Source organism: Budorcas taxicolor, chromosome 16 (assembly GCF_023091745.1).
Source record: "Budorcas taxicolor isolate Tak-1 chromosome 16, Takin1.1, whole genome shotgun sequence".
In the NCBI taxonomy this organism is placed as follows: domain Eukaryota; kingdom Metazoa; phylum Chordata; class Mammalia; order Artiodactyla; family Bovidae; genus Budorcas; species Budorcas taxicolor.
In genome coordinates, this window is record NC_068925.1 from 3,326,511 (window position 1) to 3,470,689 (window position 144,179).

General features: G+C 39.9%; 3 protein-coding genes across 5 annotated transcripts; all 3 read left to right on the forward strand.

Annotated features, from left to right (window-relative positions):
• The first annotated feature begins 22,440 nt into the window (after positions 1-22,440).
• ZC3H11A (zinc finger CCCH-type containing 11A) lies at positions 22,441-66,312 on the forward strand. Of its 2 annotated transcripts, XM_052653954.1 has the most exons (19): positions 22,441-22,505; positions 28,411-28,464; positions 29,790-29,849; positions 36,654-36,853; positions 37,978-38,097; positions 45,238-45,361; positions 46,451-46,654; positions 46,778-46,894; positions 47,169-47,249; positions 49,500-49,610; positions 50,706-50,768; positions 51,891-51,989; positions 53,471-53,539; positions 59,453-59,956; positions 60,756-60,835; positions 62,386-62,716; positions 63,227-63,393; positions 63,822-63,889; positions 64,335-66,312. In XM_052653954.1, the coding sequence occupies exons 4-19, from the start codon at positions 36,800-36,802 to the stop codon at positions 64,591-64,593; spliced, it is 2,451 nt and encodes an 816-aa protein (XP_052509914.1). In that variant the 5' UTR covers positions 22,441-22,505; positions 28,411-28,464; positions 29,790-29,849; positions 36,654-36,799; the 3' UTR covers positions 64,594-66,312. The 2 variants fall into 2 exon arrangements, with proteins under 2 accessions (XP_052509914.1, XP_052509915.1); XM_052653955.1 differs by lacking the exons at positions 22,441-22,505; positions 28,411-28,464 and having other exon boundaries at positions 29,537-29,849.
• On the forward strand, positions 24,262-27,201 carry ZBED6 (zinc finger BED-type containing 6). Its single transcript, XM_052654115.1, has one exon. The coding sequence runs from the start codon at positions 24,262-24,264 to the stop codon at positions 27,199-27,201; it is 2,940 nt and encodes a 979-aa protein (XP_052510075.1).
• Positions 66,313-75,615: 9,303 nt separating the features above from the next.
• On the forward strand, positions 75,616-85,016 carry SNRPE (small nuclear ribonucleoprotein polypeptide E). Of its 2 annotated transcripts, XM_052653765.1 has the most exons (5): positions 75,616-75,730; positions 76,457-76,483; positions 77,936-77,998; positions 78,914-78,992; positions 81,605-85,016. In XM_052653765.1, the coding sequence occupies exons 1-5, from the start codon at positions 75,677-75,679 to the stop codon at positions 81,658-81,660; spliced, it is 279 nt and encodes a 92-aa protein (XP_052509725.1). In that variant the 5' UTR covers positions 75,616-75,676; the 3' UTR covers positions 81,661-85,016. The 2 variants fall into 2 exon arrangements, with proteins under 2 accessions (XP_052509725.1, XP_052509726.1); XM_052653766.1 differs by lacking the exon at positions 76,457-76,483 and having other exon boundaries at positions 75,648-75,712.
• The last annotated feature ends 59,163 nt before the right edge of the window (positions 85,017-144,179 follow it).

A 144,179-nucleotide genomic window follows, 5' to 3' on the forward strand; every position in this document is an offset into this window, starting at 1 on the left:
TTGTCTATCAATGCACACATATGGAATCTACAAAATGGTAAGATGAATCTCTTTGTAGGGCAGCAATGGAGATGCAGACCTGGAGAATGGAGGGGATGTGCCTATGGCTGATTCACGTTGATGAGTGACAAAAAACCAGCACAATATTGAAAAGCAATTATCCTCCAATTAAAAATAAAAGAATTTTAAAGAAGAACTGGGGAAGTTTTAGCTTATTATTTCTTCCTTCAGTTGAGTGTATACCCCTCGGTTCTGTCTCATTTATAGAAAAAATAAACATATCAGTGAAAAAACTACCAGAAGGTAAAACAGAACCAAAATAGCAAAAAAATAAAATAAAAAGCCAGAAAAGGCTCTGGCTGGGGGTGCAGGGTGGGGCTTAGGCTCAGTGCAGCCCAGAGGGCACCCTTGGAGAGTCTTTGGCCTCCAAGGGTATAGGATCAGTCTTGGGACCTCAGCAGGTGCCCCAGGGCCAAGTGGGCAGGGGAAGTGCCCCCAAGGGTCTCTCCCCATCCCCACTGCCAGCCATTTCCACCAGTCCTCCAAACCTCTTCCCCAGTTCTTCTTTAAAATTCTTTTATTTTTAATTGGAGGATAATTGCTTTTCAATATTGTGCTGGTTTTTTGTCACTCATCAACGTGAATCAGCCATAGGCACATCCCCTCCATTCTCCAGGTCTGCATCTCCATTGCTGCCCTACAAAGAGATTCATCTTACCATTTTGTAGATTCCATATGTGTGCATTGATAGACAATATTTGTTTTCTCCTTCTGACTTACTTTACTCTGTATAATAGGCTCTAGGTTTATCTACCTCATTCAAACTAAATCAACTGTGTTGCTTTTCATGGCTGAGTAGTATCACACATGGACATCACCAGATGGTCAATACTGAAATCAGATTGATTATATTCTTTGCAGCCAAAGATGGAGAAGCTCTATACAGTCAGCAAAAACAAGACTGGGAGCTGACTGTGGCTCAGATCATGAACTCCTTACTGCCAAGTTCAGACTTAAACTGAAGAAAGTGGGAAAAACCACTAGGCCATTCAGGTATCACCTAAACCAAATCCCTTACACTATACACTGGAAGTGACAAATAGATTCAAGGGATTAGATCTGACAGACAGAGTGCCTGAGGAACTATGGACAGAGGCTCGTGACATTGTACAGCTTCAGTGATCAAAACAATCCCCAGGAAAAAGAAATGCAAAAAGGCAAAATGATTATCTGAGGAGGCCTTACAAATAGCTATGAAAAGAAGAGAAGCTAAAGGCAAAGGAGAAAAGGAAAGATATACCGATTTGAATGCAGAGTTCCAAAGAATAGCAAGGAGAAGTAAGAAAGCCTTCCTCAGTGATCAGTGTAAAGAAATAGAGGAAAACAATAGAGTGGGAAAGACTAGAGAGCTCTTCAAGAAAATTAGAGATACCAAGGGAATTTTCGTGCAAAGATGGATTCAATAAAAGACAGAAATGGTATGGACCTAACAACAGCAGAAGATATTAAGAAGAGGTGGCAAGAATACACAGAACTATACAAAAAAGATTTTCACAACCCAAATAATCACTCACCTAGAGCCAGACATGCTGGAATGCGAAGTCAAGTGGGCTTCAGGAAGCATCACTATGAACAAAGCTAGTGGAGGTGATGGAATTCCAAGTGAGCGGTTTCAAATCCTAACAGATGATGCTGTGAAAGTGCTGCACTGAATATGCCAGCAAATTTGGAAAACTCAGCAGTGGCCACAGGACTGGAAATGTCAGTCTTCATTCCAATCCCAAAGAAAAACAATGCCAAAGAATGCTCAAACTACTGCACAATTTCATTCATCTCACACACTAGCAAATACTCAAAATTCTCCAAGCTAGGCTTCAACAGTACATGAACCGTGAACTTCCAGATGTTCAAGCTGGATTTAGGAAAGGCAGAAGAGCCAGAGATCAAATTACCAACATCCGTTGGATCTTGAAAAACAAGAGAGTGCCATCTACTTCTGCTTTATTGACTATGGCAAAGTCTTTGACTGTGTGGATCACAGCAAACTGGAAAATTCTTAAAGACATGGGAATACCAGACCATCTGACTTGCCTCCTGAGAAATCTGTATGCAGATCAAGAAGCAACACATAGAACTGGACGTGGAACAACAGACTGGTTCCAAATTGGGGAGGGAGTACATCAAGGCTGTATCTTGTCACCCTGCTTCTTTAACTTATACGCGGAGTACGTCATGCGAAATGCCGGGCTGGATGAAACACAAGCTGGATCAAGACTGCAGGAGAAATATCAATAACCTCAGATATGCAGATGACACCACACTTACGGTAGAAAGTGAAGAAGAACTAAAGGGCTTCTTGATGAAAGTGAAAGAGGAGAGTGAAAAAGTTGGCTTAAAGCTCAACTTTCAGAAAACGAAGATCATGGCATCTGGTCCTATCACTTCATGGCAAATAGTTGGAGAAACAATGGAAACAGTGAGAGACCGTATTTTTGGGGCTCCAAAATCACTGCAGATGGTGATTGTAACCATGAAATTAAAAGACGCTGGCTGTTTGGAAGAAAAGCTATGACCAAACTAGACAACATATTAAAAGCAGAGACATTACTTTGCCAACAAAGGTCTGCCTAGTCAAGGCTGTGGTTTTTCCAGTGGTCATGTATGGACGTAAGAGTTGGACTATAAAGAAAACTGAGTGCCAAAGAATTGATGCTTTTGAACTGTGGTGTTGGAGAAGACTCTTGAGAGTCCCTTGGACTGCAAGGAGATCCAATCAGTCAATGCTAAAGGAGATCAGTCCTGAAAATTAATTGGAAGTACTGATGCTGAAGCTGAAACTCCAATTCTTTGTCCACCTGATGTGAAGAACTGACTTACTAGAAAAAACCCTGATGCTGGGAAAGATTGAAGAGTTCCTGCCTTCCCTGTCTCCCTTTTTATCTGTCCCGTCATTAAGGCGATGATGGGAGTTCTCACTGTCGTGTCAGCTGCTCCCAAGTATGAACAGCCAAGAGCACAGACCTATGAGGATTTTAGCTGAAACTCAAGTTGGGGTTTGCAGCAGGACACTCTTAATTCCATGGGGAATTAAGAGCTCTATTTTGGATATATTACATTTGATATACTTAAAGACAGCCAAGTAGAGATGTGAAGTAGGTAATTAGATGAAAGTTTGGAGTCGAGGGTGTCACAAGCCCACAAATAGAATTTAAAGTCGTGGATGGGGAAGTGGTCCCCTGGGGAGAAGATCAGGATAGAAGAAAGAAGGAGATGCAAGCCCCAGTCCTGGAGCTCTATCATTGGAAAGTTGGAGCAAAGGGCAGGGAAAGAGACTAAATTGCCTGATGCTATAGGCGGAAGACTGTGAGAATGTGTTGTTATAGAGGCCATGCAAAGAGAGTGCTCCCAAGAAAGAATGGTCCTCCATAGTCAGTGATGCTGAGAGGCGAGTGAGAAGGGGTATGGAGATGTTCTTTGGATTTGTCAACACAGAGCACATAGTGACTTGAGTTTCTCTGTCAGTTAAGTGGGCTGTTTTGAGAATTATAGATTATAGAGAGTCTGTATCTAAGACGTCATTAGCTTGAGTTCAAATGATTTTACTTTTTAAAAATTGAAGTATAGTTGATGTATAATACTATAGAGGTGTATAACAGTGATTTACAATTTTTAAAAGTTATATTCCATTTATAGCTATTATAAAATATTGGCTCTGTTTCATGAGTTGTACTGTTTATTATTGCAGCTTATTCATTTTGTTCATGGTGGTTTCTGCCTCTTAGTCCCCTTTCCCTGCCTTGCTCTTCTCCCCCTTTCGATCTCCCTACTGGTTTTTCCTCTGTATCTGTGAGTCTGTTTCTTTTTGTTATATTCAAGTTTGTTTTGTTTTTTGAATGTCACACATAAATGATATCACACAGTGTGGACAAAGAATGTCATTTGCATTTCAGTAAACAAAGGATATTGCAGAGATAAAGACATCAGCTACTGCAACAGCCCCTGATGGTGCAACCTGAAGGGAATTTAGGATAGAGAAAAACAAGATGCTGGCCCTAGATAGTTAAAATGCATATCAAAGGAATATCGGCAATGAGCCAGATTCTTGCATCTTCCCATTAAGATACCTTCCCATTAAGAAAGGTACTAAAATCATTATTCAGTAACCTTTTATGAATAGGTCAGTAACCTTTTGATGTTTGAATACATGGCTTTTTTATTTTCCAGCAAAAACTCCTACATGTCCTGGCTCCTCCCTTTCCTCTTTGGAACAGTCTCAGAGCTGTTTCCCAGATTTAAGTCCTCAGTACGTCTGCCAAATAAAACATAATTCTCAGACTTCTCTGGTGGTCCAGTGCTTGGGAATCTACCTTGCAATGCAGGGAACACAGGTTCATTCCCTGGTTGGGGAAGATTCCACATATCAAGGGGCAACTAGGCCATGTGCCACAGCTGCTAAGCCTGTGCTCTAGAGCCCATGAGCTGGAACTGCTGATGCCCACATGCCTAGGACCTGTGCTCGGCAACAAGAGGAGCCACCACAAGAGGTGCACGTACCACAACTAGAGAGTAGCCCTGTTTCATCGCAACTAGAGACAGCCTGCATGCAGCAATGAAGACCCAGCACAGCCAAAAATAAATAAAATAAACTAAATGTGTTGATGTGAAAAAGCAGACCATTACAAATATTTTTTTAAAACATAATACTTTTAGGTTGTACAATTTTTTTCAGTCAAAACTGTGTTTGTCATTCTCAGTATAAATTACTTTACTTTGCAATGATATTCTATCAATGATTCTCAAACTTCAATATTTAGTTGAATCATCTGGAAGATTTACTAAAGTACGGTTTTTCTGACTCAGTAGGTCTGAGAATTGTATTTCTAACAACGCTCCAGGTATTGCTGAGTCTCTGCCTGTCTGACTAATAGGAAGCTACAGCCTTTTCCAGGGGTTACTTTCTGCTCCTGCTTTTGATAATCCCCATGATGCTAATATGGCGATGAAGAAGCCTTGATACTGCTTGGTACTTCAGCCCATTGGTTGAAAGGAAACAAAAGTACACTCTGAGCTGGGCCCAAGTTCTGGTTCCCTAACAGCCCCTCAGAGATACCACTTTGACCAAGTTACTCATGCCTGCTGGCCTGTGCTCCAGAGTGGGCAGCCAGGCACCTGCTGCTGCTGCTAATAATGGAACCACTCAGTAAAGCTAGAAATCCATCCACAGCACTGGTGTCAGTTTTCTTGGCTTCAACCCCAGCCATGCAGAAGGAATAAAACCCTAGTCGACTGCTACTGGCCTTAGTTTAGACCTCTCTAGGTTTCCCCCAACAGTACAACTTTAATGAAATGGGGGAGAACACACTCCATCTCCACTAAACCCATGGAGAAGCTGCCTGCCTCTCCAACTGGGGGGTATGTGTGTATGTATGTGCACACTCAGTTGGGTCCAACTCTGCAGCCTCATTAACGGTAGCCCAAGAGGCTCCTCTGGCCATGGGATTTTCCAGGCAAGAATACAGAGTGGGTTGCCATTTCCTACTCCAGGGGATCTTCCCAACCCAGGGATCAAACCCGCGTTTCCTGCCTGGCAGGGCAGATTCTTTACTACTGAGCCACTTAGGAAGTTCCTCCAAGTAGGGTAAGTTCATTCAACTCACATGCGTATAACTCCTCTAGAGTCACCTCCACTCAATACACTGTCAAAGAGGCTCCCTTTTTGGTCTTTGAATTGACGTCACTGACCCCAAGTCCATTTTACATTGTAGGGATTTTAGGAACCTGATTGTCCTTTCCTGAAACCTTACTTTGGTTGGGCCTTCCCCATACATCAATCATATTTTTGTAACCTTAAATTTCAGTGGGCTCAGAGTTCCTGCTCCCTCTGTTTTGTGGATTAGTTTCTAAATAAATTCTTGGCTGCAGAAAGATACAAGTGTTTACATCAGAATCCACCAACCACGACAATCAAACCCCAAAAGCAAACAGATGCACTGGGGCAGGAACCTTGAACTCTCAACAAGAGCTCAAGGTCCACTCAGGCCTGTAACATGCTTGCATGTACATGGCATAGATGTTCAACAAATGCTAACTACTATCATACTATTATTGCTTGCTTCTGCCTATAAACTCATCCTTCTTCCCAAACCAGCTTCTCCTTAGACTTTCCCTACCCATCCCAGGGCCATAGCCCTAATCTTAGTACTCATTTCTTTATACCAGTGCTGCGCCCAACATTTGACTGTCTAATCTTTCTTCTTCCAGAGTCTCTCTCCCCAATTCCATTCTATCACAAGAAACAGTGATTTTTTTAGTTGTAATTATTCAAATTCCTCTCCCTGGTTTTTAAACTCTATTCCCCTATCTACACAGTTTAGCATTTACTCCCCCAATTTCCTTCAAACACATATTGAATGCCTTCAGGCACTGGGGCTATGAAGATGAGCAAGATGTTACTGTTCCCAATGAGTTTACAGTGCATGGAAAGAAGGAAATGAGCAATATGCCAATTCCTAAACCATGGGGCAAAGCAGAAGCTGCTGGAACTCAGAGGTTCAGTAGGTTGTTTGAGGGTGGAGAAAGGATATTTGGGGGCAGAAGAAACTGTGCGTGCCAAAGTACAAAGACTTGAGAAGTAGAACACATGCAGGTTACTGCTGGTTATTCAACAAGACAAAGCAAAGAACTAGAGGAGGAGAGTGGACTAATAAGTTTTTGAGATGAATAGATAGGCAGGAGTAAGACTTTTAATAATAACTGACATTGTTATTAGAAGCTTATATTAGAAGCTTTGAAGTGATCCTAAAAGCAGCAAGTAAAGTTTAAATATGTGTGCTTTCTAAGTTGCTTCAGTTGTGCCTGACTCTTTGCCAACCCTATGGACTGTAGCCTGCCAAGTCAGTGATGCCATGCAACCATCTCATCCTCTGTCATCCCCTTCTCCCACCTTCAATCTTGCCCAGCATCAGGATCTTTTCCAATGAGTCAGTTCTTCTCAACAGGTGGCCAAAGTATTGGAGTTTCAGCTTCAGCATCAGTCCTTCCGATGAATATTCAGGACTGATTTCCTTTAGGACTGACTGGTTTGATCTCCTTGCAGTTCAAGGGACTCTCAAGAGTCTTCTCCAGCACCACAGTCTCAAAAACATCCATTCTTTAGCACTCCGCTTGCTTTATACTCCAACTCTCACAACCATACATGACTACTGGAAAAATCATAGCTTTGACTAGATGGACCTTTCTCAGCAAAGTAATGTCTCTACTTTTTAATATGCTGTCTATGTTGGTCATAGCTTTTCTTCCAAGTAATATCTCTGCTTTATGATATGCTGTAATGATCTTTTGCACATCCGTGTACATTAATACACAGAGGTACAGAGTACAAAGCACATCATTCTTCTTCATGACAGCATAGAACTTCATAATACAGTTATGCTATTTTTGTATGTGGCCATTTGGAAACAGTGAGAGACTTTATTTTCTTGGGCTCCAGAATCATTGCAGATGGTGACTGCAGCCATGAAAGTGAAAGACGCTTGCTCCTTGGAAGAAAAGCTGTGACAAATCTAGACAGCATATTAAAAAGCAGAGACATTACTTTGCTGACAAAGGTCCATCTAGTCAAAGCTATGGCTTTTCCAGTAGTCATGTATGGATGTGAGAGTTGGACCATAAAGAGAACTGAGTGTCAGAGAATGGATGCTTTTGAACTGTGGTGTTAGAGAAGACTCTTGAGAGTCCCTTGGACTGCAAGAAGATCAAACCAGTCCATCCTAAAGGAGATCAACCCTGAATATTCATCGGAAGGACTGGTGCTGAACCTGAAACTCCAATACTTTGGCCACCTGATGGGAAGAGCTGACTCTTTGGAAGAGACCCCGATGCTGAAAGAGATTGAAAGCAAGAGGAAAAGGGGAAGACAGAGGATGAGATGGTTGGATGGCATCACTTACCTGATAGACATGAGTTTGAACAAGCTCTGGGAGTTGATGATGGACAGGGAAGACTGGGGTGCTGCAGTCCATGGGGTTGCAAAGAGACATGACTGAATGACTGAATTGAACTGATTATAGTATTTATAGGCAATTAAGCTATATCATGGGGGCTTCCCAGGTGGCACAGTGGTAAAACATTCACCTGCCAATGGAGGAGATGCAGGAGACATGGGTTTGATCCCTGGGTTGGGAAGATACCCTGAAAGAGGCAATGGCAACCCATTCCAGTATTCTTGCCTGGAAAGTCCCATGGACAGAAGCGCCTGGCAGGCTACAGTTCACGGGGTCGCAGAGAGTCAGCTGGACACGATTGAGTGACCGACCACACGTGCAGGTTATACTGTATCTATGCACATATGTCGCCTTTGCTCACATGCAAGTACAGGATAAACTAGATGTGGAATTTCTGGGTCGAAGTATAGAGAAGTCATTTTTTAAAAACAGTTTTTGTATAATAAAAGGGATATATATGTATAGTAAAATAACATCTGAATCAGTACACAAAAATACAAAACATGTCTCCATTCCATCTCAGGACATCCAGCTCCTTTCTCTTCAATTAACCACCATGAATACCCTCCTCCAGAGAATTCTCTGTGCATAAGCAAGTGTGTATGTGTGTGTTATTTAGATTATAGTTGCAGTTTGGAAGGAGGAGTTCTGTGGTGAGGAGAGATTCTGTTTGGAAGGGAGAGTAAAGAGAGGGAAAGATGCGGAGGAAGTAAAAGCAACAAAGAGGCTGTGGCAGCAATCTGGAGAATGAGCAGTAAGTGACAAAGCCTCAAACTAAGCAGAAGCAATGGGAATGGAAAAGAAAAGGGAAGATTCAAGAGCTATTTAGGGGGAACTTCTCTGGTGGCCCAGTGGTTAAGAATCCACCTTCCAACGCAGGGGATGTGGGTTCGATCCCAGGTTGAGGTACTAAGATTCCATGTGTTATGGAGAAAGCCCATGGGCCAAAACTAAGACCCAACATAGCTAAATAAATAAAATTTTTTTAAAAAGAGATATTTAAGAGCTTTCCTTGGTGGTCCAGTGGTTAAGAATCCACCTTCCAATGGAGAGGAGGCAGATTCTATCCCTGGTTGGGGAACTAAGACCCCATGTGCCACAGGCAGTTACTGAGCCTGCGTTCCATAACTAAAGAGAAGCCCACACATGGAAACAGAGAGCCTGTGCCCAGTGATTAAGAGCTGCCGCAGCCAGACTTTAAGAGAGAGAGATTTAGGAGGTTAAGTTGGTAGGATTTCCTAAGTATTTGAATATGGGAGGTGAGAAAAGAGAAAAGTCCTCATTGATTTCCAGATTTCTGACTTCAGTAACTAGGTGGATGGTGAGTGGCACCGTCCACTAAGACAAAGACTTCAAGAGGAAGAATAGATGTTGGAGATACGAGGATGATTTCAGCTTTTGTTTGGAGTTTAAAGCGCCTCTGTAATATCTAATCAAAGATTCCTAAAGCCAATTAGAGAGAGATCTGGGTCAGAGATACAGATCTCGGAGTCACCACACCGAATCAATTCATAGTCAAAGCCAAGGAAATGAATGAAATAACCCATGGAGACAATGCAGAGTGAGGAAAGATGGGAGCTGAGGACTGAATCCTACGGAGTATCCACGACTGAACGAGAGAGGGCGAAGAAACCTGCAAAGGAACTAGAAACCAGGCAGCCAGAGAATTTGGAAAGAAACTGAGGTAAGATTTTGTCCTTTAAACCAAGGCAGGAGGAGTTTAAAGAAAGAGAAAATGGTGAGTGAGGCCAAATGATTGCATAATGATTAGGAGTTGGACAGTCCCAGGTGTAAATCCTAGCTTTGCCAATTACCAGCAATGACACCTTGGACACACACCAAACTTTATAAGCATTTGCAAAAAAAAGATGAATAATATTACTTACCTAATAGAGTCATTTGCTTTTGTTATTCAGGTGCTTATTTGTGTCTGATTCTTTGCGACCCCATGGACTGCAGCACGCTAGGTTTCCCTGTCCTTCACCATCACCCGGAGTTTGTTCAAACTCATGTTCATTGAGTTTGTGGTTCCATCCAACCATTTCATCTCCTGTCATCCCCTTCCCCTCCTGCCATCAATCTTTCCCAGCATCAGGGTCATATCCAGTGAGTCAGTTCTTCCCATCAGGTGGCCAAATTATTGGAGTTTCAGCTTCAGCATCAGTCCTTCCAATGAATATTCGGGGTTGGTTTCCTTTAGGATTGCGTGGTTTGATCTCCTTGCAGTCCAAGGGACTCTGAAGGGTCTTCTCTAACAACACAGTTTGAAAGCATCAGTTCTTCAGTGCTCAGCCTTCTTGATGGTCCAACTCTCACATCTATACTTGACCACTGGAAAAACCATAGCGTTGACTAAGATGGATCTTTGTTGGCAAAGTAAAGTCTCAGCTTTTTAATATGCTGTCTAGGTTTGTCATAGCTTTTCTTCCAAGGAGCAAGTGTTTTTTTAATTTCATGGCTGCAGTCACTGTCCACAGTGATTTTGGAGCCCAAGAAAATAAAGTCTGTCACTGTTTTCATTGTTTCCCCAACTGGATGCCATGATCTTAGTTTTCTGAATGTTGAGTTTTAAGCTAAGCTTTTTCATTCTCCTCTTTCACCTTCATCAAGAGGCTAGTTTCTTTTCACTTTCTGCCATTAGGGTGGTGTCATCTGCATTTCTGAAGTTATTGATATTTCTCCCTGCAATCTCGATTCCAGCCTGTGCTTCATCCAACCTGACATTTCACATGATGTACTCTGCATATGAGTTAAATAAGCAGGATGACAATATACAGCCTTGATGTATTCCTTTTCCAATTTTGAACCAGTCCATTGTTCCATGTCTCGTTCTAACTGTTGCTTCTTGACCTGCATGCAGGTTTCTCAGGAGGCAGGTCAGGTGGTCTGGTATTCCCATATCTTTAAGAATTTTCCAAAGTTTGTCATGATCCACATAGTCAAAGGCTTTGGTCAATGAAATTGAAGTAGATGTTTTTCTGGAATTCTCTTGCATTTTCTATAATCAAATCTTGCTTTTTCTAGAATATAAGTCTTGCTTTTTCTATAAACAAATGTTGGCAATTTGATCTCTGGATCCTCTGCCTCTTCTAAATCCAGCTTGTGCATCTGGAAGTTCTTAGTTCCCATACTGCTGAAGCCTATGTTGGAGTATTTTGAGTATGACTTTTCTAGCGTGTGAAATGAGTGCAATTGTGCAATAGTTTGAAATTCTTTGACATTGCCCTTCTTTGGGACTGGAATGAAAACTGACTTTTTCCAGTACTGTGGCCACTGGTGAGTTTTCCAGATTTGCTGACATATTGAGTGCAGTGCTTTAATAGCATCAATTTTTAGGATTTCCAATAGCTCAGCTGGAATTCCATCACCCCCACTAGCTTTGTAGTGATTCGTCCTAAGGCCCACTTGACTTCGTATTCCAGGATGTCTCATTCTGTACAACCACTATTGTGGCTATCCAAGTCATTGATATCTTTTGTACAGTTCTTCTGTGTATTCTTGCTGCTTCTTCTTTTTTTTTTTTATAGTTTTTTATTTTTTTAATTTTAAAATCTTTAATTCTTACATGTGTTCCCAAACATGAACCCCCCTCCCACCTCCCTCCCCATAACATCTCTGTGGGTCATCCCCATGCACCAGCCCCAAGCATGCTGTATCCTGCGTCAGACATAGACTGGCGATTCAATTCTTACATGATAGTATACATGATAGAATGCCATTCTCCCAAATCATCCCACCCTCTCCCTCTCCCTCTGAGTCCAAAAGTCCGTTATACACATCTGTGTCTTTTTTCCTGTCTTGCATACAGGGTCGTCATTGCCATCTTTCTAAATTCCATATATATGTGTTAGTATACTGTATTGGTGTTTTTCTTTCTGGCTTACTTCACTCTGTATAATCGGCTCCCGTTTCATCCATCTCATCAGAACTGATTCAAATGAATTCTTTTTAACGGCTGAGTAATACTCCATTGTGTATATGTACCACAGCTTTCTTATCCATTCATCTGCTGATGGACATCTAGGTTGTTTCCATGTCCTGGCTATTATAAACAGTGCTGCGATAACATTGGGGTACATGTGTCTCTTTCAATTCTGGTTTCCTCAGTGTGTATGCCCAGGAGTGGGATTGCTGGGTCATAAGGGAGTTCTATTTGCAATTTTTTAAGGAATCTCCACACTGTTCTCGATAGTTTGCCACTTCTTCTTAATATCTTCTGCTTCTGTTAGGTCCCTACCATTTCTGTCCTTTATTGTGCCCATCTTTGCATGAAATGTTCCCTTGGTATTCTAATATTCTTGAAGAGATCTCTAGTCTTTCCCATTCTATTGTTTTCCTCTATTTCTTTGCATTGATCATTGAGGAAGGCTTTCTTCTCTCTCCTTGCTATTCTTTGGAATTCTGCATTCAAATGGGTATATCTTTCCTCTTTTCCTTTGCCTTTCACTTCTCTTATTTTCTCAGCTATTTGTAAGGCCTCCTCAGATAACTTTTTGGGGTTTTTTTTTGGGGGGGGTTGCATTTCTTTTTCTTGGGGATGGTCTTGATCACTGCCTCCTGTACAATGTCACGAATCTCCATCCATAGTTCTTCAGGCACTCTATCAGATCTAATCCCTTGAATCTATATGTCACTTCCACTGTATAATCATATGGAATTTGACTTAAGTCATACCTGAATGGCTTAATGGTTTTCCCTATTTTCTTCAATTTAAGTCTGAATTTTGCAATAAGGAGTTCATGATCTGAGCCACAGTCAGCTCCCAGTCTTGTTTTTGCTGACTGTATAGAACTTCTCTATCTTTGGCGGCAAAGAATATAATCAGTCTGATTTCGGTGTTGACCATCTGGTGATATCCATGTGTAGAGTCTTCTCTTGTGTTGTTGGAAGAGGGTGTTTGCTATGACCAGTGTGTTCTCTTGGCAAAACTTTGTGATTAAATTGGATAATGTATATAAAACTGTTAGTACAGTGCCTGATATGTAATAAACTCATTAAATGCTGATTTCTAATAAGAAGAAAAATAAACACTGAAAGTAATTCATTCAATTTAAAACTAATGACCCTGTCACAGTAATTTCAGAGAAGCCATGCAGATATAAATCCAAATTAAGCATATTGAAGAGTATATGAGAGGAGAAAAAGGAGTCAAGGAATTCGGTATTGAAGATTAAATGATAACACAAGTGTGCCAGAGGGAAGCAAGGAATTGAGCATAATATTCCCTTACACCCCCACCCCAGCCTCTTCAGAATATAGAACATGTATATTATGAGGCTTTGGGGGACAACTTGCCCTTGTTCTTTAGTTGCCAACTCTTTTGCAACCCAATGACTGCCTATAGCCCACCAAGGTCCTCTATCCATGGGAGTTTCCAGGCAAGAGTACTGGAGGGGAACAACTTAGAGAGGGACAAATTAAAAATATAAGATATAACTTGGATTGGAAAAGTTAATATTGTTAAATGGCCATTCTGCCGAAGGCAATCTACAGATTAAGTGATATCCCTGTCAAATGATCCTTGACATTTTTGACAGAACTAGAACCAATAATCCTAAAATTTATATGGAACCAAGAAACACCCAGAAGTGCCAAAGCAATCCTGAAGAAGAAGAACAAAACTGGAAGCAGAAACCTCACAGACCTCAGACAATACTGCAGAGCTCAGTAATCAAAGCAGTGTGGTATTGACACAAAAACAGACATATGGATTAAAGGAACAGGATGAGAGCCCAGAAACAAAGCCACACACCTACAGTCAAGTAATCTTCTACAGAGGAGGCAAGGGTATACAGTGGAGAGAAGAGAGTCTCTTCAGCAAGTGATGTTTGCAAAGTTGGACAGTTGCATGGGAATGAATGAAGTGGGAACACACCCTCACACTATACACAAAAATAAACCCAAAATGGCTTAAAGACATGATACCATAAAACTCCTAGAAGAGAGCACAGGCAAAACATTCTGACATAAATCATATCAATGTTTTCTTAGGTCAGTCTCCCAAGGAAAGAAATAAAAGCAAAAGTAAAGAACTAATCAAACTTGCAAGTTTTTGCACAGCAAGTGAAACCATAAACAAATCAAAAAGACAACATACAGACTGGGAGAAAATATTTGCGAATGATGCCAGTGACAACGGCTTAATTCCCAAAACATACAAACAATTCATACAACTCAATAACAAAAAAGCAAACGCCCAATTGAAAAGTGTTCAGAAGACCAAAACAGACGCTTACCCAAAGAAGACATACAAACGACCAGTAGGCCCATTACTAAGTGCTGTGTCAGTTTAGTCATGTCTGACTCCTTGCAACCCTAGGGACTGTAGCCCGCCAGGCTCCTCTGTCCATGGGATTCTCCAGGCAAGAATACTGGAGTGAGTTGCCACGCCCTTCTCCAGGGGACCCTCCCAACCCAGGGACTGAACCCGTATCTCCTATGCCTCTGGCATTGGCAGGTGGGTTCTTTACCACTAGCACCACTTTACCACTAGGAAGCAATAGGCACATTAGGAGATGCTTAACATCTCTAATTATTGGAGAAATGCAAATCAAAACTACAGTGAGTCAGAAATTACACTCAGACCGTATCACACTGGTCAGAATGGCTATCATTAAAAAGTCCAGAAATCACCAAATCTGGTGAAGGTGTGGAGAAAAGGGAACTCTTCTACACTGTTGTTGGGAATTTAAGTCGCAGCCAGTATGGAAAACAGCATGCAGGGTCATTAAAAAACTCAAAATAGAATAGCCATATGATCCAGCAATCCCACTGCTGGGCATATATCTGGAGAAAACTATAATTTGAAAAAATACATGGACCCCAATGTTCATAGCAGTACTATTTACAATAGCCAAGACATGAAAACATCTTAAATGTCTACTGACAGACGAGTGGATCAAAAAGATGGTATGTGTGTGTGTGTGTGTGTTGGAATACTACTCAACCGTAAAAAAGGAATGAAATAATACCATTTGCGGCAACATGGGTGAAACTAGAGATTAACGTACGGAAGTGAAACAAGTTACAAAAAGAAAGACAAATACCATATGATATCACTCATATATGGAATCTAAAATATGACACAAATGAAATTATTTATGAAATAGAAACAAACTCACAGACACAAAAAACGAACTTACAGGAACCAAAGAGAAAAGACGGTAGAGGAGGGGTAAATTAGCAATTTCAGATTAGCAGATACAGACTACTACATATAAAATGGGTAAACAACAAGGTCCTGCTGCACGGCGCAGGGAACTATGTCACTCTCCTCTAGTAAACGGCAATGGAGAAGAACATGAAAAAGAGTACGTATGTATATGGATAAGCGAACTCTTTGCTGTTCTCTAGAAATGAAAACCACATTGTAAATCAACTATAGTTCAATAATTTTTTTTTGATACAACAGACAAGAGGTGGTCATGGGTAAGATCAGTACGGGACCACTGCTCGATGCTCCCATTGACTCACTGCCATCACTCCTGCTGAACATTACACTAGCTTAGGCTTTATGAAACCTAAGTGCAAATGCCCCATCCTCTGCTTTGTTGTCCCTCTTTCAAAGCTATCAAGGAATTCCTGTGGTCCAAGGAATAGCATTGAAATGTCTTCCCAACATTCAAGGCCCTCCATAATCTTGCTATGTTTACAATGCTGTCTTTCCCTATAATCTGTAGACTTCCCCAGCTGAATTTCTCTCCTAGCTCCTTCAGGGATCCCGCTAACAATGTCTTCACTTACCTCTTGTTCTGTCCTAATTAAAGTGCAGCTTAGACCTCCAGAAAGTATTTTCTGGAACACTACGCTTTTCAATGATCCCCAGTTCCTTTCTAACTCTCCTAGAACTAGAGTGACAAGCCAGGCCATGAAGTGATTTTTTTGTCTGTTTCATTTTAAGTAGTGTAATCAGAAGTTTTCACATAAAAAGTCTGAATTTCTGGCTTTTTTGGAAAGATCAGGCCTTCTCTCCTGGCAAGTCTGGACTGGAGTTGAATGTAAAGTGGGCCCTTCAGCTAGGGTGTGCATTCTCAAGTTTTATTTTTATACCTGGCTCATCATTCTCATACACACTTGTGCCTGACTCATGTAAACATTTGAGTTTATAAACCCAAGTCTCAACTGTAGCTGGACACTTGGTGTACACTACAGGGCAATTATTTATCTTTACATTTCTCATGTTTCCTGGAAAAGTTCCACATAGAACTTTTATGCCTACTTGGGATTCCTCACAATGCCTAGCATAGCAACCTAAACATAGAATATTTAGTATAAGATAAATGGGCTCCCATCACTTCATGGGAAATAGATGGGGAAACAGTGGAAACAGTGTCAGACTTTATTTTGGGGGGCTCCAAATTCACTGCAGATGGTGATTGCAGCCATGAAATTAAAAGACACTTACTCCTTGGAAGGAAAGTTATGACTAACCTAGACAGCATATTCAGAAGCAGAGACATTACTTTGCCAACAAAGGTCTGTCTAGTCAAGGCTATGGTTTTTCCAGTGGTCATATATGGATGTGAGAGTTGGACTGTGAAGAAAGCTGAGCGCTGAAGAATTGATGCTTTTGAACTGTGGTGTTGGAGAAGACTCTTGAGGGTAACTTAGACTGCAAGGAGGTCCAACCAGTCCATTCTGAAGGAGATCAGCCCTGGGATTTCTTTGGAAGGAATGATGCTAAAGTTGAAACTCCAATACTTTGGCCACCTGATGCGAAGAGTTGACTCATTGGAAAAGACTCTGATGCTGGGAGGGATTGGGGGCAGGAGGAGAAGGGGCCGACCGAGGATGAGATGGCTGGATGGCATCACGGACTCGACGGACGTGAGTTTAAGTGAACTCTGGGAGTTGGTGATGGAGAGAGAGGCCTGGCGTGCTGCGGTTCATGGGGTCGCAAAGAGTCGGACATGACTGAGCGACTGCACTGAACTGAACTGACTGAAATGGGAATGAGAACCTAATCTGCCTTTTCTTAACTAACCCATCACCCAACAAAACTACAGTTATCCCATTCCAAAAACAAATTCCAAGGAAAAAATTCTGTACTTGGAAACAAGAAAGCACTGGGAGTGAACAGGGGAAGGCAGTCCTAGAAAGGTTGATTTCAGTGATACCAGCTCTGGTCTTGCAGCTAGAGCAAGAGGTTTGAAATTTATCCATTGCAGTTAGCAGATATTTGTGGCTCTTATCAAGGCTTCAGGCTAGGAGGCTCTGTTGATTCTTATTTCCTCACTCAGGTCAGATGGTTGAGACTCAAAGGCAAGAAGAAAAAGAGCAAGGATGATGGCTAGTGGTGATCAGAACCGCTTATATGGTAGTTTCTCTCCCATTTTATTCTCTAATGTAGGAAGTACAAACAGAGAGCTATTGCCAACTTGTAGAGTCTACAGAGTTGATAAGAGATTCAGGGGAGGGACAGGATTGAATCCTGATCGTATGACACCACAGTCAACACATCCTAACACTATGCCAAGAAAGGAGGATTCACCATGAAGTTAACCAACTTTAACCTTCAGGACCACTTCCTTGCACAACCCCTTTTCAAGGCTCTGGGCAAGGCCTTAGCAATGTGCTCATACAGTCATTATAAAATTCTATAAGTAAAGTATTCTCATAGCAATGATTAAGATCCCTGTATCCTTTCACTCAGACTCTCTCTCCAATACCTTCCCCCTGTTAGCCATTTCTGGGATCTGCTAAGAGGAAGTTGAGTTGGGATACAAAAATTCTGAGCTGTATTTATGTGGTATACAGTCATTTTCACTTAGAGTCATTGCCACACATGTAAATGTAGAAATGGCTTTCAAGAATATCTCTATTACCTGCTATGCAGACTCATTTGGTGTTATGGCCCATAGTTGTAGAACCAGAGGTCACATCTTGATATAAGTGGCATGTAGATTGTGGAGGAGAGACAGGTTTGAAAGTTATGTAATCAGAAGTTAATTTTTGGAAAAATCTTCCAGTCACCATATGTGAAAAATTTCTAACGGAGGATCATTAACACATGATACAATAGCAAGCATTCAAGATAATAAGCTCTGTCGCCTGTTATTCACACCCTACTCCCCTCCCACATTATGTCAGTGTTGGTCAATAGAATACAGAAGAGGTGGTGGCATGTCACTTCCAAGGCTAGGTCCGGAAACCCATTGCAGCTTACACCTCCTGTCTCAGTCTCCCTCTTTCTCGCCTTCTTTCTCTCCCCCTCAGGAAGGAGCCAGAAGCCCATAAGATAAGCTGCCTGGTAGAGAGGTCCCTATGGTAAGATTGAGGTCCCCTGTTAACAGTTACATGAGAGAATTTTGAAATGGATCTTCTAGCCTCAGTCAAGTCTTCAGATGGCTGACAAACCGATCACCACTTTATGAGAAAACCTGAGCCAGAACCACCCAGCTAAACTGCTTCTGAATTCCTGACCCACAGAAGCCATGGGGTGATAAATATTTGTTGTTTTAAGTCAGCAAATTGAGGGATAACATATATAGCAATAGATAACTAATATATCTACCAAAAATTATTGTTCTCTCTTGGCCAAGACTATATTAAGTAATTCAATATTAAGTCTACAAAGTTTTAGTGCTTATAGATGTAAGAAACTTGATAGAAGTTTCCCTAAATTTGACAGCAATCTAAAATTGTCACCAATTTTACCAGTAAGTTGTGAAATAGACTTTTCTAAACTATCATGGATAAAACTACTTTTATTGAAAACGCCAGAGTGAGGGCTCCCTGGTAGCGCAGTAGATGAGAGTCCACCTGCCAATGCAGGGAACAGGTCGATTTCCGGTCCAGGAAGATTCTACATGCTGTGGAGCAACGAAGTCCGAGTGTCACAAATACTGAGCCCATGCTCTAGAGCCCACGAGCCACAACTCCTGAGCCTGTGTGCTGCACCCACTGCAGCCCAGGAGCCTAGAACCTGTGCTCTGCAATGGGAAGAGCCACCACAGTGAGAAGCCCGCGCGCTGCAACAGAGAGTAGCCCCCACTCGTGGCAACCAGAGAAAGCCCCTGTGCAGCAAGGAAGACCCAGCCAGGCAAAAAATAAAACAAAATGCCAGAGGGAAGACTGGTCTACTTTTATACTCTTTATAGGAGATATTACAAAACTGTCATATGAAAAGACTATCAAAGACTATGTAGCCAAATATATAGAAAAATCTATTATAGAGGATTATAGAGTTTATTGGTTAAAAAATGACTTTTTTAGTTTGTAGTGTATATGGTTTAAGATAATTTTTATATGCAGTTTATTGTTCCTCGTCTAAATAAATGTTCACTGCTATTTTATTCTTTTTTTTTTTTGGCTGCGCTGGGTGTTCCCTGCCGTGAGGGTGTTTCTCTCGCTGTGGCGATTGGAGGGCTACTCTTTAGACGTGTGCTGGCTTCTCACTGTGGCGTCTTCTCTTGTTGCGGAGCACAGGCTATAGGGCGTGAGGGCTTCACTAGCTGCTGTGCGTGGGCTCCGTAACCGTGGTTCCTGGGCTCTGGAGCACAACAGTTGTGGTGTGCATGCCTAGTTACTCTATTGTATGCGGGATCTTCCAGGATCAGGGATCGAACCCCTGCCTCCTGCATTGGCGGGCGGATTCTCTACCCCTGAGCCACCAGGGAAGCCCCAAATAATCACTTTTTAATCTAATTTTCTCACAGTCGTGTCCAACTCTGCAGTCCAAAACCCATGGACTGTTCATGGAATTCTCTAGGCCAGAATACTGGAATGCATAGCCTTTCCCTTCTCCAGGGGATCTTCCCAACCCAGGGATCAAACCCAGGTCTCCCACATTGCAGGCAGATTCTTTACCAGCTGAGCCACAAGGGAAGCCCAACAATACTGGAATGGGTAGCCTATCCCTTCTCCAGGGGATCTTCCGAACACAGGAATTGAACCCTGGTCTCCTACATTGCAGGCGGATCCTTTACCAACTGAGCTATCAGGGAAGCCCAGAGGGCTAAGCTACAAAACCTTTGCTCTGACATTGGACACCGTAAAATGTTTCGTCAATTATTTACTAAAGAGGTCTTTATTTACTAAAGAGGTCTAAAGATTGAAATTCATTTAGAATCGAGGGGGTGGGTGTGAGTAGAGAAAATCTGGCTTTGTGCCTTTGGTCTAGATAATTTAACCCTTGTTAACAAACCAAGGGCAGGCCCACATTTACCCCCTGATAATTCTGTTTGTATATATGGAGTTGGGTGGGGGGTTCTCATCTGGACTTCAGAGGATCTCTTGATGGGTTCTCCTTCTTTCTAATTGCCCTAGGTTTTAATTTCTGACCCCTTAAGTATCCCTAATACTCCATTATTTTTCCTCCCCTCTTTGGGTGAGACTAAATAATCATGATTATTTCCATCAAAAAGGAACTGGGGCAGTTTACCGCAAAAGAGACTTACTGTGTTACCAGAGCTGCTAAAAAAGAATATGGTAGGCCTCTAAGAATTGATGACCATCAAAAGATATTCAAGATATATTGTAAAGGGGGACTGGGGTGAGGGTGGGGGAAGCAAGTTGCAAAACAATATGCATAGTTGTAGCCTGTTCTTATCCTAAAATTACTATATTTCATTCATTCTAAGATACACACACGTACTACCAAATTTTAACATCTCTGATCAATGGCCTATCAGAGTTTAATTGGCAGTTTTTTCTCTTAGAGGTCTATAAAATAAAATACATAATCAATGATACCTTAGATTTGATGAAATACAACAATTGTTAAAGAACAAAACTTGAACTAAATAAATTTAAAGATGAAATTTACTTTATTCAACGACTCATGAACCAGACAGAAGACAAATAGAAGGACAGAGTTGTACAAAATGGAAGTTTTGCTAAGAGGAAATAGAAGCTTTTTACAGGCAGAAAGAGGGTAGGACAAGGAAGTTTAAAGTGGATTATTTGGGGAAGTTTACCTTTTCTTTGAAAGGTGGGTGGAATCTTGGTAGGCAGATTGCCTCACTAGTGCAGACCAAGACATTTCAGACTGGTTTAAAATGTCTCACTCCTGGGAGAGGCCAAAACTACCTTAGGTATTAAATCTTGGTGGTGCTTAGCATAAGTGACCCCATTTGGGGGCTCCTGCTTCTTTTTTAACACTGTATATAGCACACTAATCAGACCAGGTTGCATCTTGAAAGCCCTAGTCTGGAAAACCCTTCAGCTGTTTAGAAAGTGTTCTATTAAACTGAAAAACCCTAGGTGTTAAGGCACGAACAGAAACTGGTTACCAAGAACCTGCTTGTAGGGCTGGTTGACATGGCAATCAGAGGATTGTCATGTAAGGGAGTGATTGGGGCTGAGATTCTAATGTTGTGGCTTCTCACTTTGAAAGCAGATAAACGTCCAAGTGTGAAGAGACTCAACACCCTTCTGACCTGATTCATGCCCAGTCCTGGACTGGCTGGGACTCTCATTAAGCTGGTAGCTGAAGGAACAAGACCAAGAGGAAATAAAAGGTGCCTGGAGTCTCAACTGCTTTACCATCAAAGGGTATCCTTTATCCAAGTTCAGTAAAATGTTATCCTAAGCAAGTTCTGTTGAGCCTATAACCCTAGGGGGATCTTAGCTTCCTACTATATTAGTGTAATATATTCAAATGTATTTGCATTCAAAAAAGTTAGAATACAGGATAAATTCTGAGAGATTATTTCTCAGGAATGAGGTTAATGGAGATTTAAACTTTGTACTTTTATATTTCCCTATTATCACCTTAAAAAAAAACCTCACAAATTATACCTTTATAATCGAATAAAAAAGGTAAAGATATTCCAATGGGAAAATACAGGCTAATATTAATAATTAAATGGGTAAGCAACTGATGTTATTTCCTTTTCACATCTTAACCCTCAACTTTCTAATGAGCATGAACTGTTTTTTCCAATATGAAAATTTGTTTTAATAAAAGAAACTCCCTTCAAACACATTTCACTTCTGCAAATAAAAATAAACGCACAAATTCTTCAACATCGCTAGCAAAAAAACTTTATTTCTAAATCAGATTTACACAGGATTTGGATTTATTCATTAAGCAAACCCATTGGTGAGAATAAACTGAGTGCCTACTGTCGGGTTAGATAAAACTCTCGCGGCTTTCTCGCTTATTATGTTAATTTGATTTTAAAAATCTGTCTTTAATAAAAGACAGTTTCAAGAAACCTGTAACTTTCTAAAACTTCTAAAAGATAAGGGATGCTGCGGCTTAGCGCCTCCCGTCTCACGTGACCCGCCCAAACAGGGAGGCCATCTTAAGCATCGCCTCATAGAGGAAACTACATCTCCCACAATCCTTGCGGCTTGCGTCGTGCTGGCACTTTTACTGGCAGGGTCTTAGAGCTGAGCCTGTAGCCGGGCGCCATCTTTGACTCTGGCAGTCTTGGATTTCTGCTGGTGTTGCTGCTGAGAAGACGGCGGGCGGCAGCGGCTAAGAAAGAAGAAAGACGTGGCAGCAAGCGGGAGTCGGGGATAGTGTCGACGGTTCGGTAAAGTTTCTGTTCTCTGGTAACTAAACCCGTTTTTTTGCTTCCCGGGTGGCTTGGGGCCGGGGAGGTGGGGGAGAGGGCGAGGGGAGTGGCCGCGGCCTCCCCTCGCCCCTGGGTCGCGGCCTAGCCCGGAAAGTCAGAGCGGGTCCTTAGGTCTTGCGGTAACGACCCCCTCCTCCACCTTCCAGCGGCCGCCGTCGCCAGGGCGGGCTGGGGGCCGCAGGTTCCCGCTTCCAGTTCCCGTCCACCCTGCCCCCACCCCGCCCCCGCCTCGCTTCCCCCACCCCCACGGCGCCTGCTCCTTTCCCACCCTTCTTCCCCTCCCCCACATCCGGTGTTGGCGAAACTGGGATCCCGGAGCGGCCCCTGCAAGCCGACTTGTTACCCTACCTCCAGAGGAGAGTTGACACTAAATTGGTTTCTTCGGGGGCAAGAGTTTCCCTAGTTTAGCGGACCCCTGCTACGTAAATCGGATTGAGTGCTAGGAGCTGATTTTACTTACTCTCATTCCTCTCTAGGGCCCCACTACTTGGGAGATTTTCTCAAACTCCACACACAGAAAGCCACCGACCTTATTCCGGTATCCTACACCCCTTCCGTACCTTAATTACACTTCCCACCCCCAGCCCTCAGCATCGGAATCAAGAACAACAGGGACACTTCCGTTCTCCTTGTGGGATTGATGAAACGTAATGAAGAACACCCCCTAAACGCCCATAATCGGTGCGGATTCCTATGGGGAAGGCTCATATTGTTGACATCTTCCAGCCCTTGGTTCTGGACCTTGAGAAGGAGGCTGAACTAGTGATAGCGATGATTTTTAGGATAAATGTGTGTAGGTACTGGGGGAAGGGGAGGGATCAACCAAGAAGGCATGAGAATGGTTTAAAGCTAGTATTTCATTTTTTGCTGCTTATATAGAGTCCAACTTAGGAGTTACTCATTTATAGGCTGTACAGCTTCTCCAGTCTAAACATGTCTGAAAACCAAGCATGGATTAACTCTTGATACGAAAAATAAATTGAAAAATAGCTTGTGAGTAAAATTTTAAAGTTTTACTCTCAAAGCTTTTTTTTTTTTTGCTGCCCATATTTTTAAAAGAACTGTGTTACTGTTACTGTTTTAGAGTTGAAAGGGCTCAAATAGCATTTTGCTGTTAATGACCAGTATGTGGAGTCTGATTTAACTTTCCAGAAATGACGTTTTGAGTTGTATTGCCAAATTGCAGTCCTAGATGGTGAATGTTGAATGATGCACTATGTTTTTGTTTAAATGAAATTTACGGAAAATAATTAACTTCATTGAGAATTAGGGGAAATTGATGTTGCTATCATGAGGCAGCATTAAAAAAAACAAACATATTTTAAAAGCTGAAGACATTTCAAGCAGGTTTAGTTTTTGATGAAATAGAAAGAACATGGACCTGAGATTTAAAAGACCTGGTTTCTAGCTGCTACTTATCAACTTTATTACACTGGGAAAGTGGGCCTCAGTTGTTTTTCTGTAAACATGAATAAATTGGACTATTTGAATTCAGAACTCAGAAAGTTGGAAGGGATCTTAAAGCCCTCCATGAAAAAGTTTGGGAATGTTCTCCATTGCTGTCATTTTTCCTCCAAAAATAACCTGGCTTGGAAGTCATTGGTCCAAAGGGAATTTGACTCCCCATAGAAATTGGAGAAAAGGTAATGCAAGTAGAGAGGAACAGCTGTGTATATGTTTGAGGAGTAAACTCACTAACAGATTCTGGTGCGAATTTTGGAGACTTAAAAAGGATGAGTGTATGTACCTTAAGTGTACCAGTTTCCTCACTTTCTCCTGGTAGAAGACGTAGCACTTTTAGTGGTGCTGGGATTCTGGGGTGTGTTCCTATTACTTCTAATACAGATGAAGAAGATGTGGTAGAGGGAAAGATGGTAGCAGAAGGAATGGATAAAGAGGCAGAATTGCCCACTAAAAAGAAAAGAAAGAAGGGTTTGCGAATTAAGGGGAAAAGGCGACGAAAGAAACTGATCCTTGCGAAAAAGTTTAGTAAGGATTTGGTATCTGGGAGGCCAGTTGCAGATGCCCCTACTTTGTTAGCTTCTAGTGCCCCTGAGCAGGATGAAGAAAGTCTCTTTGAAAGCAATATAGAAAAACAGATCTATTTACCTAGTACCAGAGCCAAGACCTCCATTGTGTGGCACTTCTTTCACGTGGACCCGCAGTATACCTGGAGGGCTATTTGTAACCTCTGTGAAAAAAGTGTTAGTAGGGGTAAACCAGGTAGCCATCTCGGGACATCTACTCTTCAACGACATCTGCAGGCAAGGCATTCACCTCACTGGACAAGGGCCAACAAATTTGGAGTTACAAGTGGGGAGGAAGATTTTCCTCTGGATGCACCTTTATCTCCCTCTTCTGCTGGAAGCAGTGGAAGCTTTGAATATATCCCTGCTGATCCATTAGATAATGGAATGGGTAAGAAACGTGATAAATCAGTATCTGATGCCCTGAGGGCACAAAGAGGGAGATTTCTCATTAAAAGTAACATTGTCAAGCATGCCTTAATTCCTGGAACAAGAGCCAAGACATCTGCAGTTTGGAATTTTTTCTATACTGATCCTCAGCACATCTCAAGAGCTGTGTGTAATATATGTAAACGAAGTGTGAGCCGGGGTAGGCCAGGTTCTCATCTAGGAACTTCAACACTTCAACGACACCTGCAGGCCACTCATCCCATCCATTGGGCAGTTGCCAACAAAGACAGTGGTGCAGTTGGAAATGGATTAGATGAAGCTGAAACTGAGAGAAATGATCTCTTGAGTGACACTTTGCATGGAGAGAAGTCTGCAGGCGGCCAAGATGCAGCTGAGCACCTTAGTGACTCTGATTCAGATGAACCTCCTGTATTAGAGGTTGAAAATAGAAGATCTGAGAGTCCTACTCCTGTTGCAGAGCAAGACACTCAAATGCATGCACAAGAGCAAGAAACAGCATACTGTGAGAATTCAACTTCAAGTCAAATAAGTCAGGCAGTTATTCAAATGATTGTGGAAGATATGCATCCTTACAACTATTTCTCAACCCCAGCCTTTCAGAGGTTCCTGCAGATTGTGGCCCCTGACTATAGGTTACCGTCTGAAACTTTCTTTTTCACTAAGGCTGTACCTCGATTATACGATTCTGTCAGAGAAAAAATTTTCTTAACTTTGGAGAATGTTCAGACCCAAAAGATTCACCTGACTGTGGACATATGGACCCATGACCCATCCACTGACTATTTCATTGTGACAGTACATTGGGTCTCTTTGGAAACTACACCTTCTTTCAATAATGGCAGGATCCCCAACTTTAGAAGGTGGGCAGTTCTTTGTGTAACAGGTTTAGCCAAAAACTGTTTGATAACCAACATTTTACAAGAATTAAATGACCAGATTGGTCTGTGGCTTTCTCCTAATTTCCTCATCCCTAGCTTCATTGTTTCTGACAGTTCTTCTAGTGTAGTACACGCAGTCAAAGATGGCGGTTTTACCCACGTGCCATGCTTCCTGCGTTGTTTAAATATAGTCATTCAGGACTTTTTCTGTGAGCACAAAAGCATTGAGAACATGTTAGTGGCTGCCAGGAAAACCTGTCATCATTTTAGTCATTCGGTCAAGGCCCGTCAGATACTGCAAGAGTTCCAAAATGATCACCAACTTCCATGGAAAAATTTGAAACAAGATGAAGCTGGCCATTGGATTTCTACCTTTTATATGTTAAAATGGCTCTTGGAGCATTGCTACTCAGTTCACCATAGTCTTGGTAGAGCCAGTGGAGTTGTGCTCACCTCCCTTCAGTGGACTCTAATGACATATGTTTGTGATATTCTTAAACCATTTGAGGAGGCCACCCAGAAAGTGAGTGTGAAGACCATAGGATTGAATCAGGTGCTACCCCTCATCCATCATCTACTCCTTTCCCTGCAGAAACTCAGAGAAGATTTTCAAGTCAGAGGTATTACTCAGGCCCTCAATCTGGTAGACAGTTTATCTCTGAAACTTGAAACTGACACCCTACTAAGTGCCATGCTCAAATCCAAGCCCTGTATCTTGGCTACTTTGTTAGATCCTTGCTTTAAAAACAGTTTGGGAGACTTTTTTCCTCAAGGTGCTGATTTGGAAACTTATAAGCAGATCCTTGCAGAAGAAGTTTGTAACTATATGGAATCTTCACCAGAGGTCTGCCATATTGCAACTTCAGAAGCTTCTGGCCCCTCAGCTATAGTAGGAGCTGATTCATTTACCTCATCTATAAGAGAAGACACCTCCATTTCAGGATCTGTTGATAGTTCAGCTGCAGATACTGTTGCCATTGGAGGCAAAAGCTTCATGTTTCCTTCTGCTATGGCAGTGGTGGATGAATACTTCAAAGAGAAGTATTCAGAGATCTCAGGGGATGATGACCCTTTGTTTTATTGGCAGAAGAAGGTGAACGTATGGCCAGCTTTGACCCAAGTTGCTATTCAGTATCTGAGCTGCCCCATGTGTAGTTGGCAATCTGAATGTGTCTTTACTGCAAATAGCCACTTTCATCCAAAGCAGATCATGAGCCTGGACTTTGATAATATAGAACAGCTGATGTTTCTGAAAATGAACTTGAGAAATGTTAACTATGATTATTCTGCATTGGTTCTAAGCTGGGATCCTGAGAATGAAGTTATTCAACGCAATGAAAAAGAAATATTATCTTAATTTCTTTTTCCTTTCTCCATTTAAAATGGGCAACTTACTGCTATGTTAGTGTATCCTAATTGCTATAATTGTTACATGTAGTTATACTAGTTATTCTTTATGCACTATCTGGGGAAACCTGAAAACACAGAAAGGGCCGAAAATTCCTCAGAGGTAATACAGTATCGACAAAGTAAAGATTAACTTTAAAGATTTCATAGTAGTAATTCAGTATAGCTATCACCTGAAATTTTGTTTGTTCCAATTGAGAGGGGAAAAGAGATATTTTAATTAGAAAAATAGAGTGCAGCATTGAAAGGCCTTAGGCTATTTCTGGCTGGTAGATTGAACTAGTAATTGGTTTTAAGTTAAAATTTCTCTCAACTTGGGAAGGTTGATTGCTCTGAAACCAGTGAAATAGAGAGCAGGCAGGACTGTATAGTCCCTGGGTTCACAAAGCCATATGGAGCTGAGCAACTTTACTTTCAGACTAAACTGATACATCTTCCCTCCCCCGCCCAACCACTATTTTTCTATTTCTTTAAAAACCCTGACTCATACTTACAGCTTGGCAAAAACAAAAGTTCACAAAATTGTTTTATACTTCGGAATTTCTAATTGCCTCCTCATACTGGTCAATTTTATAATTTAAGTGTGATAGAGTTGCCCTTTATATTTAAGATTGGTTCTATATGAAACAGAAACATTAGGAAACAATTAGAAAAAGATATTTTTAGTCTCTTAATTGCCCTATTTAACTTTTATTGTAAAAACAATAAAAGATTATATAGGTACTTTTATATAATTTATGGGTAAATGACAAAAAATTTACAGAATTGGAGAAGATTAAATGGGAATAAAAACGAAAGCCCCGTGAGCATACTGTGACAAAACCAGTATCCATTTCCCAAAGAATGTTTCTCTGAATTTAAGTGATCATAAATGTCTTCTTAAAAATTACATCGAATGACCCATAATACTATATTCTTAACTGTGAGATTATTTTGGCCTTAACTCTTATTTCAAAATAAGCAGTCAGTATTTTCATGTGTTAGTAATCATTGCCTCACTGGTAAAATGAAAGAATTGATCTCAGTTGATCTTGTCCTTTTCCACTCTGAGAGTATTGTTTTTGTGATCGAGTGGGAGGCCAGAAATGATGACTTTTAGTAAAAGTTTCAGACTGAATAACTAATGTAAGATCCCAATTTTTCCTTTTTTTCATTTTAGATTTGGGGATATTCCCTGCCCAAAAATTTCCTGGAAAATTGACTAGTATTAAGTGTGAGTAAAAGGTGTCCACTTTTTTTAAAGTTTTGATTTTAGTTTTGTCTTGGATAGTATTTGGCAAGATTTAGCCTAGAAATTATGTAGTATTTATTACATGAGAATCAAATTGCTTTGTTACTGGGCTGGTTTCAAAATTTAGAACTCATTTCTATGTATCAAAATCGCTCTTCATTTTTGTTTTTTTGAAATTCTTAAATGGTAAATGTACCATTGTGAAATGAAATTTCAACTCCAAAAGTTTACCCTTTTACTAAATGGAGTAAATGGATGATTACAAAGCCTTTAGTTGTAGCCATCACTAGTAAAGAATTTGGAACTAGATTGCATAAGCCTTTGCAGGGCCCCCATTGAATGTCATGCCAGTGACACTGGTGTTATAAAAGAAGGAAAAATCTTCCCTTAGATAGAAACTTTCTATATTTTGACAGTGCCAGTTCAGGATGGCTATAATGCTGCTCTGCCTTCTACAGCTTGCTGCACCACTCTGTAGTTACTCTGTAACTATACATTTCTATCTTTTTTGGTTAAACACTCCCTGAAGATGATAAAAGATGATGCGACAGTATACATACATCCATATTATGCACATTGATACATGTGTAAGGATTTCCCTTCATTTTTATCTTCTGGGCCGGGCAAAATTTAGTGTAACATTAAAATACTTCACGATGCTTTGGTATAAGAGGAAATTCACTATTTTTATAATGACCCAAATTTGAAGGCTTTTGTAGTGTATTTTAAAAGGGAAAACTTACCCAGATGTTTTATATCTACACATTTGTGTACGTGTGTGTGTGTTTATAAGCCAGTTAGTATATATGTATATGTCTATTATACATAAAACACTATATTTTTACATACAAGTATGTTTTTATTATACAGATAATAAAGATGGGGGAAGGTTTCTGTTTTTTTCTTAATAGGTGAAGAAATCTTGAAGACCAGAAATTGGATCTTATTGAATTTTGGTGTTTTTTTAAAAATTTTTTCTTTCTTTTTTCTTTTTAAATTACTTGTTCGGCTATGGAAGATTGATCTATTTTTCTTTTTAATAATCCTTTGAATCTCAAGTTCATCTTTATATGAACTCTTTTTTTGTTGTTTTTTTGTTTTTGAGGAGATAACTAACCCTAGCTGTCTCCAGTTTGACAAAGGTTATTTGAATGGACTTAAACTCTCAGTAGTTGAGAGATATTTTAAAAACACATCCTGTGTTTGAATTGTGGCTGAGAGGTTTCCTTGGCAATGTGAGGAGGAAAATTCTTTCTGCTTCTAATATTATTATTAATTCATGGATTGAGTGTTGGTTCGACCTACAGGCGTAATAAATTGGAACTCAGTGAAGACACAGACATTCCTGTTGAGATCAACCAGCTAATGTAAGTGTGGAAATGTTTTTTTTAATCATTAAAGGGGTAAACATTTTTGTAATTTAGGGCATAATTTTCCTGAACCAGTAAGAAATCAAAAAGATAATTGTCAACACATTATTTTCTTCTTGTAATTGTTTGCATGTTTTTGGGCTTTTTTGATAGGAATATCACTACTTCTTCCTTTTTTCTTGATAATACGTACTTATAATAAAAGTAAAAGCAATGTAGACAAGGTGGATTCTTCATGTAATTCTGCCTCCTCAGAGAAAACCACCATTGACAGTTGATCGTGGCATCGTTCCATGTCCATACTCACAGCTTTGCCTCACCTCTTTTTAGTGGCTGTGTTTGTTGCTTTATAGAAATGGATATGCATAACTTAGTCTATCCTTCATTGATGGAGTTTCGGGTTTTTGCCATTGAAAACAAAAATAGCCCCTTATCTAAAAACAGCTATATATATATATATATATATATATATATATATATATATATATATATATATATATGTACACACACACATATGTGTGAACTGTTTCTTTGAGCCAGTTCTTAAATGTGAATTTGTAGAATTGTTACAATTCTCTAAGGAGGTTATACCAATTTACTGAATTAGTGAAGTCTTTTTGATTTTTAAAAGTTCTTAACACATCCCTTTTAGCGAAGGTATTAATCCTTGGCTATGTTGCTGACCTTTTGCTGTATGAATGGTTTTCATTTTATGTAGTCATTTCTATGAGTTTTGTCTTCGTTTGTAACTTTGGTATCATGTTTAGGACAGATTTTTTTCATCCTGAGCTTATTAAAAAAAAAAACCATACATTTCTTCCCAGGACTTAAGTGTTTACATATTTTATATTAAAATGTAATCTAAGGATTGTAGTTACATGACATTGCCGGTCTTCCTCCCCTTAAGCATTGTCAAAAATGCTTTTTTAGCTCCGCATAGCTATGAATTTAGACTCTTTCTTATATAGTGCTTTTAGTGAGTTACAGCATCTTTGTCATCCTTGCTTTTGTTCTCCTGGAACCTTTTTTATATGATATAGAATTTATTTTTTTCAAATGGATGGCTAAATTTATTTTGGTTAATTTCAAATGCCATTTTTCCAGAAACTGCCTGAATTCTGTTTATCTTGTACTCATTCATTTGCCAATATTACATTTAAATGTTATATTTCACACCTGTGGTAATTACAGAAAGCCCAGGGCCCTCTCATTCTTCTTAAGATTTTCTTAGATAATTTTGCAGTCTGTCAGGTTCCAATAATAAAGTATCATTGAGATTTTGAATTGAATTGCATTCAGCCTACTTGAGGTATTTAGGGGAAAAGTAGACTTCTTTAAGTCTCTACTCCATTATCTCTCCATTATCCAGGTCTTCTTGTGCCTTAGTAGTTTAATAGTTTTGGTTTTGTTTCTAATTGATGGGTCTTTTATATTTCTTTTGTTTTCTTCCTATATGTTTTAGTTTTATTGTGACTAGGACTCTTTTTATCATTTGAATGATTGTTGTTGGAACATAAGAAATTTACTGATTTTAAAAAACATGTTAATTTTTACAATTTACTTAATTGATTGTTAGATTGTATAGTTTGCAAGCATATAATCTACAGATACTAATTTTTTTTGCTTCATCCTTTCTAATCTTTATACTTTTTTCCCTTATTGCATGCATTGAACTCTGAAACAGTGTTGGATGGTAGTAGAGACAGGCTTTTTTTTTTTCCCTTGAGTGATTTACTTGTAATGTTTTACCATGTCACATATGATGATAGTTTCTGATCAGTTAGTACATTTATGCTAAGAAGGTTCCTTGTAATTTACAAAGAGTTTTTATTGGGAATAGATGTTTGTAGCTGTTTTTTAAAAGCCATTTTAACTTCAAAAAACTAGTTTTAAATATTTTTTTCACCATTTTTCTGTTCTTGAAATCTTAAGATACCACAGTTTCCTTTTTTAACCCCTGTTTATTCTAGTAATGAATTTCCTAATGTTAAATCACTCTTGGTTCTGGAATAAACCTCCTTTGATCATGTTTTGTTACTCTTTTGATATACTATATGGTTCACTTTATTTAGGATTTATCAGCTGTATCATAAATCAGACACCCCCAAGTAGTTGCTTTAAAACTTAAAAAGAAATAATGAGATAATGCCTTTTCATTGTTTTGTTCTTTTTCTACTATTATTTATTTTTTCTAGTTTTTTTTTCTGAAGTTAGACTGCTTCCTTTAGTAATTTTTAAAAGAATACGTGGAGTACATATATGATATATACTTTATGAGACTTTCTAAAACCTTCTTCCCAGTCCTGAGCTTTTCTTGAAATGTAATTTGAAAAGTTCAATCTAGGGTCATAATATCACCTTTAAATTCTGGATATTTTGTCTTTTGAAATTTTAAAGATTCAAATAATGTGTCAAATGTCAAGTCTGATTTTCTTTCCTTTGTTTTCAGTCTGCTTTTTCCTAGAAGTCTGTATAATTCTGCTTTACCATTGGAATTCAAAAATTTCACCATTACATATATGGTATATGGTGAAGTAGCGATGTCTTTAAAGAAAATTTCTGCCTGGCATTTGATGACTCCTTTAGTTAAAAGACTTAAGTTCATCCAGTTTAGGGAAATTTCTTTGTATTGTATTTTATTATCATTTCTACCAGTTCCATTCCATCCTTGTCTAATTTTCACTGTGTAGAAATGGAATCTTCTGGAATTATTCCTATTTTATATATCTTTCCTCTCATAGTGACATCTTTTTGCATTCTGGGGAATGTTCTGATAGTAATATTCTATAATTCAGTTTTGTCTTTTTCATCAGTGTTTATTCAGATTTTTCTTTATCTTGGGTACTGTTTCTTTTTTTAAAAAAAGGGAATGTGCACCATGGTTTTGGACTTTTGTCTTATGTAGTAATAATTACAGTCAATTTTTTACCTCTACATTTTGGGGGGCTATTTTCTTGCATAGCAGTTATATCCTTCTCCCCACCCCCCAGTGAAAGTTTTAGAAGTTCAGTATGTAAAAGGGATATATGAAAGAACTGTTCTATTTAAACATTAGTAATGTGGTGCCTATCTATTCAGGATTCAATCTCTCCATGCCTTGCCTTGCCTACCTCAGGGTGTTTTCCAGAATTGATTTTGAAAAAAACGGTGGGTGGCGGGGGAGTACAACTCATGCTCTTCTATTTCATACATCTCATTTTGTGTGATTAATATGTATCAGTCTTACTGAAACCAACAACCGTTTCGTTTATGTTCTTTGGGATGTTGATTTCAGGGATGAAAGGGACACCAAAAGACCTTTCTATTGTAAAACGTTTCCATTCTTTTCTGACTAATACTTTTTCTTATTGTGTGTGTCATTGTAGTTGATTGAACATTCCTAGAGACCTTATCCCATTGGAGGCCATCTCTTCGTCTGCATTTGATGTTGCGGTAGAGTTGATGTACAGTGCCATGTTAGTTTCAGGTGTGCAGCAGAGTGGTTCAGTTGTGCATACACAGATATCCATTCTTTTTCAGATCCTTTTCCCATGCAGGTTATTGCAGAGTGGCATAATAGACTGTGCTGTGCAGCAGGTCTTTGTTGATTATTTGTTTTCTATGTAGTAGTATGTGTATGTTAAACTCCTAATTTTTCCCGCCTCTAAATTCTCTTTCTTTTCTTTGGCCGTTCTGTTTACAGAATCTCAGTTCCCCAACCAGGGATTGAAGTCAGGCCATGAAAGTGCCAAAGCCTAACCACTGGACCACCAGGAAATTCTCTTCCTCCCTCTGACTTTTAAAGCTACCTTTTGGTGTACCCCAGATGGTGGAATGCATTCTCTTTGTGGTCAGAGGAATGTTGGTAGTGGACTGGTGAAGTAGTATTAAAGACCCAATCCTTGTTCTGTTCTGTAGTATATCAGTGATGGTCAGGTCAGTTAGGGTAGACTTGAGTTTTCTGTTACATCTGTGTTTCATCATATTAGAAAATGTAGTGTTATTCTCAGCATAAAATAATAAATAGCCACCTGTAATCCTACCACTGTGATTATAACTACTGCTAACCTTTGCTCTATATTTTTCTAGCTTTCTTCCTGCTACCACATCCTCACCAGCACTTGGTGGTGTCAGTTTTTGGATTTTTGTCAGCTATTCTAAAAGGAATTTGCAACTCCCAGTGACACTGAGTGTCTTTTCATATGCTTGTTTGTCATCTGTATATTTTCTTTGGTAAGGTGTCTGTTTAGATCTTTTGCCCATTTTTAAATTCGTTTTTAACTTATTTTTTTGGCTGTGCCCCATGGCATGGGTGATGGGATCTTAGTTTCCCACCAAGGGTCAAACCCGTGCTCCCTGCATTGGAAGCATGGAGTCAACCACTGGACCACTGGGGAAGTCCCTGGTTTGTTTTGCTTACTATTGCATTGTAAGGGTTCTTTGTATATTTTGAATACCAGTCCTTTATCAGTTGTGTTTTGCAGAAACTTTCTCCCAGTCTGTAACTTGGCTTCTCATTCTCTTAATAGTGCTTTTGAGAAGTGGAAGTTTTTAATTTTAATTAACTCCAACTTATCAGTGGTTTCTTTAATGGACTGTGCATTTGGTGTTGTGTCTAAAAAGCTATCACAGCACCTAGAATCACCTGGATTTTCTCTTGTTTTATTCTCTAGGAGTTTTTAAATTTCACATTTGTGATCCATTTTAATTTTTGTGAAAGGTATAACATCTCTATCTAGATATATTTTTTTTGCATGCAGGTATCCTCTTCTTCCAGCATTGTATATTGAAAAGACTGTCCTTTCTCCTTTGAAATTGCCTTGCTTCTTTGGCAAAGATCAGTTGACTCCATTTGTAATGTATATTAGTTTCCTAGGGCTTCCATAACAAAGTACCACATACTTGGATGTCTTAAAGCAGCGGAAGTTTATTATTCACAGTTTCGGAGGTTAGAAGTCTGAAAAGGTGTTGACGGGGTCATGCTCTCTTTGAAACCTGTAGGGAAATGATCCTTCCTAGCTTCTTCTAGCTTCTGGTGTTTGCTGGCAATCCTTGTCATTCCTTGGCTTATAGAAGCATCAGTTTTTGAACATGTAGGTTTCTAGGTGTTTTTTCATTGTTAGAAGATGGTGATGAACTTTCTTATGCACTATTCTTTTTCATATTTGTTGCATATTAGTTGAGTTCAGTCACTCAGTCGTGTCTGACTCTGCGAGCCCATGGACTGCAGCATGCCAGGTCTCCCTGTCCATCACCGGCTCCCGCCGTTTACTCAAACTCATGTTCATTGAGTCAGTGATGCCATCCAACCATCTCATCCTCTGTTGTCCCCTTCTTCCGCCTTCAATCTTTCCCAGCATCAGAATCTTTTCAAATGAGTCCGTTCTTCGCATCAGGTGCCAAAGTATCCAGTGAATTTTCAGGACTGATTTCCTTTAGCATTGACTGGTTGGATCTCCCCAAGGGACTCTCAAGAGTCTTTTCCAACACCACAGTTCAAAAGCATCAATTCTTCTGTGCTCGGCTTTCTTTATAGTCCAACTCTCACATCCACACATGACTACTGGAAAAACCATAGCCATGACTAGACGGACCTTTGTTGGCAAAGTAATATCTCTGCTTTCTAATATGCTGTCTAGGTTGATCATAACTTTCCTTCCAAGGGGTAAGCGTCTTTTAATTTCATGGCTGCAGTCACTATCTGCAGTGATTTTGGAGCCCCCCAAAATAGTCTGTCACTGTTTCCACTGTTGAATATTAATCTCAGGATAAATTCTGGAAATACAATTGAAAGTCATATGATATTTAAATTTTGAAGGTTTCGTGTGTGTTTAGTAACATAACTCTTCTAACCTAGGTTGCTGAGTTAAAGGCTGGTTTTACCATGGCCTGCTGTTCTTGGATTAGGAATTATTTGCAGAAAATGTGAATAAATTTGATTCATCTTAATTTCAAGTTGTAGATCAATGTTTCTCTTTTAAGATCTTTTTGTTTTGTTTTGGCCAAAACCTCTTGGTATGTGGAACTTCCCCAACCAGGGACCAACTCCACACTCTGGGTGGTGGAATTGCGAGTCTTAACCACTGGACCACAAGGGAAATCCCTAGATCCATGTGTCTGAAACTTTATCCTCTGATGCAGGGGTTTGTAGAAACCCCTCAGATTCTGACATGTGCTCTTGTCATGTATTTTTACTTCTGTAGCTTGCTTTCTTGAACCCTTTAGTGCGAGAACTATGGTATGGCAAGGACTAAGGGGGAGAAGGAATGGTGGTCATTCTGCATAAGCACTAGTTTAGGGATAAGCCCTGAGAACTTCTTTTGCTCCTTGTGTGTAACTGGTGTGCAGCTCTTGGGTCATCTTCATTGTATTAGCTTGCTCTACAGATTTTTCAAGGGTAGTGGTTCACCAGCTATTCCAGCGAGATAGTTTTTTCCACATACTTAGAATTATATACTTTTGAAATAACAAAAATGCTTGTTAACATATTGAAACGTTTGTTAGATGAAAAAAGTCTAGTTTGTCAGAAATACAAATTGAGCAAATTATCTTGTGTAAAATAGTCCAAGTTAATAATCTGAACTGCAGATCATTTGTTGAGTATATAATGCTTACATAATTTATGCTGAAGCACCATAGAGAATGCAAAGAAAGAAGCATGGCTGTTTAACAAAAATTTTGCATTGTAGATGAGAATGTACAATATTCACAGATTAAAATATGAATCAGAATTTTCATAAGGCTCTGCTCATTGGTCAGGGTGACTTGGAGAAGATTGTTGAAAGAATTTACCTGAAGTCATTCATTGTCTTCTCATTTTAGGATTAACATTTAAAAGACGATTTCTGTGATTGGCTTGTCTTTTGGAAGATTAAACCCATATCAAGAGGACTTGGAGCTGGTCCTCGCCTAGAGGAAGCAGTGGCTTGTTTTCAAAAAGCCACTTCTCATCTAAGGATCTACTCAGCATGCCTAATCAAGGAGAAGACTGCTATTTTTTTTTCTATTCTACTTGTACTAAAGTAAGAATTAGCATCTCTAAATCAGTTCTTTCTATGATTTCCCTAATAAAATTGAATAAACTTTTCCCAGCATACCAAGTTGTCTTTTATGTTTTGCTCAACTGTTTATTATCTGCTGTCAATTTTTAGTAAACGATAGCATTCCTAAGTGAATTCATTACTCATCGTTTTTTTCTGTTCATTTTATGTTCTCCATACTCTCCAGAAGTAAAAAGATAGCATTTAGTCATCATTCAGTGTTCTTCTAGCTATAATTAATCTGTTCAGGGTGCTTTTAAGGAATTAGGAACACTTGACTGTGGCTTGCTAACTTTCATCTTTGTGTAGTAAATTTACTTTGTAGTAAATGAATGGGTGGATTGTATTGTATTTATAGAATTGTCATGGATTGAATTTGACTTCTCTCTTCAGATTTCCTGCTGAATCCTAAAGCCACTTTTCTAAACATGCTTTTGCAGGTTTATTAGAGCTTTTGTCTTTGTTGGAGCTTCCTGTTTTTCAGCTTGTTTCTTCTGCAGCTCCATTTAGATTTATCCATTATTTTCTGTTATTCCTTTATGACTAATTCTATACATGTGTGTTTTTTCCCCCCAAGTACTTTTCTTGAATCATTTTGGTGCTATATTTTAAATTGTTAGTTTTGCGCAAAGCTTTGAGTTTATGCAACAAGTTGCACAACAGTAGCATTTTATTTCAAATAGTAGCGTTGTATGAAATTTATAGTGAAATATGGAATTATACTTAAATTTGAATCAATTACGTTCTAATTTTCCATTTAAAGCTAGTTATACAAGTCAGGATATATGAAATGGTTTTGAAGATTAACTGTAAAACATGTTTTTTAAGGGTACCTAATGTTCCCACTTGTATTTTTGAACCCGATCTCTCAGCTTGTGTCATTCATGTTGTCAGATCAGATAAAGGATACTGTCAAGAAATCACTTTTAGGAAATTAAACATTTCTTGACCTCAGGTTGTTCTTACCATCCCACTTCAGTTGTTGTCTACCTGTCTCTCCTTCCTCTTCTGTGCTTGTCTAGGTACTGAGAAACTTACAGTGAGCGTTTTGCCTGGGGGCTGGTTTGATCCCACAGTTGTTTCTGTATTATTCTTTCCGTTCACAGGGTGACAGCTGTCCATTCCGTCACTGTGAAGCTGCACTGGGAAATGAAACTGTTTGCACATTATGGCAAGAAGGGCGCTGTTTTCGACAGGTGTGCAGGTTTCGGCACATGGAGATTGATGTAAGTCTTCAGTTGGTGTTTTAGTAAGTAGTCTTGTGTCCTGATGGGACAATAAAAAATATGGCAGTAAAAAACATTTTATGTAACATGGGTTAAATTCTTTTTTAATGACCTAGTGAAATTTCTGTCATTAGTGAAATGCTCACTTAATATCGAGATGCTTTATGGTATGATTTAGTATCATATTTCATAGAGGCCATTTGGTAATCTGTCTAAAGTGTAAAAATCATATATATATTTAGGGAGTATTCATATTTCTGTGTTTATTTTAAAACAGTCTGATCTTAGAGAAGAGTTGCAAGTATAGTATGAAACTTTCCACTAAACCATAACTGTGATAAACCATCAAAATTAGAATATTAACATTTATATATTACTCTCATTGAATCCTCAGATCCCATTCAGGTTTTGCCCTTGAACTGGTGATGTTCTTTATTGCAGTAGGAGTGAGTCCAGAATCATGTGCTGCATTGAGTTGTCATAGTGATTTGGCCTTCTGTCTAGAACACTTGATCAGTCTTTTCTTGCCTTTCATTGACCTTGATATTTTTGGTCACTATAGGACAGTTATTTTGTATAATGTTCCTCACTTCGGGTTCATCTAATACTTCCTCATTGCTAAATTCGGATCTTATAGTTTTGGCAGGAATAGCACAGAGGTGGTATTCTTCTCACTGCTTACCATTGAGTGGTGTACAGTTTTAATTATCCCATTACTGATGTTAACTTGCATCACTTCATTAAGGTGGTAGCCACCAGATTGCTTCACTATACATTTTTTTTTTTTGTAATTAAGTATTTTGGAAAGGTACTTTGAGACCTTGTAATTATCCCATTTCATATCAAATTTTGAATGAAGATTTTTTTTCCAGCTTTTTATGTGTGGCCTCAATGATTTCCTGTTTTATTCAGTGTGGTATATGCCATTACTGTCATTTTTTTCTCCTCAGATGTTTGGCCGATAAGAGCCCTTAAAGCTGATTTTTGTATCTTTGTGATGTTTCCATCCTTGTTTGAACACTTCTTCACTTTCTGGCCTAACAGGATTGTCCAGGTTCACGTGCTCCACTTGTTTGCCCACCCTGCTCGTTCTCTGACGACACTAGACTCCCACTCGGGAAGATTCTGCCTTCCTCAACCTGCTTAGTCTTTGATGCCCCTTCTAGGCTGACCTCCATGAGTACACCCTCCTCACCCTATAATGAGATTGCTTCTACACAGAAGCCTTCCTACCCTTCTCAGGCTCCAGCATTGTGCTGGCTATCCTCCTACACAAATGCTTTGCTAACCCTGACCACTTGTGCCGATTCCACTTCATCCCGTGGGATGCCTTCTTCATCTCAGTCAGCTTCCACCGCTCTGCTCTGGGCCACTTGCCCTTCCTCTCCCAGCAGCTATTCCTACCTCTCTCAGCCTCACATAATGACTTTCTGAATTGTTTGAGAAGGGGTTGGGAAAGAAGAAAGAGCCGAAGTGTGCGATTGGTAGGTCTGGGGTTGTGTAGCCACTCCATTCTGGTTTCAGTTGAGCACCTGGTGGCTCAGTGCTAAAGAATCCGCCTGCCTGTGCAGAAGACGTGGGCTCGACCCCTGGGCCAGGAAGATCCCCTGGAGAGGGAAATGGCAACCCATTCTGGTATTCTTGCCTGGGAAATCGCATGGACAAAGGAGTCTGGTGGTCATGACTTAGCAAATAAACAACAGCATTCTGTGCTGTCTTCCAAATAGCAGATTGACTAAGTACATTCAGAAAAAGAAATGCTCTTGCAACTTTCGAAAAATCATGCTGTAACATTGCAAGCAGAGTAAACTGGCACAACTCTTCGGAAAGCTGTGCCAGTCTCTAAGAACATATATTAGATTGGTGCAAACGTAATAGCTGTTTCAGACCGTAAATTTTAAATCATTATAACTAGCTTGAAACACATCTTTATTAATCAAAATAGAATTAATGACAACACATTTTGCCAATGAGAAATAAATTGCTTCGGGATTTGATGAATTCCTGGAAAACATTTTCTGCATCCTGCTGGTTGTGAAAGCGTTCTCCATGCAAAAAGTTGTCCAGATGCTTAAAGAAGTGATGGTTAGCGAGAGGTCAGATGAATATGGTGAACGAGGCAAAACTTCATAGCCTAGTTTGTTCAACTTTTGAAGTATTGCTTGTGCAATGGTTAGGCGTTGTTGTGGAGAAGAATTGAGCCCTTTCTGTTGATCGGTGCTGGCTGCAGATGTTGGAGTTTTTCGTGCATCTCGTTGATTTACTGAGCATACTTCTCAGATGTAATGGTCTTACTGGGATTCAGAAAGCTGTAGTGGGTCAGACTGGCAGCAGACCACCAGGGTCCATGACCTTTTTTTTGGTGCAAGTTTGGCTCTGGGAAGTGCATTGGAGCTTCTCCATCCAGCAGCTGAGCTGGTCATCGTCAGTTGTATAAAATCCACCTTTTGTTGCTCGTCCCAATATGATCGAGAAATGGTTCGTTGTTGCATAGTATGAGAGAACACTTCAGAACAGTGATATTTTTGATTTTCGTTCAGATCATGAGGCTCCCACTCTTCAAGTTTTTTACCTTTCCAATTTGCTTCAAATGCCTAACAACCACAGAATGGTCACCTTTGAGTTCTTTGGAGGATCAACTTGAATGATCACTCTCAGTTGGTCATTGTCAACTTCTGAGCCAGCCACTCTGATCCTCATCTTCAAGGCTTTTGTCTCCTTTGCAAAATTTCTTGAACTACCATGGCACTGTATGTTTGTTGGCAGTTCCTGGGCCAAATGCATCGTTGATGTGAGTTGTCTCCGCTGCTTTATGACCCATTTTGAACTTGAATAAGAAAATCACTTGAATTTTCTTTTTGTCTTATATCATTTCCCTAGTCTAAAATAAATATAAAATAAACAGCATTAATAAGTCATTAGCAGAAAGACATAAAGTGAGAAATGCACATTAAAGTTATGTATAACATAATCACATTTATTTAAGAATATATTCCAGTATGAAACAGCAGCTTTCAACAATGGGAAAACCACAGTTTTGCATCAGCCTAATACATTTGGAAGTCTCTAGAAAACTCAGGAGACTTAGCATATGGCTTATGCAAGCATTCATGCATGCATGTGTGTGTGCTCAGTCGTGGCTGACCTCTTGTAACCCCATGAACTGTAGTCTGCCAGGGTCCTCTGTCCATGGGATTTTCCAAGCAAGAATACTGGAGTGGGTTGCCATTTCGTTCTCCAGGGGATCTTTCCGACCCAGAGATTGAATGTATATCTCCCACGTTTCCTGCATTTCATGTGAATTCTGATTTATTACAGTGATAGAGTAAGGATACACTGATTACAAAAGACAGTCATAGTCTGGAGTTACTCATATATGCGTTTCTGTTATGATCTCTGCATGAGGGTTCACAGAGAACATACGCTTCTCCCAACAGTGAAAATGCAGCAATACGTGTGCATGTTTTTCCTCTGGGAAGCCCATTATATGGGGCTTCCCCGGTGGCTTAGTGGGTAAAGAATCTGCCTGCAGTGCAGGAGACTTAGGTTCAGTCCCTGGGTCCTTAAGGCACAGAATGGTTCCATATTTCTTAGTTAAATACTTATGGTAGCTTTATAGTACATAAACTGTGCCAGATGAGGAGCATTCACTGTGTATCTTTGGACTAGCTGTATATCTTTGAACCATGTGTTAAATATATGGCTCTTTTAAAAGCTAAAGAAATAATCATGTAGGAGAATGTTACTATGAGGATGTGTTGCTAAGTGAAAATGCGCAGAATTATATGGAAAACTTTTCTTTTAAGTGTGAATCAATACATTTTACAGTGTTTTTTTTTAAGAATTCTGTAACAAAATAAGTGACGCACTGTGTAATGGCATGATAGGTATTAATTTTATTTTCCAAGTCATCTTTATTGTTTGTGTATTACTTTTTATTTTGAAATAAAATTCAGTAATGGTATTAAACACATCAAATAAATGTCCTGTGACTTCAGTTTAAAGATAATACTATCATATCCAATAATTTGAAGGTTGCTTTTACGAAAGAAGCAAAGACAGATCCAGGAGCAGGGAAGATTGGCATTAGATGCTACCTCAAGAAGTGATTGGATACTTGTTATTTTAAAGAGAAATGGTAGCTTTGTTTTTTTTAACATTTATTTATGTGTTTATGTATTTATGTACTTATTTATTTGGTTGCACTTCCCTGGTGATAACAGTGGTAGCATCTGGTAGCTTCATGGGTTTCCCTGGTAACTCAGCTGGTTACAGGTTCAGTCTTGAATCTGCCTGGTTCGATCCCTGGGTTGGGAAGATCTCCTGGAGAAGGGAATGGCTAGCACTCCAGTATTGTGGCCTGGAGAATTCCATGAACTGTGTATAGTCCATGGGTCCCAAAGAGTTGGACAGAACTGAGCGACTTTTCATTTGGTTGCTTGGGGTCTTTGTTGCTCCTCATGGGCTTTCTCTAACTGCAGTCAGCGGGGCTGCGCTTCATCGCAGTACACGGGCCCCTCGTGCAGTAGCTTCTCCTGTTGCGGAGCACAGGCTTCAGTACTTGCAGCACATGGACTCCGGAGCCTGGGCTCAGTGGTCGTGGCACATGGGCTTAGTGTGCTCCACAGCACATGGAGTCTTCCCAGACTAGGGACCAGACTCATGTGCCCTGAATTAGGCGGATTCTTAGCCACTGTACCACCAGGGAAGTGCAGTTGTAGCTATTAGACGTAACTTTTAAGGGTAGCGGGATACTAGTAAATACTATAAAGTTCAGTAAGTGCAGGACATAACTCTTTTACATTGTTGTTGCTCAGTCTCTCCGTCATGTGTGTCTGCAACCCCGTGGACTGCAGCATGTCCGGCTTCTCTGCTCTTCCCTATCTCCCAGAGTTTGCTCAAACTCATGTCCATTGAGTCAGTGATGTCATCTAACCATCTCATCTTCTATTATCCCCTTCTCTTCCTGCCCTCAATCTTTCCCAGCATCAGGATCTTTTCCAATGAGTTGGCTCTTTGCATCAGGTGACCAAAGTATTGGAGCTTTAGCATCAGTCCCTCCAGTGAATATTCAGAGTTGATTTCCTTTAGGATTTGACTGGCTGACCTCTTTGCTGTCCAAGAGACTCTAAAGAGTCTTCTCCAGCACTACAGTTCTAAAGAATCTATTCTTGAATGTTCAACCTTCTTTATGGTCTAACTATCACATCCATACCTGACAACTGAAAAAACAATAGCTTTGACTGTACGAACCTTTGTTGCCAAAGTGTTGTCTCTGCTTGTTAATACACTTGTCTAGGTTTGTCATAGCTTTTCTTCCAAGGAGCAAACGTCTTTTAATTTCACGGCTGCAGTCACCATCTGCAGTGATTTTGGAGCTCAAGAAAGTAAAATCTGTCACTGTTTGCATTGTTTCCCCATCTATTTGCCATGAAATGATGGGACTGGATGCCATGATCTTAGTAGTGTTTTTGAATGTTGAATTTTAAGCCAGCTTTTTCACTCTCCTCTTCACTTTGATCAAGAGACTCTTTACTTCCTCTTCACTTTCTGATTAGAGTGGTATCATCTGCTTATCTGAGGTTGTTGATTTTTCTCCCGGCAATCTTGATTCCAGCTCATGCTTCATCCAGCCTGGCATTTCACGTGATGTACTCTGCATATAAGTTAAATAAGCACGGTGACATAATTTTTACCAAATCACCTTTCAGAGATGTTGAGATAGTTTACATTTCTGTTATCAGTGTGTGGGACTCATGATTCTTCCATATTCCTACCAACACAGTGTATTATCAATCTCCCAGTATTGCAGATATTGGGATCATTGCCCTTCTTGATACCTTTAAGGTTCTTTTTGTTTCAGGCGTTGTTTCTGTTTCTTCCATATTGAAAAATGGAAGTTTTTGAATAGTACTGCTGTTCTTGTCTTGAAATTTAATGCTTACGCTGCTTTATTATGAGAGATCTAACGTAATGCAGGTTATTAATCAGACATTAATTACTTTTCAGAAGTGCTTATCGGGACTTTTTTGAGTTACATAGAAATGTGCACAGATCATTATGTTACATGTTGAATTTTCGTTGAGTGAGTGTACCTAATAGACCAGCACCCAGATCATGAAATAGAACATTTCCAACCCTGTCTTCCCCCTTTATCTCCTCATTGTCATTCACCACAATCCCAAAACTAGTCACCATCTTGACCATTCTGCCATAGTAAAGTTTTGCCTGTTTGGTTTTTCTGTAAATAGAATCATACAGTATGTGCTCTTTTGTTTGGCTTCTTTGATTTTGCACCCATGGTATTGTTTATTCCCTCTTATTACTGGATAGCATTGTATTTTATGAATATACTGCAAAGTATTCCAGAACGTATATACTGGAATATATCCATTCTAGTGTTGCTGTACATTTGGTTTGTTTCCATTTTGGAGCTCTTTTCAATAGTGTTGCTTTGAAATTCTTTATATACATCTAATGTAATGTCTGTGTTAGAACTAATATGTATTTCTCTTGGACATATATCCTGTGATCCAGCAAATCATTCTATTCTTGTTTTTCTTGTTCCCTTTTATAAAAGCAAGGTAGCTTGGGAAGGAAACCTTTCTAGTGTGTTACATGAGCCTTTGAGAAATCGTGAATGGAAGAATTTTTTTATCCAAGTCGTGAACTCTCAGCTTCAGATAACAGCTGCAGTCTATTGACTCTTTTATCGCTAGTGCTTCTTGTACATTATTTCATTTATTTCTCATAAGAACCTGATTAGATAGCTGCTGTACTCCCATTTTATAGCTGAAGAAAGTGAGACTGAGAGGTATTATTTGTCTGACATTACACGGTCAGTAAGTAATGCGATAGAGAATCAAACACTATTATCTTGGACTCCATAATCTAACCTACTATATTACCGCACTTTTCTAAATTATGGACATTTAAGATGAGGGCAAGGAGGAGAGAACAGCAAAGTTCTTCCCTTCTCTTTCATTTCTCCATCATGCTAGGATATGTCACTTTCAGCAACCCCTTTTCCTTATACTCAAAATCCTCACGTGCCTCAGATTTTTTAACCTTGTGTGAACTTTGTCCAGAAAACATGACCAAATGAATACAGGTCATACTGATGTCTTTTTCCTCTTACAGAAAAAACGCAGTGAGATTCCTTGTTATTGGGAAAATCAGCCAATGGGATGTCAGAAACTAAACTGTGCTTTCCATCACAACAGAGGACGATATGTTGATGGCCTTTTCCTACCTCCAAGCAAAAGTGAGTTTCGTTTTTTAATTTTAAAAGGCTAGTTGCTATATAATGAACGCCTACGTGCATACTTTGTAGAGTACTGTCAACATTGCCGTCTCTGTGGTCTTGTGAGAGAGCAGTTTTATTTTCACTTCAGATGAGGAAACTGAACTTTATTAAGGTTAAATGACTTGTGCACAGTCATAAGCCAGTAAAGTAGCAGTCATGATTAAAACTTTGTTGGCAGAAGCTGTGCTGCTTCACAAATGTTTCTTGGTATGGCAGTTTAGGTTACTTTAGCTTACGTCATTTCCCATTTTCTTACCATGCTTACAGAGATTTTCAAAAGAAACTTGATTGTCCGGGCCAGGGGTTGGCAATCCTGGTCTTTCACCTGTATTTCAAAGTAAAATGTTATTGAAATGAAGCCCTGCCCATTTGTTTACATATTTTCTATGGCCAAATTTTGTGCTACTGCTGCAGAGTTGAGTAGTTGAAACACAGATCTACAAGGCTTAAAATATTTATTGTATACTTTATATTAAAAATTTTGCTTATCCTGCTCTAGGGTATAATCTAAAATAAAACTTACACTCTGTCAAAAGCTAGTATTTATTTCCTTATAAAGTAATTTCCTAATGAAGTGATCAGCCATTTAAAAGCCACATCTGCTGTGTGATTAAAATCTGATGGCTGTATATTCTTATCTTCTTTAAGGGGAAAAAACGCTCACTCCTTTTTGATTTGATTCAAAAGTATTACCCACTGTCTCTTTAAAAAGCTGCTTCTTGGTTCCTACAGCCTAGAATTTCAGTGTTAAAATTTAATGTCTAGAATGTGTAAATAGTTACTATGCATCTAGCTTTTATTCTTTGAGTGCCCACTTTGTGTTTACATGGAGTGAATAGTTTTTAGCTAGAAGCCACATTTTCCCTCCTGGAAGTTTAGAACCTAATTGGGAAAATGGGGAAATTAAAAATTAAATTTAATTTTAATTAAAAGACATAAATTAAAAAAGACAATGCTCAAATCACCAAGCTTATTATAGATAGTTGGAAATTCTTTGATTAATTGGGACTTTTTTTTTTAAATTTACAACTAATTTTTTATGTCTAGCTGTGTTGCCCACTGTGCCTGAGTCACCAGAAGAGGAAGTGAAAGCTAGCCAGCTCACAGTTCAGCAGAGCAAATTATCTGTCCAGTCTAACCCCTCTCCTCAGCTGCGAAGTGTTATGAAAGTAGAAAGTTCAGAAAACGTTCCCAGCCCTACACACCCACCAGTGGTGATCAATGCTGCAGACGATGACGAAGACGATGACGGTGAGCTTTAGCTCTTTCTTGAGGACAAGTAAAAGATCAGGGTAACTTAGTGAGTTAGCATCAGATTTGAAACTCTACATCTGTTTTTTAATTGGAAATTTGCCTTAAATGTTGACAATATAGATCAATTTTCTGAGGAAGGTGATGAAACCAAAACACCTACCCTGCAACCAACTCTTGAAGTTCATAATGGATTACGAATGACTTCTGCCCGGAAACCTGGGGTCAATTTAAAACAAGGTAAGAAGGGGCTATTTTGAGGCTAGTTTCTGCTCATAAATCTTACAGCACTATTGAATATGTCCAGACTATCTTAAATACCTTTGAAATTTAGTTCATGATTACCAGTACCTCCCTCTTCCTTGTGTCCATCACACTCATTCACACATACACACTTACATGTACTTTCTCGTATTCATTGAGAAAACATTTGAATGCCAGCTATGTATGTACAAATAAAATGCAAGGGTAAAATGGGGCTAGTTCCTCACGTGGTTGCTATTTGTGTTCCTAGGTGAAAGTTTGAATTTTGGAATAAAAACTCTTGAAGAAATTAAATCAAAGAAAATGAAGGAAAAATCAAAGAAGCAAGGTGGTGAGTTTTTAGGAGTTTTAACATGGAATACTGAATGTTGCTAGAGAAGACTAAAAGGACACTTGGCATGAACCAAAATGAGCAAATAGATTTTGATTTTTGTGGCTTATTTAAATAAAAACATAGTCTTATTTAAATCATAGTTGCTTTTTTAAACCGTTGCAGCTGTGTTTGAGTCCTTAACTATTCAGAGCTAGGCACACACAATGAAACCCTGAAAGAGCTTGTTTGTTTTGAGAAATATAACTAAAGAATAGCATGTGAACTTTCTGGCCATGTTGCGTGGTGTGCAGGCTCTTGGTTCCCTGACCAGGGATTGAACCTGTGCGCCCTGCAGCGATAGCTCAGAGTCCTAACCACTGAGCCGCCAGGGAATTCCCTAAACTATTATTAAAAGGGGAAAGACTTTATTTTGTAGTAGGTGAATTCTTCCTCAGGAACTGCTAGAATTTTCTTCTAGCACTTGCCTTAGTCTGGTTGATCTGTATTTCCAACCATAAAAATATTAGGTTAGTGCAAAAGTAATTGCGATTTCACATTGTTGAACTTTGCTGTTTGATGTTGGGATACATTCTTAAATAATGTGTGTTATACATCATTTTAATGTTCATTTCTCACTTTGTTTTTTGCTAGTGACTTATTACTTGCTATGTATTTTATATTTATTTTAGCCTAGGGAAATGGTGTTAGACAAAAAGTAGATTCAACTTTTTGATTTTCTTAATTCAAGTTCAAAATGAGTCATAATGCAGCAGAGTCAGCTCTCAACATCAGCAACACGTTTGGCCCTGGAACTGCTAACAAGCATAACAGTGCAGTGGTGGTTCAAGAAGTTTTGCAAAGGAGACTTTAAAATGAAGATCAGAAGAAAAAAAAGAAGATGAAGATCATAGTGGACAGCTATCAGAAGTTGACAGTGACCAACTGAGAGCAGTCATTGAACCAGATCCTCTTAGAGCTACATGAGAAGTTGCCAAAGAACTCAGTGTTGATCATTCTGTGGTCATTCAGTGTTGGAAGCAAATCAGAAAGATGAAGAACGTTGTTAAGTGGGAACCTCATGAGCTGACCAAAAACCAAAAAAATCGTCATTTTGAAGTGTGCTCTCCTCTTATTCTACACAATGACAACGAACCATTCCTTGATCATATGTAACATATATGTACACATTCCTCGATCACATGTAACAAAAATTGGATTGTACGTGACAACAGGCAGCAACCAGTTCAGTGGTCGGACTGAGAAGAAGCTCCAAAGGACATCCAAAGCCAAACTCACACCAAAACATGGTCACGGTCTCTCTTTTGTGGTCTGTTGCCGGTTTGATACACTCCAGCTTTCTGAATCCCAGTGAAACCATTACATCTGAGAAGTATGCTCAGCAAATCAATGAGGTGCATTGAAAACCCCTGTGCCTGCAGCTGACTTTGGTCAATAGAAAGGACCCAGTTCTTCTCCACAATGCTTCAAAAGTTGAACAAAATTGAGCTCTGAAGTTTTGCCTCATCTTCCATACTCATTTGACCTCTCGCCAACCGATAACCATGTCTAAGTACCTTGACAACTTTTTGTAGGGAAAATGGTTTCACAAACAGCAGGATGCAGAAAATGCTTTTCAAGGGTTCATCGAATGCATGGGTTTTTACACTACAGGAATAAACTTATTTCTCATTGGCAAAAAATATATTAATTGTAATGGTTCCTATTTTGATTCATGAAGATGTGTTTGAGCCTAGTTATACTGATTTAAAATTCATGGTCTGAAGCCGCAATTACGTTTGTACCAACCTAATAGATATGGTGTGAAATGTATTTAGAAAGAATCAGAGGATTGGTTCTAAGCACCTTGTTAAAGCTTGTTCTGTAGCAACTTTGGAGTTATGTTTTGCAGATGATTGAGTATAGAAGGAAAAAATTGAATTGACACACCTAATAGCTGATGTGCTTCTGAGATTAACTTTAGTATAATGTTAGCCTTACTTACTGTAAATAAAAGTAGATTGAGTGCCTGAGTAACTCAGAACAATTTATATTTTATATTCATATTGTGCCAAAGGCAGATAAGAAATAAGATTATTTCCCTTTCCCTACTCCCATTTCACTGTAGGCAAACAGGAACAGAAAGATTGCTTGGCTTGTAGTCCAGTGGTCTGTATTGGACTTACCTGGTCTCAAAAAACAAAATTTCTTGATTTGTGATAGCTTCATTTTTCATGGATTATTTACGGTTCTTTGACTTACCTTCTTTAGAAGTTTCTTCGGGAGCTTCCAGTCTTGTACTCCAGTCACAGCCCATGCCAGGTCCTGAAAAAGAGAACGTCCGGACTGTGGTGAGGACAGTAACTCTGTCCAGCAAGCAAGGTGAGGCACAGGTAGATCTGAGCAGCTGTAAGTTCCTGCTTTTAAGTAGGAGAGCAGAATCCCTGGGTTTGGTGTATTGGTGGATTTGCAGGGAGATTTTGAGTATGTTGATTGGATGGAAGGATGAGAATTAGTGCATTTGACTCTATTGTTTAAAAGGTTGAAATTGTTAATCATGCAGCTTTCATATTTATATATTTAAGTTTTACATTGTTTATTTTATCCAACGAATTTATTGACTGTCCATTGTAGGTAAAGAACTATAATAAACCCTTTCATTTAGAGAGAAATGTAAAAGTCTTTTCCTTTAGTAGTTTTAAGTCTAATAAGGAATATGACAGAAGTAATTATATAGTATGCAGATACATTTAAATGTGTCGTTCAGACAACAAAAAATTAAGAAAAGAGCTCACTACTTGTTGGATCAAGGAAGGTTATATAGGAGAGTTAGCAGTGAAGTATGGAGAAGGCAATGGCACCCCACTCCAGTACTCTTGCCTGGAAAATTCCATGGATGGAGGAGCCTGGAAGGCTGCAGTCCATGGGGTCGCTGAGGGTCGGACACGACTGAGCGACTTCACTTTCACTTTTCCTTTTCATGCATTGGAGAAGGAAATGGCAGCCCACTCCAGTGTTCTCTCCTGGAGAATCCCAGGGACAGGGGAGCCTGGTGGGCTGCCGTCTGTGGGTTCGCGCAGAGCTGGACATGACTGAAGCAACTCAGCAGCAGCAGCAGCAGCAGCAGTGGAATAAAGTGTGATTTCATTTAACATATGGAAGTGCACAAGCAAAAATATAGCCTGGGTTTTGTAACCGATTGGTTAGACACAGCTTGTCTTTGTGTTCTTGGTTACTGTTAATAATTAGGACTGTGTTATTGCTTCCTTTGGACTGTTTATTTGGTTATTTGAATTATTACTCAATAGGTTGATTTTTTTTTCCCCCTTTAAATGTCAGTAGTCTTTATTTTTCATGACTAAGATCTGATTTCCAAGAGACTTTCTTAATATCAGAGCATAGTTTGTATCCATTAGTAGTTACTGAATACAGGAAAAATTGGATAATGATAGAGAAATTCCGTTTTTGCCATTTTAGGGGACGAACCTCTGGTAAGATTGAGTCTAACCGAGAGACTGGGGAAACGAAAATTTTCAGTAGGTGAGATAAGTTTTATGCATATTCTTTGTTTTCTGCTTGCTTGTGCCCAGTCAGTGTTGATATTGACTCCCTTGTATTTCTGGTTGAAAGCATGTATAAAATCTTTTTATGTTTTTAACATGCGCAGTCATACAGATTTAAAATTCAGTTAAATTTATTAGTGCTGCTTTATACTTAGGGCAACTATTTTACCATGTAACTAAATTATTGTGTAGTGACCCTAGTGTGTCTGTCTCAAGAGAGTTATTTTGAAAATCTTAACTGACATCAGAGCTTCTTTCATACTCGTTTAGCATGTGCTTATGCATATGAAATCTTACCTGTTTTGTTTTTTACCATTCTTGCTGCCTGAGAAATTTTAGGTAAAAAATTATGAAAATAATCTCTTAATATCAGCATATGTGTTAACTTTTTGATTTTTTTGGTTGTATATTTAAAGTATAAATAAGAGGAGACAGAAAAGTATACTCTGTATAGGGTCTTTAAAGTTTTTACAGAACCCTGCTAAGGTTTATCTTCAGTTAAGTGATCCAAAGAATAGTTTTTTAAAACTTCTGACATTTAAATAGCTTGTATTGACCAGTGTAATGAAATAAACCAGGAGTTAGGAATCTTGGTTTAGGTCCTGGCTCTATCCCTGACTGATAACTTGGGGGTGAGATACAGCATCTTTCATAATCTTAGCTTTCTTATCTGAAATGAGGTTTTGGCCTTTGCAGTCTTGATGTCACAGGAAATTTTTAAATTTTATGGTTCTTTTGCTGTACTCCTAATCATACCAGTTGCATTGAATCACAGAATCTACCTAGATTTCAGCAGTTGGCCAGTTAAAGAGTTTTCTGTGCATGAAGATTTTTTTCCTTATATTCCTAAATCTTGAATTTCAGCTTGAATCATTTTTAGTTTTAATTATTTGGTAAATGTTAATTTGTGCTTCCTAATTTTTTGTCGTCTCTTTTTTCTGGTACCTTTTTATTCCTTTTCTAACATTGAGTTATAAGGAAGCTAGAAGGTGAACACATCATATACATGCAGAAAGCTTGCAGAATTATTCTATATTGTATTTCTTGACCTTGCTGAAAGTTGACTTGAAATCTGAAGCTGAGTTCCCTCTGTTCGTAGGTGGTGACAGTGATCCTCCATTAAAGCGTAGCCTTGCACAAAGGCTAGGGAAGAAAATTGAAGCTCCGGAGGCTAACACTGACAGAACACCAAAGAAAGGTACCTGTGTACCTTTCAATACGCTTGGTGTGTGTGATCCTGATGCTTGTCTGTTGTGATGGTAACAGGCATGGTTTGTCGTTCTTTTTGCTCAAGTGGATTAGAGTATTATCTTCTCATGTCTCTTTTTTCATTCAGCAAACATTTGAAGGTTTACTCTGCCGGATTCTAGGTCACCGTTGGGTTAAAAACACCATCACAGTCTTCAGGAGCTTGTAGTCTCATGGTAGATAGGAATACTTAAATATATTGTGATAAATTCTGTGACAGGAAGTGCACAGTGTTACAGGAGCACATAGGAAGGGCACCTGATCTCACCGTCTGTCAGGGTGAGGTTCCCAGAGGAAGTGATGTTGACACTCAGACCTGAAACATGGTTTATCCAGGTAAAGTTGAAGGGTTAGAGGCTGAGAGTGTAACACGTGCAAGACACAAAGCTCAAGGGACTCACCTGTGACTGAATCAGAATTTGGAAAGAAGAGCATGATAACAGGAGAGGATGAAGGGACTGCTGGTCATGCAGAGTCTTTTAAGCCTAACATGGCTTAAATCTTAGAGAGTTTGGGCTTATCCTAAGATAGTAGCAAACAATGGGAAGGTTATTAACAAGGAACAGGGTGCCCAGATTGGCATTTTGGAACCACCACCTTGTTTAAGATATGGAGAAGAGGGTTAAGAGTGCTCTCCAGGAAGGAGTTGGCAGGCTTTCAACGTAATACAGGCAAGAAGAGGTAGTGGCATGGATTTAGTGTTCTAGAAGTTGGTATGAAAAAGCGTGGACTAATTTGAGAGGTAGTTGGGAGTTAGAATGATTTTATAGTTGAAGTTTTATGTATAGAAAGAAGTGGTTGGATTTTTATTTTTTCCCGTTATATGACACGCAGTTGAAACAATGGTATTAAGTACTAAATAAATAAATAAGGTGTTTTTTCTTCTTGTATTTAGTTTTAACTTCTCCTGAAAATAAGAAATTTTTTTCCACGTCTTCTCTAGCGCAAGAGGCTTTGATAAATAGACCATCTCGTTTGGTCTATATTCTTTCTTACATTCTCAGACCTGTAAACAGAAGTTGCTTTTTTTCTTTGCAATCAAATGTCCTTTCCTGTTGCCTATTAATTACATTGAAGACTCAGCTAAAGAGCATATTTCAAAAGGCAGGGTACTTTTTGATGCCAGTAAGATTTCAGAATGTCGTACAATAGCAAAACTACTCCCCGAAATTAAGTAGTTTTTGCTTTTCAGATGTAAAGAGGTAACTTTTTTTTTTTTTTGAGCTTTCCAAAGTGCTCTAGAGAATCTGTGATTTCCTATAAATCTTATCTATACTGTGAAGAAGACAAGTTTTTAAGACCTAAAGAGATTTTTCAAAAGCATTTTCTTTAGAAAACAAGTGTAATAAGTCTGATTTGTAACCTTTGAAAAATATTTTTGATCTCTAAGAAGTCTAACTTCTTTTTTAAATCTTTTCTTTTGTTAAACAGTCCAAGTTTCCAAGTCTCTGAAGGAGCGGTTAGGCATGTCGACTGGTCCAAACAGTGAGGAAGCAGCAGGTAGGTAAACCCTAATACTTGCTCCTGAGAAGTTTTCCTTACTTTAAGAATCTTTTTCTCCAGTTTACCTTTTGACTTAGGTTGAAGGTTCTGGGGTTTTTTTTGTGTGTATGGATTTGTTTGTCTTTTAAGTAATATTTTTCTCACTGGTATGAATTCTCTTTTTGTGGTTAAAGATGGCAACATGATTTTTTTTTTTATGATAGCAGTAATAACTGGAAACTAGAAATAATCTATTCAACAAAAAGGAATTAAGATAGTTAGGTGTTAAAATAGTTGCTGTCATGAGAAGTCATATTCTGAACAATAGCGATATCGGAAGCTTAGCTCCCTGTTTTGAATGAGGAAAGGTTATGAAAGAACACATAGTGCTTTTGACTTAGAGCAACATAAACTTTTTTGGTGAGAGGTGGGTAATAAAGTTTATTTTCTTATTATAGAAACATATTCCTCAGAAAATGTCCTTATGTATGAGATGATTTCCAGTTTTATAAAAATAAAACTAAATGCCTAGAAAGAAAAATACACCAAAGTGTTAACACTGGTTTTTATCTGGGTGTTGATAAAAAATCACTTAAAAGTAATTTTCATTTTTAATTTAAGTAATTTTAATTTTCTTCATTTAATTTTCCTCTTGTGCTCTAATTTTTATTGTTGTCGTTCTGTTGCTAAGTCATGTCCAGCTCTTTGTGATCCCACAAACTACAGCATGCCAGGATTCCCAGTCCTTCACTATCTCCTGCAGTTTGCTGAAATTCCTGTCCACAGAGTCAGTGATGCTGTCTTAACTGCCTCAACCTCTGCCGCAGTCTCCTTTTGCCTTCAGTTTTTCCCAGCATCAGGATCTTATCTATTGAGTCGACTCTTCGCATCAGTTGGCCAAAGTATTGGAGCTTCAGCTTCAGTATCAGTCCTTCCAATGAATATTCAGAGTTGCTTTCCTTTAGGTTTAATTGATTTAATCTCCTTGCAGTCCAAGGGACTGTCAAAAGAGTGTTCTCCAGCACCACAGTTCTGAAACACCAGTTCCTTGGCTCTCAGCCTTCTCTATGGTCCATTTCTCACACCCATACATGAGTACTGGAAAAACCATAGCTTGGACTATACGGATCTTTGTAAGCCAAGTGATACATTGTCTATGTTTGTAATAGGTTTCCTTCCAAGGAGCAAGCGTCGTCTTTAATTTCATGGCTGTAGTCACCGTTCACAGTGATTTTGGAGCCCAAGAAAATAAAATCTGTCACTATTTCCAGTTTTTCCTCTTAACATTTGCAGTGAAGTCATGGGACCAGATGCCATGACCTTAGTTTTTTGAATGTTGAGTTTTAAGCCAGGTTTCTCACTCTGCTCTTTGACCCTCATCTTCAGTTCCTTGTCACTGTCTGCTAGTGGAGTGGTATCATCTGCAGTTCTGAGGCTGTTGATATTTCTCCCAGCAGTCTTGATTCTAGCTTGTGATTCTTCCTCCTTTAAGAGTTTTCTGTTTCTTCCTCTTACGCGGAACTTTGGTATGAGAGATCTAAACATGGATCTTTTTGTTCATTATGCTTAGTGTTCAGTGGGAGTTTTGAATCTTTAAGGACTTAACTTTTTAATTGCAGAAAATATTCCTCTAACTTGTCTGAGGACGTCCTCCCCACCCTTTCATGTTTCCTCTTTATGAAGTTCTTCCTAGACGTGGGAACTTTCGGACGTATACTCCACATGTCTTAAGCTTGCCTTCGTGCTTTGTGTTCCTTTGCTTTTTGCCTCACATTCTGATGCTTTTGCCTGGCTGCTTCCTGGACTGAGAATTGACGTACCTTTCTGTGAGGGATTGGGTGTAAGTATTTTAGGCCTGAGGCCCACAGTCTCTTGCCGCAACTACTCTGCCACTGATGTGAAGGAAGCTGTTGGCAGCATATAAACAAGTGAGTGTGGCTGTGTTCCAGTAAGGCTTTATTCCTGAGACACAGATCGTGACCAGATTTATTTGCTGACCCTATTCTAGATGGCTGATTTTCTGCTGGCCTTGCAGTGTTGTTGTTGTTTGGTTAGGGTTATTTTGTCACTTGGATTTTTATTTTTCAAGAACTTTTCTTACTTAGTTCTGATTTGTCCTTTCCCATAGCTTGATATCTGGCAGTTCTGAGGGTTTTTTTTAATTTGTTGAAGTATACTCGATTTACAGTGGTGCATTAATTTCTGCTATACAGCAGAGTGAGTTAGTAACACATGTATTCGTATCCTTTTTCATATTCTTTTCCATGTGGTTTATCAGAGCGTATTGAATACAGTTTCCTGTGCTACATGGTAGGAAGCACTTTGTTATTTATCCATTCTATGTGTGATAGTTTGCATCTCCTAATCCTGGGCTTCCTATGCATTCCTCTCCTACGCACGCCTGCACCCTCCCACCCCACCCTGGCAGAGCTGCAAGTCTGTTCTCTGTGTCCGTGAGTCTGTTTCTGTTACGCGGATAAGTTCATTTGTGCCATAGTTTAGGTTATATACATGAGTAACAGTGCCTAGGATTTGTCTTTCCCTTTCTGGGTGATGGGTCCATCCATGTTGCTGGAAATGGCGTGATTTCACCCTTTTTTGTGACTGAGTGGGAGTCATTGTAGCTGTCACATCTCTATCCATTCATCTGTCAGTGGACATTTAAGTTGCTTCCATGTCTTGGCTATTGTAAGTAGTGCTGCAATGAATGTTGAGGTGCCTTAACATTTTTGAATTCAGTTTTCTTCATATATATGCCCAGGAGTGAGATTGCAGGATCATGTGACAACTCTGTTTGTAGTTTTTTTGAGGAAGCTCCATACTGTTTTCCATAGTGGCTGCAGCAGTTTACATTCCCACCAACAGTGTGGGAGGGTTCCCTTTTCTCCACACCCTCTCCAGCATTCGTTATTTGTCAGCTTTTTGATGATGGCCATTCTGACCAGTGTGAGGTGTAGTGCCTTACTATAGTTTCGATTTGCATTTCTCTAATAATTGTTTATGTTGAGCATCTTTTCATGTGCCTGTTGGTCGGCCATCTGTGTATCTTCTTTGGACAAATGTCTGTTTAGGTCTTCTGCCCATCTTTCCATCGGGTTGTGTGTTTTTTATCATTGGGTTGTATGAGCTGATTGTGTGTGTTGGAAGTTAAGCCCTTGCTGACTGCGTCATTTGCACATATTTTTCTCTCGGGCTGTAGGGTGTCTTTCTGTTTATGGTTTCCTTTGCTATACGAATGCTTGTAAGTTTGGTTAGGTCCCGTTTGGTTGTTTTGTTTTTGTTTGCTTTTATTTCTTTTGTTTTGAGAGACCAACCTAGGAAAACTGGTACAATTTTATGTCAGAGAATGTTTTGCCAGTGTTCTTTTCTAAGAGTTTTATGGTGTCATGTCTTACATTAATAAGCCTTTAAGCCATTTTGAGTTTTTCTTTTTCTTTTTAGTTTTTCTTTGTATGTGGTATGTGAGTGTGTTCTGACTTCATTGCTTTGTGAGCAGCCGTCCAACTTTCCCAGCACCACTTGCTGAAGAGACTGTATTTTCTCCATTGTATATTCTTGCCTCTCTCAAAGATTAGTTGACTGTAGGTATGTGGATTTATTTCTGAGCTATCTATTCTGTTTTATTGATGGGGGTTTCTAATTTGACTCTTTTCTTTTAATGGGTGTATGTGTTATTTTGTCTTCTTCATTGGTTATCTTCATTTTGGTTCATTTTTAATGTGGCTTTTTCATAGCTTAGGTCTAGGTTTCTTCGGTGATTCTAAAGGTCTTTTCCCCAGTGTTCCGTTTTCCTGGCTGGGAGACCTCTGTCTTAGGGAGAGAGGGTATACCAAGTGGTGTCTTATGTTGGTTATAGGCTGGAAGGCTGAGGGCTCATATAATTGCTGCAATGAAAAAGCCTTGGTTTACTTTCAGAGTGCAACTAACTGTTTTCTAGCTTTGCTTTTCGTTTTCTCCCTCGTGTCTCCTTTTTTTGCTTGGCATTTGGGAAAGCCTGAAATGTCCATGTTTTACTTCTCTTCCACCCAACATCGTTGTAATGTGCTTCCTTTCCCTACAGAGTCTTCTCTGTTTAGAGAAGGTCTTCACTGACCCAACCGTTCTGTAAATCGTCCTTCATTTCTACCATTGTTAGTTTTCATACTGCTTTGGCAGATTTTTTTGTCTCTTTGAGAAAGAACAGATCTCACTCCTATGCTTGTATCTGTTCTTCTGTTTCTGCAATTTCAGACGTCTTTCTGTCTCAGATTTCTCAAGACTTATGTTCTGCCACTGGCATCCTTGTTTTCCATGGCTATTGTGGGTTTATTCTTTGTCTTTGTTGTTTTGATGAAGTTTTGTAGGGTAGAGAAATGGGGTCTCTGTGTCATTGTTCATGTACTTTCTTAAAGTGACAATTTTGAGATGAGACTACCATCTTGAAGAATTTTTATTTAAAAAACCTAAGAAATATCACTGAGTGAGTGCTTGCCCTGTAATAGGTTCTATACTGAAACAAATATAGTCGCTGTTTTCATGACGTGGAAACAGAAGCAGTTACTGTACTTTGTGATCAGTACTGTGATCAGAGAAACTAGATTAGAGGGTGTCAGGTTCTAAGCTGAGCTCACTAACTAGGCAGCAGGAGAAGTGTGACCAGTAGGGACTGTTCCATGTAAAAGGGACAGCATTTTCGAAGATTCAAAAGATGAGACAGAACGTGGTATGTTTAAGGTTGTAAAAGATATTTTTTGTTTCGTTGTTTCATTAAAAGGTGTTACTTAGAGATTAAATATGTGTGTGTGTAATCTCCATATTCTTATTTTTCTCACATTACTTCATTATTTCTTTCTTTAACCCCTGCCAAATATGAAATTTGCTTTTTAGTTTAAACACATAAAGAATGATTAATGTATTTTGAAAAATAACTCTTCAGTGGCATGCCAGTCTCTGGGCCTTTTTCATTTTTCTTCTGTCTTAACCTGTTTTTACCTCCTTTTCATTCTTTACATATCACTTAAATATCACTTATTCCGAAAAGCTTCCCTTAACCAAACTCTAGATGTTCTTGCTGGAGAAGGCGATGGCACCCCACTCCAGTACTCTTGCCTGGAAACTCCCATGGATGGAAGAGCCTGGTGGGCTTCCGTCTGTGGGGTCGCACAGAGTCGGACACGACTGAAGCGACTTAGCAGCAGCAGCAGCAGCAGATGTCCTTGCTGCATACTTCTACATAGCATTATATAGTTGCCTTCAGCCACATGTGTTTGAACGGTGTGAGTCCTCTTATGTGCAGTCTTTTTTTTTTTCTGTTAAGTACTTACTACAGTACTACCCGATCTGTGGCGGCTGGTTGAATCCACAGATACAGAACCATGCATGCAGAGCCCAGTTGTACAGTTTTATATGGGGGTTTTCAACTGCACAGGATTCGGTGCCCAGATAATCCCACCCCAATCCCTGCATTGTTCAAAGATCAACTGTACTTCTTTTATCAAAGCTGTTATTATTAGCACACTTAGTTGTTGCTTAATTATTCGTTTGTTAGACTGCAGACTATATGTGTGGGCAGTTTGCATTTTGCTTACCTTTATATTTCTGTTGTCGTATCTGGCAGATGTTTGTATCTATCCATGAATGGAAGAACTAATTTATTCTTTTTAGTAAGATTTATAATGACAGCCTTCTCCAGCTAGTAAAAGGCTTTCAGAATCCTCAAGAATAAACTTCTGAGTAGAAATCCAGATCAGTCATTTTTGCCTCCTACATGTTTTCCTTGAGGACCACTCTCTAAAATTGAGGTTGAAACTAATGTGCTTTTGTTCATTTTAATTTCTTGCCTAAATTATATGACTCTTATTGGACTCTGTCCTGATCCAAGAATATAGAGATCATAAGTTGTTAAGAGATGAACTGCAAATACAGTGGTTTGTTTTTCCCCCATGAAAACAGAGAAAGTTACTAAAGTTGGTGAGATTCATGTGAAGACATTAGAAGAAATTCTTCTGGAAAGAGCCAGTCAGAAACGTGGAGAATTGCAAACTAAACTCAAGACAGAAGGACCTTCAAAAGTTGATGATTCTACATCAGGAGCAAGAACCTCCTCCACCATCCGAATCAAAACATTCTCCGAGGTCTTGGCTGAAAAGAAGCACCGGCAGCAGGAAGCAGAGAGACAAAAGGGCAAAAAGGACATGAGCTGTGTCAAGCTAAAGACTGACAATGAAATTAAAAAAACAGTGATTTTGCCACCCACTGTAGCCAGCAGAGGACAATCAGAGGAACCTGTAGGTAGAGCAAAGTCTATGCAGGAAGTGCATATCAAGACGCTGGAAGAAATTAAGCTGGAGAAGGCTCTCCGGGTGCAGCAGAGCTCTGAGAGCGGCACCGGCGCCCAGCCTCAGCCTGAGGCCGTGCCAGCGGCGAAGCGGCTTCTCCGGATCACTAAGAAAGCAGGTGACAAAAGAGCTTGATCTGTAGTACCTTTTCCCCAGATAGTATTTCAGATGGCAGTATTCCACACAGTATTCATAGGATTTCTGTGAGAACTTCTTCTTTACTCAGATAACTTTGAAAACTACTGGATTAAAAGAAATTACACTGGTCCAGTGGTTAGGGTTCTGTACTTCCACTGTAAGGAGACACGGGTTCCATCCCTGGTTGGGGAAGTAAGGTCCTGCAAGCCACATAGCACCCCGCTCCCCTCTCCCCACAACACACACACACACAAAGTGAAGCTGTTTCTTTATAGCAGTGTTATATAGAGCTTTGATGTCTTAATGTGCATTTTGAATCTGTATGAGAACTAAAATTTTGTCTACAGTTTTATTTGGCATATCTTTATTCTTTAAAAAAAAATTTTTTTTTTAATTGATTTTTTTTTTTTTTAGCTGTGCTGGGTCTTCATTGCTGCATGCAAGCTTTCTTTAGTTGCGGTTAGCAGGGGCTCCGCTAGGTGTGGTGTGCGTGCTGCTGCCTGTGGGGCTTCTCTTGTTGCAGAACACAGGCTCTAGGGCACTCAGACTTCAGTGGTTGTGGCATTCAGGCTCAGTAGTTACCATAAGAGCTTAGTTGTTGCAACGTATGTGGGATCTTCCCCAGATCAGGTTGAACCCGGGTGGCAGGCGAATTCTTAACTGCCTCATTAAGAGGGTACCAGAGAAGTCCTCGTTACTTTTTTGAAGAAAAGTTTCATTTAAGTTATTAAGTTGCAGCATGAATGAAATTATTAATGGTGCGTTTAATGTGAATCTAGGTATAAAAGAAGAGAAGAAACTTCAAGAAGAAAGTGATGTTGCTTCTCAGAGCAGTGTTTCTAGAACAGAAGCTAAAAAGGTGGGTTTATTTAGATAGATTTTATAGGTTTATCCATGGCAGCCAAAGGTTAGATGAATGATAAGTGTTCTTTTAAGTTTCTGTTTAATACTTCACTGATAGGTAAACAGTCTTTCACTGTGCTTGTAATTTTCCTTCAGAGTTTTCTGTGCTTTTATGTGTATCAATATTTAATGCCCTTTTAAGGTGTTTTTGAAAAGTGTTAGTTGCTCAGTCATATTCCACTCTGCAACCCCACAGACTGTAGCCCACCAGGCTTCTCCATCCATGGGATTTTCCAGGCAAGAATACTGGAAACTGTTTTTAATTGGCCATTAATATTTTTTAAAGTAAGTTTTTCCCCTGCCTGTCAGAGTAATGCTACTCATTTGTAAAATTAGGGGTTTTCTGTTCTAAGAAGGAGCAACTCCTTAATTCTACAGTCCAGATGTTGCCACAGTTAGTTTCTTTATGCATATCTTTCAGGCCTTTTCCTTTATTAGAAAAATACTCATCTGCTTGGCTGCCTCTGGTGTTAGTTGTGGCGTGCAGGCCTTCATTCTGGCGTGCAGGCTTTGCGCTGCACTGAGTGGGCTTCAGCAGCTGTGGTGCCTGGGCCCTGGGGCTCGGGGGCTTCAACAGCTGTGGTGCGCGGGCCCCGGGGCTCGGGGGCTTCAACAGCTGTGGTGCCTGGGCACTGGGGCTCGGGAGTTTCAGCAGCTGTGGTGCTCAGACTTGGTGCCTACCCCCCCCCCCCCCGCCGCACGTGGACTCCTTCCCCAACCGGGGATTGAACCCACGTCCTCCACAATGGAAGGCAGATTCTTCTCAACCATTGGACAACCAGGGAAGACCCTCAAGCCTTTTCTTTATATATTTATGTATGTGAATGTGTTTAATGTTTAACTCATATTTAGAACATAATTGAGAACTCTACTGTGTATCATTTTGCAGCCTACTTTACCATATTAATAATTCTTTCAGATGATAGATTTTACTGGTCATTTAGTGTCCTGTTACACAAATATAGTCTGTTTCTGAACTAGATTGTTTTACACAATTAAGATGGTGAACATCTTTTTACAGAATCTTTGTGCAAGTGTCTGATTAGAAAACATTTTGTATTAGACTTACGGTCAGGATTGTCTACCTATGGAATTTGGGTTTTTATTGTTCCACACGTCTTCAGTCTTTTACCTTGAGTTTTCTATTTAATAGAGGACTTCCTTGGTGGCTGAGACAGTAAAGAATCCACCTGCAGTGTGGGAGACCTGGGTGCAGTCCCTGGGTCGGGAAGACCCCTGGAGACGGAGATGACTACTCCGATCTTCTGGAGAGTCCCATGGACAGTGCAGTCCATGGGCTCGCGAAGAGTAGGACATGACTGAGCCACTAGCACTTTCACTTCCACTTCTGTTTAATATAAAATAAAGAGCAAAAGCTCTTGTATTCTGGATCATATCTAGTCACTGCTTGACTTAGATGTTAGCCTGTTAACTTATAAATATAATTATCATACAGATTGTTAGAGGTACTGGATTTTTAATTCTGTCATTTAAATTTATCCATAGGCTTCAGATGAGACCACAACAGTTGGCATCACTAAAATTCAAGACAAGAGATGTAAGACAATGAGAGAAAAGTATGTGCCGAAACTGCCAGAGAAAGGAACCCCACAGAAGGAAAAATCAGTTTTGACACCCCTTCGGGGAGATTTACTCTCTTACAGTACCGAGTTAGCTGAGAAACCAGTGCTCACCACCATGCTAGGCATCACACGGCACCTGACTAAGCGGCTTCCTTCAAAGTCATCCCAGAAGGCAAAGGTAGAAACCTCAGGGATTGGGGACTCAATATTGAATGTGAAATGTGCAACGCAGCCCTTGGAAAAACGAAGTAAAGGTGAGTGTTTTTACTAGTGCATCTTTCTTTAGAATTTCAAAGTTACTGAGTTTCAGTGACTGCCTGGCAATAATTGGGTTGAATTTCATTTGCCTTTGTTTACTGGTCACACAGGTGGATAGTGATATTTCTGTTTTTCAAAAGACAAAAAGAGCAGATGAGTTCCTTTCTTACAATTTAAAATTGACCTTTATAAAGCTTCGTCTAAAACTTTCCATGGTGCATTTTCCCTCTGGTTTTAAAGGAGAGAAACAGTGGGGAAATGAAGAGCGAGCAGCAGATTCGAAAGCCATTGGCGTGAATTGTTTCGTGAGATTAATACGCGCGCGTGTGTGTGGCTGTGTGCAGCACATGTTGCTGATGGGCCGGCTTTAATCTGGTTTTCTTGTTCGGTTGGTGTTTATTTGTGATACTACTGTTGCTGAGAAGGAATTTTGATATTCCAAATTTTATTCTCCATGTTAAAAGGGGATTATTTTAGCTTCTAATCAGATGTTTTCTGTCTTGTAGCTAAACCTAAAGTGAATGTGAAGCCATCTGTGGTTAAAGTTGTCTCATCACCCAAATTGGCCCCAAAACGTAAGGCGGTGGAGGGCCACCCTGCTGTCATTGCAGCTGTGAAGCCGCTCAACTCCAGCAGTGTCCTGCTGGAAAGCCCATCCAAAAAAGCAGCTGTGGTAAGAAGTAGATCAGCTCGGGCGCTTTAGTCTGTGTGATAAGAAAGCGAGGAAGATTCTTTTTTAGCTCTCTTTATCATGTGTAGTATCTTCTGTCACTTCCTAAGTATTTTTTTTAGTTGTTTAGGTACTTACTATATTTTATATTTGCAGCTTAGGCAGGGTTCTTTGGGGTGTTTTTTAAGCCTAATTATAATGTTTTGCTTATTTGTACATTCTATCTTTGGATTATTGATTCTTAGATTGATTCTTGGATTCCTAGTCTTAAAGAATGGTAGCTGTGATTCTAGTGAAAAAAAGTGAAAGTCGCTCTGTCGTGTCTGACACTTCGCAACCCCGTGATTCTAAGAAGGCAGCAAAAAAAGTGAATCTGCTCAAATTTAAAAGTCTGACTTTGCCACTGAGTTACCTTACTCTCACTTTTGTAGGCTATTGTCCCACTTCTCTCTGAGGACAAATCAGTCACTGTGCCTGAGACAGAAAAACCTAGAGACAGGTAATGCCTTCCAGTTCTTTTTAACCACAGTTTAGACCACTGTTACCATTTTTGTTTTCTAAGAATAACACTGCTAGATAATTTGAAATATTTACAATTTAGCTACATCTAAATAAATCTGTTAAACTTCAAATTAACTGCAAAAAACCCTGATATTCAGGGTTGCTGTTCTCTTTTGATGCTATTGTTTGTATTTTGCCTGTGTTATTAAAAAATGTTTTTAAACACCTATCTGAATTCTCCTGTAAAGGATGAAACTGGTTTATCCCAAATCAGTAAAACAGTTCTTTATGTGTTTTCTCAAAAACAACTCTTCACTAAAATTCTTTGTGTACCTGGGACCAGGTGATCCGACCTGCCAACCATTGACAGGACCAGGTGATCCGACCTGCCAACCGTTGACAAAGGGCAGTTATCTAATAACCTTTTGGGTTTTTTCTTACAGTTTTGTACTGCCTCCAGCCCAGTCCTCTTCGGAGCCTCCCCCACCGGAAGTATCTGGCCCTTCCTCATCCCAGATGGCCACAAAAACTCGCCGACTCAGCTCTGCCTCAACAGGAAAGCCCCCGCTTTCTATGGAGGATGATTTTGAGAAACTAATATGGGAGATTTCAGGAGGCAAATTAGAAGCTGAGATTGACCTGGATCCTGGGAAGGATGAAGATGACCTTCTGCTTGAGCTATCAGAAATGATTGATAGCTGAAGGTGGTAGTGGAACATTTAAAGCAAAACAAACAAAAAAACTCACCAAAAAACTGGACTTAGTTTCATCTATTATAACATTTATCCAAAACGATGATTTCTTTAGTCTAGAATTTGCCCCAAATCAGAAGTGTACGTCTGAGTTATCCACAAGTCCTGGATTCCTTGGGGTCAGATTTTTAAATCCCTTGGTAATCATTTTGTCCGTTTGATGCCATTGTTCAGCATCTTTGAGAAAAAAGTTCTGTCTTACCCCCCTCTCCACAAAAAGACTGAGCGGGAGACCTAAGTGAAAGGGTGCAAGAAAACTTAGTGACTCCTTGAGGTGTTTGTCAGTTTTTACCTTTTTTCCCTTTATTGTATAATTTCTTTTATGTATTGTCTTAATGTACCTATTGTTAACCTGAGTTCGAAAAGGGTGAAGACAGCTGCTACCATTAAGGACCAAATTTCATGCCACCGCTAAAAAAAATATCCACTCAGTCTGTGTTAAATTGTATGTCTTTTTAAAGGTATTTGGAGAATTCAACTAAGCTTTTAGAAACAGCTGAGCAGCTCAGGAAACCTGTAATTTGGACATAACTTTTTGGACCTGATTTTCATGCTTCTGCTCTGTAAGCCTCTGAAAGGCAATAGCTAATTTATTATTACTGTAATTTTTTAAGGCTTTAAAGTGCCTCAGGGGTCCTCTGAAACTAATTTTCTATTTCTGGGATTCCCTGGATTCTTAAAAAGAGATGGTGACGTAATGATTACAGGAATTTATTTTTTAGCAAGAAAGTCGTCCCTTCTCTTCTATAGTACTTGCTTCCGTACTGGTGGTGTATTATCACAGGGATAAAAATTGGTTAGTTTTTTTCATTTCTGATTCTCCTTGCAAACTTCTCTTGCCCAGTATTTATTTGGTGCCCTTTACCCACCTGAGGGGGAAGAACGAGCTCACTCAAGCTGCCATTATTTATCCATGGACTACAGCAGTACCCGGAATTGTACTGTAGCAGGAGTTACCGAGATGCTCTGGGGGTGTATTGTATGCCTTCCGGTTTTCTTCATTTCTGAATTGAATTTTCTTTTCTTGATGTTCATCTCCTTCATATCACCTCAAGGTTTAGACTTGTGAAGGAACAAGTACGATGGGGATAATAGTCTTGAAAGGAGACATATTGTACATACATAATCAAAAGGAAGAGGAAAGGACGTGCCCGTTTTGATACTTTGCTGTAGGTGGCCAGTTTTGTTTCTCAAAAGGAAATCTGACCCACCTGTCATGTTGGCTCCTAAGGAACTGCTGTTGTAAGCGGCTCATCAAGAGTTGAACCTCGTGTAGCCTTGTTGGGAATATGAAAAGGAAGAAAGCCACAGGACTGCCCAATTCAGTCTTGGGAAGATCTGGATGATTCTACACAAGCAAAAATGACTTGAAATTTATGTATAGATACTTAAACCTACCAGTCCATCTTCAGCTGACTGAGTGTTGTCTAATAGCCCTTCTCCAAAGCAGGGGTGAAATGTTCTGGTTTCACCACAGATTTTCTACTCATTTCGTTCTTGGAATCGGCTTGTAGATTCCAGGTCCCTTTTGTATATAACCTTTATTCTTTTGCTTTTAAAAAAAATTTTTGTTTCATATTTAAAGCCTTGTGTTAGTCAGTGATTCATGTTCACCATTATTTGAACAGTTTGCCATTACAGCAAGATACATGCTTATTTGTGTTTTAAATAAAACTGGTGTAGGAACGTCTTGATGTTGTGAGTTAAGTAGTCGTGCATCACTTCAGGCTGAGATCTGCCTCAATAGAGGCCCAATTAGAATGTTGTTGAACCTTTGTGTATGTGATCCAATTTCACAGATTCTATTTGTCTTTAGAAACCTTTTACAAGGACATGGTGCCAAACTTCCCCACATGTGAAGATTTTTTTCTGACAATGATGCTTACCCATTATTATTCTAACTCAACTAATGTCATTAATTCTTTTAAAGAAGAGAGGGTTTAGAAGCGATCTTAGATGGCTTCAACAATTTAGAATTTTCAAGCATGAAAGCATATATGAATTTTTTAGTTCAGGGAAGTCCAGTTTTTTGTTATGGAAATACACATAAATTTGTTAACCACCAAAGAATATAGGCCTTCCCAGATGGCGCAGTGGTAAAGAATCTGCCTGCCAGTCAGTGCCTGGGTTGGGAAGATCTCGTGGAGTAGGAAATCGCAACCTGCTCCAGTGCTTTGCCTGGAAAATTGAATGGACAGAGGAGCCTGCTGGGCCAGCGTCCGTGGGGTTGCAGAGACATGACTGAGCACACACACAACATAAATTTTTCCACATACTCTAAAAGTCGTCCCCAACAAGTTGAATCAACTTGTCACAGAAAGCAAAAGATTGCATATTCAGTTTTGAGTGATGATGGTTTTCAGTTTTAACAGGGAAAAGGTCCAAACGTACAATTTGGCGATAGCCAGAGATTCCACACTAATTGGCAGCTTCTTTGTGTGTGTCAGTAAAGGGCCCCTCGAAGCTCTGGCCCTGACCTCCAATCCCAGGGGCCCTCTCTCGTGGCCAGAACATGGTTTATGCTCCTCATGGCCAGCCTGTGGTCAGTGTTTAGACACAGTTTCAGAAATAAAGCTTATTCTCCATACTGATCAAAGTTCTACGATCCTTTTCTAAAATTGTGGCTTCATTTTGCCAGACTATTTCTGCAATTCTTTAAAATATTTGCTTTGTCAAGAACCAAGAGGAACTGTGTGGTCTTCAGTTGCCATGTTACACCACTTTAGCTGACATGTACTGAGAGGTACTAAGTACTTCTTATGTGCCTGTGAATTCACATATCTATTTCGACACTAATCCTATATTGCATTGAAAGATTACTGCTTTTTATCCCCACTGTAGTGTCAGGTATTTTCAGATCTAACAATAAGTATATTTTTATGTGCAGTTGGGTTTGATTTGTTGAACCTTTCAAGAACTTGCTTAAATCAGATCTTTGAAAGCTGCTGAATAAATATATGGAAGTATCCATAGGTTATACATCTGACTGTGTTAATAATTCTCTAAACTCATTGAATTTTTGAAATAAAGCTACAGGCATCAATGCAAAAATACTTAATATTTTCTTAACATTTTACAATAAAAGGGTCAGAGTATAAAAAGGCCCCCAAATAACAGCAATTAAGAATTTATGTTTTTACCCCAATAGGCAAAAGCCCAAGGTGGCTCCATTCTTTTCAGGTTAAAAAAAAAAAAAATGTATTTTTAAAAATAGGAATCACCAAGTGGGCCCATTAGTAAAGTTTGGTTGGATATGACTGGGAAGGTGTTGCTGCATTGGAGTCAGTGGGAGTGAGCAAAAAGTGGGTTAAAACTCAGTAATGCCTGTTCCTGGCTTTTTGTTCTAGATTCTGTGACTGATTTGTCTTCAGATAGGAAGACAACGGTCTGTTAAGATGAAGGGTAAACTCACCCAACATTGAGAATGCAGAGGTGGAAAAATGCTCTGTGGAAAAACGCTCCAGTAAAAGATTATTGTAGGACTTGCCTGGTGGTCCAGAGGTTGAGACTACACGCAGCTCCTGGGAACCATCTGTAGACAGCATCATCCATTTAATGCTTACACCCATTTCACTCCTGTTCCTTTTTCCTTAAAAGCGTTTCAAAGCTGGGGTTTGCTTCCTAAATTTACTACGCGCTTCCACTGCAGCAGGCCCAGGTTTTGATCCCTGGTCAGGAAACAGATTCTGCATGCCATGGCCAAAGAAAAATCGAGGTTGCTGACTAGACAAATGACTGAGATAGGGCACTGGATGGAGGAAGAGAAGTTTCAAGGGAAAAGAGAAGTTAAATAGAGGGATCCCTTCCTTGGTAGGCTTATTTGTTAATGAGTTCACTTATTTGGCTTGAGAGGTCAAGGAAGATGGTCAAGTTTAGAAAAACTGAGGAAATGTGAAAGAAATACATTGGCATAACTGCCACAGGAGTATTTTGGACTACCCTCCCTTGAAGAGGCTCAAATTAGAACACAAATTCTTCCCGTCATTAAACACTGCTGGCCGCTAGGGACAGAGAATTTATGAAGCAAACCCCAGCTTTGAAATACTTCTAAGGAAAAAGTAACAGGAATGAAATGGGTATAAGTATTAAATGGATGATGCTATCTATAGATGGCTGCCAGGTGGCACCGTGGTGAAGAATCCACCAGCCAATGCTGGAGATATAAAAGATGTGTGTTCAACCTCTGGTTCAGGAAGATCCCCTGGAGTAGGAAATGGCAGTATTCTTGCCTGGAAAATTAGATGAACAGAGGAGCCTGGCAGGCTACAACCCATAGGGATGCAGAGTCAGACACCACTAAGTGACCGAGCACAGAAAAACATCTATAGAGAGGAAGATGAGAAATCCGTGAGTTCCAGACTGGCCAGAGGAGGTCTCCTTGCGGTATTAGATCTGGAGTTTTGTGTAGTTTAGTAAAGGAGATGACTTGAGCTGTAAACAAAGCCAAAACTTTGAGCAACTAATGTTCATTTTTAATGACCTCTGATCATCCCGTTGGTAGTCTCAGAGTCTGTCTGATTCTTGCTCAGATTGCTGACAGCTGTTCTTGGCCAAAGAATAAGCTATTGAAAAAAAAAAAAAAAGGATGTATTTTAAATGTGAATTGGAGTCACTCTGCTCATAAAATCCTCACGTGCCTTCCCCTTCCCTCCAAAATTAAACTCAAGCCTGTGAGCACAGCATGCAAGGCCCTGGTGCACTCGCCTCTTCCATCATTCACCTTCATGCTCTACACATGCAAAACTACTGGCCGCTGACCCCTTGTACACTAATCTCACTGCCTCTGTTAATGCCATCTCTTTTCTCGTCTGTTTCTCTGCTGACGCCTACATACTACACGACTTGCAGATTTCCTCTCCCTACACCGTGCTCTCCCTCTCCCAGATGGGGTCTGATGCCTGTCTTCTAGGCACATACTTTGTTTACCCTTCATTGTTTTGAAAGTGCCTGTCCATCTTCCTCAGCAGAATATACACTGCTTCAGATAGAGGCGCTTACTAACCTATATGTTCTCAGCACCTACTACGAATCTGGCTCTGAGAAGGAACGCCACAGCCTGGGTGGCTTAAACAACAGACAGGTATTTTCTCACAGTTCTGCAGGCTAGAATCCCACCATCATGGTGTTGGCTAGTTTGGTTTCTTCTGAGACCTTTCTCTCTGGCTTGCAGATGGCCCCCTTCTCACTGTGTCCTGTTATGAGGCATGGTCTCCCCTCTATGCCCAGGTCTGTGGCTTTTATCTATGCTTATTTATGGCTGTGCTGGGTCCTTGGTGCTGAGTGTGGGTGTTCGCTAGGTTCAGCAAGCAGGGCCTCTCCAGTTGTACGAGGGCTTCTTGCCGTGGCTTCTCTTGCTGCAGAGGTTTGGCTCTAGAGCTCATGGGCTTCAGTAGTTGGGCACATGGTCTTAGCTGCCCCATGACATGTGGAGTCTTCCCAACCCAGAGATCGGACCCCAGTCCCCTGCAGTGGCAGGTGGATTCTTAACCCCTGGGCCACCAGGGAAGTCCCACGTGTCTGTTCTACTCTCTGTAGAGGGACAGTAGTGACCTTGGATTAGGGCCCACCCATGGCTGTGTGCATATGCACTCAGTCATGTCCGACTCTTTGCAACCCCATGGCTCATCTGTCCATGGAATTTTCCAGGGAAGAATACTGGAGCAGTTTACCATTTCCTTCCCTAAAAGATCTTCCCAATCCAGGGCTCAAACCTACAACTCCTGAATCTCCTGTACTGGTAGCTGAGTTCTTTAACAGCTGAGCCACCAGGGAAGCCCACCCATATGACCTCATATACCTGATTTTCCACTTTAAGGGCCTATTTCTAAGTAGTCACATTCTAGAGGTACTGGGTATAGCTTCAATACATGAATTTTGAGGGCCACACTTCAGGTCATAATAGAAAGCATTCAATAAATACTGCTGAATGAACGAAAAAGTTCTTGGCCCATTTCAGGGGCTATTGATCTTTGCTAGACTGCCTCTATCTCTTCCCAACCCCATTCTTTGTCATGCTTCATTCAGCAAGCTGTGAGTCTTCTGGTTGAGATGCAAGAACTTTAAACTGAGAGAAAGGATATTCTTCAATATGTCTCTGTGGGCCAGTTGATTTGCAGATACCTGAGAACTCAGGTTTTACAAGAACATCATAACTAGTTGGAACACACAAAAGGAAACAAATGTGCCATAGTACTTTTCACTGATAAGTTCATTGAACCAGTGATAAATTCATTCACAAGTTTCAAAGTTCAAAATGTATATAAGAGTAAACAGCCAAAGTCCTCCCTGCTCCTGCCCCAGCTCCCTGCCTCCCCAAAACCAGTTCTGTTTCTCAGGTATTCTAGAGAGATTTTAGGTTCATATAAGCAAAAATATTTCTCTCTAATATATAAAACATAATCACCTTGATTTTTATTATATCATGAACAGTCTTAAATTCTGAATTACAAATTGATGACAAATCCTGTTTCACCTATACCCATACCAGCTATCCACCCCCTGTTCTGGCCCCCAGGACTAGGGCGAGAGTTGGGTGAGCAAAGTGGGCATAATTTAAGGGAGCACTCACTCTCAGAGCTGTACTTGCACAGGCAAGCGTGATGACTTACATTTTGCTCCTTAGGCTTGCCCCATCTGAGATCCAGCTTTGCTGGCTCTGCTAAATTATTTTGAAGTAAACCTCAGATACACCATAGCTTACTTTTTATCTTACTGTATATTAGATACCTTTTCATATGAGGACACAAAGATCTTCAGTTTTTACTATAATTGCATAATAGTATTACACTCTATGAACATGCAATAATTGAGCTAATTCCTATTGACAGACATTTAGGTTGTTTCCCATCTTGGTATTTTAAACAATGCTGCAATGATTACATCACATATGTAAATTTATTTGTATGATTAAATATCTAGAAGTGGAGCTTAATAATTTATATTACCACCACTTTTTGATCTTTGCCAGCCTAGTCCGGGAAAACGACTTCTTGGTAGTTTAGTTGGCATTTCTCTTATAATGAGTGAAGTTGAACCTGGTTTCATATGTTTGAAGAAATTTGTATTTCCCTTGCTAAAATTGCCAATTTTTATTTTGGGTCTTTGTGTCAGATTAGAAATGGCTGCCAATTCTTTAACGCACTTCTTTAAAGTGGGCTTTAGGGACTTCCCTGGTGGTCCAGTGGCCAAGACTCCCAGCTGCCAATGCAGGGGGCCTGGGTTTAATCCCTGGTCAGGGAACTAGATCCTGCATGCCACAGCTAAGACTGGCACAGCCAAAAAAGAGAGAGAGAGAGATGGACTCTGTTTTTCCAGCCCTTGAGTCTGGCCTGGGGGGTGAACATTATACTAGCTCTCGACCTGGCCTTTCAGGGTACTATTAGCTTCAGTCTTGGCTTCTTAGAGCCTTGAGCCCCCACGTAATAAAGCACACCTCATGGCCAGAGAGATCATGTGGTGAGGCCCTGAGGCCACACAGACATGGAGGCTGATTCAGGTGGGGCCAGCCTTCCAAATACACATGCCAGCCTTAGATACACCTTCCGAAGCAGAAAAATCACCCAGCTGAGCCCTCTCCAAATGCTTGATCCACTAAGGTCACAAATTAAAAAAATAAATAAATAAAGGCTGTTTTAAGCCATTAACCTTTGTAATGTTTCTTACACAGTAATTTTTTTTATGTATTAGTAAAATTACCCATTTGTTTGATGTAGTATAAACATACTTTTCCCAGATCTTCTCATTTTGCTTATTTTGATGGGTTTTTATTCATGGAAAACTATATAATTTTTATATAATTGAATGTATTACTTCTCTCTTCAAAACCAACTAGCGCATACAAATGAGTAAAATACACATTTTCAGAACAAGAGAGATGAACTATCTATGATTAAACTAGATGAACTACAAAGAAATTAAAACTAAAGAAAACTAACGCCTGTGTACTCAGTCATATCCAACTCTCTGCGACCCCATGGACTAGCCCGCTAGTGCCTCTGTCCATGGGATTTTCCAGGCAAGAATACTGGAGTGGGTTGCCATTTCCTCCTCCAGGGAATCTTCCCCACCCAGGGATTGCATCTGAATCTCCTGCATTGCAGGCAGATTCCAGGGAAACAAAACTAAAAATTTCTCAAAAAATCAAAATTTGAACAAATAGCCACCGTGTACTTAGATTTAAAAAAATTTATTCTAAGTTGTACTAGGTTTAATGTAATCACAGTAAAAATACCAACAGGACTTAACTTTCCTAATTTTTAAAAGTACTGTTGGTATTTTTACTGTGATTACATTAAACCTAGAACAACTTAGAATTAATTTTTTTAAATCTAAGTACACGGTGGCTATTGGAGAAGGCAATGGCACCCCACTCCAGTACTCTTGCCTGGAAAATCCCATGGACGGAGGAGCCTGGTAGGCTGCAGTCCATGGGGTCGCTAGGAGTCAGACACGACTGAGCATCTTCACTTTCACGTTTCACTTTCATGCACTGGAGAAGGAAATCGCAACCCACTCCAGTGTTCTTGCCTGGAGAATCCCAGGGACAGGGGAGCCTGGTGGGCTGCCGTCTCTGGGGTCGCACAGAGTCAGACACGACTGAAGCGACTTAGCAGCAGCAGCAGCATTCTAAAGATTTAAGGAAAAACAAAAATAACTAGGAAAATTCTATGAACTTTTTGTCCTGCCAAATAAAAATAACAGTGATACTAGTCTAAATAAATACTAAGATCAACTGAACAAAATATAAATTCTATACATAAAAACACATACCTACACACACACACACACACTTGATATACTATAAATGTGGCATTTAAAATTAAATGAGGAACAAAGGGTTATTTTATTTTTTTGTAATAGTGATGGACAAGTGGGTAGCCACCTAGAAACTTTAAAGTTGTATCAGTTCTAAGATATACTGGTATAAATTCTAGATAGATCAAAGATTTAAATGGAAAATGGCAAAATCATTAAGGAAAAGTAAATCTCTTCTCATGAGTTATATGAGTCAACTGACTGGTTGTAAAGATCAATCCTTAAAAGTTAGAAATCGTGCCTTCAGAAATAGGAAAATGTAAAAACAAGTAGCTAAGCATTTCTGCATCTGAGATCAGACAGGTATACTGGTGTGTTCTATTCACACTGTCTTCAAATTCAGCCAATCTCAACTTTTCCATGTGTTTTCTACGTCCTTTTAAAAAATTACTTTCATGTCCTTTGATCTCACATTTTTATGAGGTTGTTATTAATATTATCCTCTTTAAACAGATCTTAAAACTGAGCCAGGACTCTGTGGGGCCTTCCAGATGACAGACCCCTTTGTATCCCTTTCCTCTTATTTATAGAAAACCTTTAACCTCCTAGGCCTTTCCTGAGTTTCTAAGAGTAAATTTAATTAGAGAAGTGAGAAAATGCAGAAACAAAGGAAAACAGTCAAACAAGACAAAATAATGAGTTTAGCCATGAAACAGAATCAAGGGCTACAGATAATATCCTGAGCCATAACTTTGAGTTGTTTTGCAGGTACTAAAACCAGGGAGAAAACGCGAACTACCTCGTGACCATGAACACATAGCCTTCAGACTGCCTGGGGCCTGAGGATCTTTAACACTGACCCCTGTGACCTCAGCTGGTTACCTAACCACCCAGTGAGAGAACTGTGCATGAGCTGATCACGTATCCTCAACCTTCTCCCTTACTTTGTCTTTAAAAATCCTCTCCTAAAAGTCACCAGGGTGTTTGAGTCTTTTGACGGTGAGCTGCCTGTTTCCCCTGGCTGTCCTTCACCACGAACCAGTGTCAACAGCTTGGCTTTACTGCTCCTCCTCGGAGCAGACCCAAGTTTGGTTTGGTAACAATCTCAGTTAAACAAGTTACGATTCTGCTACTTGCAGAAGTGTGTCTGCTGCTGCTAAGTCGCTTCAGTCGTGTCTGATTCTGTGCAACCCCATAGACGGCAGCGCACCAGGCTCCCCCATCCCTGGGATTCTCTAGGCAAGAATACTGGAGTGGGTTGCCATTTCCTTCTCCAATGCATGAAAGTGAAAAGTCAAAGTGAAGTCGCTCAAGTGGTGTCTAATCTAAGCGGTGTTCCCTTGGACGAGTCCCTTTGACTCTGAGTTTCAGTTTCCTCATCTATAAAATGGGTATTCCAATTAAAGGAAATTTCTGTCAGCCCACAACCCAGAATATAGCCTAACCAAGTCCGACCCCTCCCCTTCAGCTGTGTTACCCAGGAAACGATATGTTGGAAGGCTGAGACCTTAATGTGTACACACGTACACTACTTCTTCATTGGATCTTTAACCCCATGAGGAAGGAACATTTTTATCTCCATTTTGTTAATAACTAAGCCAAGACAGGGCAAGGGTGAGTAACATTCTTGGTCACACACTGTAAGAGTGCAGGATTTGAGCCTAGAAATCAGGTTTTAGGGTTTTCATTCAACATTGATCCTCCGCTGCCACCTAACAAATAGCTCTCCAAAAAGCTGATGAGAGTTGAATCAGTTACTGGAGTAACCACAGCACCCGGCTTTGAAATCGTATCGTCAGTAGCCCAAAAGTGTCAGCTGCGGGAGCCCTGAGCTTGGGCTTCTTGCGGCCCTACCCTGTCCACCACGACGCGGCTGTCAAGCCTAAATCCCAGGGAAGCAGGCCTTAGAAAAACCACTGAACCACACCATTTCAGAGGAGGTACGCAGGGGAACGATCCGGCTCCTAAAACCGACTCCAAAGCGAAGTCGCGATGGGCAGCCGCGGCCGCCGCACAACCGAAGCCGCGCTCCCCTTCCAGCCTCCCTCCAGGTGGCGCTGCAGGAACAACTCGCATTCCGAAAGGGAGTCGCTGCCGTGCGGCTTCCCCGGGATGCTCTGGAGCACCGAAATAACCGACTCCTGTGGCTAGAGAGGTATTTTCCAGGAACCGCCCACGTCGCCGCCTGAGCACCGCGCACTTCCGCTTCCGGCTCGGCGTTCCGGAAGTTGCTTTCTGAGAGAGAGTGTGGAGCGGTGTGGTGCTTGTGAGCTTCCAGCATGGCGTACCGGGGCCAGGGCCAGAAGGTGCAGAAGGTGATGGTGCAGCCCATCGTATCCTGCTCGATGCGTGAGCATTAGCAGCTTTGGGCCGGGAAATGAGGGGCGAAGGAGGAGACGGAGTAGGCCCGAGGGAGCGGAGTGCGGCCGCTCATCCCATGAGCCCCTGGGGCGGCCGAGGCTAGGAGAAAGCGCGGGGAGTTGAAGAACCAGTTATGGGCGGGAGGTGGGCTCGGGCAGACCCTGCGCCGGAGAATGCGGTAGTGGTGGGGTGAGCGGGGAAGACGACTTTAATTATATACTGACTGAAAGCGGGTGTTACCGCTTTCCACCGGGAGGGAGACCTCGGCGCGGAAGAAACTCCAGGAAGATGAGAGTGGGGAGCTATTCCTTTGCAGTATTTAGTGATGTCCTAATGGGTGTTTGGACTTCCCAGGTGGCTCAGAACCCGTCTGCCGATACGGGAGACGGGGTTTTGATCCCAGAGTGAAGACGATCCCATGGAGAAGGAAATGGCAGCCCACCCCAGACTTCTTGCCTGGAAAGCCCCATGGACAGAGGAACCTGGGGGGCTACAGTCCATGGGGTCACAAGAGTGGGACAGGACCTAGCGACTGAACAGCAACAGTGGGTACCTAGTTGGGCATTTTCTTTGCCTAGGCACAGAGTTCGCCTTCAGAAAAATGAGATGCGGGTAGATTTAACGAGTTCCAGGAAGCAGAGTCTATGCTTGGCGTGTGTGTGCGTGTGTGTTTTTTTTTTCCTTAACTCTTGCTGCAGAATCTCATCTTCAGATACTTGCAAAATGTAAGTTCTCTGTTTTATTTTCAAGTTAAAGGTGAATTTATTTGGCTGTTTGTATCATCCTGTCTGATCATTGTTCTAGAGTCAAAAAATGAAACTGGAGATTGGGAGGGCATTTGAGGAGGAGTGCCAGGAAAGCTCTAATGTGACAAAATGGTATGTAGCCATGCCATGGGCTTCCCTGGTGGCTCAGACGGGAAAGAATCTTCCTGCAGTGCAGGAGACCCAGCTTGGATTCCTGGGTGGGGAAGATCCCCTGGAGAAGGGAATGGCAACCCACTCCAGCATCCTTACCTGGAGAATTCCGTGGATAGAAGAGCCTGGAGAGCTACAGTCCATGGGGTCTCAAAGAGTTGGTCATGACTGAGCCCCTAACACAGCCATGCCAACTCCAAGCATGCAAAGAACTGTGTTGTTACTACTTTGCAAGACCAAAATTACTAATTCCGAAACGTAATTACTGGCTGACACGATAGTGGCACTTGGGTATTGGTACTTTCCTTGGGATTATGGCAAGAACATTGGACCCTTTCCATGGCACCTCAGGATGAGACACTGGAAGAAAATTTCAGTCAGCTTTTACAAGGTCATAAGGTGGTGTGTTAAGCACTTTGGGAGGTGGAGACACACTTATTGATAGAAAAGACACTGGAAGAGGAAGATTGGAGGGATAGGTTTGGAGGATTTAATGAACCCTTTTACTCCCTTTCCTTTGGAGGGATTTTTATCAACTCAAAATTTGACTTGGCAGAGCAGAGTATTTATCCCTGAAAGAAAATGTGTTTCCTGTGGTTCTGATTTTAGTATGTGACAACTTAATAGAAAAGCATTAATTTCAAGCTGTTGTAATTTTTAATCACAGGAATTGAGGGTCTCACTCCTGGTTATTAGGGCTTCCCAGGTGGCACTAGTAGTAAAGAACCTGCCTGCCAGTGCAGGAGATGAGAAGAGACTCGGGTTCCATCCCTAGATCAGGATGATCCCCCGGAGGAGGGCATGGCAACGCACTCCAGTATTCTTGCCTGGAGAATCCATCCCTTGGATAGAGGAGGCAGGCTACAGCCCATGGGATTGCAAAGAGTTGGACACGACTTACGCATTCCTGGTTATTAGGTGTGAGATGTGGAAAACTGAGATGCTAGAGAAGACTGTCTTGCAGCTGGAGTTTGCTCTGGTAGATAAGAAAGAAGCCCTTTTTGCTATCTTGTCACAAATTTTCACTCTAAATATATAGAGACTATAAGCAACAGAAATATGATTGAGTCTCAAAAACACAGGAATATTATTATTAAGTTTCAGTGTAACATTTATTAAGTGAGAATGTTTCCTGGTAAGTAACTTGTCTTGGCTTTTATTTGTCAGAGTTTTTTAGGAGCCATATTTGTCTGTTGTTTGACCAAAGTGTTTACTTTGTTTACTTAGTTCTTAACATTTCTGTTTTTCTGATTATTTCAGAGATCGCGGATTCAGGTGTGGCTTTATGAGCAAGTGAATATGCGGATAGAGGGCTGTATCATTGTAAGTACCCAGGATATTTTACATCAGAGCATTTTGTTCAAAAAAAAATTTCCTAAAAGATGGCCAACAGAGCAATATACAAAAAAATCAAAGACCCAACCCACGGAAAGTCCTTCAGGACACACTGTCCTTGTCTCATTGTTCTACTTAATAGGGATTAGGTAATTCATAAAAGAGAGGGAAAATTAATTTTATTAGATAACTAAACAGTATTAGTCTTTAAAGGAGGAGTCATAAGAAATGAAAAGGGAGAAAGATGAGAATTCTTGGTTAGTGATACCTGAATAGAACTGGGTGGGGTAGTTAAATAAGATGTCCAAGGTAGCACAGTAACTTAAATAATGTTATAAAGAAAGAAAGTATGGGTGGAAGTGTTATACTAAGAGTCTGGTATTTCTTTTAGACAGTGTAGTAGATTCCATCAGTAATTTCCCCTTCCCCTGTTTGTTAGTTGAAAAAACAAGCTTGGTGGTTGGTAATGATAGTGTCTTTGTGGGAACATGGGAAAACTGAGTAGGTTATAAAAGATGTGGATGATGACTTTTTGGCACAGTTAATGAAGTCTAAAGTCCCCAAAGTTCCAGAAGTAATTTGAAGTACATTCCCTCTTTCGTTGTTATTTAAAAAGAGACTTCGGGAGTTTCCTAGTGGCAAAGTAGTTACGATTCCAGGCTTTCAATACTGTGGCCTGGGTTCAGTTTCTGGTTGGGGAACCAAGATCCTGCAAGCTGTGTGGGGCACTCCCCCTCCCAAAAAAAAATAAGAAGAAGAGGCTTGAGATGTGGTGTTTCAGCTGGAAGATCAGTGGAGAGATGAATTTCTGAACTTGGTGTTTTTATATATTGCCGTATTAATTTAGAATGGTTTGGATATGATTTTACATGAAGATGACACTCAATTGACTTATTTTTCTAGGGTTTTGATGAGTATATGAACCTCGTATTAGATGATGCAGAAGAGATTCATTCTAAAACAAAGTCAAGAAAACAACTGGGTAAGAATATAGATGGCCTTAAAGAATTATAGATATTTTTATTCACTTGCAGAATTGAATGAATTGCAACTTATTTCATGTTTAAATTTAGTTTGTATTTGAGAAATTATTTGGGAGAGTAGCCTGGTGGGCTGCCATCTATGGGATTGCACAGAGTTGGACACGACTGAGTGACTTCACTTCCACTTTTCACTTTCATGCATTGGAGAAGGAAATGGCAACCCACTCCAGTGTTTTTGCCTGGAGAATCCCAGGGACGGGGGAGCCTGGTGGGAGGCTGTCTATGGGGTCGCATAGAGTCGGACATGACTGAAGTGACTTAGCAACAGCAGCAGCAGTATATTCTTAATCATCTTTTGCCACTGATTGTTTATCTCACTCCATTTCTACTTCTGTCTCTCCAGTTGAGAGCTCTCACCAAGGTTACCAAAGGCTAATGGTGTTAAATCTAATGGTCCCCATTTTATTGAGCTCTAAACAGCATTTGGCTCTGTGATACTATAGTCAGCTTTTCACTTTTCATTACTAGTTGTTCCTTTTTCACTTTTATATATTCATTCTTTAGAACCCAGCCATTAAATGTTTGAGTTGCTTAAGTCTTGGTTCTCAGTCCTCCTGTCCTCAATGTTATTTTTCCTAGGTACTCAAGACTGCACTAACAGTTATATTTATATGTTGATTTGTAGCCCTAGACCTCTCTCAACTTCTTCAGTATTTCTACTTGGATGTCTCAAAGGCTCCTCAAAATTAGCATATCAGAATCAAACTCAATTCCAAGGCCTGACACACTATTTAGAGCTATTTTAGTGTTTCTTGCCATAGCAAATGGGACCAGTTCTGTTCAGTTTACTAATAAATTTCTCTGCAACTCCAATTTGCTCTGTAGACGCCAGTCATCTTTTTAAAACACTGACCTGAATTTGTTATCTCTTTGCTTGAAATCCTTTGGTGGCTTCCTGTCGTTCATAGGATAAGAAAATGTTTAATATATCCGTCAGAGTCTTTCATGATCTGGCTTTACCTCCCTCTGCTCATTTTGTATCAGTCTGTACTTCATTTTCTGAGGATCATCCACACTTTTTTCAGTTCTTGGAATCTGCACGTTTGTCTCATCATAAATTTGTGTGTGTGCTATCCCCTGTGTCTTTGGGACTCAGGTCAAATACCACTTCCTGCCAGGGTTAGGTTTTGTTTTGCTTGGGGTGGGGATGGAGGGAGGGTATGCTGTGCTGAATTTGTAGTAAAACATTCATTTTTGGGATTGTTAATGTCTGCCACTGGACCACATGCTCCACTAGTGCCTGAGTCCTCTCTGTTTTGCTCCCTAATATACTTAGTGCATGCCACATAGTAGAGATTTTAAAATATTTGAATAGTGAAGTTAGTTTCTTGACCCATGTTCTTTAGGATTTATGGCTTCCTCAAGGCTTAAATAATTTCTGTTAAAATTCCATTAAGTTGAGGTTTATTTAGGCATTTTGTCTTTAACCGTTTAATGCCCCAATTGACAGCTCACTAGTAGTTTTAAAAGTGGTAGTTTTCAAGTGTCTCTTTTTTCCAGTCCCTGAGGATTCTCTTGAGCCTTATCCTAGCTGTGTGCAAAGTAGATTCTGAGAGTGGTATAATGTTTTGCTTAGCTTCTTCCTGCCTAGGCTTTTTGAAAGCCTGGATTTTTCAAATATAAATGTGTCTTATCAGGAAGTGCAAGCTCACCTTACTGACATTGTTTATAAATTATTTGCAAAGTATTGATTGCTCATGGTAATAGCAACTCTGTAAAACAGGTTAATATTACTTCTTGTGGAATTGCTGATGGTGTTGATTAACATTTCTCAAACTGTTCTTTTGAACACCAGTGTTCCTGCAGATATTTATAGATATTTCTCAAGAAGAGCGTCCTTTGCTCAAACAGATTTAGACAGTGTTAGGTAAAACTTAAACAAGTTTGTATATCACAGGATGAAATCCTTATTAAGAACTCTTAAGATGAGGTTATAGTATGCTGCTGCTAAGTCGCTTCAGTTGTGTCCGACACTGTGCAACCCCATAGACGGCAGCCCACCAGGCTCCGCTGACCCTGGGATTCTCCAGGCAAGAACACTGGAGTGGGTTGCCATTGCCTTCTCCAGTGGCCATTGCCTCTCCATGAAAGTGAAAAGTGAAAGTGAAGTCGCTCAGTCGTGTCCGACTCTTCGCGACCCCATGGACTGCAGCCCACCAGGCTCCTCTGTCCATGGGATATTCCAGGCAAGAGTAATGGAGTGGGTTGCCATTGCCTTCTCCATATAGTATGCTGCAGTTCCTAAAAAACTCATTTCTCAGCTTCTGCAAAATCAGCTTTAGGAAATGTTGGGATAGTTGACTTAGTGTACAGAAACTGTACTTTTCATAAAATAACATTTCTCTGCCTTCATTAGGTTATTGTTGAAAAAGTGAATATGTTCTGATAGGCACAGCCTTTCAACATTGGAAAATGTCACATAATTTCACAGACGAGAAAGCATTTTTAGAATCACTCAAGAACGATCTCAAATTCTGAAGCCAAAAGTTACAGTTTTCTGAGTGACTATTAATGGCTGCTTTTTTTTTTTTTTTGTAATTTTGTGTTGCAGGTCGGATCATGCTAAAAGGAGATAACATTACTCTGCTCCAAAGTGTCTCCAACTAGAAGTGACAGATGAAGTGAGAAATTGTTTGGCAATACCAAACAACTGGGTTTTTTAGGTGTCCTTTGTTAAGAGATGTAGTTCTAAAACGTGTATTCATATTGTTCTGCTCACCCTTATGTTATTACCAGATGACAATAAATGCTGTGGGACTGTTTGTATCAAAATATTTACCTTATTTTTTCTATCCAGTTACAGAGTTTTTACATAATGTCACTGTTAGTTGTTAGTGTTTATTTTAAAGTTTTCTGAGGGATGGCACTGGCCCTGAACATTTGTTTTTCACAGAACTGGGATTTGTAGATCCTTAAGGCAAAGACAAGGAATTCTACCTGATGTGACTTCTGATACTGGGTGGTGTAGCAAGGGAGCGTTCACAAAAGTAAAGATTATGGTGCTAATGTATGTTTTCATCATCAGTTCTAATTCTGGAAGCTGGGACACCAGGGCTTCTAGCCACATTATGTTGAGAACATTATAAGGGCTCAGTATCTGCTTAGCACTCTGTTAGAGTTACTGTGTGAGGTCTTTGTGTATTCTTTTATCACTAAGATCAGGATGTGAGGAATATTTGAGACAGAGAATGAAGGTTTTAATTAAAAAGGGGTTCTGTTAAGAGTTAACCAGAGGGAGACTTTGTGAGATTGGTAATCTGAAAAAGACCCACAGGAAACACTGGTTAACTACCGTTAGGCAGAATAATAGAATGTTAATTGAAGAAACACCTCTCATACTCTTATCTCCAAGGATTTTGGTTCCTCCCCCAGTAATTGCTTATTTCCTAATTATGTCGTTAGTTCTCGCTTCCCCCAATATATCAGGGTTGTTTGATTAGAATTCTTCTATTAAATGGTTATTGAGCATCTGCTATTAGTTGAATACATACAGTGAAACAGACGCACAAACATAGCCTCAATACCAGGTACTAAGTATTACTTACACCAGGTACTAAGTATTATTTAAGTTGAATCTTGAAAGATGAATAAGACCTGCCTTAAATTCTGATAATGGGCAGTGTTACTAAGGGTAGCTGAGGAAGAACCAAAAAGTCCAGTTCTTGTTTTTCCAAATGCCTGTGAGGGTGATATAGAACTTTTCTTTAAACTGAGTAAAAGAATCACTTTGTGAGGTAGAAAAGATTTGTAGGTGAGTGTAGAAATCAGTCCAACTTAGACCTTGGCATTTTAGCTGTCCCACTCTATTCAAAGTTGTGCCTTTTTGGTCATGTTTTCTGAGTTAAGGGCTGGTTTCGCTCTTTTAACATATCTTAAGTTGGAAATTCTGTTGAACCTGCTGTAGCAGGCAGAGGAAACCTCAAGCGGCAGAGGGCGTTGCAGCCCTGAGACTGCCTCAGCCTTTCTGGTGAAAAGCTTTTTGAGAGCAGAGCAAAAGACCTCCCTGCAGCTTTCTTGGCACCAAAATAGCTGAGAAGAAGGATAAAAGCTGGAGCAATATAATCCCTAAGAAAACCTGCTGGCTGCTTTTTCTTTTCCCCATGCTGCCTTTCTGACCTGCCCACCCTATGTAAGCAAAGCTGTTCCTGCTGTGGCTTATTCTGAATGGCTCAAGACATGGAAGTATCTATTTTTGACAGAGCAAATGATGATAGTGAGAAATAAAGGTACAGTGAACTCTTAAAATTGAGCTCTGCATTTAGAAGTCCCTGCTTGCGTTCCTGCTGTACTGGAACCTGTGGTGTTTGCTTTTTAAGTTGTACTTTTCCACAGCCTGCAGATCTTTTCTTCCAACCAGAATTTATATTATAGAAGGCATTGCTCTCTGTTTCATTAAGGTTATTTGTATGTGCTGCCGGGAATCTGCTCTTGGCAGCTCTTGGTATTTGAGCAGTTATTTTTCTGGAATGGTTGGTTTCTGAAGGGGTGTTGCTAACCACTCAGCAACTCTCATAATATTGTTTAAGTGAAGGATGGGAGGAGAATAGCCTCTGAGACAGGAAGTGCTGATTCGGGCCTGGTGTTCTGTTAGTAGTAAGCAGGGGGAAAGAAGGGTCAGAACAGTTGGAAAACACTGGAATTCTGTATATGCAGGCACTAGCTGTTCTTGAGTCACATTTGTCAGGTTCAGGATTAGAGAGTGGGTCTCTAATTTGGACTAAGGCATTACTGCCCAGGAAATGCAACAGGCATTAGGAAAGCCTAATAGCACCGTCTCCTGTTAATTGGTTGACCCAGGATCTTTTTCCTTATTAATTATTCCATAATTTATTATTCCTACTAGAACTAATCATAACCACATAGGAAAAAGCAGATCCAGGGAAATTTTTAAAGCTTCAAACTGCACAGGAAGATGCAGAGCAGAGAACAAATCCCCCCTTCCCCATCAGTGTTCATGGAAAGCCACGGTTAGGGGTGGGATGCCTTCGGGGCTCTTTTTTAATATGTATAGCTTGGTTTCTCATTTTGGTGTTTTTACTTTAAAATTTCTTTTACTTAAAAATTTTAGCTTTGGTAAAATATACACATGCAATATTTGCTATGTTAACCATTTTAAAGTGTACAGCTCAGTAATGTTAAGTATATTCACATTGTTACACAGCCAATATTTGGAACTTTTTTTTATCTTACAAACATGAAACTAGACCCATTAAACAAGAACTTGTCACCCCTCCCTCCCCTGAGCCCCTGGTGACCATCATTCTTTCTGTTTCTGAGTTTGATTAGGTGCCTCATATAAAGAGAATGTGTCAGGATTTCCTTCCTTTCCAAGGATGAATAGTATTGCCTGAATGTATACCTTCTTTTGTGAATACGTTTACCTGTCAGTGGGCATTTGGGTTGCTTCCACTTTTTTACTTACGCTGCTGTGCATCTTGAGACTCCACTTTCAGTTCTTTTGAGCATATGCTTACAGTCTTTTTCGAGGTACCATCATACTATTTTCACAGCATCTTCACCATTTTACTTTCTCATAATCTGCACAAAGGATTCAGTTTGCTCACTTCCTTGGTAAGACAGCTTTTGAATAGAGGAGTCTGGCTGTTTTGGCCAGGCAGGCGGTGTGAAGGGGATGAAGCAGAGGAGTGGCCCCGATGCTGGCCCGGCTGTGCAGGCGACTGTGTGACAGTCTTGCCCTTGGGGATGCCCGCCGTGCTGCCCGTCTTAGGCGGGATGGTCGGGTCCTGCAGGCGTCTTTGCCGCCTCAGGCTCCTCCTTGGGTGGTGCCGCCTTACATAGGTGCTGTAGCAGGGAGCGCTGCTTCCTCGCCAGGCCTGGCTCAGCAGCTGCTGGGCCCTGCGCAGCTGTACCGGCTCCTCGTAGGGCAAATTGCTAAAGGTCTGATGCTTCTCCTCCACTTGCGCAACCTTGTGGATTCTTATAGAGGCAAAACTTGCTTTTGAGAGCAGTCATCCTAATGGTTGTGAGGCTGTGGCTTTGGTTTTCATTTCTATAATAATTAGTGATGTTGAGTATCTTTCCATGTGTTTATTGGTCATTTGTATGTCTTTGGAGAAATGTCTTAAATAAAGTGCTCTTCCCATTTTTAAATAGGTGATTTTGTTGTTGTTAATTTGTACTAGTTCTTTACATATTCTTAAGTGATTTGCAAATATTTGCTGCCTTTTCACTCTGTTGATTGTCTTTTAATACACAGTTCCAAATTTTGATGCAGTCCAATTTATCTGTTTTTGCTTTTGTAGCCTTTTGGGGAGGGGGTTAGGGGCTTGCCACACAGCTTGTAGGCTCTTAGTTCTCTGACCAGGTATTGAACACGGGCCCTTGGCAGTGAAAGTACAAAGTCCTAACCAGTGGACCACCAGGAATTCCCTGTTGCCTTTGTAGTGTCATAGGTGTCTTTATCTATGTACACATGCTCTTTGCAGCTTCACTCTTACCAACAAAACTTGTACCTAGTTCCATGTTAAACAGCTGTGATGTATTCTAATATATGAGTCTCTCAATTTAAGTAGTCACACCCTATTGATAGGTATTTTAGGCTGTTTCTTATTTTTTGCTGTTAAAAAAAAAAGTAATTGACATTTTTGTGCCTGTTTTTGTCCACTTAACATTTCCTGAGATGAATTCTTAGAAGTTAAATTGCTAGATCATAGGATATGCACATTTAAAAAAAACTCTAGGTAATTTTAAATTGCCTTCCAAAGTACTTGTGAGAAAATTGTTTTCCTCATACCAGGCAACCATCAGGCAGCAGCGTTAATGAAACACACAGGCTTACTGTGAGGATACTATGAGACAGTGATTCCTAACATCCTAAGGATGCTAGAGGAGAAAGATGGAAGAATTTGATCTTTGATGAACTTGCACCACTGAATTAATCAACTCTGAAACTTCCTTGCCACCTAACTTCTTATGTGAGAGAATAAAATTCCTCATTGGGTTTTCTGTTACTTAGAGCTAAAACATTGTAACTGAGTACAGTCTCAGAACAGGGTTACTTGTTTTCATTACCTCTTAAACTTGGAGGGGATTAGTTGTTTTACTGAAGATTTGTCAAATGCCATAGTTGAGAAGGTTGGCAAACCTGGACCTATATGAGGGAATACAAACGAAATGATGTGACCGATGTTATGTAAACTTCCTCAGTTAAAATAATTTTTGAGAAAAATGCTGCTGGATCATCATGTCTGGAGAAGTCACTGGCCCTGGAGTACTGGCAGAGGACCCTCATTCCCAGGGCCGTCTGAGTTTGAGATGTTTTGCTTGGCTGAGAAATTGCAGAGGAGCGAGGGAGAGTTGTTAATAACAAGTGCCTCCTTTTGATGAACTGTGTTACTAACCAGAGATGGTAGGGGTGGAGTGGGAAAGGGAGGACTTTCCCAAGAAAAGCTTTATTCTTTAGATCATATACTTGGTAAGGTGAATTTGGGAAGATATGGCTTCTATTTTACCAATGTCAGCTTTTATTAAGATGTATGTGTTAGACATAGTGAAAAATTTTAAATTTAGTCCTTGTCTTTGGGGAGCTGGGAAAGCAGTGTGGTAAAGAGGGAAAGATGACCTTGGTAGTCCATGTACCTGGCCTTAAATGCCAAGTTTAGAATTACCCAAACATCTCAACCTCAGTTTCACAGGGTTGGTGGAAGACCTATCAAGCCTCAGGAATGCTCAAGAAGTATTCTTTGTCTCATTAGAAATGATACTTATTTGTCTAGTTATAAATGTGGATAGTTTTGTAGTTTAAAAGATTTATTTAGGAATGTGTGAGGAAAGGTAAACTTGTTCTACGTAGAGCAAGACATATCACAACTTTTCCATACAGATTTCAGAATCAGCTTGTCAGTTTCTATTAAAAAACTCTACTGGGATTTTGGTTGTGATTATTTCATGCTATAAATAATTGGGGAATATTTGACCATTTTCTGTTGACAAACATGGTCAGTCAGTTCAGTTCTTCAGTTGTGTCCGACTGTTTGCAGCCCCATGGACTGCAGCACGCCAGGCTTCCCTGTCCATCACCAACACCCAGAGTTTACTCAATCTCATGTCCATTGAGTCGTTGATGCCATCCAATCATCTCATCTTCTGTCATCCCCCTTCTGCATCAGGATCTTTTCCAGTGAGTCAGTTCTTCGCATCAGATGGCCAAAGTACTAGAGTTTCAGGTTCAGTGTTAGTCCTTCCAATGAATATTCAGGACTGGTTTCCTTTAGGATTGACTGGTTGGATCTCCTTGCAGTCCAAGGGACTCTTAAGAGTCTTCTCCAACACCACAGTTCAAAAGCATCAGTTCTTCAGTGCTCAGCTTTATTTATGGTCCAACTCTCACATGCCATACATAGCTACTGGAAAAACCATAGCTTTGACTAGATGAACCTTTGTTGGCAAAGTAATGTCTCTGATTTTTAATATACTGTTTAGGTTTATCATAGCTTTTCTTCCGAGGAGCAAGTATCTTAATTTCATGTCTGCAGTCACCATCTGCAGTGATTTAGGAGCCCAAGAAACTTAAGTCCGTCACTGTTTCTGTTGTTTCTCCATCTGTTAGCCATGAAGTGATAGGACCAGATGCCATAATCTTAGTTTTTTGCATGTTGAGTTTTAAGCCAGCTTTTTCGCTCTCCTCTTTGACATTTGTCAAGAAGCTCTTTAGATTCTCTCTGCTTTCTGCCATAAGGGTAGTGTCATCTGCATATGTGACGTTATTGGTACTTCTCCCTGCAGTCTTTTTTTTTTTTTTCATCCCTGCAGTATTGATTCCAGCCTGTGCTTCATCCATCCTAGCATTTCCCATGATGTACTCTGCATATAAGTTAAATAAACGGGGTGACAATATACAGCCTTGATGTACTCCTTTCTCAATTTGGAACCAATCCATTGTTCCACGTCTGGTTCTAACTGTTGCTTCTTGACCTGCATACAGATTCCTCAGGAGGGAGGTAAGGTGGTCAGGTATTCCCATCTCTTTAAGAATTGTCCAGTTTGTTGCTATCCACACAGTCAAAGGGTTTAGTGTAGTCAGTGAAACAAAAGTAGATATTTTTCTGGAACCCTCTTGTTTTTTCAGTGATCCAGTGGATGTTAGCAATTTGACCTCTGGTTCCTCTGACTTTCCTAAATCCAGCTTGAACATCTGGAAGTTCTCAGTTGACTACTATTGAAGCCTAGCTTCAAGAATTTTGAGCATTCGTTTGCTTGTGGGTGAGATAAGTGCAGTTGTGTGGTAGTTTGAGCATTCTTTGTCATTGCCTTTCTTTGGGATTGGAATGAAAACTGACTTTTCCAGTCCTGTGGCCACTGCTGAGTTTTCCTTGCTGGCATATTGAGTGCAGCACTTTCACAGCATCATCTTTTAGGATTTGAAGAGCTCAGCTGGAATTCCATCTCCTCCCCTAGCTTTGTTTGTAGTGATGCTTTCCTAAGGCCCACTTGACTTCACATTCCAGGATGTCTGGCTCTACGTGAGTGCTCACACCGTGGTTATCTTGGTCGTGAAGATCTTTTATGTACAGTTCTTCTGTGTATCCTTGCCACCTCTTCTTAATATCTTCTGCTTCTGTTAGGTCCATACCATTTCTGTTCTTTATCGAGCCCATCTTTGCATGAAATGTTCCCTTGTTATCTCTAATTTTCTTGAATTATCTCTAGTCTTTCCCGCAGGCTGTAGTCACTTGCTGTGGGCTCAGTACTTGCTGCTCATGGGCTGTAGAGTACAGGCTCAGGAGCATGGACTTAGGTTCTTCCACAGATCCTGGATCAGGGATCAGACCTGCATCCCTGCATTGACAAGTGGATTCTTATCCACTGTGCTACCAAGGAAGTCTCTTTCTAGATTTCTTATATCGTTTTTCTGACATTCTCCACATCTTCCGTATTTTTTGAGCATTGTTAATGCATATGTTAGATTTTTTCTTATAGGTCTGCAGTTAGGTCTTTCTCAGGGATAGTTTTTATTGACTTAATGTATTCCTTTCAGTCGGCTATACTCTTGTTTCCTTGCGTGCTTTGTGTTCTTTGTTGTTGTTGAAAATTAGATATTTGAATCTAATAACGTTATCCCTGGAAATCAGACTCTCCCTCTTACCTGAAGTTTTTTTGTTGTTACTATTTTATTGCTATGGGTTGTCTCTCTTCCAAGGATCAGCTGCAGGTTTACATTTAAGGTCTTCTCGTTTCGTTTTTGAGCCTGTACACGTTCTAATTTTTCCCATATATGTATTTGGTTTTGAATGTCCTAGTCTTTTGATGTCTGGCTGCCAAAGTGGGAGAAAGAAATAAATGAAAGGGAGGGAGAAAAGGGCACTGACACCTTAAATCCCTTATAAGGTCCCTTCAGCCATAGGAGAGGAGGGTTACAACAATGGGTGGAAGTGCAACAACAATGGACCTCCTAGCAGCTATCACCAGTTAGAATATGACTTCCCAATACTTGGAGGACAGAGTCCTATTTACCCATCCTGGATGTGTGCAAACTGCATCGGGAACATGCGCACAGCTGCCTGCCTTGGAGATGGGGGATTGTACTGTGCTAAGAGCTGAGACTGACCAAAAATAACCATAGTTTACCTTCCAAGCCTTCCTCCGGAAGTTGTAAAGCTTCAGTCAGTTTCAGAATTTTAAGACAGATATGTCAGAGGAATTCTGCCAGTTGTAGTCTTAAGTGGGGAGAGAATCCTAGTGTTTCCTGCTCTGCCATCCTCCCAGAATCCTCTCTTATTTTTTAAAGGCAGTATGATTGTTTGTCAAAGGCAGTAAAAAGGCAGTATTTTGTGTTTGTTCCTGAGCTGAAATTCTTGACATATCCCTTCCTGTTGTGAGATCTTTTTATGAGAACTTCAGTGTTTTTGAGTGTGTGTGGAGATAGAGAGGGTACATGCATAAATACAATGGGGAATTATACGATATGTAGCTCTTCATAAAGTTCTGAGACCTGTGCTGGCCAGTACAGTAGCTGTTGAGCACTTGAAATGTGGCTACTAAGTCCCTGGTGGCTCAGACTAAAGAATCTGCCTGCAATGCTGGAGACCAAGGTTCAGTCCCTGGGTGGGGAAGGTCGCCTAGAGAAGGGAGTGACTAGGACATTCAAAACCAAATACATATATGGGAAAAATTAGAAAGTGTGCAGGCTCAAAAACGAAATGAGAAGACCTTAATTTATCCTTCCCTGGAGAATTCCATCGACCTGAGAGCCTGAGGGGCTACGGTCCGTGGAGACACAAACAGTTTAATTTAGAAAACTCTCATGGGTAAGTGAAACAACCTTGCTATGGGAATCCACTTTTTCAGCTAAACATTTAATGAAACTCAGTACATATCGAGTATTACTGATAAGAATAAATTCTGTTTTCTTCGTACATATTGAATGTACACCCATCAGATTTTGATAATTACCCCCAAAATGAAGTAAAATATTTAATTAGTAAGTTTTTATATTTATTACATGTTAATGTTTTGGATATAATGGATTAAATAAAGTACATTATTATAATTAATTTCACTTTTTAATTTTTTCATTACTTAGGAAACTTAAATTACATATATGGCTTCTGTTGTATTTCTTTTAGACAGCACTAGCCTAGATTGTATGTAACATGAGTTTAAAACACCATTCCCATGGCTCTCCAGCGTTGTAAATACAGGAAAAGTGGTAGCTCTATAGAGTTGTTGACATTAGAGGGATTGGTGTTGGAAAAATAGGAAGGGAAGCCTGGAAAGCTAATGCAGACCCAGCTGGTTGGAAGAAGGACGTGGGCATTGGGAAGGTTTATTGTCAACTATTACCCATTTAAAGTATGAACTGAGTACACGGTTATCCCTACATTGCTATGTTTTCTGCTTTCAGTTTATAATCCAAGAAAGTAATTTATTTTTAAAAAATAAACATGAAAGTTGAAAAATAAGGCTAAAATTAATGAGACAAAAATGATTAAATATTAAAATGAAGAGGACAGAATTAACAGAAAGATAACTTAAAAAGGAAAATATATACTATTCTAAATCAAGATTTTAAACATTATATCCATGAACCCTCCCTTCCCCAATATTAGCTACAGAAGCTAGTGAACCTTGCTACAATTATAAGTAGGGGGGAACATTCATGTTTTTAGAGGAATACGAGGAGGGAGTTACAGAGGAATTTAGGTACTCTCACAATACTTTCATAATCATCACTGCAAAAAGAAAAAAATTCTAGGCTTCTTAATCAGGTTGGAATAAGAAGGACCACATTTGTCTTCTCACCAGAAACAAAAAATCTGGACAAAATTTATATGAAGCAGTAGATTTCAGACACTGGACATCAGGCGTTTCAGGATAGCGATCTATGAGGAAGGGAAAACCAAATGAGATGCGCCATATAATTGGCCATAATCTCTGGAGACATTTCAGGTATAATGGCAGGTATCCAGGTGAGACCAGGGGTCTCTTAAGTTGAGAAGATGGAGACAAGAATCTGGATAGGCCAATGTAAATAAGGGTTTTTAGGACACAGTGCTGAAGAAAAGAGAGCTGAAGATGTGCAGACTTTCCTGAAGGCCTGTAAGATAACCCAAGACAAGGGTATAAATACTAAAATGGAACAGAGTACACTTTCAACATATCTCACACAAAGCTGGGAATATATTATAATCCCACCAGCCACAGAGGAAGGCCTCATACTTCACAGGGCATCAGAGTACTTACGACAACGTTGTATTAGTGGGACAAAATTAGCCCTGGATTAAGATTACTCTGGTCTCACCTAATAAAGATTAAAACATAAAAGTTATTAATAAATAGAAGTAATTTAAGTTAAACTTTTAAAGAAACAACTTCTAAGTAACTTCTGTGGATCCCAGGACAAATCTCAAGAATATTATAAAAATGGAAAAATATCTGGAATACAATAAAGTAAAATTCACAGTGTCTGCTAGCCAGTTGGAAATTATCCATCATGCAAAGGAAAAAGAAATTACAACCTATAGTGAGAAAATCAGTAGCAACATAGTTGGAAATAACACCTGATAGGATTTGATTTACAAAGACGTTATGTTCTATATGTTCAAGGAAGTAGAGAAACGCTTGAACATTAAAAGATTAAAGAAACAAAAAGATTCAAATTAAACCTCTGCAAACTCCAATGTCTGAGATGAAAAACATACTCGATACGATTAACAGCAGATTCAGTTCAGTCGCTCAGTTGTGTCCGACTCTTTGCGACCCCATGAATCACAGCACGCCAGGCCTCCCTGTCCATCACCATCTCCTGGAGTTCACTCAGACTCACGTCCATCGAGTCCGTGATGCCATCCAGCCATCTCATCCTCGGTTGTCCGCTTCTCCTGCCCCCAATCCCTCCCAGCATCAAAGTCTTGTCCAATGAGTCAACTCTTCGCATGAGGTGGCCAAAGTACTGGAGTTTCAGATTTAGCATCATTCCTTCCAAAGAAGTCCCAAGGTTGATCTTCAGAATGGACTGGTTGGATCTCCTTGCAGTCCAAGAGACTCTCAAGAGCCTTCTCCAACACCACAGTTCAAAAGCATCAATTCTTCAGTGCTCAGCCTTCTTCACAGTCCAACTCTCACATCCATACATGACCACTGGAAAAACCATAGACTTGACTAGACGGACCTTAGTCGGCAAAGTAATGTCTCTGCTTTTGAATATGCTATCTAGGTTGGTCATAACTTTCCTTCCAAGGAGTAAGCATCTTTTAATTTCATGGCTGCAGTCACCATCTGCAGTGATTTTGGAGCCCCCCAAAATAAAGTCTGACACTGTTTCCACTGTTTCCCCATCTCTTTGCCATGAAGTGATGGGACCAGATGCCATGATCTTCGTTTTCTGAATGTTGAGCTTTAAGCCAACTTTTTCGCTCTCCTCTTTCACTCTCATCAAGAGGCTTTTTAGCTCCTCTTCACTTTCTGCCATAAGGGTGGTGTCATCTGCATATCTGAGGTGATTGATATTTTTCCCTGCAATCTTGATTCCAGCTTGTGTTTCTTCCAGTCCAGCGTTTCTCATGATGTACTCCGCATAGAAGTTAAATAAGCAGGGTGACAATATACAGCCTTGACGTACTCCTTTTCCTATTTGCAACCAGTCTGTTGTTCCATGTCCACTTCTAACTGTTGCTTCCTGACCTGCATACAGATTTCTCAAGAGGCAGGTCAGGTGGTCTGGTATTCCCATCTTTTTCAAAATTTTCCACAGTTTATTGTGATCCACACAGTCAAAGGCTTTGGCATAGTCAATAAAGCAGAAATACATGTTTTTCTGGAACTCTCTTGCTTTTTCCATGATCCAGTGGATGTTGGCAATTTGATCTCTGGTTCCTCTGCCTTTTCTAAAACCAGCTTGAACATCAGGGATTTCACGGTTCATGTATTGCTGAATCCTGGCTTGGAGAATTTTGAGCATTACTTTACTAGCATGTGAGATGAGTGCAATTGTGCGGTAGTTTGAGCATTATTTGGTATTGCCTTTCTTTGGAATTGGAATGAAGACTGACCTTTTCCAGTCCTGTGGCCACTGCTGAGTTTTCCAAATTTGCTGGTATATTGAGTGCAGCACTTTCACAGCATCATCTTTCAGGATTTGAAATAGCTCCACTGGAATTGCATCACCTCCATTAGCTTTGTTCGTAGTGATGTTTTCTAAGGCCCACTTGACTTTACTTTCCAAGATGTCTGGCTCTAGATTAATGATCATGATTATCTGGGTCGTGAAGATCTTTTTTGTGCAGTTCTTCCATATATTCTTGCCACCTCTTCTTAATATCTTCTGCTTCTGTTAGGTCCAGACCATTTCTGTCTTTTATCGATCCCATCTTTGCATGAAATGTTCCCTTGGTATCTCTAATTTTCTTGAAGAGATCTCTAGTCTTTCCCATTCTATTTTCCTCTATTTCTTTGCATTGATTGCTAAAGAAGGCTTTCTTATCTCTTCTTGCTATTCTTTGGAACTCTGCATTCAGATGCTTATATCTTTCCTTTTCTCCTTTGCTTTTCGCCTCTCTTCTTTTCACAGCTATTTGTAAGGCCTCCCCAGACAGCCATTTTGCTTTTTTGCATTTCTTTTCCATGGAGATGGTCTTGATCCCTATCTCCTGTACAATGTCATGAACCTCATTCCATAGTTCATCAGGCACTGTATCTATCAGATCTAGGCCCTTAAATCTATTTCTCACTTCCACTGTATAATCATAAGGGATTTGATTTAGGTCATACCTGAATGGTCTAGCGGTTTTCCCTACTTTCTTCAATTAAAGTCTGAATTTGGCAATAAGGAGTTCATGCTCTGAGCCACAGTCAGCTCCTGGTGGTGTTTTTGCTGACTGTATAGAGCTTCTCCATCTTTGGCTGCAAAGAATATAATCAATCTGATTTTGGTGTTAACCATCTGGTGATGTCCATGTGTAGAGTCTCCTCTTGTGTTGTTGAAAGAGGGTGTTTGCTATGACCAGTGCATTTTCTTGGCAAAACTCTATTAGTCTTTGCCCTGCTTCATTCCGCATTCCAAGGCCAAATTTTCCTGTTACTCCAGGTGTTTCTTGACTTCCTACTTTTGCATTCCAGTCCCCTATAATGAAAAGGACATCTTTTTTGGGTGTTAGTTCTAAAAGGTCTTGTAGGTCTTCATAAAACCGTTCAACTTCAGCTTCTTCAGCAGATCAGACATTGCAGAATGAAAGATTCTTAAACTTGAAGATAAAACACAGAAACTATCCAAAGTGAAACAATGCAGTAAGTTCCCTACATACAAATCTTCAAGTTGTGAACTTTCAAAGATATGAACATGCGTTCACATGTCCAATCACATGAGTTAGTTCACTTGTCTGGTGTTCGCTGTCACGTGCTTGCATCCTCTGTGAGCGGTTTGCTTTTGTGTACTTTACTAAATGGAAAATAGAATAGTAACAGTATCTATTTCAAGCCTAGGATGCCCAGAAGCAAACATAAAAGCAGCAGTGGAGTAGTTGGTCCAGCAACAGGTTAGATGTTTTTGAGGCATGGGACCTACGTGTAGGGTGGTACACGAAGGTTGCCCTTCAGAATGAAATCCAGTGTGACTGTGTCATCTCTGACAAGAAAAATAGACCTACTACCCAGACGTCACTGGGCTGTTGTTTCAAGAGTGTCCGTGTGAGCTGGGATCTGTGCCATCAGCATCGCGTGTGAGTGGCATTCCAGCTTGCCCTCCATTTCCTGTTACTGCTGATCCTTCAGCTCTACCGTCTCTCGTCGTTCTCTCCCTTGTAGTCAGTAACTCTTGTCCACCCGATGCCAGCACCTTGTATGCCAGCTGTTGTACTGCTATACTTTAAGGGACAGTATTGTAAGATTAAAGGTTTTTTCCTTATTTTTTATGTTTGTTGTGTATTATTTATGTGAAAACTGTTATGAACCTATCACAGTACAGGACTATATAGTTGACTGTGTTAGTTGGATACCTAGGCTAACTTTGTTGAACTTACAAACTGGACTTATGAACATGCTCTTGGAATGGAACTCGTTTGTATGTGAGGGACTTCACTGAAAGATTGAAGAGCTCCACAGTGAGTTGTGGAATTGTAGGGCAACGTCAAATGATCTGACATATGTGTAACTGGAGTCCCCAAAGGACAGCAGAGTATAGGACCAAAAAAACATTTGAAGAAATACTTAATGGCCAAAGAAAATTTCAAATTTGATGACAACTATAAGCTCCTGGATCCAAGAATCTCACTGGACACCAAGTACAAGAAACATGCCAGAAACTGCGTGAAAGCAGATAATACTCAATTTCTGCAAACCAGAGATTAAGAAAATACTAAAGGTAGGGCAAAAAAACCCAAAGCATATAGAGAAACAAAGATGACAGCCTAGTTTTCATCAGACACAAAGCAAATGTGAAAACAGTGGAGTAATATCTCAAAGTACTCAAAGGAAAACAAACAAACAAACAAACTTGAGGTCTATGCCCAGCAAAAATATCTTTCAAAAACTGTGATAAAATTGACCAATTCAGACTTTAAAAAGTTCAAATAACTCATCACCAGCAGACTCATACTAAAAGAAGTGTTAAAGGAAGTCCTTCAAAAATAAGAGACAAGATACCAGATGGAAATTTGGATCTACATAAAGGAATGAAGAGTGAAAGTGTTCTTTAAAAGATAGATAAAGTTGACTCTTTAACAACACAAGGTTAAACTAATACAGAGATCTACCTATACATGGACTTTTTTTTCCAATATGTACATACTACTCTACTACATAATCAACAATTGATTGACTCCCTGGATGTAAAACCACAGATATGGAGAGCCAGCTATAAAATTATATGTAGATTTTTGACTCTGCAGGGGGCACAATACCCTAACCTCCACCTTGTTCAAGAGTCAACTGCATTGCTTAAATATAAAAGTAATAAAATTAACCATGGCCCTATAATATATGTAGAAATAAAAAGTATGACACCAATAGAACAAAAGTTTTTATCTGAAGGAGAAAGGAAAAGTAAAATATAAAAAATACAGAAGTAAAAGTGTACGACAGACTTCTGGTTCAAGATGGCAGAGTGAAAGAATGTGTGCTCATCTCCTCTTACAAGAGCACCAGAATCACAGCTAGCTGTTGAACAACCATCAACAGGAGGATGCTGAAACCCATCAAAAAGATACCCCTGTCCAAAGACAAAGAAGAAGCTGCAGGATATGGCAGGAGGAGTGCAGTCACAATCAAATCAAATCCAATACCTACCACGAACTAGAAAACAATAATACCAAAGATGTTCTCCCACTGTTGTGAAGGTTCTGAACCCCATGTCAGGTTTCCCAGCCTGGGGAACCTCCGGGAATCTGACCTTGAAGTCCAGGAGGATTGGATTATAGGATTTCCACAGGATTAGGGGAAACAGAAACTCTAGTCTTGGAGAGCACAAACAAAGCTTTGCTTGAACCAAGACCCAAAGGAAAGGAGCAGTGACCCTGCAGGAGACTGAACCAAAACTACCTGCTACCATTGAAGGGTCTCTTGTGGAGGCATGGGTCACCAGGAGCTCCCTACAGGGATGGGGGCACTGGCAGCAGCAGGCCTGGAAGGTCCCCTTCAGCATAAGCCCTCTTGGAGGTCACCATTAACCCTACCATAGAGCACATAGAGCCCAGGGCTGGGGTGCCTCAGCTCAAACAACTACCAGTGAGGGAGTGCAGCCCCGCCCATCAGCAGATAATTGGATTAGAGCTTTACTGACTAAGGCCCTGCCCACCAGAGAAAGACCTAGTCTTTTCCCACCACTAGTCCCTCCCATCAGGAAGCTTACACAAGCCTCTTAGCCTCCTCCATCAGAGGGCAGACAGAAGAAGCAAGAAAAACCACAGTCCCACAGCACCTAGAACAAAAACCACATTACACTGAGATGAAAAAGCAGAAAGTTATGTCCCAAATGAAGGGAGGACAATAAGACCCCAGAAAAACAACTAAATGAAGAGGAGACAGGCAACTTTCCAGAAAAAGAATTCAGAATAATGGTAGTGAAGATGATCCAGGCTCTCAGGAAAACAGCGGAGAAAATGCAAGAAATGTTTACCAAAGACCTACAAGAACTAAAGGATAAACAAACAGAGGTGAATAACAGAAGGAATCAAAGGCAGAATAACTGAGATGGAAGAATGGGTAAATGGCCTAAAAGACAGAATGGTGGAAATCACTGCCACAGATCAGAATATAGGGGAAAAAAATGAAAGAAAAGGAAGACAGCCTGAGAGACCTCTGGGACAACATTAAATGTACCAGCATTCACATTATAGGTATACTTTATTCTCCCAGAAGGAGAAGAAAGAAAGGACCTGACAAAATATTGGAAGAGATAGAAGCTGAAAATTTCCCTAACATGGGAAAGGAAATAGTCAACCAAGTCTAGGAAGCACAGAGAGTCCCAGGCAGGATAAACCTGAGGAGGAACATACAGGGACATAGTATTCAAACTGACAAAAATTAAAGATATAATATTTAAAATAATGAGGGAAAAGCGGCAAATAACATTTGTTGACAATGTTTGTATATATTTGCCGATAACAATGTTGACAAATAACATTCATCTCAAGACTCTCATTGAGATGTGATGGATAAATCAAAAGCTTTCCAGGCAAGCAAAAGTTAAGAGAATTCAGAACCACCAAACTAGCTTTATAACAAATGCTAATAGAACACAGGAAACACAAGAGAAGGAAAAGACGTACAAAAAATAAACCCAAAACAATTATGAAAATAGTAACAGGATCATACATATCAATAATTACCTAAAAAGTGAATGGACTAAATGCACCAACCAAAAGACAGACTGGCTGGGCAGTTACCATGTGCATGCATGCAGTCCCACTCACCACCTCAGCTGGCTTGACCACCCACAAATTGTATGTAATTATTTTATATGGTTAGGTTAATCATGTTCCCATTATGGCTTGCAACTGTAATTATCTTTTATTTTTTGTCTGGCTATTGATTGTGAAAACTGATAAACATCTTTCCTGTTGTGATTATCTAACTATTACTATTATTATTATGTAACTGAATACCACTGTATCATGACTAGTCAATAGAAAAATAATAGAATTCTATATCACCAAAACTATCATTTAATAGAAAACCTGTAATCACTTTTTAAAATCCAGATGTATATCAGAATTATCTTGGAATTTTTTTGAAAAATACAAATGCCCAGGTATTGCTTTTTTTTCTCCAAAGCTCCAGATATGTTTCTAATAAGCAGCCATGTTTAGAAACAACTGGACTATATGATGATCTTTTTACTTTTATCCCGTTTGTTTCACTTTTTCTATTTCATATTCAGTGCTCCCATCTCAAGTGGTTTATGTTTTCCAATTTCTCATCTCTTCTTTTTTTCTTAATGTTCTTTCTCAAGCCTTTATCAAGCATAGTAGAAAAGCTTTTGTATACATATATATAAATAGTATGTATAATATATATATTTTAGAAAACTTACGAATTTTTGCCTAACTAAAAAAATTATGACATTTTAATTACACTTGTTTGACTTAGTATGAATAGAATGCTAGATTTCTAATTTAAAAATATACATATGCAACAAGCAACAAAGTTTTACTGTATAGCACAGTGAACTATCAGTTTCAGTTCAGTTCAGTTCAGTCACTCAGTTGTGTCTGACTCTTTGTGACCCCATGGACTACAGCACTCCAGGCTTCCCTGTCCGTCACCAACTCCTGGAGTTTACTCAAACTCACGTTCATTGAGTCGGTGATGTCATCCAACCATCTCAAACTCTGTCGTCCCCTTCTCCTCCTGCCTTCAATCTTTCCCAGCATCACGGTCTTTTCAAATGAGTCAGTTCTTCGCATCAGGCAGCCAAAGTATTGGAGCTTCAGCTTCAGCATCAGTCCTTCCAATGAATATTCAGGACTGATTTCCTTTAGGATGGACTGGTTGGATCTCCTTGCAGTCCAAGGGAGTCTCAAGAGTCTTCTCCAACACCACACTGTAGTCAACAACTTGTAATAACCTATAATGGAAAATAATCTGAAAAGTAATATATATGTGTATATGTATAGCTGAATCACCTTCCTGTGTACCTGAAACATTGTAAGTCAATTCTATTTTAAGAAAATATATAAATTAAGGGGAAAAAAAGTGTATGACATTAGGACAAAGACCAGGAAGAAGGAAAGGGAATTTTCAGGGTGTAAGAGTCTTACCCTGTATATAAAGTGATGTATTAGTGGAATGTAGTACATAATAATTTAAAGATTGGTGTATAAGATAAATCCTGAAGCATTCACAAAAATTGCAAGACTGATAAGCTAATAGAAGACATGTAACAGAATCATTAAAAATGCCTAATCTGGGGACTTCCCTGGTGGTTCAGTGGTTAAGACTCCACTTTCTAATGCTGGGGATGCAGGTTCAATCCCTGGTTGGGGAACTAATATCCCACATGTTGGGAGGCAACTAAACTCAGCACCACAAGGAAGAGCCCATGGCCACAATGAGAGACCCTGCATGCTGCAGCTAAGACCCGACACAACCAAAAAAAAATCCAACCTAAAGAAGGGATAAAGGGAACAAGGAGAACTGAGACAGACTGAAGGCAAATAGCAAAATGAAAACATCTATTACCAGTCAATAACTGTACTTCATCAAAAGTGTGTAAACACCCCAGTTAACATCAAGGCGGATTAAAAAAGTGAGACACAATTACATGCTGATTATCAGTGGTTTCACTTTAATAAGTGGTTCAAATAAGTTAAATGTATTAATAAAATAGTGGGGAAAATGCCCTTCTACCTCTAATACAATATAAAGACAGTTGGAAAGCCTGTGTAAAGACCAAACAAAGTAGAGTTCAGAACAAAGCTTATTACCAGTGAGAAGTCAATCTTGTTATAAAGGTCAGAGGGTCAACTCTGTGGAGCTGACAATTCTACATGCTTATGTTCCTATCTATTTACGGCACAGCTTCAAAGTACATGCAAAAGCTGACAAAATGGTGATGGGAAGCAATATTCATAATATAGTCAGATTTCAACACTTCTCAATAATGAAACACACAGAAAACACACGAAACTAATATAATTTTATATGTCACTTATATCTCAATAAAAACAGAAAATAAGGGTATATAAAATTTGAACCATACTGTCAACCACTTTAATGTAATTGACATTTACATAGTACTCAGTAGCAGCAGAAAACAGTTTTTCCAAATGCACAAAGGACTTTTTATCAAGCTTGCTCATATTCTGGGCAATAAGTATCAGTATATTTAAAAGGATTAAAATCATGCAAAGTGTTTTTGGCAATAAAATTAAATTAAAATTTGACAGCAGAACAGTATCTGAGAAATCTCCAAATATTTCGGAACTAAACACACTACATCCCCCAAGAAACAACAAAGAAACAAAAAGGGAAATTAGGATTTTGAACTGAATGAAAAGTGAAAATACATCATAGAATTTTGAAAGATACAACCAAGGCAGAACTCAAACAAAAATTTATAGTATAAATGCCTGTACTTGAAAAAGAAAGCTCTCAAATCAATAACCTAAACTTCCACCTTAAACTAGAAATTAGTGTGTGTGCATGTTCAGTCATGTCTGACTCTTTGCGACCCCCTGCCAGTAGCTGGCTCTGTCCTTGGGATTTCCCAGGCCAGAATGCTGGAGGGGGTTGCCATTTCCTTCTCCAGGGCGTCTTCCCAAACCAGGGATCAAACCTGTGTCTTCCGAATGTCCTACACTGGCAGGCAGATTCTTTACCACTGAGCCACCTGGGCTAGAAAATAAGAATAAGGAAAAATACTCAAAGTAAGGAGAAGAAAGGAAATGATAAAGATAAGAATAGAAATCAGTGACATTGCTAAACCTCTAGCTAGACTGACCAGGAAAAAAGGTGACACATTTTACCAATATACCAGTAGCATTTGGGTTTTTTGTTTTTGTTTCGATTACCTGGTGTTTAGGATCTTAGTTCCCTGACTAAGGATTGAACCTGTAGCTTGGCAGTAAAAGCACGGATTCCTAACCACTGTACCAGCAAGGAATTCCCCCAAAAGCAGAACTCTCTAATCCAGTCTCTAATCCTTCCAAAGGATGGCTTTACTAGTGAATTACACAATACGTTTAAGGAAGGGGAAAAAAAAAAAACAAAAAACAATTCCTTACAAAGTCTCCCAGAAAATTGAAGGGAATAGAATGCTCCCTTACTCCAGGAAACCAATTAGTATAATTTTTCACACTAACACACTTTAAAATAAAAAATGTTATCTCCTCAACACTTGCACTGATAAAAAAACACTGATAAAATACAGCATCCATTTCTGACAATTATTCAGTTGTTACATCGCGTCTGATTTTGCAACCCCATGGACCGCAGCATGCCAGGCCCCTGTGTTCTCACTATCTCCCAGAGTTTGCGCAAATTCATGTCCATTGAGTTGGTGATACTGTCTAACCATCTCATCCTCTCCTGCCTGCTTCTCCTTTTGTGTTCAATCCTTCCCAGCATCAGGGTCTTTTCTAATGAGCTGGCTCTTTCAATCAGATGACCAAAGTATTGGAGCTTCAGCTTCAGCATCAGCTTCAGCTTCCAATGAATATTCAGAGTTGATTTCCTTTAGGACTGACTGGCTTGATTTCCTTGCACTCCAAGGGACTGTCAAGAGTCTTCTCCAACAGCACAGTTCAAAAGCATCAATTCTTTAGTGCTCAGCTAGGCTTAAGCCTACCCTGAAGTATTTTGAGCATTACCTTCAGTTCACTTCAGTCGCTCAGTCGTGTCCGACTCTTTGCAACCCCATGAACTGCAGCACGCCAGGCCTCCCTGTCCGTCAGCAACTCCCAGAGTTCACTCAAACTCAGCTCCATCTCCATCCAGCCATCTCATCCTCTGTCGTCCCCTTCTCCTCCTGCCCCCAGTGCCTCCCAGCATCAAAGTCTTTTCCAATGAGTCAACTCTTCTCATTAGGTGGCCAAAGTACTGGAGTTTCAGCTTCAGCATCAGTCCTTCCAAAGAACACCCAGGACTGATCTCCTTTAGGATGGACTGGCTGGATCTCCTTGCAGTCCAAGGGACTCTCAAGAGTCTTCTCCAACACCACAGTTCAAAAGCATCAATTCTTCAGTGCTCAGCTTTCTTCACAGTCCAAATCTCACACCCATAACATGACCACTGGAAAAACCACAGCCTTGACTAGACGGACCTTTGTTGGCAAAGTAATATCTCTGCTTTTGAATATGCTATCTAGGTTGGTCATAACTTTCCTTCCAAGGAGTAAGTATCTTTTAATTTCATGGCTGCAGTCACCATCTGCAGTGATTTTGGAGCCCCCCAAAATAAAGTCTGACACTCTTTCCACTGTTTCCCCATCTATTTCCCACGAAGTGATGGCACCAGATGCCATGATCTTCGTTTTCTGAATGTTGAGCTTTAAGCCAACTTTTTCACTCTCCTCTTTCACTTTCATCAAGAGGCTTTTTAGCTCCTCTTTACTTTCTGTCATAAGGGTGGTGTCATCTGCATATCTGAGGTGATTGATATTTCTCCCGGCAATCTTGATTCCAGCTTGTGCTTCTTCCAGCCCAGCGTTTCTCATGATGTACTCTGCATAGAAGTTAAATAAGCCGGGTGACAATATACAGCCTTGATGTACTCCTTTTCCTATTTGAAACCAGTCTGTTGTTCCATGTCCAGTTCTAACTGTTCCTGTTCCTGACCTGCATATAGGTTTCTCAAGAGGCAGGTCAGGTGGTCTGGTATTCCCATCTCTTTCAAAATTTTCCACAGTTTATTGTGATCCACACAGTCAAAGGCTTTGGCATAGTCAATAAAGCAGAAATACATGTTTTTCTGGAACTCTCTTGCTTTTTCCATGATCCAGCGGATGTTGGCAATTTGATCTCTGGTTCCTCTGCCTTTTCTAAAACCAGCTTGAACATCAGGAAGTTCACAGTTCATGTATTGCTGAAGCCTGGCTTGGAGAATTTTGAGCATTACTTTACTAGCGTGTGAGATGAGTGCATTTGTGCCATAGTTTGAGCATTCTTTGGCATTGCCTTTCTTTGGGATTGGAATGAAAACTGACCTTTTCCAGTCCTGTGGCCACTGCTGAGTTTTCCAAACTTGCTGGCATATTGAGTGCAGCACTTTCACAGCATCATCTTTCAGGATTTGAAATAGCTCAATTGGAATTCCATCACCTCTACTAGCTTTGTTCGTAGTGATGCTTTCTAAGGCCCACTTGACTTCACATTCCAGGATGTCTGGCTCTAGGTGAGTGATCACACCATCGTGATTATCTGGGTCATGAAGCTCTTACCTGAGTACCATGCAAAATGGGTGTAATTGTATGGTAGTTTGAACATTCTTTGGCATTGTCTTTCTTTGGGATTGGAACGAAAACTGACCTATTTCAGTGCTGTGGCCACTGGTGAGTTTTCCAAATTTTCTGGCATACTGAGTGCAGCACTTTAACAACATCGTCTTTCAGGATTTGAAATAGCTCACCTGGCATTCCATCAGCTTTGTTCGTAGTAATGCTTCCTAAGGCCCACTTGACCTCACACTCCAGAATGTCTGGCTTTAGATTAGTGACCACATCATCATAGTTATCCATTGAGACTTTTTTGTATAATTCTTCTGTGTATTTTTGCCACCTCTTCTTAATCTCTTCTGCTTCTGTTAGACCCATACCATTTCTATCCTTTATTGCACCCATCTTTGCATGGAATGTTCCCTTAATTTTCTTGAAGAGATCTCGTCTTTCCCATTCTATTGTTTTGCTCCATTTCTTTGCATTGTTCACTTAGGAAGGCTTTCTTATCTCTCCTTGCTAGTCTCTGAAACTCTGCATTCAGATGGGTATATCTTTCCTTTTCTCCTTTGCCTTTCGCTTCTCTTCTTTCCTCAGTTATTTGTAAAGCCTCCCCAGACAACCACTTTGCCTTCCTCCATTTCTTTTTCTTGGAGATGGTTTTGGCCACTGTCTCCTGTGTAATGTTATGCACCTCTGTCCATAGTTCTTCAGACAGGATTTGATTTAGGCCATACCTGAAGTTCCTAGGGTTTTCCCTACTTTCTTCAGCTTAAGATTCACTTTTGCAATAAAGACCTCATGATCTGAGCAACAGTCAGCTCCAGGTCTTGTTTTTGCTGACTATATAGTCTGTCCATCTTTGGCTGCAAAGAATATACTCAATCTGGTTTCGTATTGACCATCTGATGCTGTTCAAGTGTAAAGTCATCTCTTGTGTTGTTGGAAGAGGGTGTTTGCTATAACCAGTACATTCTCTTGGCAAAACTCTGTTGGCCTTTGCCCTGTTTTATTTTGTACTCCAAGGCCAAACTTGCCTGTTACTCTAGATAACACTTGACTTCTTACTTTTGCATTCCAGGCCCCTATGATGAAAAGGACATCTTTTTTTGGTATGAGTTCTAGAAGTTTTGGAGGTCTCTATAGAACTGATCAACTTCAGCTTCTTTGGCATAGTGGTTGGGGCAGAGACTTGGATTACTGTGATGTTAAGTAGTTTATCTTGGAAATGAACCAAGATCATTCTGTTGGTTTTGATATTGCATCCAAGTACTGCATTTCGGATTCTTTTGTTGACTATGACGGCTACTCCATTTCTTCTAAGGGATTCTTGCCCACAGCAGTAGATATAAGGGTCATCTGAATTAAATTTACCCATTCCTGTCCATTTTAGTTCACTGATTTGTGAAGATGTTGATGTTCATTCTTGCCATCTCCTATTTGACCATGTCCAGTTTACCTTGATTCATGTACTTAACATTTCAGGTTCCTATGCAATATTGTTCTTTGTAGCATCAGACTTGACTTTCACCACTAGACACATTCACAACTGAGCATCCTTTTTGCTTTAGCCCAGCCACTTCATTCTAACTGTAGCTGTGAGTAACTGCCTCTACTCTTCCCCAGTAGCATACAGGACACGCCTTGACCTGGGGACTCATCTTCTGGTGTCATATCTTTTTGCCTTTCCATCCTGTTCATGGGGTTCTTGGGGGAAGAATTCTGAAGTTGTTTGCCATTCCCTCCTCCAGAACTCTTCACTAGGACCCCTCCATCTTGGCTGGCCCTGCATGGCATGGGTCATAGGTTCAGTGAGTTATGCAAGTCTCTTTGCCATGACAAGGCTGTGACTCATGAAGGGGATAAAATCAGTTATGCTTACATAATCAATTATGCTTACATATTAAGCACACCAAGTTTATTGAAGTGTTTAATTGAAATCAGATTTAATTTACAGTCAAATAAATTGTAATTTGACTATATTTGGTTAAACTGCAGATGATTTTAGACAGAAAAATATAATGTTTCAATGGATATCAAATTCTGATTCTATTAGTTGAAGTCTGTAATTACTGTCTAAGTTTAATCTCCCAGATAGTTCCTTGTTGTCATGTTACATATATGTAAAGGTTAACTGAATTATTAAGAAACTACTGTAAACTTGTTTCTAAAGTTATTGCTGCAATCTGTCTTTAAATGAAGATTAAATGCCTCATGCCCTGTGACCAGGTTCTATCAAAAACTGAGTTATTGTGTTAACAGTACAATGACCCAATACTTAGGAATAAATTCTGTAGTAAAATTGTCATAAAATATGGCTACTCATGACATGCAATACTGCTTGCGGCTAAAGCACAATGTACAATGTTTGTATGACAGTTCAGTATCATTGATAAAATGCCTTTAAGATGTTTCCCCAATCAATATACCTCTGAGCTTGCTCATGATATCTGATTAGTTTTCTCCCAATATGGATAACTAGGCAAATGTATAAATAAAATGTAAGCCTACCACTGAGAAACAAATATTTAGACCTTTTAAAGGATTTAAAAACAAAAAGGGAAAATGATTTTTAAAGATTTTCACATATTGAGGTATGTAAAACCTTGGCCATGGAACCCTATCATCAATAAAATTTTCAGCATCTGGTTGGACTGTATTAGTTGGGTCCCTTACTCTCAGTTGTGACCTTTGTGATCTTAATGTTTGTATTGGTCTTTGTCTGTTTAACCTTTTGGTCAGGTTTGTGTCTTCTAGGCTTCAAAAATTTCAAATAAGACTCAAGGTGGCTCAAGGACTTCAACCCATTCTATCAGAGGGTAATCCAGGTCCCTACAGGTCCCCGGAACAATCAGCAAGGGACTGCTACACCTTTCAGTTCAGTTCAGTCGCTCAGTCGTGTCCGACTCTTTGCGACCCCATGAATTGCAGCACGCCAGGCCTCCCTGTCCATCACCAAGTCCCGGAGTTTACTCAGACTCACGTCCATCGAGTCCGTGATGCCATCTAGCCATCTCATCCTGGGTCGTCCCCTTCTCCTCCTGCCCCCAATCCCTCCCAGCATCAGAAGCCAAGTTCCGTGGGTCTGTGGCCCCTGTCCATCAGGAGGAAGTTTCAAGATAAGAGACCTCAACCCCTTAACCCTCAAGAATAAGGGATGTAAAATCCCTCCGAGGAGAATGAGACAAGCTGGGACCTGACCCTGGGTCCCTTTCGCTGTAGTGCTCTCACCTGGACAAATGTCTCCTCCAGCAACAGAATGAGGATGTATAAGGGACTAAAAATAACTGCATACATGGGCGGTTGGGGCAAATTATGAGCAACAAGATACAAAGAGACCAAAAATCCAACAGCCACTTCTGAGGTGTCAGGAGTAAAGGTAGTTTATTGCACATAATCCCTGAACACAGCACCATTAATGGACCACACAGGCCACCCATACATCTCCCAAGCCACCCATACAGTCTGATCCCTAGACTCGTACCTACCCTCACCTCATTTAAGGGACCAGCTAGAGGTCCAGTGGTTGGGATTCCATGCTTCCCCCTGCAAGGGCACAGGTTCAGTTCCTGGTTGGGGAGCTAACATCCCACGTGCCACATGGCTCGGACAAAAAAAAGAAAGACCAGCTTGCCCCACCCCACTATGGAATAAGCAAGGGAAGCTATTACTTAGTTCTCTCATGAGTCCCAATAAAGTCTTGCCTCACTTTCTTTTTGGGCCTGTTATCAATTTCGGTTGATTCGAGTCCTAGAACCTAAGTAGATAACACTGAGAAGAAACATAATTCTGTTTACTCTTTTTAAAAAATTGAGGTATACACTCTGCAGGGAACATTGATAATAGAGGATGCTATGCATGTGTGTGGCAGGGATTATATGGGAAGTTTCTGTATTGTTGTTATTGTTTTAGTCATCAAGTTGTGTCCGACTCGGTGACCCCGTGGACTGTTGCCCACCAGGCTCCTCTGTCCATGGGATTTGCCAGGGAAGAACACTTGAGTGGGTTGCCATTTCCTTTTCCAGGGGATCTTCCCAACCCCTGTCTCTTGCACTGGCAGGTAAATTCTTTACCTCTGAGGCACCAAGGAGGCCGCAAATTTCTGTATATTCCCCTCAAATTTGTTGTGAACCTAAAACTAGAAGAGTAAAGTCTTAAAAATATTGAGGTACAGTTGATGGAGGAGACTCTTGAGAGTCCCTTGGACAGCAAAGAGATCAAACTAATAAATCTTAAGGGACATCAACCTTGAATATTCATTGGAAGGACTGATCCTGAAGCTGAAAATCCAGTATTTTGGTCATCTGATGTGAACAGCTGACTCACTGGAAAAGTCCCTGATGCTGGGAAAGATTGAGGGCAGAAGGAAAAGAGGGTGTCAGAGGATGAGACGGCTGGATGGCGTCACCGATGCAATGGACATGAACTTGGGCAAACTTCTGGAGATAATAAGGGACAGAGAGGCCTGGCATGCTGCAGTCCATGGGGTTGCAGAGTCGGGCACAACTGGCTGACTGAACAACAACAACAGCAAAAACAACAACAACATAGTTGACGTGCAATATTATGTGAGTTTTCAGGTATACAACATAGTAATTCACAGTTTTTAAAGGCAATAATCCATCTATAGTTTTTATAAAATGTTGGCTATATTCCTTGTGTTGTACAATACATTCTTAAAGCTTTAACTTTATTTACTCTTGTTTTCTCTGTCTTTATTCCTGACCCTGTGTTTTTATTTTTGTTTCTGGTTCTTGGCTAAACTTGGTTCTGGTTCTGATTTGCACATATTTGATAAGCTATTCTCAATAGCAACAATTGTGGGTCTGATTTTCTAGCCTGAATATTTGGTTACATTAGCGTGATAGGAGATTATACACTGTTAGCTAATGATCACAGAATATGGTTTGTTATACTTTTCTGTTTTGAATGCTTTCCTATTAGAAGGCAATGGCAGCCCACTCCAGTGTTCCTGCCTGGAAAATCCCATGGACGGAGGAGCCTGGTAGGCTGCCATCTATGGGGTCTCACAGAGTCCCACACAACTGATGCAACTTAGCAGCAGCAGCATTGGTGACTTCACATTGATTAGGAAGACATTTTGTGTACGATGGAAAGGTAAATATTCATTTGAGATCAGCACTGTTGAGATTTTGTGTATTGTATTTACTTTGACCCATAGCTGCCATTGGTCTTCCCTGGTGGTTCAGACAGTAAAGAATATGCCTGCTTTGCTGGAGACCTAGGTTCAATCCCTGTGTCAGGAAGATTGCCCTGGAGAAGGGAATGGCTATCCACTCCAGTATTCTTGCCTAGAAAATTTTATGGACAGAGGGGCCTGATGGGCCACAGTCCACGGGGTCACAAAGAGTCAGACACGACTGAATGACTAACAATAGCTGTCTTCATAGAACTAAAGCTGTAAGCTATCTATGGGTCTCTGCGTCTATATGAGAAAATTCTTTACCTCTATATGAATTTGTAACATTTTCTTATCTCTGCATATATTAATAAATTACATGCTTCCTTGACACAACACAAAGCCACCACACCTAGTTATTCCTTTTTATCTTGTGACCTCTTTAATGTTTTTAAAAAGGTTATGTATGTTGATGTGTACTTGAATATGTTTGTGTATATGTCTCCAGTATTTTGAATTGTTTACAATGAAAGAGGATGAAATTGCCTAATAAAATACAGGATACCAGTTTCATTTGGAATTCATAAAAACAATTTTTTGTATGAATATGTCTAAAATTCAAATGTAATTGGCATCTTGTTCTGTCACGTGTAAAGTCCAGCCTCCCTGCTGGGAGGTACAGTCAATCCAAGTAACCTAGACCATTGTTATTAGAAACAAATATATATATACATATATTTTTCAAATTCTCAGTCTTTGGGTAGAAATTTTAGACATTTAAATTTATGATTTTCAAAGAGATCATTCTTATTTGTTTTTATATTTTTTTAAAATATATATATATATTTGTTTGTTTGACTGTGGGAGTCTTAGCAGAATGTGGGCTCTTCAGTTCTCACTGCTGCATATAGAATCTTTTAGTTCTGGCATGTGGGACCTAGCTCCCTGGCTAGGGAGTGAACCATCGTCCCCTGCGTTGGGAGCATAGAGTCTTAGCCATGGGGCCACCGAGGAAGTTCCAGTTTTTAAAGAGAGTATCTCTAGCTTTTATCTATTAAGTAGAATATTGGCTCATGATTTGAAATACACTTTTTAAAATTAAGAACTGTGTAAAAAAGGATTATCCTTATCGAACAGATGTCTGGCCTTTGCACTTCAATCCTGGGAAGCTGATCTCTAGCTCCTGACTGATAAGAATATCCTGCCTTATAGAAGTGTTTTTGTTTGTTGGGGGCTTTGACCACCAAATAGTTTAACAATGTGATTTATGGTATGGGCTTTAGGCCACACAATTAGTTCCAACTTCCAGGGTAACTAATGCTAGCATAATCTTGGAAGGGACGGACAATAAAGCCATATGGGCAGTAAGTGATTCAGCCCTAATAACATTCTAGACACCAAGGTCTCAGGTGAGCCTTTCTGGTTGGCAGTACTCCATACATGTCACACAGTGTGACTAGAAGAAGAGGATACCATACATGACTCCATGGGGAAAGGATGGCTGGGAACTGCATTTGGACCCTCCTTGGGCTCTGCCCATCTCTTCCCATATCTGATTCTGGTTTGTATTCTTTCTTTGTAATAAACTGTAGCTGTGAGTATAAAAGCTTTAGGTGGGTTCTGGGTCCTTCTAGAAAATTATCAAACTGGAGGATGGCTTTTGGACCCCCTCAAATTAATTAGTGAGTTAGTGAAGCTTGTCTTGTGAGCTCTTGTCCCTGAAACTTTACAGTTTTGTTAACTCTGGGTTGATACATCTATACTGTTAATGAGAATGTTGTTGAATTTTAGTTTGCCTTCTTTTCAAAATTCTATTGAAATGATCAGTAAGTTTACCTTATCTGATATAGCTTTTAAAATATTAATCTGTCATCAGAGGTGGGTCCAAGCTTTGTGAAAGCTGACATATTTACCCCTCATTTTATCTTTCAAGCACTTTCTTGCTTTTGGCACTAAAAGTTGCTTCAGCATTATCTTGTGTCTTCCCTACCCCAGCCCTGAAATCCCATTTGTTCAAGGAACACTGGTTCATTGCACGGGAGAATGGTGTTCAGAAACCAAGATCTGGGCTCAGGTGTGCTCATTGCCACTGGGATGTCACTGCTTCTTGACTGTTTCAACAATCATAGCCCCACAGAATTGCTTTATATAAATTTATATTTATATAGAGTTATATAAATATAAATTTAAGTTAAAATGTAAATATATTTATACAGATGTAAATTTATACAAATGTAAATTTACAGTGGCTCAGCAATTACGAATCTGCCTGCAATGCAGGAGCTGCAGGAGACACAGATTTAATCCCTGGGTCAGAAAGATCCCCTGGAGAAGGGCATAGCAACCCACTCCTGTATTCTTGCCTGGAGAATCCCACAGGCAGAGGAGCCTGGTGGGCTACAGTCCATGGGGTTGCAAAGAGTTGGACACGACTGAAGTGACTCAGCATGCACACACACATATATACAGATGTTTATTTGATTATTTTTAATAAACTTTTAATTTTGGAATAAGCTTAGATTTAAAGAAAAGTTGCAAAGATAGTACTGAGAATTCCTACATGGCTTTTGCCCAATTTTCCCTAGTGCTTACATATTAGGTATATTTGTCAAAACTAAGGAATTTACTTTGGTACATTATTATTGATTAAACTTTTAATTTTATTTGAATTTCACCAGTTTTCCCACCAATGCCCCGTTTTTTGTTGTTGTGGAATCTACTGCGGGATAGCATTACATTTAGTTGTCCTGTCTTCTTATTCTTTTCTGGCATAATTATTTTTTTAATTCACAGACAATTCCTTCATTTAATACTCAAATAAATTGCCTCTTTGTTTCATTTTAGAGGCTCAAAGGCATTCCGTGACTTTTCCTGGTTCATATTGCTATGGAGTTGCTCAGCAGGGACTTACCTGGCTTTATCTGATTGCAAAGACTGTGCGTTCTCTAACCACTCTACATGCTACCTCGTGAGCTGTGTATGAAAACCCCAAACAAGCACAGAATGAAGGAACTAAGGGACTACCCTGAGTCTAAGTTAGAACAAGCGCCACCCAGGAGTCAATGACTTCCACATTCACCTCTCTGGCCCACATGTCCACTGCGCTCTAGAGCATAGGTGGAGATTGGCCCCATTGGCCAAATTTAACTATTTGGCGATCTCTTGGATGGCCTATGAGATCTCGACTCAACACATCTGAAACAAGATTCGTGGCCTTCCTTCTCAAAGCTGGTCTTCTGGTTCCTTCTTTCCCAAACCTGGTTTCTGATGATATAAATGTGGAGTGGGGGCCCTAAGCAGTCATGGGAACACGAAGGCGTGGAAAACATTCACATGAATAGGAGTAATTCTAGGACAGAGAGAGGATATAGACTTCTTCTATATCTATCTTTCCTTCTATGGAAGGAAAGAATCAGGGATCTCTAAGCAACAGTGAAATGGGTAAGACAGTTGATGAGTGGCTGAAGTATGCTCAAAGGGTGAGGGTGAGGTGCCAGAGGGTCTATTCTCAAATTCCTTAACTGCCCCAAATTCCTTCTTGCCTTTGGTTTCTGTGAGATCACCTGACTTTACTGCTGCTGCTGCTGCTAAGTCGCTTTAGTCGTGTCCGACTCTGTGCGACCCCATAGACGGCAGCCCACCAGGCTCCCCCGTCCCTGGGATTCTTTAGGCAAGAACACTGGAGTGAGTTGCCATTTCCCTCTCCAATGCATGAAAGTGAAAAGTGAAAGTGAATTCACTCAGTTGTGTCCGACTCTTAGCGACCCCATGGACTGCAGCCTACCAGGCTCCTCCATCCATGGGATTTTCCAGGCAAGAGTCCTGGAGTGGGGTGCCATCGCCTTCTCCATGACTTTACTAAGTTCCTGCTATTTCCGAGCACAAGTAACCATGGCTCACTTGCTATAAATCCCCACTACTTAGAGATTAATGGAGTGTGCTAACCCTCTCCTTTCTGACTATCCAAATGACCCAACTGGAACCTTACACAGTTGTAAAAGTGTGGCACATTGTTACCTTCTCAAGAGGCATACAAGGAGGGTCTTAATTCAGGGTTTCCCTAGTTTTCATAGGATCCCACAGTTTCTCCTGCTCCCCTTGCTGCTGCTCTGGGTGGTGAAGTGGAAACAGTCAGGTGCACTTGAACTCCAGTGCTCTTTCTGTGGTTTACATTGGAGTTTTTTTTTTTTTTTAATGATGTAGTAAAGCAACGAAATTATTTCTTCTTTGAGAAAATAATAGAAAGTTATTCAAGGAGATATTATTTTTTATGTATGGCAGTGTTATTAACAACACAGATTCTACAGTCAAATCCTAGCTCTACCAGATAAATCAGGGAATGACCAAGATAGTGGAGTAGAAAGACCTTGAGCTCACCTCCTCCCAGGGGCAACTATTTATACCAAAATTATAACTATTTACACAACACCTATTGATGAGAAAGACCAGAACACTAGCAGAAAACATTCTACAACTCGAGATGTAAAGAAGGAAGCACAATGAGACAGCCAGGAGGGGTGGCAATGCGGTACAGTAAGTACCCATACCCCTATGCCAATGACTCGCAAATGGGAGGAGAAGTGCAATTACAGAGACTCTCCCCAAAGAGTGAGGAGTCTGAGCTCCACATCAGGCCTCACCCAACGGTGAGCAGGCATCAGCTGTAGGACCTTTTGGGCCCCAGCCCTGTTGGCTAGTCAGCAGACATCAGCCCTAGGACCAACTCAGTCCAGCAGCCTGCCATGTCAGGACCCACCAACAGTGGGTCCACCAACCCACCAACAGTCCAGCACCAACTTTGGAACATGTTAGACCCTTCAACCAGCCACCTCAGAATCCATCCCCAATAGCCAACAGCTGACACCAGCTTTGGGACAAACTGGACCTTGCAACCAATCAGGAACCAGCATTGCCTACAGTCAGGTCAGCGTTGGATCCAGGACACCCAGTCCTGCAACTACTCACCACAGAACCTGGCTCTGCACACCAGTGGGTTAACACTAGCCCTGGAAACCACTTCCCCCACCCATGGCTCTTCAGCCAGCCTCCTCATGACCTGGTCCTGCCCACCAGTGGCTGGAAGGTTCCACATAAGGTAGGGACTGGTAATTTTGGGCCAGGGACCAGTCACACATGCCAGGCTTGCCACAGTAGTCAGCCTGTTACACAGAAGGACTCATGCAGCCCAGATAGAGGGTGCCCATATAACTTAATGACCAGAAGGGAGAACACTACTGGAACCTATAGGATGTCTCCTAAAAAGGCCACTTCTTCAAAGTCAGGAAGCATAACAAACCTACCAAATACACAGATATGAAACTAGCAAATTAGGCAAAAGGAGGCAACAGAAGAGTATGTTCCAAACCAAGGGACAAGGTAAAACCCAGGAAGAACTAAGTAAAGTGGAGGTAGGCAATCTACCCAATAAAGAGTTCAGGGTAATGACTGTAATGATGCTCAAATAATTTCAGAGAGATTGGAGGAACTAAGTGAGAAGTTAGGAGTTTTAAACAGAGTTAGATAATGTAAAGAAGAACCAAACGGAAATGAGGAGTATAGTAACTAAAATAAAACTACACTAGAGGGAATCAGCAGTAGATTGGATGCTACAGAGGAACAGTTCAGCTAGCTGGAAAACAGAGTAGTGGAAATCACTGGAAACAGAAAGAAAAAAAAAGTGAGGACAGTAGGGGATATATATACATATATATATATAGCCTCCCAGGTGGCACTAGTGGTAAAGAATCTGCCTGCCAATGCAGGAGACGTAAGAAACATGGCTTTAATCCTTGGGTTGGGAAGATCCCCTGGAGGAGGGTAGGGCAACCCACCTCAGTATTCTTGCCTGGAGAGTCCCATGGACAGAGGTGCCAGGCAGGCTACGGTCCACAGGGTCACAAAGAGTCAGACATGACTGGAGAGACTTAGCATGCACATACATACATATACATCGTGTCCGACTCTTTGCGACCCCGTGGACTGTAGCTTACCAAGCTCCTCTGTCCATGGGATTTTCTAGGCAATAGTGCTGGAGCAGATTGCCATTTCCTTCTCCAGAGGATCTTCCCGACCCAGGGGTCGAACCCGTGTCTCCTGCATTGTAGACAGACGCTTTACCGTCTGAGCCACCAGGGAAGTCATACACACACACACACACACACACACACACACACACACACACATATATAGTTATGACTGATTTATAACGTTATATGGCAGAAACCAATACAACATTATAAAGCAATTATCTTCCAATTAAAAAAATTTTTTTCAAAGAAATGACAATTTGAGACTTTTGTAGTAACACTCACATTAAAGTGGTCACAAAAGAAGAGAGAGAGAAAGGAGAAGAGAACATATTTGAGGACATAATAGCTGAAAATTTTCCTAATCTGGGAAAAGAAACAGACATCCACATCCAGGAAGTACAGACAGTTACAAACAGAATCAACCCAAAGATAGCCACATCAAAATACATAGTAATTAAAATAGCAAAAATTAAAGATAAAGAGAATATTAAAAGCAGCAAGGGAAAATCAACAGGTTACATACAAGGGAACTTCATTAAGGCTATCAGCTGACTTGCAGAAATTCTGCAGGCCAGAAGGGAGTGGCATGATATATTTAAAGGGATAAACAGGGAAAACCTGCAATCCAAGAATACTCTACCTGGCAAGACTTTCATTCAGATTTGATGGGAAGATCAAAAGTTTTACAGACAAGCAAAAACTAGAAGAGAGCAGCACCAACAAACCAACTTTACAAGAAGTGTTAAAGAAACTTTTCTAACTAAGAAAGAAAAGATCACAAATAGAAACATAAAATTATGAATAAAAAAATCTCATTGGTAAAGTCAAATAGATAGTAAATGTAGTAAGCCAACTATGCATAAAGGTAAAGGACAGACAAGTAATAAAATGTTAACAGACAAGTAATAAAATTACCTATATCCATGACAAATAGCTAAGGAATACACACACACACACAAAAGATGTAAAATGTGATATCAAAAATAGCAAACATGGGGAGAGGGAGTAAAAATGTAGGATTGGAAAATGCGTTTGAACATAAGAGATGAACAGCTGAAAATAATCATGTATGTATATATAGATTTCTATACATAAACTTCATGCTAACACAAACCAAAAAGCTTTAATAGATACATACACACACAAAAAAGAGAAAGGAATCCAAACATAACACTGTGGCTAGCCATCAAACCACAAGAGAAGAGAGTGAAAAAAAGAAAGGAGTAAAAAAATAACTACGAAAACAACCCCAACAGTTATTATAATGGCAATAAGTAAATAACTATCAATAATTTATCATTTTTATTTTTTAATTTTTTATTGGAGTATAAGTGCTTTACAATGTTGTACTGGTCTCTACTGCAGTGAATCAGCTATGTGTATATATATATATATATATATATATCCCTTCTTTTTTGAATTTCCTTCCCATTTAGGTCACCACAGAGAATTGAGTAAATTTCCTTTTGTAATACAGTAGGTGCTCATTAGTTATCTATTTTCTACATAGTATCAATAGTGTATATATGTCAATCTCAGTGTCTCAATTTATCCCTCCCCTCTTTGCCCTCCTTGGTATCCATACATCTGTTCTCTACATCGGTGTCTCTGTTTCTGCTTTGTGAAAAAGATCGTTTATACCAAGAGCACCAGTATCACAACGAGCTGTTGAAAACCACTGACGGGCGGATGCCCCCAACACAGGAGTATCTAAACATATAAAACAAATGTTAACACATTGTTAACTAGAGATGTATTACGGCCACAAGCATTAGTTTCTGCAAAAATCCCCTGGTCAGTAATGTGTTAACAAACATTAAGAGAGAAATTGAGAGTAACACAGTAATATTGGAGGACATTAACATCTCACATACATCAGTGGACAGATTATCTAGACAGAAATTGATAAGGAAACATTGCCCTTAAATGGTACATAAATGAACTATATACATATATATAAACATTATACATATAAAACATTAAATATATATAATACATTATATATATGAAACGTTCTTTCCAAAAGCAGCAGAATATACATTATTTTCAAGTGCACTTAGACCAGTCTCCAGCATGGATCACATGGTAGGCCACGAAGCAAGTTTTGGTAAATTTTATAAAACTAAAATCGTGTCAAGCATCTTACCAACCACAATCTTACGAGAGTAGAAATCAACTATAAGAGGAAAACTGCAGAAATCACAAACACGTGGAGTCTAAACAATATGCTACTAAACAAAACAATCACTGAAAAAAACCAAAGAAGAAACTTAAAAAATACCTGGAGATGAATGAAAAGGGAAACACAATGATCTAAAATCTATGGAATGAAGCAGAAGCAGTTCTAATTGGAAAGTTTATAGTGATACACACTTACCTCAGGAAATAAAAAAAATCTCAAACAGCCTAACTTTACACTTAAAGGAACTAAAAAGAGGAGAACAAACAAAAATGCAAACTTGGTAAAAGGAAAGAAATCTTAATGCTTTATTTATTTACTTCAGAGCAGAATAAATGAAACAGAGACCAAAAAACCATAGAAACAATCAATGACACTGAAGAGCTGATTCTCTGGGGAAAAAGTATGCAAAATTGATAAACATTTTTGCAAGATTCGTCAAGAAAAAGAGAGAGGGGCCCAAATCAATAAAATCAGAAAGGTAAAAGAAGTTATAATCAACACCAAAGAAATAAAAAGGATCATAAGAGACTAAAACCAATTATATGGATAAAATGGACAACCCAGAAGAAATGGACAAATTCCTAGAAGTGTACAGTTTCTCAAGACTGAAACAGAAAAAATAAAAAATGTGAACAGATCAATTTCATGTAATGAAACTGAATCAGCAATAAAATTTAAAAGTCCCCCCAAAAAAGTCTAGGACCAGATGACTTCACTGGTAAATTCTACCAAACCTTTAGTTGGAGTTAAGACCCATCTTTCTCAAATTTTTCCAAAAAACTGCAAAGAAACTGGAAATTTGTTCTATGAGGCCAGCATTACCCTGACACCAAAACCGGACAAAGATATCACGCAAAAGAAAACTAAATGCCAATATCACTGATGAACACATACGCAAAAATCCTCAGCAAAATATTTGCAAATTGAATTCAACAATACATTAAAAGGATCAAACACATGATCAAGTGGGATTCATCCCAGGGATGCAAAGATAGTTCAATATCCACAAGTCAATGTAACACCATGTTAACAAACTGAAGTATAAACATCATTTGATCCTCTAAATAGATGCAGAAGGAGCTTTTGATAAAATTTGGCCTCTGTTTATAATAAAAACCCTCCAGAAAGTGGGTATAGAAGGAACATACTTCAACAAAATAAAGGCCATATATGACCAATACCATACTCAACAGCAAAAAGCTAAGGATCTTGTTCCTCTAAGATCAACATTCAAAAAACTGAGATCCTGGCATGCAGTCTCATCACTTCATGGCAAATAGATGGTGAAACGATGGAAACAGTGACAGACTTTTTCTTGGGCTCCAAAATAACTGCAGATGGTAACTGCAGCCATGAAATTAAAAAAGATGCTTGCTCCTTGAAAGAAAAGATATGACAAACCCAGACAGCATATTAAAAAGCAGAGACATTAGTTTTCTGACAAAGGTCGATATAGTCAAATCTACGATTTTTCCAGTAGTCATGTACAAATGTGAGAGTTAGACCATAAGGAAGACTGAGTGCCAAAGAACTGATGGTTTTGCACTGTGGTGCTGGAGAAGACTCTTGAGAGTCCCTTGGACTGCAAGGAGATCAAATCAGTCAATACTAAAGGAAATCAACCCTGAATATTCATTGGAAGGGCTGATGTTGAAGCTGAAGCTCCAATACTTTGGCCACCTAATGGGAAGATCCAACTCATTGGAAAAGACCCTGATGCTGGGAAAGATTGAAGGCAGGAGGAGGGGATGACAGAGGGTGAAATGGTTGGGTGACATCATCAACTCAATGGACATGAGTTTGAGCAAACTCTGGGTGATGGTGAAGGACAGGGAAGCCTGGTGTGCTACAGTCACGACTGAACAATTGAACAACAACAAGATCAAGAAGATGTGTATCCCCATTCTCACCACTTTCATTCTCTCAATACTGAAAGTCCTAACCACAGCAACCAGACATGAAAAAGAAAAAAAGTGGAAAGGAGGAAACGAAGCTGTCACTGTTTACAGATGATGTATTACACATAGAAAATCCTAAACATGCCACCAAAAAGTACTAGAGTTCATCAACATTGCAGGATACAGAATTAATATACAGAAACCTATTGCATTTCTATATATCAACAGCGAACTATCAGAAAGAGAAATTAAGAAAACAATCCCACTTAAAGCTGCATCAAAAGGAATAAAAGACCTGTACTCAGAGAACTATAAAACACTGAGGAAAAAAATTAAAGATGAAGCAAGCAGATGACTGGTAAAACTAACATTCTTAAAATGACCATAATACACAGGCAATCCACAAATACAATGCAATCCCTGTCAAAATATCAATGTCATTTTCACAGCACTAGAACAAATATGGAAACACAAAAGATCCTAAATAGCCAATACAATCTTGGGAAAAGAAGAACAAAGCTGGAGGTGTCATCATGCTCCTTGATGTAAAACCATACTACAAAGCTATACTCCTATGGTACTGACACAAAACCAGATATTTAGATCAATGGAACAGAATAAAGAGCCCAGAAATAAAACTACACTTACATGTGCAATTAATCTATGACAAATGGGGCAAGAATGTACAATAGGGAAAAGACAAGCTATTCAATAAATGATGTTTGGAAAACAGGAAAACTACATGCAAAAGAATCAGATTGAACTGCACTCTCATACCATGAACAAAAATAAGTTCAAAATGGATTGAAGATTTAAATGTAGGACCTGAAACAACACTTCTGGAAGAAAACACAGGCAGAAACTATTTGACATTGGTCTTAGTAACATTTTTTTGGATATGACTCCTCAGGTGAGAGAAACAAAAGCAAAAATAAACAAGTGGGACTACATCAAAATAAAAAGCTTTGCACAGTAAAAGAAAAAGACCACCTATTGAAGGGGAGAGGGTATTTGCAAACAATATATCCAATAAGGGGTTAATATTCAAAATATACAAAGAACTCATACAACTCAACATCAATAAACCAAACCACCAGATTTTTAAAAAGTGTATAGAATTTGAATAGACATTTTATGAAGACGTATGAAAGGACAACAGTCATATAAAAAGACACTTTACATCAGCAAGTCAAACTTACCATGAGATATCATTTTATACCTGTTAGAATGGCTATCATCAACAAATAACAAGTGTTGGGGAGGATGTAGAGAAAAGGAATCCCTTCTGTTGTTGGTGGCAATGTAAATTGTTGTGGTTATTATAGAAAACATATGAAGTTCCCTTTTAAAATTAAAAATAGAACTCCATATAATCCAGCAGTTATCAGAAGAAAATGAAGATACTGTTATAATTAGAGAAGATACATGCACACCTGTGTTCATTGCAACATAGATATGTTGCAACATACAATGACAGATATGAAAGCAACCTAATGCCCTTCAATAGGTGACCAGCTAAAGAATATGTGGCTAATAGAGCAAATGGAATATTACTCCTTGATATTCATTCTTTGAATGAATGAAATCTTGCCATTTGCAACAACAATGGTTGGCCCCAGAGGTATTATGCTATGTGAAACAAGTCAAAAAGGGAAAGGCAAATACTGTATGACTTCACATAAATGTGGAATCTAAAAACCAAATGAAAAAACGAAGCAGAAACAGAGTTATAGATACAGAGAACAAATGGGTGGTTGTCATAGGGTGAAGGAATGAAAGAAGAGAAGTAGGTGACAGAGATAGAGAGGTACAAACCTTCCAGTTGCAAAACAATTGATTCATGGGTATAAAATATATAGTGTGGGGAATATAGTCAATAACTATGTCTAATATGTTTGTATAGTGACATATGATAAGTAGACTTATTGTGGGGGTTGTTTTGAAATGCATAGACATATTGAATCACTATGTTGTGTCACAGCAACTATCATAGTGTTATATGTCAATCATACTTCAAAAACAAACAAGCAACTCATAGAAGAAGAGATCAGATTTGTGGATACCAGAATTGGCAAATGAGGGGAGGGGGGAATTGAAAAAAGGCAGTCAAAATGTTGGACTTCTCTGGCGGCTCAGTGGTAAAGAATCCACCTGCCAATGCAGGAGATGCTGGTTCAATCTCTGGGTAGGGAAGATCCACTGGGTAAGGAAGATCCACTGGCACCTTAAGTACTCTTGCCTCGGAATCCCATGGACAGAGGAGTCTGGCAGGCTATAGTCCATGGGACTGCAGAGTCAGACACGAATGAGTGACTAGACGAAAGCAGCAAGTCAAAAGGTACAAACTTCCAGATATAGACAGGTAAGCACTTGTGATGTAACGAACATGATAAATGTAACTAACACTGTTGCTGTTGTTCAGTCACTTAGTTGTGTCCAACTCTTTGTGACCCCATGGACTGCAGCATGCCAGACTTCCCTGTTCTTCACTCTCTCCCAGAGTTTACTGAAACTCATGTCCATTGAGATGATGATGCAATTCAACCATCTTATCCTCTGGTGCCCTCTTCTCTTTTTGCCCTGAATCTTTCCCAGCATCAGGGTTTTTTCTGATGAGATGGCTCCTTGCATCAGGTGACCAGAGTATTGGAGCTTCAGCTTCAGCATCAATCCTTCCAAAGAATATTCAGGATTGATTTTCTTTAGAGTTGACTGGTTTGAACTCCTTGGAGTCCAAGGGGGCTCTCAACAGTCTTTTCCAACACCACAGTTCAAAAACATCAATTCTTTGGTGCTCAGCTTTCTTTATAGTCCAACTCTCACATCCATACATGCCTACTGGAAAAACCATAGCTTTGACTAGACCGTCCTTTGTTGGCCAAGTAATGTCTCTGCTTTTTAATATGCTATCTAGGTTTGTCATAGCTTTTCTTCCAAGCAGCAGGTGTCTTTTAATTTCATGACAAAAGTTACCATCTGCAGCGGTTTTGAAGCCCAAGAAAATAAAGTCTCTCACTGTTTCCATTGTTTCCCTATCTATTTGCCATAAAGTGATGGAACTGAATGCCATGATCTTAATGCTTTGAATGTTGAGTTTTAAGCCAGCTTTTCCATTCTTCTTTTTCACCTTCATCAAGAGACTCTTTAGTTTCTCTTTGCTTTCTGCCCTTAGGGTGGTGTCATCATATATCCAAAGTTATTGATATTTCTCCTGGCAATCTTGTTTCCAACTTGAGCTTCACCCAGTTCAGCATTTCACATGATGTACTCTGCACATAAGTTAAGTAAGCATGGTGACAATATACAGCCTTGACATACTCCTTTCCCAATTTGGAACCAGTTTATCGTTCCATGTCCAATTCTAACTGTTGCTTCTTGAGCTGCATACAGATTTTTCAGGAGGCAGGTCAGGTGGCCTGGGATTCCCAGCTCTTCAAGAATTTTCCATAGTTTGGATTTTTCCATAATCCACACAGTCAAAGACTTTAGCAATGAAGCAGAAATAGACGTTTCTCTGGAATTCTCTTGCTTTTTCTATGATACAACAGATGCTGACAACTTGATTTCCAGTTCCTCTGCCTTTTCTAAATCTGGCTTGTACATCTGGAAGTTCTAGATTCATGTACTGCTAAAGCCTAGCTTGAGCTTTACCTTGATAGCATACAAAATGAATACAATTGTGTGGTAGTTTGAACACTTTGGCCTTGCCTTTCTTTGGGATTGGAGTGAAAACTGACCTTTTCTAGTCCGGTGGCTACTGCTGAGTTTTCCAAATTTGCTGACATATTGAGTGCAGCACTTTACAGTCCCTTAGGATTTGAAATAATTCAACTGGAGGAATTCGATCACCTCCACTAGCTTTGTTCATAGTGATGCTTCCTAAGGTCCACTTTACTTCACACTCCAGGATGTCTGGCTCTAGGTGACTGATCACACCATCATGGTTATCTGGGTCATTAAGACCTTTTGTGTATAGTTCTTCTGTGTATTCTTGCCACCTCTTCTTAATATCTTCTGCTTCTGTTAGGTCCATACGTTTTCTGTCCTTTATTGAGTCCATCTTTGCATGAAATGTTCCCTTGGTATCTCTAATTTTCTTGAAGGGATCTCTAGTCTTCACCCTATTGTTTTCCTCTCTTTGCATTGTTCACTTAAGATTTTTAAAATCTCTCTTGCTATTCTTTGGAACTCTGCATTCAAATGGGTGTATCTTTCCTTTTCTCCTTTGCCTTTAGCTTCTCTTCTTTTCTCAGCTATTTGTAAGGCCTCCTCAGACAACCAATTGCCTTGTTGCATTTCTTTTTCTTGGGGATGGTTTTGATCACCACCTCCTATACAATGTCACTAACCTCTGTCCATAGTTCTTCAGGCACTCTATCAGATCTAATCCCTTGGATCTGTTTGTCACTTCCACAGTATAATCATAAGGGGTTTGATTTTGGTAATGCCTGAATGGCCTAGTGGTTTTCTCTACTTTCTTCAATTTAAGTCTGAATTTTTCAATAAGGAGTTCATATGTTGTATGATAAAATTGTTAAGAGAATAAATCTTGAGTTCTCATTGCAAGAAAAAATTTTTTTCTATTCTTTAATGTTATATTTATTTGAGATGATGGCTGCTCACCAGGGCTTCCCCAGTGCTCAGATGGTAAAGAATCCACCTATAATGCAGGAGACCTGGATAATCCAGGAAAATCCTCTGAAGAAGGGAATGGCTACTCAATCTAGAATTCTTGCCTGGAGAATTCCATGGTCAGGGGAGGAGCCTGGTGGGCTACAGTCCATGAACTCACAAACAGTCAGACACAACGGAGTGACTAACAATGCTAACTAAACTTATTGCAACAATTATTCATGATTTATATCAGATCATTATGTTGTACATCTTAAAATTGTGCAGTGTTATATGTCAATTTTATCTCAATAAAATTGGAAGGAAAAAATTCAAGCTCTATTAGTTGGGTCTCTTGGGCATGTTACTTAAGAGCAGTGCCCTGGTCTAGGTGGGTCTCTGAATCTGTGGCCATTTGGCAGCTTGGTTGGCTGCTGGATGACCTAGGATGACCTCACTCATATATCTAGTAGTTTGCAGACTGCTAGCCAGATCATGGAAGTGACCATGGGTAGGGTCTCCTGTCTCTTGCCACCCATCAGTCTCACCTGGTCTTCTTTCAGTGGCAGCTTGGAGTTCCAAGAGCACAGAATAAGTTCCGCTACACAAACACTTCATTATTCCACTTATTTCTTGTTTGTTAAAGTCCAAATCAAATAACAAAGAAATAGAGGAAAACAATAGAATGGGTAAGACTAGAGATCTCTTCAAGAAAATTAGAGATACCAAGGGAACATTCCATGCAAAGATGGGCTCAATAAAGGACAGAAATGGTATGGACCTAACAGAAGCAGAAGATACTAAGAAGAGGTGGCAAGAATACACAGAAGAACTGTACAAAAAAGATCTTCATGACCCAGATAACCATGATGGTGTGGGTTATTTTAAGTTGAGTACCAATCTGTGAATGCAGAGAACAAAACTCTTTGAGACTGGGCAACGAACTAATGAGAGGCAATAACATGATCAATTCCAGAGAACACTTGGAGTTGGGAGGCATTTGAATTTCAACCAGCCAGAGAGAGAACTTTTTAAATACCTGAAGCATTTAGCAGAGACTCCAGAATAATGAATCCTATGAAGTGAAGTGAAGTGAAGTGAGATCGCTCAGTCGTGTCCGACTCTTTGCGACCCCATGGACTGTTGCCTACCAGGCTCTTCTGTCCATGGGATTTTCCAGGCAATAGTACTGGAGTGGATTGCCATTTCCTTCTCCAGGGGGTCTTCCCAACCCAGGGATCAAACCCAGGTCTCCCGCATTGTAGACAGACAGTTTACCATCTGAGCCACCAGGGAAGTCCTATAGATCCCCTCTAATGATGCTTCAAAACAAATCTTGAAAGGATCCAGAAATTTGACTGTCAGCTAAAAAGAAATTAACATTTTTTTTTAAAAAAAGGAATAAAATCCATTGCTCCACACTGAAACATTCACTGTGTCCAGCACTCAATTAAAAAATATCAGTTTGCAGAGAAAGAAAAGGTGACCCATACTAGGAGAAGGTGGTCAATAGAAAAAGAAGCAGAAATGACAGGAATGATGGAATTAGTAGCACAGAATTTTAAATTTATTTTAAGTATACCCAAGAATTTAAAAGAAGTTAATATGAAGAGATATATGGAAGCTTTAAGGTGAATCAGAATCTTTAAACTCCTCTTCAATACTTATAAAAAACTGTAGAAAATTTCAACTCCAACCATTTCCTTCTGAACTTATGTGCTAATACTGCCATGTATTTTAATTTTAATCTCATTTTAAAAAAAATTTCTGGAAGCATTTTTATTTTTATTTTATGTGACTGATGTTTAAATTGTCCTATATATTCACCATTTCATTCTTTATTATGTTCTTTCATCTTACACCACCCATCTGTTCTCACTTTCTTTCTACCTAATGTAAACATTCTACCTAAAGTAAACATTCTAGAATTTCTTTTAATGAAGAGCTCTAGTGACTAACTTTCTGCTTTTGTTTGAAAAATATCTTTATTTAGCTTCATTCTTAAAAGATGTTTTCACTGGTCATAGAATTTCAGGTTGACAGTTATTCCTTTCAGCACACTGAATACTTTAAACACATTGCTTCACTATCTTTTAACTTCAGTAACTTCCATTGTTGCAGTTGATGTCATATGTATATTATTCTAATTATTGACACATGTGAGAGTAATCTCTCTTTTTTAATAACTGCCTCAAATATCTTTTTTTTTTTTTCATTCTGTAGTTTCCCTGTTGTAGGTCTGGGTATAATTTTCTTTTTACTTGTTTTATTTGGTTTTCACTGGATTTCTTGGATCTATGAATTCTTTTCTTTCTTTAGTTCTAAACGTTGCTAGCCACTATTTCATCAGTTATTGCCTCTGCCCCATTTTTCTCTTTCCTCCTTCTGGAGATTTGAATAGTCATTATAGTATATCCTGAGATATATTGTTAGATCCTTACAATACAGCCTCCAATATCTTTTTTGTATTTATCATCTTTATCCCTTGTTCTATATAATTTTTTCATATCTGTCTTCTAGTCTACTATTTTTGACTGTGAACATGAAGTCGGTGGGACTTAGAAAGCATCACTATGAACAAAGCTACTGGAGGTGATGGAATTCCAGTTGAACTATTTCAAATCCTGAAAGATGATGCTGTGAAAGTGCTGCACTCAATATGCCAGCAAATTTGGAAAACTCAGCAGTGGCCACAGGACTGGAAAAGGTCAGTTTTCACTCCAATCCCAAAGAAAGGTAATGCCAAAGAATGCTCAAACTACCACACAATTGCACTCATCTCACACGCTAGTAAAGTAATGCTCAAAATTCTCCAAGCCAGGCTTTAGCAATACGTGAACCATGAACTTCCTGATGTTCAAGCTGGTTTTAGAAAAGGCAGAGGAACCAGAGATCAAATTGCCAACATTAGCTGGGTCACTGAAAAAGCAAGAGAGTTCCAGAAAAACATCTATTTCTACTTTATTGACTATGCCAAAACCTTTGACTATGTGGATCACAACAAACTGTGGAAAATTCTGAAAGAGATGGGAATACCAGACCACCTGACCTGCCTCTTGAGAAAACTGTATGCAGGTCAGGAAGCAACCATTAGAACTGGACATGGAACAACAAACTGGTTCCAAATAGGAAAAGGAGTACGTCAAGGCTGTATATTGTCACCCTGCTTATTTAACTTCTATGCAGATTACATCGTGAGTAATGCTGGGCTGGAAGAACCACAAGCTGGAATCAAGATTGCTGGAAGAAGTATCAATAACCTCAGACATGCAGATGACACCACCCTTATGGCAGAAAGTGAAGAGGAACTGAAAAACCTCTTGAGGAAAGTGAAAGAGGAGAGTGAAAAAGTTAGGTTAAAGTTCAACATTCAGAAAACGAAGATCATGGCATCTGGTCCCATCACTTCATGGGAAGTAGATGGGGAAACAGTGGAAACAGTGTCAGACTTTATTTTGGGGGACTCCAAAATCACTGTAGATAATGACTACAGCCATGAAATTAAAAGACTCTTACTCCTTGGAAGGAAAGTTATGACCAACCTAGATTGCATATTCAAAAGCAGAGACATTACTTTGCCAACAAAGGTCCATCTATTCAAGGCTATGGTTTTTCCAGTGGTCATGTATGGATGTGAGAGTTGGACTGTGAAGAAGGCTGAGCGCCGAAGAATTGATGCTTTTGAACTGTGGTGTTGGAGAAGACTCTTGAGAGTCCCTTGGACTGCAAGGAGATCCAACAAGCCCATTCTGAAGGAGATCAGTCCTGGGTGTTCTTTGGAAGGACTGATGCTAAAGCTGAAGCTCCAGTACTTTGGCCACCTCATGCGAAGAGCTGACTCATTGGAAAAGACTCTGATGCTGGGAGGGATTGGGGACAGGAGGAGAAGGGGACGACAGAGGATGAGATGGCTGGATGGCATCACTGACTCAACGGACGTGAGTCTGAGTGAACTCTGGGAGTTGGTGATGGACAGGGAGGCCTGGCGTGCTGCGATTCATGGGGTTGCAAAGAGTCAGACATGATTGAGCGACTGAACTAACTGAACTGAAGGTAACTCATCTGATAAAGGATCCACCTGCAATGCAGAAGACCCCAGTTTGATTCCTGGGTCGGGAAGATCCTCCAGAGAAGGGATAGGCTACCCACTCCAGTGTTCTTGGGCGTCCCTGGTGGCTCAGCTGGTAATCCACCTGCAATGTGGGAGACCAGGGTTCAATCCCAGGGTTGGGAAGATCCCCTGGAGAAGGGAAAGGCTACACACCCCAGTATTCTGGCCTGGAGAATTCCATGGTATAGTCCATGAGGTCACAAGGAGTCAGACATGACTGAGTGACTTTCACTTTCAAAGATAAATCCAGAAAATTTAAAGCCATTCAGAAATTTTAATTTTTTTATTTAATTTATTACTTTTTAAAGTTCTTTTTTGTTTCTTTTCATATATGTTGGCTTTAAACTATATTTTCAATTTTCCCTTTTATTTCTAGAAATTTATTAAGTATACTTTAAAAATTTTCCTATTTGGTGTCTGGTAATTCCAACCTCTGATGTCTTTTCTGTCATTTCTGCTGACTCTTGCTCATGGTACTTTGTTTCCTGATAGTTTTGTGATTCAATTTTTGTTTTGTTTTGTTATTGCTGTTTTACTGTGAACTGATTTTTTAAAAAACACTTTGTTTAGGAAGTTTTAATGCCTGAGAGAAAGATGAGTTCCTTCAAAGGGATTTGCTTTTGCTTCTTTTGGGCACCTGAGGGCATCATTGTACTAGGACGACTTTAAATCTAAAGCCTGGCTTTAGATTTTTTAAGCATCCAGGGTGTAGGTGTTTGGGCTGCAAACTTACATTCAAGTTCTCTGTGATTATAGACTCTTAGAGGATAAAATCTCCTTCTCAACTTGCACAGGATATTGAGATGAGTAATTTTTGTTGTAGTCTCCTGGTGATCATAGTTGTGGTAGGGAAGTGCATAATTCCTAATTTGTCTCACACTGAGAGTGTAACACTTTGAGGACTCATTTGTACTGGGTGGAGAGGGTCGTTGAAGAAGAATCTCCTAAATTGAGACTGCCTACAGAACTGGAAAAGGTCACTTTTCATTCCAATCCCAAAGAAAGGTAATGCCAAAGAATGCTCAAACTACCACACAATTGCACTCATCTCACATGCTACTAAAATAATGCTCAAAATTCTCCAAGCCAGGCTTTAGCAATACGTGAACCATGAACTTCCTGATGTTCAAGCTGGTTTTAGAAAAGGCAAAGGAACCAGAGATCAAATTGCCAACATTGGCTGGGTCACTGAAAAAGCAAGAGAGTTCCAGAAAAACATGTATTTCTGCTTTATTGACTATGCCAAAGCCTTTGACTGTGTGGATCACCATAAACTGTGGAAAATTCTGAAAGAGATGGGAATACCAGACCACCTGATCTGCCTCTTGAGAAACGTATATGCAGGTCAGGAACAGGAACAGTTAGAACTGGACATGGAACAACAGACTGGTTTCAAATAGGAAAAGGAGTCCGTCAAGGCAGTGTATTATCACCCTGCTTATTTAACTTCTATGCAGAGTACATCATGAGAAACGCTGGGCTGGAAGAAGCACAAGCTGGAATCAAGATTGCAGGGAGAAATATCAATAACCTCAGACATGCAGATGACACCACCCTTATGGCAGAAAGTAAAGAGGAGCTAAAAAGCCTCTTGATGAAAGTGAAGAGGAGAGTGAAAAAGTTGGCTTAAAGCTCAACATTCAGAAAACGAAGATCATGGCATCTGGTCCCATCACTTCATGGGAAATAGATGGGGAAACAGTGGAAAGAGTGTCAGACTTTATTTTGGGGGGCTCCAAAATCACTGCAGATAGTGAGTGCAGCCATGAAATTAAAAGATACTTACTCCTTGGAAGGAAAGTTATGACCAACCTAGATAGCATATTCAAAAGCAGAGACATTACTCTGCCGACTAAGGTCCGTCTAGTCAAAGCTATGGTTTTTCCAGTGGTCATGGATGGATGTGAGAGTTGGACTGTGAAGAAGGCTGAGCACCGAAGAATTGATGCTTTTGAACTGTGGTGTTGGAGAAGACTCTTGAAGGTCCCTTGGACTTTAAGGAGATCCAACCAGTCCATTCTGAAGGAGATCAGCCTTGGGATTTCTTTGGAAGGAATGATGCTAAAGCTGAAACTCCAGTACTTTGGCCACCTCATGTGAAGAGTTGACTCATTGGAAAAGACTCTGATGCTGGGAGGGATTGGGGACAGGAGGAGAAGGGGACGACCCAGGATGAGATGGCTGGATGGCATCACGGACTCGATGGATGTGAGTCTGAGTCAACTCCGGGAGATGGTGATGGACAGGGAGGCCTGGCGTGGTGCGATTCATGGGGCCACAAAGAATTGGACACGATTGAGCGACTGAACTGAACTGAACTGATTTTAGATGCTCCTGGGCTTTGAGGTCTAACTTGCATGCCATGCAACACTATAAATATTGAACCTGAAGCTCTTCCAGTTTTTCTAGACATCTTGTTTCTCTCAATTCTCACTTTATCATATTTCATTATTCAAAATATACACTCTTTCACATTTTAAAATCTCTGAAATTAGTGTTCATCTTAAATTGGTGGCATCCTACAGTCATGGTCAGCCAGGGTCAGCCATAACATAGATAAATACATTTTTTATGTGTGTATGAATATCAAAAGTGAAGCATCAAAACTTGCAGGATAAACATCAGTCGCTTAGAAGAAAATCTTGAGGCTGATAGTAAAATATATTTTAACCCCTAGGGATCAATGTCTACAGAGAAAAGCTGTCCTCTTAGTGAACCAGACATATTCAGCAACATTCCTGAAACATAAGTCAAAAGTTAAGTTGCCTGCGTGTTCAGTCATGTCTGACTCGTTGTGACCCTGGGGACCATAGCCCACCAGGCTTTCTGTCCATGGGATTCTCCCGGCAGGAATACTGGAGTGGGTTGCCATTTCCTCCTCCAGGGGCTCTTCCCGACCCAAAGATCGAACCTGCATCACCTGAGTCTCCTGTGTCTCCTGCTTTGGCAGATGAATTTTTTACCACTGAGCCAACTAGGAATCTTCAAAAATAAGTTCAGTTCAGTTCAGTCGCTCAGTTGTGTCCAACTCTTTGCGACCCCATGAATCCCAGCACACCAGGCCTCCCTGTCCATTACCAATTCCCGGAGTTCACTCAGACTCACGTCCATCAAGTCAGTGATGCCATCCAGCCATCTCATCCTCTGTCGTCCCCTTCTCCTGCCCCCAATCCCTCCCAGCATCTCAGTCTTTTCCGATGAGTCAACTCTTTGCATGAGGTGGTCAAAGTACTGGAGTTTCAGCGTTAGCATCATTCCTTCCAAAGAAATCTCAGGGCTGATCTCCTTCAGAATGGACTGGTTGGATCTCCTTGCAGTCCAAGGGACTCTCAAGAGTCTTCTCCAACACCACAGTTCAAAAGCATCAATTCTTCAGTGCTCAGCCTTCTTCACAGTCCAACTCTCACATCCATACATGACCACAGGGAAAAACCATAGCCTTGACTAGACGGACCTTTGTTGGCAAAGTAATAACAAAAATAAGTTATTACTGCATAATTGCAAAGTGAAGCTTAAGAGTCCAGTGTCAATGGTTTTTCATTCTTTTAAGGATTATTTTCTGAAATAATACATTACCAAGGTTCTTGATGTCACACAGTATTGATTATGTGGAAAAGTAAGACTAACTGGCAAGTTTTAGACATAACTTCAGTGATTATAATATTAACATATAATATTAATATTTTAGGTTTTTACGTATGCCCAAGAGTAATATATGATAAAAATAGATGAATAAATCTAAAGAGCTCCTTCATTAGTATGCAATATTGTTCTTTACAGCATTGGACTTTATTTTTACCGCCAGACACATCCACAACTGGGATGCATTTTAAATTACAAGAAATCTTTATGTCACAGTTTGACAGCATTTTCTTTCTTTCTTAGTAGTAAATAAAATAATGATAATTCTTTCAACAAGTGATGCCTCAGAATACGCATCATACATTACGCTGAGGTGTGTGCTCAGTTGTGCCCGGCTCTTTGGCAACCCCGTGGATTCTAGCCCGCCAGGATCCTCTGTCCATGGAATTTTCTGGACAAAAATACTGGGGCAGGATGCTAGTTCTTTCTCCAGGGATCTTCCCAACCCAGGGATCAAACTCAAGTCTCCTGCATCTCCTACACTGGCAGGCAGGTTTTTTGTTTTTTTGTTTTTTTACCACTGTCGCCCCCTGTGAAGCCTCATAATACATTAAGTAATCTTTTATTTTTGTCCACTTCTGATCATACTTGAACCTAAAAAAATGCCCTAACTTTAGTTGACTGTAGGTAATTTAGTCTGCTGGTCTGTTAAACTATCAGAAATGTAAGTCTTGTATTACTTTTGAAATCAGAAAACATACATTATTTAAAAAAAAAAATGCTTGGTTTTGAGAGAGTCTTTCAAAAGAAGAGAGAAAGAACTACAGTAAAAGAAAGGTTTTCCTCTCTAGGACAGGGGAAAATTTGGCTTGTTTGTGCATTACTTCGTTTCTGGTGCTTTGTGTATTTTCTCTCTCCTTGATTAGATTTGCCAGAGGCTTGTCTATTTCATAGTGTTTATATAATGATATTATTTTTATTTTCTAATAATTTTTGTTTTGGTCTTAATTATTCCCATTCTCCTATTCACTTCTGGGGAGTTTGTTGTTGCTTTTTTTACAATCTTTTTTCTCTGTCAAGATAAAATAGTATATTAAAACTCTACATTTTCCTTCAAATACTGCTTTGATTTATCACAAAGATTTGGATAGTTGGCATTTCTTTAGTTCCTAAAAAAATAGTAGCTAATAAAAATTGCTAATATTTGCCATACACTTTTATAACCTAAAGTGCTCTCTCTTTTTATGTTTTCTCTTTCTTTTTGTCCAAGTTCTTCTTTGTGGCTATTTTACAGGTGATTAGGGGCTATTTATAAGAAAATACATATGCCACTACTGTTCAGTTGTGGACGCACAATACAGCCCATAAAATATTTGACTTTATTGCCTTTAATGAAAACTTTCTCCATGACCGAGGATGCTCAGTTTCTACACATGAACAAGTATAGGTATTTATTGTAGAAAATAAAATCTGAAATAATGTTCTCCATTATGAATATTTTAGATCTTCCATGCAAAGGCATATATTATCTGTTTAACTTGTCAATGATATTTAAGTATTAAAATCTCTCGCTATAACTGTGTTTTTATTATTTTCTCATTCAAACCTATCAATCTACATAATATATTTAGATGCCAAGTTGATCCATATCAATTATTTATTATTATATTTTCATTATTGACTACCTTTTCTGATATGCAATAACTCTACCTGTCTTAGTGCTTTTTTGCTTTAAGTTCTACTCTATCTGACATGGATATTGCTATCATTGCTTTCCTATTTTTATCAGTTTAGTTTATCTTTGGCCGTTCCCTGATGTTTACCCTTCCTTGACCTTTTGACTTTTAAATACCCTGGTTGCTCAGTGGTAAGGAATCCACCTGCCAATGCAAGAGATGGGAGAGACACAGGTTCAGTCCCTGGGTTGGGAAGATCCTTTGAAAAAGGAAATGACAACCCACTCCAGTACTCTTGCCCGGAGAATCCCATGGACAGAGGAGCCTGGTGGGCTGCAGTCCGTGGGGTCACAAGAAGAGCTGGATATGACTTAGCAACTAGGCAGCAGCAATTAATAATATATTCTTTAATTTTTAAATAATTTATGCTGTTTTGCCTTCTAATGCAGGATTTCATTATGTTTACAATAATTTTAAATGCTATGCTTGGTTTATCATTCTTTTTTTTTTTCTATTTTATGCTCCTTAACTTTTATTTTTGTTTCTTCATTTTTGCCTTTTAAGTTTGATTTGTTTATGTTTGTCTTTTAAATCAATTTGCAAAATCTTGCAATTTTATTTGCAAGATAAATTTAGCAGCTTGAATAGCAAACAGCTATTGTATCACCCAGTTTTGTGTCCAGAATCTGGATGTGGTCCAGCTGGGCATTTCTTACATAGGCTGTGTCAGGAGGCTGCAGTCCACTATTACCTGGTAGCTTTAGCCTTTTGACAGCTTGACACAGAGGGGCAGGTGCTGCAAGTTTGCTTCCAAGTTCATTCAGTGGCTGTTGTCAAAAGGCCTTGGTAGCTTGGTTGTTGGAGGCCTTGCTCCTTGCCTCAGGCACCTCTTAGCAGGACTGTTCAAGACATGGCAGCTGGCTCTCCACAGAGCAAATGATCCAAGAGAGACTGAGGCATCAAGATGAAACCACAATATCTTTATAACCTAATTTCCCAAATGACTTACTATCACTTTTGCTATATATCCTATTAACCATACAGATCAATCCTAGGGTAACGTGGGAAAGAACAGCACAACAGTGTAAGTATAGGAGGCAGAGATATTGGGAGCTATCTTGGAGGCTGTCTACCTCAAGCACCATATTTTCAATTCTACTGGTGAATATCTTAAGTCCAGAAACATACTTAATGCTATATTTACCTACTTTTAACTTTAATAAAAAAAAGAATTTGCCTCCTAAATTATAGGATGAACAGTTTAGGACATTTGGCTTCTTTACCTTATAACTCTCTCATGCCTTCTCGTTGTTTACTAATTTACTATGAGGCTTTATCTGTCCTGAAGCACCTTTTCAGGACTTCCCTGTAGCTCAAAAGGTAAGGAAGCTCCCTGCAAGGCAGGAGACAAGGGTTTGATCCCTGGGTTGGGAAGATCTTTTGGAGAAGGGAATGGCAACCCACTCCAATAGTCTTGCCTGGAGAATCCCATGGACAGAGGAGCCTGGTGGGCTACAGTCCGTGGTGTCGCAAAAAGTCAGGCATGGCTGAGTGACTAACACACACACACACGAGGCTTAACAGTTTCTAAAATCAATCTCTCTTTGATATCTCTTCCTAATATCAATGAAGATGACTTGTCAACTGTGGTTAATAGCACTGTTAGTCAGGTTTCCGCTAGAGAAAGAGAACCAGTAGGAAAGAGGTATTAGTGAATTCATCGCAAGAGATGAACTTTTGTAATTGTACGGATAGGCATGAAAAGTCTAAAATCCATAGAGTAGGCCACCAGGAATGCCAAGCTGAAATCCCTTGGTGAGCTGAATGTTCAGTCCTGGAGTGGAATTTTGTCTCAATTCTCCTCTTACGAGCTTTTCACTGATGAATTAGACCTACTCAGATTATTTAGAATAATCTTCTTTACATTTGTCTCCTTTACCTGTAGGTATTGTAGTCAATATCTATAAAATACCTTCAGAACAATACCTAATTTAGTGTTTGATTGAATAATGGGGTTAAGCCTAGCCATGTTGACACATAATATAGCACTTTTCCTCAAAATCACTTTTCTTTGAATAGTAGCTTTCAAAGCTTTCGGTGCTTTCAAAGACGTCAAATACACAAGGCCTCATAGATTTTATTAACACTTTGCCAAACTAATATTGCTTTCCTGGTCCACTTATTTACAAATGAAACTTATATTTGAAATAAATTATTTTTTCTCTCACTTTCCTTAAGTTTTGTTTTAATCGCAAAATAGAAAGCTGCTCTAATTTGCAGAGAGCTTGCTTTTCTTTTCAGGTTGGAAGATTTAGAATATTTCTTTTTTATCAGTAATTTAATTTATTTTTCCAAAGCCATGGTCTTGGTCTCTGCTAGTTAATTTTGATTTCTTCTGACCTTTTTTTGTGTCTGATATAAATTCTTTTTTGGGGTGAAAAAATATTCTTTTATACCTTGATTGATCACACCTGTGACTATTTTTCTGTATTCTTCGAGACTTCTATTATTCAAAGTTTGGTTCTGCCTTCCTCTTTCATTTTCTTTTAAAATCTACTTATATTTTTACTTCCTAATGCATTTCTCTAAAGTATTTTTCACTTCAGTGATTCTACTTTTTCCTGTTGGGTCCATTTTGCTTTTCACTGTTTTGCACAATTATCTGGCTTGGAAATGTGATAATCCGATCAGGTGTTGAACTGGTAAATGTGTGTGTGTGTGTTAGTCACTCAGTCCTGTCAGAGCCTTTGCGACCCCACGGACTGTAGTCTGGCTGTCCATGAAATTCTCCAGGCAAGAATACTGGAGTGGGTAGACATTCCCTTCTCCAGGGGATCTTCCTGAACCAGGCATCAAACTGGGTCTCCCACACTGCAGGCAGATTCTTTGCTGTCTGAGCCACCAGGGAAGCCCAAATCAAGTCTCTAGGTTGATAAGCCTTGTGTAGACAAGGCTAAGCAAAGGTGGTTCCAGATGCCTTTCCCTGCGTAGATGCAGAGAGTGTGTTAGTCGCTCAGTCGTGTCCGACTCTTTGTGGCCCCACAGCCAGGCTCCTCTGTCCATGGAATTCTCCAGGCAAGAAGACTGGAGTGGGTAGCCATTCTCTTCTCCAAGGGATCTTCCCAACTCAGGGATCAAATCCAGGTCTCCCACATTGCAGGCAAATTTTTTACTGCCTGAGAATATAACTATATACATATAGTTGAACCCACTTTGCACTCACTACGGTAAAATTCCTTTCTCTATCTCCTCAGTGGTGTCCATTATGTTAGTATATATCATTTTCCTCCATGTCTTTATACATTTATTATATACTATAATATAGTAGTTGAGCTATTTCAAATCCTGAAAGATGATGCTGTGAAAGTGCTGCACTCAATATGCCAGCAAATTTGGAAAACTCAGCAGTGGCCACAGGACTGGAAAAGGTCAGTTTTCACTCCAATCCCAAAGAAAGGCAATGCCAAAGAATGCTCAAACTACCACACAATTTCACTCATCTCACACGCTAGTAAAGTAATGCTCAAAATTCTCCAAGCCAGGCTTCAGCAATACATGAACCGTGAACTTCCTGATGTTCAAGCTGGTTTTAGAAAAGGCAGAGGAACCAGAGATCAAATTGCCAACATTGGCTGGGTCATGGAAAAAGCAAGAGAGTTCCAGAAAAACATTTATTTTGGCTTCATTGACTATGCCAAAGCCTTTGACTGTGTGGATCACAATAAACTGTGGAAAACTCTGAAAGAGATGGGAATACCAGACCACCTAACCTGCCTCTTGAGAAATCTGTATGCTGGTCAGGAAGCAACCATTAGAACTGGACATGGAACAACAAACTGGTTCCAAATAGGAAAAGGAGTCCGTCAAGGCTGTATATTGTCACCCTGCTTATTTGACTTATATGCAGATTACATCATGAGAAACGCTGGGCTGGAAGAAGCACAAGCTGGAATCAAGATTGCTGAAAGAAATATCAATAACCTCAGATATGCGGATGACACCACCCTTAGGGCAGAAAGTGAAGAGGAGCTAAAAAGCCTCTTGATGAAAGTGAAAGAGGAGAGTGAAAAAGTTGGCTTAAAGCTCAACATTCAGAAAACGAAGATCATGGCATCTGGTCCCATCACTTCATGGGAAATAGATGGGGAATCAGTGGAAACAGTGTCAGACTTCATTTTTTTTGGGCTCCAAAATTACTGCAGATGGTGATTGCAGCCATGAAATGAAAAGACACTTACTCCGTGGAAGAAAAGTTATGACCAACCTAGATAGCATATTCAAAAGCAGAGACATCACTTTGCCGACTAAGGTGCGTCTAGTCAAGGCTATGGTTTTTCCAGTGGTCATGTATGGATGTGAGAGTTGGACTGTGAAGAAGGCTGAGTGCCAAAGAGTTGATGCTTTTGAACTGTGGTGTTGGAGAAGACTCTTGAGAGTCCCTCGGACTGCAAGGAGATCCAACCAGTCCATTCTGAAGGAGATCAGCCTTGGGATTTCTTTGGAAGGAATGATGCTGAAGCTGAAACTCCAGTACTTTGGCCACCTCATGCAAAGAGTTGACTCATTGGAAAAGACTCTGATACTGGGAGGGATTGGGGGCAGGAGGAGAAGGGGGCGACAGAGGATGAGATGGCTGGATGGCATCACGGACTCGATGGACACGAGTCTGAGTGAACTCTGCAAGATGGTGATGGACAGGGAGGCCTGGCGTGCTGCAATTCATGGGGTTGCAAAGAGTCAGACACGACTGAGCGACTGAACTGAACTGAACTGAACTGAAAGAGTCAGACACGACTGAGCGACTGAACTGAACTGATAACATATGCTAGTGTTTTGCCTGTTTCACAACTTTATCCAAATGGTGTCACACAAAAGGCAAATTGCTTTTCTATTCAAGATTATTTTTTATATATTAATATTTATTCATGCTGGCATATGTAACTAGTACATTCATTCTAACTATTGCATTTCTTATGGAATTTATACCTCAGTTCTTATTTATTTAAGGACCTATTGATGGACATTTATATTGTCAGCAATTTTGCATGTTTCATCAGTGCTGCAATGAATATTCTTATACACTTCTCATTGTACATACACAAAAAGTTTTCTAGAGTAGATTTATTTATACCTAGGAGTAGAGATGTTAATGGTGTGCAAGATCCTAGTTCTTCATAGCCTCACCACTACTCGTTTTTGTAGACTTAAAAAAATTATTTTTTTGATCTGATGAATATGAATGATCTGTTGTTTTAATGGGCATTTCTCCTAGTAGAGAGATCGAATTTCTTTTCTGTGTTTTCCCGTTTGCAAATTGCTTGTTCATATCTTTTGCTCATTTTACTGTTTAGTTGTTTTTCATTTTCTTACTGTGTTGTGGGGTTCTTTACATATTCTAAATACTAACCCCATGTCAATTATGTTTATTGCAATTATATTCCCTTAGCATCTTGGCTGATTTTTCACTTTATTTATGGTGTCTTGTTTTTACATTATAGAATTTTTACATTACATTTTTACATTATAATACTTTTTAAATTGCTGTTTTTTTCCTTAAGGCTTCCACCCAACAAAAAAAATTCTAGAATTTTCTCTTCTAAAAATATTAAAATATTCTGTTTGCATTTAGGTCTTGATCTGCCTGGATTTTTCTTTCTGTACATGATATAAAATATGGATGCATTATAATTTTTTCAGTTGTGGATTATTGATTTTTCTAGCATTAATTTTCCAATAATTAATATTTTGCTACACAATTTGTGGTGTCCCTTTGATCATATTTTACATATCTACACCTATCTCTTCCGATTCACTGGCAGTCTTGACAATTCCTATACTATTATCATGGTGTTCAGTATTATGTTTTTATTATAGGTCTTTTTTTTTAAAACATCACCATGACTTAAGTGGAATTTACACACTTTGACCCCACTCACCCATTTTGCCCACCCTCTTTCCCCCACCTCTGGCAACCACCTAAAGGTTTTGATATTTGGTGAATAAGTCCTTCTACTTTGCTCTTCTTTATAATTCTCCTGGCTATTGTTCACCTTTTATGTGAAGTATTGCTGTTGTTCAGTCACAAAATCATGTCCAGCTCTTTGAGACCCGTGGACTAAAGGATGCCAGGGTTTCCTATCCTTCACTGTTTCCTGGAGTTTGCTCAAATTCATGAGCATTGAGTTAATGATGCCATCCAACCACTTCATTCTCTGTTGCTTCCTTCTCTTCCTGCTCTCAATCTTTCCCAGCATCAGGGTCTTTTCCAATCAGTTGACTCCTTGCATCAGGTGGCCAAAATATTGAAGCTTCAGCTTTAGCATCAGTCCTTCCAGTGAATATTCAGGATTGAATTCCTTTAGGATTGACTGGTTGGATCTCCTTGCAGTCCAAGGAACTCTGAAGAGTCTTCTCCAACACAATTTGAAAGCATCAATTCTTTGGCTCTCAGCCTTCTTCACAGTCCAACTCTCACACCCATACATGACTACTGGAAAAACCATAGCTTGGACTATCTGGACCTGTGTTGGCAGAGTGATTCTCTACTTTTTAATATGTCGTCTAGGTCATAGCTTTTCTTCCAAGGAGCAAGTGTCTTTGAATTTCATGGCTGCAGTCACATTCTACAGAGATTTTGGAACCCAAGAAAATAAAATCTGTCACTGTTTCCATTGTTTCCCCATCTATTTGCCATGAAATGATGGGACTGGGTGCCATGATCTTCATTTTTTGAATGTTGAGTTTCAAGCCAGCTTTTTCACTCTCCTCTTTCATCCTCATCAACAGGCTCTTTAGTTTCACTTCACTTTCTGCCATAGGGGTGGTATCATCTGCATATCTGAGATTATTGATATTTCTCCTGCAATCTTGATTCCAGCTTGTGATTCATCCAGCCAGGCATTTTGCTGGATGTACTCTGCATGAAAGTTAAGTAAGCACGGTGACAATATACAGCTTTGTCGTACTTCTTTCCCAATTTTGATCCAGTCTATTGTTTCATGTCCGGTTCTAACTTTTGCTTCTTGACCTGAATACAGGTTTCTTAGGAGGTAGATAAGGTGGTCTGGTATTCCCATCTCTAAGAATTTTCCAGACTTCATTGTGATCCACACAGTCAAAGGCTTTAGTGTAGTCAATGAAGTATAAGTAGGTGTTTTTCTGGAACTCTCTTGCTTTTTCTATGATCCATTGGATCTTGGCAATTTGATCTCTGGTTTCTCTGTCTTTTCTAAATCCAGCTTGTACATCTGGAAGTTCTTGGTTCATGTACTGTTGAAGACTAGCTTGAAGTATTTTGAGCCTTACTTTGCTAGCTTGCGAAGTGAGTGCAATTGTACAGTAGTTTGAACATTCTTCGGCATTGTTTTTCTTTGGAATTGGAATGACAACTGACCTTTTCCAGTCCTGTGGCCACTGTTGAGCTTTCCAAATTTGCTGGCATATTGAGTGTAGCACTTAGCATCATCTTTTAGGAACCGAAATAGCTGAGCTGGAATTCTATCATATCTACTAGCTTTCTTTGTAGTGTAAGTTCTACAAAATAAGTCTTTTGAGATTTTTGTCTGGAATCTTTTAAAATTTTGAGATTAATTCAGTCCCATCTTACTTTATTATTAACTTTAACACTGAAGTTTTCTATGAACATAGTATGTTTTTTATTTGATTTTATGTTTTAGAATTTCTTCCGTAAGATTTTTTGAAGATTTTTTCCTGTAGGTACCCTTCCCCACCCCTACTGAGGTAATAAGTACAGAAATAAGTACAGTACCATGGACCTTGGAAATGAATACTCCAAAAGATTCTGAAGAATAAGGAGACAACGTTTGTAAGACTTGTCCAGTTGTTGATTCTTATGATGGCTTTGTACTCTGTCAACAGTAGCTAAGCTAGAGCTACATTTCCCATAATTTCCTTCCCTGCAAGCTTCTTGGTTAGCATTGCCCACAAAAGAAGTTTGCATGACATTTTGAAGGTAGAAATGAAGGTCACTGTAGGGCCAAGCAGTTATGTAGTTCACACATCGTATATCAGTTACTGACTCATTTTGCTGGCTTGAGGCCGATACCAACCATCTCCCAGTGGATATCCTTCTTCACTCTCTCTAAACCCTGGGCCATGTGCATGTGCAGGAAACGTTCATATGTGCTACGTAAAGCCAGCTCTTAGAGTAGGAATATGGGGGACACATACAGTTCCACTTTGTCCTCGCAGGTTGCTCTTGGTCTTTTATGCCTCCCACATCATGTCTATCTCCTCTTTCCAACTGCTGGCCTTGCTGACTTCAGGCCTGGCACTCGCTGCAAAAGCAACAGACTTACCCAGACGGCTTAACGGGTCCCCAGGACTGTAAAGCCCCAATCCCCATAATAAATCCTTTAGTCTATCTCATCCTTAATAGTATTCACCTCTAATCAAATCCAATGGCTCCCCACTCCAGTCCTCTTGCCTGGACAATCCCATGGACGGAGGAGCCTGGTGGGCTGCAGTCCATGGGGTCGCTGAGAGTCGGACACGACTGAGCGACTTCACTTTCACTTTTCAGTTTCATGCATTGGAGAAGGAAATGGCAACCCACTCCAGTGTTCTTGCCTGGAGAATCCCAGGGACAGGGAAGCCTGGTGGGCTGCTGTCTATGGGGTAGCACAGAGTTGGACACGACTGAAGTGACTTAGCAGCAGCAGCTAATCAAATCCTAACTGATAGAATTTCCATTTCCCTAAATGAACGTCCCAGAAGGAATACTGGAAAATAGAATGAAGAAAGTTATAAATTGCATAAGATCTCTGAGGGATTGAGAGCACATCTTGAAGAATTCAGGGACAAGATACAGTTCTTTTAATGAAATGAGTAAAGACTGATGTGGAAACTACAGTGGCTAGTGTCAATGGAAAAGAGTTTGAGACATACTTCCATAGCTCAGCACAGATCCAAAATCAATGAGTAGAAGTCAATTTGGGAATGCAGGATTTATTTGGTAGTTAACTTAGTTTTTTACTGTTGGTAATTTATTTTCGAAGCCTCTTAGTATAATGTCTGGAACAGTATGCATGCTCTCAACAAAGTGTTTTGAAATGAATTGCAATTAGACTGTCTATTCTTGGCAATATTGTGAGACTCGGTTTGGCCAAAATACCATTAACTAGGCCAATGGGAAATATTATTGCCCTGTGTTCGAGAGAGAAAATGAATACTTAAAGAGATAGTACAATTTGGTCTCTTTTCATCTGAAAATACAGACTGGATAATAAAATCTCTGAATTTTGGAATAGGAAATAAATTTAATATAACCTTTGGTTCACATACTGTTAAAGCCTAGCTTGAAGGATTTTGAGCATTATCCATTTGAATTTTTTCCAAATGAGTCAAAGTGAAAGTGAAGTCACTCAGTCATGTCCAACTCTTTGCGACCCCATAGACTGTAGCCTACCAAGCTCCTCCGTCCATGGGATTTTCCAGGCAAGAGTACTGGAGTGGGTTGCCATTTCCTTCTCCAGAGGATCTTCCTAACCCAGGGATTGAACCCGGGTCTCCCTCATTGTAGGCAGACGCTTTACCATCTGAGCCACCAGGGAAGCTCTTAATGAGTCAAAAGGAGTTGTTTAACTTGACAAATTCAGTGGCAAAGTTTGTATCAGAGTCGTGTTCATAGAAATCTCAGTTCATTGTTACTTATTAAACAAACCTCAGTCTCTTCCCTGCAAAAATAGTTGGGTGAATTTATTTATTGTTGATTGAAAAGTTAAACTCAAGTACTGATAAGATCAATTTCAAATTGATAAGAGATCTTTAAAGGTCCAGGCCTTTCTTCATACAACAGTTTCTTCAGAAACTTGGATAAAGACCTATGAGAAATATTTGTATGAAATCATCAGATGACATAAACTGTACAGTATTGACCAACACAGTTAGGATTCCAAATGCTAAGTAACAGGCTGTAGTGTTGGGCTGCAAGATATAAATTTATAGGAGTAATTGGAAAGTCTGGTGTATACATTACACATATATAATAAGCATAGGAAGGGAAAAACTTAGTTTGGTAGCAGTTCAAAAGAAAAGGGCCTAACATTTTATAAACCCAATGAATGATGCAAAGGAACTTAAAAAAATGTTTATACAATCTTTGGTTGTAAGAAGATGGAGGAGACTTCCCTGGTAGTGTAGTAGATAGGAATCTTCCTGCCAAAGCAGGGGACACAGGCTTGATCCCTGGTCCAGAAAGATTCCACATGCTCGAAGCAACTAAGCCTGTGCATCACAACTACTGTGCCCATGCTCTAGTGTCTCTGAGCCACAACTACTGTGCCCACTGGCTGCAACTTCGGAAGCCTTCACCCCCTAGAGCCTGTGCTCCGCAAAGAGAGAAGCCAGCTGCATGGGAAGTCTGCCCACTGCAACGAGAGGAGCCCCCACTCACCCCAAATAGAGAAAGCCCTGGAACAGCAGCAAAGACCCAGTGCAACCAAAAATAAATAAGATGGAAGAAGAAACGTTTGTTGGAGGATGTAGATACTGTACAATTTAAAGGCCTGAGGCACAGCTGTAAGCTACGGGATTTCTAAATCTTTTCCTAGAAATGCAGCGACGCTAATGCATAGCTTGTGGGAACCCCTGCTGAGCTAGGCCTTGCTTGCTGCAGACTCTCCCACCTCCTCATCATGTACCCGCAGTGCTGTTTCCCTGTGTAGAGAGTGTCTGTAGACCACCTTTCCCCTCTGATCACCTCTTTTTAAAAGATTATTATTATTTATTTGACTGAGCCCGGTGTTAGTTGTGGCACACGGGATCTTCTGTCTTTGTTATGGTGACTGGGATCTTTAGTTGTGACGTGAGATCTAGTTCCCTGAGGAATCGAACCTGGGTCCCCCTGCACTGGGAGCCCAGAGTCCTGGCCACTAGACCACCAGGGAAGTCCCTGGTCACCTTAATTCTGTCTTTCATTTAAGCCTACCTTCAGCCCCATCCATCTTTCAACTAACTCTGTTCACAATAAACTTTCTCTTGCTCTGAACTTCTTAGCATTTTATTTTGTTATTTAATCACTAAGTCATGTCAGACTCTTTTGTGACCCCATGGA

Coding starts and splice junctions, on each gene's coding strand:
- ZBED6 (XM_052654115.1), top strand. CDS start 24,262: ATGAGTGTATGTACCTTAAGTGTACCAGTTTCCTCACTTTCTCCTGGT.
- ZC3H11A (XM_052653954.1), top strand. CDS start 36,800: ATGCCTAATCAAGGAGAAGACTGCTATTTTTTTTTCTATTCTACTTGT. Junction 47,250..49,499: donor AAAATCAAAGAAGCAAGGTG/GTGAGTTTTTAG, acceptor TACCTTCTTTAG/AAGTTTCTTCGGGAGCTTCC. Junction 49,611..50,705: donor AACTCTGTCCAGCAAGCAAG/GTGAGGCACAGG, acceptor TTGCCATTTTAG/GGGACGAACCTCTGGTAAGA.
- SNRPE (XM_052653765.1), top strand. CDS start 75,677: ATGGCGTACCGGGGCCAGGGCCAGAAGGTGCAGAAGGTGATGGTGCAG. Junction 75,731..76,456: donor AGGTGATGGTGCAGCCCATC/GTATCCTGCTCG, acceptor CTCTTGCTGCAG/AATCTCATCTTCAGATACTT. Junction 78,993..81,604: donor AAAGTCAAGAAAACAACTGG/GTAAGAATATAG, acceptor TTTGTGTTGCAG/GTCGGATCATGCTAAAAGGA.